Source organism: Tyto alba, unplaced genomic scaffold (assembly GCF_018691265.1).
Source record: "Tyto alba isolate M040663 unplaced genomic scaffold, T.alba_DEE_v4.0 Super-Scaffold_1000006, whole genome shotgun sequence".
Classification (NCBI taxonomy): domain Eukaryota; kingdom Metazoa; phylum Chordata; class Aves; order Strigiformes; family Tytonidae; genus Tyto; species Tyto alba.
In genome coordinates, this window is record NW_024881272.1 from 23,102,779 (window position 1) to 23,207,981 (window position 105,203).

At 51.3% G+C, this 105,203-nt stretch overlaps 4 protein-coding genes across 16 annotated transcripts; 1 reads left to right on the top strand and 3 right to left on the bottom strand.

The window, feature by feature from the left end:
* Positions 1-3,197: 3,197 nt before the first annotated feature.
* On the bottom strand, positions 3,198-17,675 carry ELOVL1 (ELOVL fatty acid elongase 1). 3 transcript variants are annotated; one of them, XM_033000712.1, is made up of 8 exons: positions 17,619-17,675; positions 6,928-6,989; positions 6,297-6,487; positions 6,053-6,133; positions 5,792-5,848; positions 5,374-5,479; positions 5,077-5,213; positions 3,198-4,659 (listed from the first exon to the last, which is right to left on the bottom strand). In XM_033000712.1, the coding sequence occupies exons 2-8, from the start codon at positions 6,971-6,973 to the stop codon at positions 4,405-4,407; spliced, it is 873 nt and encodes a 290-aa protein (XP_032856603.1). In that variant the 5' UTR covers positions 6,974-6,989; positions 17,619-17,675; the 3' UTR covers positions 3,198-4,404. The 3 variants fall into 3 exon arrangements, with proteins under 3 accessions (XP_032856603.1, XP_032856605.1, XP_032856604.1); XM_033000714.1 differs by lacking the exon at positions 17,619-17,675 and adding an exon at positions 10,308-10,382; XM_033000713.1 differs by lacking the exon at positions 17,619-17,675 and adding an exon at positions 8,792-8,924.
* Positions 17,676-29,658: 11,983 nt separating this feature from the next.
* MED8 (mediator complex subunit 8) lies at positions 29,659-39,671 on the bottom strand. The gene is made up of 7 exons (XM_033000758.2): positions 39,596-39,671; positions 36,307-36,425; positions 35,111-35,255; positions 34,290-34,430; positions 33,801-33,882; positions 32,585-32,833; positions 29,659-30,134 (listed from the first exon to the last, which is right to left on the bottom strand). Exons 1-7 carry the CDS (start codon positions 39,599-39,601, stop codon positions 30,070-30,072), a joined length of 807 nt encoding a protein of 268 aa, XP_032856649.2. The 5' UTR covers positions 39,602-39,671; the 3' UTR covers positions 29,659-30,069.
* A 30-nt stretch (positions 39,672-39,701) lies between these two features.
* On the top strand, positions 39,702-99,078 carry SZT2 (SZT2 subunit of KICSTOR complex). Of its 10 annotated transcripts, none has more exons than XM_042806026.1 (74): positions 39,702-39,748; positions 39,924-40,049; positions 40,204-40,377; positions 40,723-40,893; positions 42,780-42,911; positions 45,017-45,176; positions 45,641-45,747; positions 45,929-46,139; positions 47,202-47,372; positions 52,758-52,989; positions 53,624-53,753; positions 54,997-55,139; positions 55,756-55,908; positions 56,262-56,376; positions 58,935-59,140; positions 59,545-59,769; positions 60,191-60,269; positions 60,635-60,732; positions 60,994-61,162; positions 61,655-61,769; positions 63,860-63,973; positions 64,464-64,661; positions 64,781-64,893; positions 65,394-65,535; positions 66,077-66,241; positions 66,939-67,143; positions 67,361-67,473; positions 67,930-68,188; positions 69,655-69,820; positions 69,903-69,995; positions 70,177-70,258; positions 70,397-70,678; positions 70,784-70,922; positions 71,182-71,298; positions 71,410-71,473; positions 71,854-72,039; positions 72,111-72,449; positions 72,591-72,780; positions 73,164-73,238; positions 73,423-73,561; positions 73,787-73,907; positions 74,129-74,258; positions 74,362-74,514; positions 74,628-74,730; positions 75,113-75,230; positions 75,462-75,573; positions 76,026-76,144; positions 76,388-76,552; positions 77,131-77,215; positions 77,788-77,838; positions 80,798-80,986; positions 81,108-81,305; positions 81,671-81,840; positions 82,026-82,192; positions 82,636-82,733; positions 83,639-83,771; positions 83,886-84,013; positions 84,304-84,434; positions 84,935-85,117; positions 85,526-85,796; positions 86,025-86,104; positions 86,454-86,579; positions 88,323-88,528; positions 88,651-88,744; positions 90,091-90,171; positions 90,583-90,657; positions 91,719-91,784; positions 93,040-93,253; positions 93,543-93,726; positions 94,037-94,159; positions 94,430-94,931; positions 95,205-95,321; positions 95,735-95,803; positions 98,338-99,078. In XM_042806026.1, exons 1-74 carry the CDS (start codon positions 39,719-39,721, stop codon positions 98,482-98,484), a joined length of 11,037 nt encoding a protein of 3,678 aa, XP_042661960.1. In that variant the 5' UTR covers positions 39,702-39,718; the 3' UTR covers positions 98,485-99,078. The 10 variants fall into 10 exon arrangements, with proteins under 10 accessions (XP_042661960.1, XP_042661964.1, XP_042661975.1 ...); XM_042806030.1 differs by having other exon boundaries at positions 98,341-99,078; XM_042806041.1 differs by having other exon boundaries at positions 88,654-88,744.
* Positions 99,079-99,648: 570 nt separating this feature from the next.
* HYI (hydroxypyruvate isomerase (putative)) lies at positions 99,649-102,479 on the bottom strand. Of its 2 annotated transcripts, none has more exons than XM_042786375.1 (8): positions 102,262-102,479; positions 102,074-102,185; positions 100,946-101,060; positions 100,727-100,805; positions 100,492-100,541; positions 100,233-100,302; positions 99,905-100,039; positions 99,649-99,779 (listed from the first exon to the last, which is right to left on the bottom strand). In XM_042786375.1, the coding sequence occupies exons 1-8, from the start codon at positions 102,461-102,463 to the stop codon at positions 99,691-99,693; spliced, it is 852 nt and encodes a 283-aa protein (XP_042642309.1). In that variant the 5' UTR covers positions 102,464-102,479; the 3' UTR covers positions 99,649-99,690. The 2 variants fall into 2 exon arrangements, with proteins under 2 accessions (XP_042642309.1, XP_042642310.1); XM_042786376.1 differs by having other exon boundaries at positions 102,293-102,361.
* Between the last annotated feature and the right edge of the window lie 2,724 nt (positions 102,480-105,203).

The following is a 105,203-nucleotide window of genomic DNA, read 5'->3' on the forward strand; positions in this document are numbered from 1 at the left end:
CAGCAGCTCTACCACAGGGAAGCTGGAGCTCCCTAGACCTCCATCTGTGATCAGAGTGTGTCAAAACTAATACTTCCCAGTGTTCCTGCCCTGCAGTGGGGCTAGGAGGAAGTAGCCCTGACTTGCCTCAGCTTCCACAGACCAGTGAACCAGCTCTGAACTGGCCTCTGCCTAAGGGAGGGCCCTTTGCCCAGCTGCTGCCTGCTTTGGTGCCAGCTGTGGTAGGGAAGAGCAAGGCTCAAGCACAGTAGGTCTGTGTCCCCAGCTTCTGTTGTGTCCTGGCTCTGGCCTAGGTGGGACTTAACATGCCTCTGCAGGCACCTACCAGCACTGATTACCTGTGCTGGAGCAGTCTGGGGACTTGTTCTTGGTAATCAGGGCTGTAGCATCACCTGCACACAGCACTTAGTCTTGTTTTGCTACACTGATGGTGCCTGCTCCTATGGTGCTAGGGTAGAACAGCTACTCTTGCAGTGAGTTCAGTATTAAAGTTAGGAGCCAAATGCTGTTGGAAAAAAGGGGGGGAGTACAGGCTGGAAACATACAACGACAGCTGTTAAGGCCAGAAAGGGGCTGGCAAAAGCCTGAAGCTTGATGCAAAACAAGACTCTCACACTTTCACAGCCATGCTTGGACATCACACAAGAAGCACCCAAGGCACCATTAACTCAGTACATGGCCCTTAGTCACATGTTCTTCCAGCAGCCCTCATCTGTCCTTGCTTCCTGCTGAGGGGAAGCCCTGGCTTTAAGCTGAGGTTCCATGCAGGGAAAGAGGCAGCAGGGTTCAGCTGACATTTGGTAGAGCATGACTCCACAGCACTTAGAAGAATATGTTTTTTCCAGGCTCAGTTACGCTGGTACAAGTTGCAGGGATCATATTTAAGCCTTCACCTAAGCAAGAGCCAGCAGCTATGCTGCTCTGCTGGCTGGAGCCATGGTGTCTGAGGGTGTGGGGCTGCACCAGACCCACCGAGCCTGTCCTTCAGCTGCACCAGTGCAGCCAGGGACACTGCACAGCTGATTAGCACCCTGGCCTCTGCAAAGCAGCTCAACAAAACCTGTGCCGCTCCTCAGCCTGTGATTAGTTGAGGGTGGATTATTATTAACTGTTTTCACCTTCCTCTCAGCATTGTACCATGCTGTACCTGGCGCCAGGCTCCTGCTCCACCTCCTGAGCTTTAACAGAGCCAGAGCCTTCAAAGGTGGGTGCTGTGCTGAGGCCAGCCAACATGCACCATCCTCCCTTCTGCCCCCCCCCCCCCCCCCCCCCCCCCAAAAGTAGCCAGGCCCAGCAGTTTCCCAGCAGTTGTGTTGCTACATCCCCATTTGGCCACCTGGGTCAGAGCTGGGGAGATCTAAAGGAGGAAGAAGCTCTCATTCCACTTCAGAAGCAAAGGGAGCAGAGGGGGAAGGGGGCAGGAACAGAGATGCAAGATTAGCCTCTCCCCCAGAATTGTGTTGCTGTTGTCTGAGCCCTGCCCCACCCCCCTGAAGTTCAATGCTGGGAGTTAGCACAGGTTTGCCCTGTGGCCCGACACCAGATTAAGGCTTCCAGCAGTTCCTGACCCTGGAAGAAAAGCTTTATGTGGGTGAAAGCTGGTATATTTTCTAAACCTCTGTGTAATAGCAGAACCTGCCTTGCCTCTGACCTTAGCACATACCCAGCCGCAGCAACTGTGCATTACACACCCCTTGAAAGTCCTCTGAGCATTACTAGAAGGCGAGGGTATTGCATTGCCTTCACTTCGGCTCCATACTGGTCCTACTGCCCTGGAGCAGAGGAAGGAGCCAGGCGCTGATCCACCAGGCCCAGGAAACACTGCCATATAAGGTGTGACTTCAGTTCAGAGCAGCGTATGAATTACCAACCCATAGAAAGATCACAGCTAACAGGAACAATTGGAGGAAGGGAGAGCAGAGCATGCATAGGGAACAGCCTCTTTTAAAATGCCAAGCATAAGTATTGTTACTATTTTGGGCAAGAGCAAAGACAGGGTTGTCTTTAGCAAGAACCAGCTATTAGGGGGGACAGGGAGGCTAGACAGAAAAGCTCCCTCTCAGCTGGCCTGATACCTACAGCTCCTGAAGTGTTAAATTCTGAGCTCTGAAATAATGTTACATGCCACTTCAGCAGGGACCAGAACAAGCTCTTGCCAGTCCCTGCTCACAGAGGTAGCAACAACTATGAGAACACTACCCAGTGCAGCGGCCAGATCCCAGCTTAAGGCTTCATACATACAAGGGCAGAGAGCCCTGGAAGTGGGGGTGATGCCCATGTGCAGTTGGGCATAGTGGTCACACCAGGTCACTCAAAGGGGTTTTTCTACATTTCAGAGCATGGCCTTGAGGTGTTCAGCAGCTCAGGAAAGCTTTCCCTTATACCAAGCCCTGCTCTAGGGCTTTGGCTGGACATTCACTAGAGCCCTCCCACACCCCAACCAAGCCTACAGTGAAACTCTGCTTCTGGAGATCTGCTGGTCTAATACATTCCTCCCTGGCTACTCACCCCTCTTTCCAGGCTTGAGTCAGCACCTAGGCTGGCTTCTCCACTCAGGAGGGCCCCAGTTACAAGGCACTAGGGAAGGCAGCACTGCACCCCAACAGCACTGAAGTCAGACTGCCTCCAGTGGCGGGGACACAGCCCAGCCAGGCAAGACACACTTCTGCAGTAAGAACAAGGCAGCAGCACCGTAAACCTCCCTCTGACCAACCTGAGCTACATTCTGCACAGATCCATACTGCAGGGCCATTCACAGGTGGCAGCAGCTTTGGCTTCAGCAGATGCAGAAAGCAGACTGCTGTTTCCCCATCACCTGGGTTTCCAGGGTCCCTATTCCCTACTCTGCCACACCTCAGCTCCCCAGGATTTCTGAAAAGCAGCAGCTCCTCCTGGGCTGCTGGCCTGGGCCCCAGCCCACACCCACGCTCCACCCCAGCCATTCTTTCACAGGGTGGAACCACTTTCACAACAGGAGCCTTGACACATTTCCTGCCCCAGCACTGCTCTACCAAAACTCTTGGAAATAATCTGCCATCTGCTTCATCAGCACACTGCTATCACCCTCTCCCCCCCAACACACAAACCTGCTATGCCAGCTGCTTCTCCCAGTCCTGCCTCCAACCACACTGGGCAGGAACAGGCATCTGGAACAGCTTCTGAGCACAGCAAGTCAGGGAAACAAGAGGGCAGAGCCATTTCTCCTTCTGTCTGTTTATTTGTGATAGAAGAGCAGCCCAATCTGACAGGGCCTGGCTCCTTCACCTCATCCTCAAGGCCATCAGTATGGTTTTGGTTACAGCCAGAGCAGGTGATGGGCACCAGGCCCAGGGGAGCTGCTACGCTGCCCTGCTGAGGACAGAGTACACCTTCACCCAGGCCCAGTCAGATCCACAGAGGCAAGAAGTGCTCCCTGTTACACCACAGCAGGGCACACTACAACAATCCTCTGCTGTGCTCACACTGGGCCAATGCAGGGCTGGTCCCAAGCAGGAGAGTCCAGGAGCGGATTCTAAGGGCAATTATTGCTCAAGTCTTGAGTTTGCAGGAATGGAAGTGGTCCAAGACAAGGCTGAGCTTGGCCTCCCCCACTCTACAGCAAGGCACCAGCTGCCATACAGGATCAGGTCAGTGTGGCTAAAGCACACACTGAGCACCCAGCCCAGGCACAGAAAGGCAAGGCAACCTGGGCTCACCATGTGGGTGAGGCATTTCAGGCTGTCCCAACCCCTGCTACATACTAGGCACAGGGCATGTGTACTGTACTGGGCAGGTCTGGGCCCTCAAGCCCCATACGCACTGCCCCTACATTCTCCACAGCCACACCTGAGCACGTATGCCAGGGCAGGACTGTCCACCTGGACACATGGGGACCAGAAGGGACATGTAGCACTGTGGCATGGAACAAAGTGGCACAAGGCATGGTAGAGCAGGAGCACTCACACTTGAGCTGGCAGCAGCAAGCAGCCAGGGTCAAGTCTGTTCAACCACAGGCTCTGATGAGACAGGGGAGAGGAGAGGGCACCAGGACAGGGACCAGTCTCTTCTTTTGGTCCTACTCAGAAGGAAATGGCCCCCAGGCAGAAGGGCCAGATGTAGGCACTTGGGGGAAGTTCCTTTGGAAACACTGGAATGGGACTGCAGCCCCACAGCTGTGATGCAGGCAGCTGCCTCTCTGCTCAGCAACACTGAAAAACAGCATGAGCCCTCCCAGGAGCCGGAGAAGTTGCCCACAGCTGCTCAGAGCAGAGGGGCTGGGCATGCAGACAGAGGACAGCAGGGCTGGGCACAGGGGTACAACAGTCTGTAGGCACTTGACTTGGCTAGTGGCACCCAGGAGCAGAGGAACAGGTCCCAGCTGCCTCTGCCCCGGGGCTCTCATTGGCTCTGGGAGGGCCTTGCCCTCTAGTTGGCTTTGACCTTGCCGTTGGTGACAGTGCCATTCTCATGGATGCTGCTACCATTGTGCTGGGCTGCTTGCTGAGCCACCCTGGGCAACCGTTTGCCCTTGGTGTAGGACTGGTACCAAAAGTTGGAGAATAGGATGAAGAAGATGGTCCCATAAATCCAGATGAGGTGGATGAAGATGGGGAACTGGTACTGGCAGCTGGGCATGAAGTAATACTGGGAGATGTGGACGGAGACAATCACGAACTGTGCCTGGGAGCAAGGCAGAGCAGGAACAAGTTATTCGTGGGAACAGGGCCAGGGATCCCACTAGAGACCTTTCTAAATGAAACCAACAGGCTCCTTCCCCACTCTGAAGCAGAAGTCCTTATGGCGAGGCAGACAGCAGCAGCGGGAAGAGGCAGACGTGAGTCTCAAGGCAGCATGTGCCCCTCACCCTCCCATCATGGCTGCAGCCCAGGGGCAGCAGGCTGAGCAGCACCCACACCCTAACCAGGCTGTGTAGGGCTATCAGAGGCCCACAACGCACCAGAGCTGCTAGAAACCCAGAGAGAGAGGCTACAGAAGGGACAGCTACAGCTGCTGGCTGCACCTTTCACAGGTACAAGGGCTGGCCTGCCCTTCACATCAGAGGCTGAGGGCACACGCTCGGCTCCATAGCAGACTCACCAGCTGGATGGCTGTGATGTGCTTCTTCCACCAAAGGTACTTCTGAAAGGCAGGTCCTGCTGCTGAGAGCCCATAGTAGAAGTACATGACAACATGCACCATGGAATTGATCATGGCATGGAATGAGCCCATTCCCCCTGTTAAAACAGATTTTCATTAGCATAAGTCAGTCCTCTGCAGAAATCAGAGCTACAAAGAGTTCTTAAGATCCCAGCAGAGCTAAAAAGCTCTTCTCAGCACGTTGGGGCTAACCCTACCCTTTCCCCAAGCTGTGCACCCACACAGTTTCCATCTTACCTGGACCAAACTTTGCTCCCCACCACCAGCTCCAAGGCAGAACTGAGTGGTGGAAGAGGTGCAGAAATGTGACCTGTTCATTCTTCTTCCGCAGGACAAAGATAACCTGCAATGAAAATCCAGCAGCATCAAGGACCCAGGAGCAGCTAGACCAGGTTGGGCCACTAATTCAGTGTCTGATCTCAGTGATGCTTTACCACCCCCACTCCAAGCTCACTGCTGCCACACATTAGGTCACCCCACCGTTTCTAGAGCTATACTCTGCAATAGCCCAGAGCAGCCTCCTTGGCAGTGATGCCAGACAGAAGCACTACCATGTCAGACTGGAAGGGCTGAGGAAAGCATCTAGCCCAAGTACAGCGGGTCCCCACTCCCTGCCCAGCAAGCAGTGACAAGGCTTCCTCAGTAACTCACTCACCGTGTCCGTCAGTTCGATGAACTTGGAGAAGACAAAGAGCCAAGCAACACTGACCATCTGTAACAGAGGAGGTTAACATCAGAGACCCACCTCAGCCCAAACATATCCAGTGACCAAGGGTCTCAATACAGTAACCCTGGGGTAAAACCAAGAGCCAGGAGCTGTAAGTCATCTGCCTCAGGAGAAGCAGGTAGCTGTGACCTTGCTGGCTAGAAGTGCTAAAGGCCATCCCCATTTATCAGGAAAGGGACGAGAACTCACCCTGAGGGCCTTGGGGTCCTGTGAGAAGTCCACAGGGTCACATCGCCAGGTGTACCCAGTAAGCCACCCTGCCATCAGGAACTGCAACAAGAGCATCATCAGGGTGAGGCCCAACATCACCCACTTGCACCTCCCAAGCCCTGCACAGAAGGGCAGGCAACAGCCTGCAGAAGGGCTACCCAACATCCACACACTCTGCATGCACTGCTTTATGTATGCCGGACTACTCCTGCCTGCAACTCACCTCATAGACTATGTAAAGTGAGAGTCCCACCAGAAAGAAGTTGTACAGCACCATGAACTTCTTCAGGTTTAAAGGCTTCCTGTTGGCCATTAGCCGGGGCCCCAAGGATAGTACAAAGTAGACATATGCCAGAAGGATGCCCATCACAAGGAACGGGGACTGCATCAGGGGATAATCAGCAATGCGGGGGTCTGCAGAGAGAGCCACAGTGCAGAGCAGTTAGCATCCTCACCCCAATCTGCTGCTAGCAATGCTACTGCCAGAATGGAAGCAAGGACATGGCAATCCTGGTCTCCTAGGACAGGAGTGCAGGTAGGGGAGGCAGTCTGGGAGCAGAGGCTGATGAAGGCAGCCAAACTCAGTAAGGTACAGCCTGAAGCCACACTGCAGGGCAGCCTGGAGATCTTCTGCCCCAGAAGGCACGAGTGCCCCAAAAGGGCCTGCACAAGCACTGAGGCAAGACAGCCTCATAACATGCAGTCCAAAAACCCAGATCTGCATCTATGTCAGGACAGATGCAGGATACAGCTAGACTAAGACTGCTTCAGGGATGGCAGACCATCCCCTGTGCCTGGGGCAGTAAGGCATGTGGTGCTACCTGCTTTGAAGTGAGGCAGGGCCAAACACTCACCTGCTTTCTTCATGAAGTCTTGATACATGGTCACAATCCCCTCCATGGTGGTGGCAGTATCTCTGTGGAGAGAGGAAGGGCAGGTCAGGCAGCTGTTTTCACAGAACAGCCTGCAGATCAGCAAATTTCAATCAGAGCTTCAGAGGTATAGCTGTGTATCTGGCCAGCACTGCTCTCAGCTGATCACACATCAGCATCCACTTCCCAACTGAGCTACACGCTCCCTACTTCTCACTGGGCCTGGCCCTGTCTCCCCAGCTCTGCTGGGAACCCTGTACCTATCCGCAGCAGTCCTTCCAAGGCAGGATCCTAGTATTTTAAGCCATCTAGGAAAGCTTCCAACCTCAGCACTGTATCTCCAGCCTCAGTCTCACTCCTGCTGTACAGGCTCAAGCATTATCATCCACAACCACCACGATGTTGCCACCAGCCTTGCCAGCCATACCCACACCCATCACACTGCTCTGCCTGACTCTGTTGCAAGGTCTCCAAGGGAGATGCAAAGCTGGGCCACGCTCCACAGAGCGGTGCTTTTATGATCAGCTTTGGGATCCTGCCCACTGATCCCCACCAGAGAAGCAACACAACATCACTGGCAAGCCCACTGCATGAGGATGGAAAGCCACTGGTGCAGAAACAAACAGTTTCTGGTTTCACGTTCTTGCACAAAACCCTCCTGACAAGAGCTACCACCCCATAACCCAGCTCCTCAAAGGCTAGGTGCATCCTACTTGGCAAAGACATTTCCACTCCCCTTCCAGACAGGGGACAGTATCCCCAGGTAGCAGAGAAAGCTGCAGAAGGACTGGCACTCCCCATGAGCACACACCAGACAGTGATCCAGACAGACACCCTCCAGAAAAGCAGGAAGGGCCAATGCTCTTGCTCCTGCAGGCAAGTTTGAAACACCCTCACCCAGCCCCCTGTGCTCCCCAACCTCTCCCCAGCCCACAAGACACCAGAGCAGCAGGAAGGGAGGCAGAGCACAGGCCCAGCCTCACCTGACTCACCCACCTGCAAGGGAGGCATTCCCCAGAGCTGCTACCAGACACTCCACCTACCCCTTCCTCCATGAAGGTGCACATGAATCACTGCCCACACACAGGCCTAGGGAAACAGGTCCCCAAGCCCAGTCTCCCCAGGAGGTTTATTGCTGCTGCCACCAGGAAGCACGCAGCGTCTCCCAGACCAGCAGCTAGGAGGCTGAAGCCAGAGAAAACTTCTTCCCAATAAGGTCCCAGGTAGGAGTATCCAGCAGCCACTGACACCTCAAGCCCTCACCAGGCAGCACCAGCATCACTCCTTCAGTTTCCCTGCAAGAGAAGAGCTCAAAGTCCTCTTTGCTCTAGCTGGGACCCAGCCAGGACAGCAGCAGACACTACCTGTGCTACCAAGCACCTACATGACAAGTTTTGTTGGCAGTAATCTTCACAGGGGACTGGCACACACCATTCTGGCTCACTGTTCTCTGCAAATCACTTCAGTGCAGTAAGTGCTGGCTCTGTGCCTGCCCAGTCATACTCTGCTCCTCCAAACTGGGGAGTGCCACCACCCAACCTCTGTGCAGCAGCAGTGGGGTAGAACAGGTCTCCCCCTTCACCTTCACCCCAAGAAGTACCATTCCTCCAAGCAAGGCTCCAGAGCAGCCTGCACAGCCATACACCCCAAAGACAGAGCCCGCAAAGTTTTGCTGTGCTTCAGAAAGCACAGAAAGTGGTTCCTCATGCCACCTTGGAGGCAGCTGCAGCATTAGGGAAAAGCCCACTCAGGATTGATCCCCACACCACAGGAGCACCAGCAGCAGAACAGATGTTCACCATCCCAACCCAAAGTTTCAAGATGTTTAATAGCAAGCAATACTCACTTGTACTATCACCACAATACAAATAACATTTAAGGTCCTGGGCACTGCCAAGATCATCCAGTCTCCACATGTAGCAGATGCCAAAAAGTGTAGCAGGAACTACAGCATCCTTGAGAGCCACTCAAGGCTCCAGCTGTGGGAAATGCAGTAAGTACAAGTCCTGAATGCTGTTGAGTTTTCTGTTGCTTTAAAGGCTAAGAGCAAGCTCCAAACTTGTCTGTCTAGTTTCAGCTTTCAACCACTACATCCAGCTACACCTTTATTTGCTAGATTGAGGAGCCCTCAAGAGTTAGTTCCCAGTGCAGGTACCTGACTATTCAAGCTCTGTGTTTATCTTATCAAGCTGAATGAGTCAGCCTTACTACAGGTCCGGGGCAAAAACAAAACCCCGCAGAATACTTGCCTATTTTGGGAAGGCTAGGATGAGAAGATACTATCAGTTGCCCACAAGCTCAGAGCTGTGTATCACACTGCAGGGAAACACTTGAGCTCAGGCACTACAGATCACTTTGCTGACCCTGATGCTAGCAAGGCTCTAGCACTCCAGCTCCAACAATTTGGGGTCCCAGGACACTGGAGACTTGGGTGAGAAGACTCACACTGCAGTTTTGCCCTGACAGACTTGCTGAAAGCTGTACAGAGCACGTAGCAGACAAGGTTCATCATGGAAGCAGCCCTGAACCCAGACAACTATCCCCCCAAGCAGTGGGAAGCCCACTTCAGCCCAGCGCTAGCATAGAAGTCCCCACCAGCAGAAACAGCAACGTGTGTCTCACTGCTGTGTCTTGTGAAGCACCTCCAGCACTCCTACAGCCATACATACCACAAGGAGATGGGAGGCATTAGACTTGTACTGAACATGGGCTCTGGGCAAGCACCAGGACCTCTACCTGGGCAGAACTAGCAGGATTATGCTATAGGCCCTCATGAAAAGGACCTGGGCATTTTCCACAGCTTCCCTAGGCAGAGCAACATCCTGCTGCATTTGGCTAACAGAGCAACCACATCTCCAGGGAAGCCCTGAGGTCTTCAAGTCTTTGCAAGATGTGGTATCCATGCTGGAATGCCACACAGTCCTGCATTAGAGGTTGAAGTGTTCCTTGCTCAGTGAGCAGATGCAGGTATGTCTCACCATCCTGCCTCCCAAGGGGCAGTCACTGGCCTTGGGGTGTTGGCAGTTGAGCTGCAAAGGGGAAGTTGCAGAGCAAGCCCAAGCATTACCTTCACTAAGCAGGAGAATGCAAAGTGCACTGGCCTGCCAAGCTCCATGCCAGACTTTCCTCTGCAAGCAGGGGTTTTCCAGGACAGAACAGCAGGTGTCCAGGAACCTGGACTCACCTCTGCCATTTCCTCTGGGCATAACACCAGCACTTGATGTCCCTCTGCACTTTGAGAGGTTCACCAGCCAGCCAGGCATCTGCTCTTACTGCCCTCCATGCTACACTGCATCGCACACTGCAGGCATTCACATCTCAGTGGTTGGCATCTGTCCTCTCTGCAAAGGGGAGACACTTACTCTCCTTTGATGACTCCTGGGTTCTGATCCTCTTGGGCAAGGAGCTGGGAGGAGACAGGGAGCCCAAAGCTGAGCCTTGCACAGCTGAAGAGAAATCACACAAACAGGTCCAAGCACTCCAAAACACCAGGAACCCTTGCGGCCCAAATATACCCTGCACAATACCTAGAGACCTTGCAACACATCTCCTTCTACCTCTCACCAACAGTGTCACTTCCCTATCTCAGCGAGAAAGTTCTCACTATTTGCAAACCAGATTATCAGACCTCATTCCGTCCCAGTAACCAACATCAAGGATTAGATACATGCTTAGGCCAAGCAATGTGTACACTGCATATTTCTAACAAGCTATACAGCTAATTAGTGCAACATCAGCAAGAACAGCAAGGCCCTTTATAACCAGCCCCAGCAGCCCAAGAGCAGTCAGACCACAGCATTGTAAACCATGACACCGACAGAGCACAGGGTGCATCTCTCCCCACACAGCAGCCATCTGCAAGCAACAGATGGCCCCTGCCACCCAACACCCAGCACTCCTACCCCATCAGCAATCAAGTCAGAAATCAGTCCTGTAATAAGTGTGAAAGCAAGCCACCCTAATCTTCCCTCTAGTTTAATTACAAGCAGCACCAATACACTGTGGTAGGTGGCCACAGAGCTGTCACCCCAGGGAGAGCTGGCACAGGGCTCTTGCTGAACTGGCTAAAGCAGGCCTGGCCCCTGTGGGGCTCCCAGGGGAGTAGCAACCCTCAAAGGTCAGGAGATAACCAGTTGGCCAGATATCAAACCAATCCACATCCCTGACCTACAAGCTGGCAGCAAGGCCTGCTGCCTGATGCAGCTCTGAGCTCCACAGCTTCTCCGAAAGAGAGATTTTCCCTCTCTGATTCCCACCGCAGCACTCATACAGCTTCCTGGAATTCTAGAAAGTCACCGGGGGGTCCAGCAAGGCCTGCACACAGCTCCATGTGCCCAGGGAGTATGTTTCCCAACAAAGCTGTGGGGATCTGTGGTTCAGAAGCATCTGTGAGGAGCAGCTGTCACTGCAGAAGAGCGGGGCTGACCAACCCAGTGTCTGGTGGCCCCAGGCCAGGCACTGACAGGGCTGTGCACAGCACGCAGAGGCTGGCACCTCAAACCATCACAAAGAGCTGTTAGTCGCAGCTTCAGAAGCAGCTTTCCTGAGCTTATGCACAAGTGAATCCAGCATGATGATGAACACAAAACCATGTCTGCCCTGAACAGCACACAAGCAGCAAAGCAGTTAGAGCAAGACAAAAGGGAGAAGGAGCCCAGCCAGCCCTAAGCAGCAAAACTCTGTTCAACCCTAAGACTAAAGTTTACAACAAAGCAAAGAAAACTGGATTTAGATCTCTTCCTTCTGCCACTCTGTGACCAGGTGAAAGAGAGCGGCCTGTAACCAGACAGTGCACACTTGCTTCACACACAGCATTTTGGAACACCAGCTTAAGCACATGCAGCAGACAGCACTCAACAAGAAAGCATATTCAAGTACACCTGCATTACTGCTAATGATTTCAGCCATCTGACTGAAGACTCAGTTAAGGCGCTGTTGTCCACATGCTACTAAAGTCATGTTTTTCCCCTCAAGAAAAGTCACAGGCAAAAGAGATGCCTGTGCACCAGCACACAGGGCACAGAAGACCAGTCTGGCAGGAGATGGAAAGCCCTACCAGGAGATTAGGGCAGAACAGGGAAGTAGCTCTCCTAGCCTGGCACCTTGGCTCTGAGGATTTGGGACAGACTCTGATCAGAGTTTGAAGACAACCAGTCCCAGAACTCCCAGCCCACAACACAACTACAAAGTCTACAAGGAAACTTCATGCTAACACCACCAGATAAATTTTCCTACTTGAATCATATCCATTTGTCACTTCCTCTGCTCAGCTACTTCATGCCATGTGTCAAAGGACATGGCTAACAGCCTAGTACCATATGCTCTGCATCAGCATACTCTGGAGTTAGTATAAAAGGACTGTCCTCACAGAGAAGGGATACAAACTCTCAAACCCTTGATATGCAACAGCTCTTGCAAGAGCTGCTGTTGCAGGAGTCACACTGGCTGGCTGCTGCTCCTGGCACACCAGCTCCAAGAGGCAGGAAGTAACCTGTCTGAAGCTGAGGAGTTTCCTCATCTTCACCAACTGTGTGTTAATACCTTACCACTATCCCACATGGTGGCTGTAAAACCCTGAGGCCTTTGGATAACATCCTACAAACAGAGATTAAGCTTTCCCCTTCCCATGCTTGCTGGAAGCAGGGAGAGCAAGAAAAGACTCCCAGATTAGCAGGGAAACTCTGAAGAGCCTGGGCAGTCAGCATGGCACCTCACAAGCTTTCAGGGGAAGGAGCAAGCCCATTGCAATAGGGTACTGGTAACCTTGTACAAAAACCAAGGCAGATAATCAGGCTTCAAGGTCCCACAAGAACATACATTGCAGTAAAAAGGTCTATATGCACAGCACTTTTTCCAGGGACAGCACCTCCAAGCTGCCTAGGCAAGCTGTTAGAGTAGGTTTACTCCTTATCACATCCAACACTGGTGGCTGCATATTCAGGGAGCTGATATCGGTACAGATGAGAACAGTCAGGGAAAAGGCAACATTGGGCAAAAAGTCTTACATAGCGAGGAACAAAGGAGTAAGGAAGTGAAGGAAGAAAAGAAACAGAAGGTGAGACACCTACAGAAATCAAAAATAAGGTACTCCCAAGCTAACCACACCGAGCTGTGTCTAATCCCTTGTGCAGCACCAGGTAGAGGGAAGGAGAGGGAGCTGGCTGGGCTCCATCTCTGAAGTGATGGTACCCGGCAGCCCCTCAGGATGTACAGGAGAGCACACTCAGGAGGGACAGAACTAGGCAGGCACAGGAGGGCAAGGCTAGACCAAGCAAGGCCAATTCCTGACACCTGCTTCTAGAAATAAGTCAAGCCTTCGAAAGCCCTCCAGCAGAGAAACACAGAGCAGCTCTATCTGGAGGTGGGACAGACTGTACCAGAGCATTCATCTCTGTGGTTTTAATCATTATTCAAGTGCCTCACTACAAGGCTTCACCTCTGTTCCAACAGCAGTGTCTGTAATCATTACACAGTAATGATTACTGTGCTCTGTCCCATCCAGGCCTGTGCATTAATTGGACAGGCACACCAAGACATGATGGATATTAAAAGTCTACAAAGCAAGATGCAGAAAGGAAGGACTCGAAAATCCCTCCAATAGCTCTATCTGGACCATTCAAGAAGCCCAAGTGTGAACCCAGAGCCACTTTTCACAGAGACAAGGGGTCACTGCCTGGAACTTGCCATGACATAAGCTTTGGGCCCCCCTACCCTCTGCACCAGGAAGGCAGTGCAGTCACACAACCACCTTCTAACAAGAGAAAGGGATGTCTTCTGACAATACTAGAGATGTCAGACTCCAACAGCACAGTATATGCACCACAGATCCCAGTAGGCATAAGGCTTAATAGATACCACCTTTAAAAGTGTTCACAGCCCACCACACACAGAAAAGAAGCATGAGGCCTGATTATCTCCATGCAGGTGTATGTGGACCACACTCAAAGCCAGGGCTGTTGTTCCTACTGCTGCTTCTGTCCAGACAGGGAAAGCCTCTTAGGGTTAAGTAGAATCAGCATGAGATACGAATCTGTATGTATACAGAGCAAATCTATTAACAAACCATGAGAGCAAGCTAGCTAATCTGATTCACAGGGTAAGAGCTCTCCTTGCAGCAAAGCTGGAGAACTTGCTACCACAGTGACAGCTTACCACCCTGATCCATCCCACAGGGAAGAATCAACCAGAAATTACATACCCTGTGAGACACTAAGGGAAATCAAGAACCATCAGACCCCATTACCACCTCCACCATGCCACTGAAGTCTCAGATAGCTCAGACACAGGCCTGATGGTGGGGAGCTGGGTGCGATAGCTTCAACTTGTCATCTCTGAGCAACAGTAGCCCCACAACTCCTGCAGGGAAGAGCCCTGGCTCCTGAGGACCAGCTCCTCCCTGCAGAAGCCCAGGCTGCCTCACCTGTTTGACTGGCAAGAACCAGACTTTCCAGCCAAAGTATTCCCACCATCTGACAGCCAGTAGAGCACATGCTAGCACAAATCCAACACAAAAGCACAGGAACACAGATCTCTTGGGCCATCACAGGCACCACTCCAAATATGTCCTGTAAACTTCTTCCTAAAGGAAAGATCTCAGCCTGAGTGTTGATTGTGCTGTAACCCCAGCAGAAGAGGGAAAAGCATTCACCTACAACCTTCAAGGACAGTGCCAAGCCAAGCCTGCAGTAATGCACCTGCCTCTGACACCAGCTTCCTGGGGATGCAAAGCTTTTCTCCACCAGGAGAGAAAGGAGACACTAAGCACCTTGAATAAGCTCACTTATTTTCATCTCCAAAACATGGTGTGAGACATCTCTAGGTCAGAATGAGTTTTTACTACTCTAGCCTCAGTTTTAAGAGTACTTTCTCTCTTATTACATCTCTGCCCTGAAGGACTATATAATCCCCCCCTATCTAACAGGCTTTCAGGAAACAGAGGCAAGAAGACAACACAGGGCAGAACTGCAGAGGCCCAGGCTGTGGGGGTGGCACAGCTTAATCCCCACAAGACACAGCAAATAGTTGCTGCAACAGCTGGCATCATGCTACCTCTCACAGGGGCATGCTGTCAGGGGCAGCTCACACCCATGAGCTAGATGGGCTTCCTAGGAAAGAGATAAGACACAGTCTCAGTCAAGCCCCAAGGGCTCAGCCAACTGTTTGACTCTAAACCATCCTCAAGAAGCTGCCCAGCAGGTCTGATGGGAAGGTCAGCTCCATCCAGCTAGGAATCTGCCCTGGCTGCATTCTGGCAGAAGAGAAGGTGGTCAATTTGGGGCAGCACAGCAGGATGGATGCACTGTTGCACAGGCAGTCCACACCTCAGAGTTGAAGAGATGCTCTGAGGGAATGCACTGGCAGGGAAAACACCTGCTATTATCCCACACTGCCCACTGAGCATAGGAAGGGGTACTCACCTCACTTATTCCTGCCCTTAGGACTCTAGAACCAAGATGGTCAGTCACAGGGGAAGCACCTGACAGTTGCCCTGGGGGAAGCAGCCCAGGCACTGAGGCATACAGACTGCCACCTGCAAAGCCTCCTCTCCGGTTGCAATGCCTATGCACTTATGCCATCTCATTTAGCCTGTTACAGAGATAAAAAAGAAGCAGCTTTCCCAACTGCCCCTTCATTACAACAGAGGAACAGGCCCACATAAGAGACCTACAGGCTAAATCCAGTACTGCTCGGGGAACGTCTGATGAGCGCTGGGGCACGGTCATTAAACCTGCAGTTGCCCAGCCAGCATGGACCCCTGCGTGTGACCATGCAGAGGTCCCAAGTGGGCAGCAGCAGCCTGGCTGAAAGCTACTAGGAGGGTGACAGTGACCCCCTCCTCCTCCCACCAGTGTTCCAGAACACAGGCCAGAGGGAGGCCAAGCACCTACACCAGCCAGCACTCAAAGCTAACATTGTGTCACAGCACCGGGGGAGGCCTGGTACTGCCACCCTGCCCGGAGGAGGAGGGAAGAGCCATCTCAATGGTACATTGATGCTGAGGGCTGTGTAGGAGAAAGCTCTCCAGCCACCGGCAGCCAGCGCCGCCGGAGGCTGCTTTCACCCTGGTGCACTGAAGCCTCAGCAGCCCACAGCCCTCCTCAGCTCTTCAACATCCCCGCAGCTCTCAGACAGGGCCGATCCCAAGCAGCCGCACCGGGACAGAGGGTGTCAGGGCGCCAAGGGCAGTTGGGGTCCCCGGGCAGCGCACCCCACACGGGCCTGACCCCCAGCGCGGTGGCTCCAGCACAGGCCCCCAGCCCCGCTGCTGACCGAGGGGAGCGCTGACACCCCACCCCCCCACCCCCCAAACCACCCGGGACCCCCCTCCTGCCGCGATCGGCGGCTCCCGGCTCGGCCTCGGGGCGGGGCGCCGCCGGGGCCTACCGCCGCCCCGGGGCCCGGAAGCGCCGAACCGCGGGCCCGGCACCGCCAACGGGCCCTGCGCGGCCGGGGCTGCGGGGAGGGGGCTCTGCGGGACACCCGGGCGCTGGGCGGCCCCGCACCGACGGCGACGGGGGGGGGTTAAACCACCTTCTAGCGAGCCCCGGCCGGCCCTGCTGCCTGCGGGAGGGGGACAGCAACCGCGCCCCGGCCTCAGCGGAGCCGCCAACAGAGCGGCGCTGATCCCCGTCTCTGAGGCTGTGCAGCCACCGGATCTTGACCCGGAGAGGAAACAAACCCCCTGGCTCAGGGCCCATCTCTGCCAGCAGCAGCGAGGAAGCCCCAGCAGAGCCGGGACCCTGCCTCCGGGTAAAGACCTGCCGGGCCCGGGGCCAGGGTGTTTGTGCCCTGGCACACAACCAGGAGAGACAGTCCTTCCTCCCGGCAGGCTGGGAAAGCATCCCAAGCACTGAACCGAGACAGCGCGAAGGGGACGGCTCTGTCATACAGCTGCAGGAAGGGAATTCCACCCAGAGCGTGCTCCAAGGCAGTGGCACCAGGCCATGAGCTAGGGGCTGTGGGGAGCACTGCAGCTCCTCACACCATCAGGACCCTGCTGCTCTTAAAAAAACAAAACAAAAACAAACCAACACTTCAACAGCCCAAGCTAGACTCCACTTATCTTCCTCCTCCTGATGCAGGCAGTTTTGCCCACCAGTGGCCTGTCACAAGGATCCACGCTGCTATCTGTTAGAGCTCCCCCTCCTCCCGAGGGGTGACAGCGCCTTCCTGCCGGGTGGCGGCCGCACCCAGCCCCGCCACTTGCCCAGGCCATGGCGCAACAGCACCCGCCCGCCGGGCCACAGCCTCCCCAGGCTCAGCCCCGCTCTGCTCCAGCGAGGGGGGCACCACCCGCCTCCTCCCACGCCCCGGAGCATCCCTAGGTGTCGGGGACATGGACACGCAGACACGCGAAAGCCTCCTCCAGGCTGCTTCTCAGGTGCCAAGCTGGCACACGGCCTCAGCAGAGCAGGGCAGGGCTTCAACCCCAAACCCCGCTAAGGCCTCAGCGCTCCCCTGCTCCGCAACAACCCTCAGCGAACAGCCCCAAAAGCCCCTCCAGCACGCACCAATCCAAGACACCTCCTCCCAAGCGTTCCCCCCCCACGCAAAGAAAACCTGAAAGGACACGTGAAGAAACGAGAGAGGAAAAAAGAAAATTAAAGGGAAAAAAAAAAAAAAAAAAAAAAAGGCAGGCATGGGCTGGACCCGCCACCGCCGCAGACACTTACCGCCGGCCTCAGCCCACTCTACCCGCCACCACAGCTGGCCCGGCCATTAAATAGGGCTGCCCTACCCCCCTCGCCGCCGCCGATTGGCCTAGGGCGGATAGCTCCGCCTCCTGGGGCGGGGATTTCGCCGAGGCCAATCGGCGCTGGTGCAGCGGCCCGCCCATCCCGTAGCCACGCCCACGGCGGCAGCGGCCGGCGGGCGGGCCGGGGCCGCGCAGCGCCATGGCGGTGTGGGGTGTTCGGGGCTGGGTTTGGGGGCGAGGCAGCTGTCTGGGGAGGCCGAGGGGGTGGACGGGCGGCAACAGGGGGGAAAAAGTGGGAGATGGCTGGGAAAAGGCTGCGGGTTTGGGAAGGGTCCGGAGGGTTGGCTCGAGGGTGGTGGCGCGGGCACGAGGACAACGGCAGAAGGAGCGGCCCCTCACACCGGCCTCTGCTTCTTCTGATGCTTGTGAGGTGGAGCCGGCCCTGTTGCCGTCCAGTGCCGTCTTGACATCTATTTCAAATGGCAGTCTCGGTCCTGTGGGCTCCTGCAGCGTGGCCGCGGTGCACCCCGTCCGGCGGAGCAGCAGCACGGCGGGCAGAGGCCGGGCAAAGCCTGGGACATATCTGCAGCCAAGGCACAGCACCCTGGTCGCTCGTGGGTGGTGGTGCACGCACCTTCACAAGAGCTCAGTGTCAACGGGAGGCCCTCAACTTGGGTGGTTTAGGTGGACTCTTCCAGTCTTACACTTTTAAGAAACAACCACCTACAGATCAACAAACAAGCGGCACATGCACTCATTTTTTTTTTTCCCGGTGACACCACAACAGCTACCACAAGCAGTTGGAAGCAACAGGGCAGAAGAACACCACAGAATTGTTAACTCTGACTGCACGCTGCTTCCAGCGCCACTTCTTCCTGTGTTGTCATCACAGACTTATCCAGCTTCATCTTAAAAAGTGGCTGGGCTTTGTCTTGTGCTTGTCTGATCTGAAGGCAGTTTCAGAATTCACTATTCTAATTGTCAGGAATCATCCTCTCATTTCCAGCTTAATTTGATGCACAGCCAGTTAATACCCATTTGTTCCTGTGCCAATGCTGTCTTTTATCTCACATAGGTCCTTGCCTTGGTATTTATGCTCCAGTATTTGTAGACTGCAATCATCTCCCCCTCAGCCATTACATGGAAGACTAATGAAGTTTTTCCAGAATTTTCTTACTAGCCAGCCTGTCTTTGCACCTAATGCCATGGTAACTCTTCTGGCCATGCTGCTGTTCAAGTTCTGTCTCCTGAAGATGGGTGACCAGGAGTGGTGACAGGCTTTGTGCTCTCACACAGGTGAGAGTTCCCTGTCTGGATACAGCCAGGGCTGCCCTTGCCCTTCTCAGTCCCTCTTTGCAGTGACAGCTCAGAGTCACTCTGTGGCCGGTTATTCCTGTAACTCCTCTTCTTCAGGTGCTTGCAGCTCACAAAATCCCCAAAATGAAGTAAAGAACTGCACTCCTGGTGACTTTCATGCCTTTTTTTTGGTGGTATAACATTCCTTTACTTTCCCCTACAGTGCCAATGCATCACAATATTCTGATTTCACCAGATTACATCTAATATCTGTGCCAGTCCTTAAGGAAATCAGTTTATAAGAACATCCACAAAGTACCTCAGTAGTAACCTTAGCCGTGTCCTGATATGTTCTCTTTCACCAGGCTCCGCTTTCATCTTGACCTTAGCCACTCCTTCCCACATGAAATTCCTGTGCTTGTTTCTGCCCCAACATCTACCAAGGTTCCCAATTGGCCCCAAGGTTCCCAGCTGCTTCCCTGGAGTCCACACAGGGCCTATAGCTTTATAGAAAGGGATTTTTAACTATCAGGTTAGTCAGACATAATAGACTACATTTTATGCCACTTCCCATTTCCTGTCCATGTGCTGCGTTACTCTTTAACTGAATAATGTTAACATCAATCCGGCAGCCCTGCAGCTGTCTGGATCACTCTTTCTCCCTTGTTAAGTACAGGCATCACTCTTGTTTGCTGTTCTTCACTTCTTTCTCTTTTTTATCCCCCTTTTATTTTGTACCATTACTCTATTTTTAGTCGATTCGTGGTCCAATTCAGTGGAAATCTTGCTATGTTGATTGTCATGAAATGAGAGGTCACCAGCGTATTCCTTCACACTCACTACTAGATATTTGCCACCTTGTATCCCACATCTCATAGCTTTCTCCAAGCATTTCTTCTCTCCTCTGGATCCACCCTTGCTGGCAGGCTTCTTAGGCTCTAACAATGAGCCCCAAATTGCACAGCCCAGCCTCTTCCTGCTATTGGAATAAATTTCCAGGTCACACTCTTTTCTTCTGCTCTGAATGCAATTTCTTTCTCCTCTCTCTCAGTCCTGGACTCTACTTCCCTGTTGTGTATTCTGTCTCCACCATTGTTCCTGTGTGGCATTGGCTCTTTAGTTTTTCCTTGCTACCGCAGCTTCCATTGTGCTCCTTAATTCTCCAACACATCAAATATGTTTTTCCGTTTCTCCTCTATTGGGTTTTCCTTTCACACTCACTTGCTTTGATGGGTTATATTTGTCTGCATGTCTGCCTTTTTTCACTTCTCATGCTCAGCGGGTGTCTTGCAGCCCCTTGTTGTTCCCCCTTCCCACCACACCCCTGGAGCTGCAGCAGCCTGGGCAGGAGCTCCAGCTGGTACAAGGACCCTGGTCTGCCAGAGCACTCGGGCTGTGGGCAAGTGGATCCGGCGTAGTGCTGGCCCAGTTAGGGCTGGACAAGGGGGTGATGCGGACTCCCCGCCAAACGCTTGGGGCCAGGCCTCCGGCAAGGACTTGACTAATCTTCTGTGTGTTGTTGATCTGGGTTTCTGCCTTTCTGCCTCTTTGGAAGCAGGGTAACATGACCACATGTAGCAAAGAAAACCCCTCAAAAATGAGGAAGGTGAGGGTGAGGGAGACAAGGCCAAAGTGATGTAAGCCATTGTGTACAGCCTGATGTTCCCAAAGCGTCTGGAGAGAGACTTTTATAAATGGATAGTTTTCTGCTTCCATCTTGAATCCTGCCTATGTGACCTGAAATCTGTGAGAGAAGCAGTTTGCAGGCAGCCCAGCGTGTCGCTCTGACTGCAGTCTGGAGTGCCAAACCAGAGATGATTGTGTCACAGGCCTGCACAAGGGTATCCTTCCTGCACCAACCACTCCTGCAGCAGGCAAAGCCCTACGGGTTATTAACGCTTCACCTGCAATTCAGGAAACAACCTGGCTGTTGTGCTCCTGGTCACAGCAGCCTGGGCTGCACCAGGCTCCAGTTTGGGAGAACTTAAGCTCCTTCCTCCATTGCTTATCCCAGAGAACAACACACCATTTCCATTCTAGCTTTACTGAGGGTCTTGTTGATCCTTCTCAACATGGAGATCTGATCAGATAGGGGTGTGTGAGTCTCTGCACTCCTCCTTTTTCATTGTTCCCTCCACCAGTCCTTGTCTTCTGCTTTCTCCTTGCTTCTTGCAGAGCCAGGTGCACCTCTCTTTCTCCTTGTTGCTCTGTCTTGGTGCAAAAAGCAGCACAAAGATGGAAGCTATCATCAGTGCAGAGGATTATCAGACTATCAGATGGGAAGGTCTGGAGGAACTAAGCACTGAAAAGGGAACTAAATTCAATGAAAGGTTATGACCTCAGAGATTGGTAGCATGTGATGAGAGATGCCTGTGCAGTTTTTCAGTGTTGCACCTTTTCTGGTGCTTGTCTTGAAGAGTGGCTTGGGATCACCATGCAGCTGTGTGGGGAAAAGGGGGTTTTCAGCCCCTCCAGGTGCTAAATTTCTCAGTTTTTCTGACAGAGATATAAATTCTCAAAATCCTGACTTTCTGGGGAACTAAAATATCTTTTTGATGATGTCTGATTTATATAGTCAGCTTATATTCTCTTATTCACTGATTTTATAACTATTATTTTTTTTAAATACTGAAAAATTTAATTGTGAGCTTTTTATGTGGCAAAAAATATTGACATTATTCAACTTGAAAAATCTAAAAGATAATAAAAAGACCAAATTAATTTAGTGATATTAAACATGTGCACTTGGTGCTGTAATTTTTCAGTAATGTATTTGACATATATAGTTAGCAAATTTACCTACCTTGTTACAGTTGGGGAGTGATTTCCAGATTGTCCCATCCTTTTCAATCCTGAAAAGCCAGCGATTTTGCATGTGATCAGATAAAAACACTGAATGTAAATTGGCTCTCTAATGTTTAACCCTTTTCACTTTCTCAGAAGTTGGACCTTAAAGCACTATCAACCACACATCATTGCTGTACACTTTCTCTGTGTCTCCATGACAAAAAATGGCAAGTTGATTATTCTGGCAACCACAAAATGTCCAGGAAATGCTCCTACACCACCTCTGTCCAAGAGAATAAAACAAGGCTTTCATAGCCACTAAAAGTGGAGACAGATGACACTACTCTGAGCCTGAAGGACCATTAAATGCCACGGCATCAGTTTGCGATTTCAACAGATAGAGATGGGCAGATAGGCCATGTCCAAATGCTCATGCTGACGTGCTGCCTCCTTCCACAGTTGGTATCAACATTACATGACTCCTCTTGTGAAAACTTTTGTCTGTTATTTATGCTGATTACATCATCCTGGCAGTAAAGGCCAATTACCCCATTGCTGTCAGTGTTGCCCTCTTCCCCTTCAGCCAGAAGAAATACCTTTACATCTGGAATCCAAAGTCCCTAGAAGCCCCTCAAGCTACCAGGAAACAATTCACAAGGTTTCTATAGCCAGCAGGCATGGAATCAGCCTGCTGAAATCCCTGCTGTAACATGATGCTGTAGCTTTACTTTAAAACATCACCTGGAAAAAGACATACTGTGAGATAAAAGGGAAGGCAAAAGCATCACCCAGAAGCTTACAGGCACTGTGGTGATGCACTGGAGCACAGATGCTTTGATGGCACACTTTCACCCTGGTGTGTTTAATTGCTGGACTTTGCTTGCCAGCTGGGGCAGGCAGCAGGCATGGCTGTGGCTTCCTGCTGGGACAAGAATTCTTTGTCAGCTGCATAAAAGCCAGCAGCCTCTCTGGTGTGAACCCTAAGACCCACCTCTGTGGGCGGGCAACATCACCACAACAATGTGTGACACCCTGGGGTCCTCCACGGACATGCCAGAAGTCTCAGCCCTCTCTGGACCTGCCAAAGCATCCCCACTTGTTCCTGCAGTCTATAGGATAACCTTATGGAACAGTGCTTCTTGTTCCAAATCCATTCAAATACTGGGTGGGGAACAGGCAGCAGAGCCATGGACAGAGTGAGGCACCCCAGGAGACTAAAAGCCTGAAGAAGCCCATTCTTCAGTGCCTCTGCATGGCAGCAGGCACAGCAGGGCAAGCTCAAGGCCCAGAACGAACTGGTGGGAGGCTGGAAAGGATCAGGAGGTTTGGGGGCTTCAACACGAGGCACAACACGAGCCCTTGGTCACCAATGCAAGTGTCTGTGGCTGGTAGGGACCTGAAAACTGCCCCTTCTCGGGGAGTTTTCAAGGCTGTCTCATGGGTACGTGATCCTGAAGCGACAAAATGCAGGTGGTGGGAAAGCCCTGATCCTGCTCATCCCCACAATCGCCCTTTCCACCTGAAGCCATTTAATTTTATCTCCGTGATTTAGAGCCCACAGGAGTTGATTGGCTCTCACAACCTGTCCCAGACTGCCCGGAGCCTGAGAGAGCAGCTTGGCAAAACCAGGTGACTTCTCCATTCCTGACAGTCAGTTGGGATTACAATCAGATGTGGTGACTTGACACCCACATGCCACACTCCACAACTGTGTCCCAGGGCTGCCCCCTCAATGTGTGGTGCAGCAGCACCACGCAGCTCCACGGAGTGAACAAAGCCAGAAGAAAAACCCCTCCCAAGTGCTCCAGGCTTTTCTGGAGACTTTTCTGGAAAGACTCATCCTTGGCCTGCAGTGGGCACAGAGTCCCGAGTGGACGCTGCGGGGGCCGGGGGTCCCAGGTGCTGCAGCTTGGCTGTGGGGCAGCCGAGCTGTGGGCCAGCGCCGGTGCAAGCTGCCAGGCATCAGGCTGAGCACACTGATGGTTGCTCTGCAGGGACTAAGCCACATAAAGGACATTGTCAGAGCAGAGGATTGTTCTGGGAGAACAGGCCACACAAAGAGGGATTGTTTTGCTGTGAAATGAGGCCGTGTTTTAGCTCCAGCCGGGGCTGGGCTTTGCCTGCCTGTCCGGGCTGCAGGCTGGCGGGGGATGCTGCCTGCTGTCCTCCCCAGCCTGCCTGGCATCTTCTCTGCTTCTGAGGTTCTTCACTGGCACAGTCAGCAGCACAGTACGTGCCCTGAGACCCACAGTAGGTAGGTAGGAAAAGGAAATTGAGGGATAAGAGAACTTGTGGCAGGTCTTGCTGTGGGTTTCTGCACCTGCCTGGCAGGTCCGAGGGACACAGGGGCAGGGGAGAGCAGCAGTGGGGCAGCTCCCTCAGTGAGGGCCTGTAGTGTTTCTCCCAGATAGCCAGGAGCAACCGACCTCCCTTGAAGGGACAGATATAACCAGGAGGGAAACAGAGATATGCAGTAAACTGCTCTGAGACAGTGGACAGAGAACATAGTGGTCTCCTTTCTGCAGATACCTCTCCAAAAACTGTTGATGGTGAACATCACAAGCCTCCTTGTATGCCCTCATGCCTGCACTGTGTGTGGAGACAAGCATCTTGCATTCAGGACCCAGCAAGACACAACAGGGAACACAGGACACGAAGAAGCAAAGGAGGGGGGAGCTGCATGCTCAAAATGTGCGTTGGAACATTCCTATTAATCCCTATTTTTTTATTCTCTATGTGAGTGAATACAAATGGTTAAGAGCGACGGTGGGCGCACCCACAGAGGCTTCATGTGAGTCATTCCTGGCTCTGAAGCTTCAGCAGCCCAGGTCTCCGGGTTCTGCTGCCCGGCTCTTCCTGCCCACAGACCAGCGCTGCCCAGCTCCCTGCCCAGCCCCAATGCAGCTTCAAAATAACCCCCACAGACAGCAGTGATGCCCCTTTGGCCCAAAGCATGGCCAGCAAACACTCAATGAAAAAAATAATGCAAAAGTATCCTGGGGCACAGTCTCTACTCAGAGGAATGGAGCTGCCATGCCAAGTAGGACCTTAGCACCACTGCTAATTTGGTGCAGAAACTGCTTGGACATGACAGTAACAAAGGGAGAAGCCTTATGGCAAGCAGGTAAATCAGTGACAGAATCTGAGCAGCAGCAACAAGATAGCTGCTGCAGGAACTACAGCTTTTGACCCCCTGACTTTGGAAAATATGCATCTGAGTCAGAAAAATACATGCAGTGATTTCCTTTCTTTAAAAAACAGACACAAAAAAAAAAAAAAAAAAAAGATAACAAAAGCTTCTTCAACGGAGCCAGTCAGCACACTTTGCATTACTCTTACATGCTCCTTCACGTACAGGGTTACCCCTGAGCAAATTGCAGAAGGTTTTCATTAATTTCTAAGTGCAGGTTTCCACCAAGGCAATGATCATGGATCCAGCCAGAGTGCTACAGCATCATAAGGACAATAAATAAACTGTGGAATCACATCAACCTGAACTATTTTTATTGTATATATTACAAATACATCCAAACATCCCATCTCTTGAGCATGTACTTTTACTACCACAGCATCTGGGTGAGGTATAAAGTGGTGACATTTTACTTCTAAGACAGATGAAGATTTATTGCACTCGGATGGAAGGAAGAGCTCCATGGGATTTTTCCAAAGCGCCTGTATATTCATTTGTAGGCATCAGCTGTCACATAGACATGCTGTGGCTCTCCTGGGGCCACCAAGCTCATGGGGGGACCCCAGGTGAAGGCAGAGAGCCAACCTGCAGTTTCTGCTTCCACCACTTCTCTGTTTTCCCTCTGTTTGTGCCTTTGACTTTCAAGCAGTTTCCAAGCGTTTCAATGGCCAGTTCAGAGGCACATTTTGCTGCTGTTTCCATGTGTTTGTCTCTCCTCTATAAGCTGCAGGTGAAGCTGCTTCGGGAGCAATGCAGATGCAAAACCTGGCTTACAGCTTCTTGGCAGCACACACCCCATTATGTTGCTTTTTATCATAAAAATTGCTCATGCTCCCTCCACTCAACCACCAGAAGACTTCTTCTTTGGTCCCAGATGTCTGTGTCAGAGAGGCCCCATCCTAGCAGGAAGATGGAAACCAGTCTCCAGCCCATGCCAAGACCCTGCCTTCCTGCCTCGGTTGCGGTACAGAGAGGGAACTGCAGAGGTTCCCCTCCCTCAGCTGCCCCCCACCTTTTTAGTCACGTCTCCTCTCATGCCTTACCTACATCACCTCTGTTGTAAAGACTTAATGGCACCCACTTAAAAGATCTGTAGGTTAAAAAAAAAAAAACAAAACAACAAAAACAAAACCCCAAAGTGTTATGGTTTTCTTTTTTAAACAAAAGAAGACCCCTGTGTGCACACCTCTGCCTGGGGATGGGACAAGAGAACAAACACGTGGCAGATGTTAGTCATGCTGATCGGTGGATGCAGAGATACAGGGAAGTGGTGGCACCACGCCGAGCTTCAGGGCTTCCAGAGGCGAGCCGGCCCAGGGCAACAGCAGGGCAGGCTGCGGGCACCACCCAGCATGGCTGGATGCACGATACGGGCTGGGAACGGTGGGACTGCAGATAGCTGGGCAGGAAGGAAAGGCAATAAATATCTCGCTCCTGCATTTGGGAGGAAGCCAGATGAAGCATTCCTGTCATGAGGGTGAATCACTTTCCACGCGAATAGTAACTCAGGAAGATGTTAACAGTTGCATGAGACAAATGTTAAAAACTCAGCAGTCCGGGTATCCTGCATCTCAAAATTAAAAAAAAAAAAATCTGTTTTTAAAAATCCAGACAATTAATGCTGGCATTCAGTAAGACAAGGAAGGCTGGAGAAGCTCCAGAAAACAATCAATCTGTTGTTATGCCAGCATTTTAAAAAAGTAAACAGGATGGCCTTGTAAACAGGTGTGTCTATTTGACAGTCATCCCATGCAAAATAATGAACAAAAAATATGTGATCGTATCGAGACTTAAAGCAGAGAAATATAAATACCAATCATCAGGGATTACGGACAATGAACCTGTCAAACCAACACAGTAATTTTTTTGACACTGTATATGCTCTTAAATATCGGAGAGCGAGCTGGCTGGCACGGCAGCATGTGTGATCAAGGAACAAGAGCGCCGGCGTCCTGGCCAAGTGCGAGGCAGCAGAGGAGATGCTCCTCAGGGAATTGGTGCTGAGGATGTGTTTCTAGCAGGGAGTGCTAAATAGTGTAAAGCTGGTGACCTGGAAAGAAATGAAGTCATGACGGGTAAAGCATGCTGTCCTGGGAGCCAGGGGCACGTCAGCGATCTGGAGCCCTTGGGCTCCCTGGGGCAGTGGGGCCACCCCGTGAAAGGTGTTCATCTTCTGCACTAGAGCCTAACCGGTACCAGGGGGGGACTGGGGGGCCAGAGCAAACCAGTGCCCATACTCTCCATCACACTCCCCCACCCAAGCTGGGGCCCAGGCAGCCCGGCAGTGGCTGCCGTGCCAGGGCTGAGCCTCCTCCCTGACAAAATTACCCTACTAGGAAGGGATGAATTCTGAAAGGAATTGGACAAGGCAGGGAAAAAAACCCCGAGGGCTCAGCGTGGCAGCACATCCCATGCTTGCGGGGAGAGTGTGCTTCCCCGATCGCCTGCTTGTCCCCTGCCACAGCAGGGCACAGACCAAGCCTTTGCCCTGACCCAGCAGGGCAGTGCTTTTATTCTGACACAGTGCACTGGGAACAGTGAATCCCTGTTGGACGTGCAGGCCATGATGACAAGCAGTGGACCATGAATTTCCACTGTGACTTTATGGGTAAAAGGCCTGTTCCTGTTCCCTGTTTAAACATTCAAGCACTGGCAGTGACTGGACAAGAGGTTAAAGTCGCTCTGCATTCAAAATTCCCATCCCCACAATTAGAATAGCATGTCCTAGTCCAGTGTCCCAAAGGACACAGATGCATAAGATTTGGACATGAGCCAAGAAGTGGAAAATGGAAAATATGCCTTAAAGCGAAAGGGACTTTCATCAGTTCAGTTTATCGTAAAAAAAGGATCACAAAAGCTTGATCATAATATCCGACTCCTCTCTCTGGGACTAACAACTCAGGGGCTCACTCCCTAGCTGAGAAGATCCAGTGACTTGAAGAGAATTAAGGAAATGCAGCCTCACTGTAAGGTGCAATAAGAAAATTAACCTTTAGAACAACCTGCCAGCCACTGTAGCAGAGATGTATCAGTTCAAGATCAACTGTTTTCCTAACAACAGTGCTCTAATTTACACAAGAACTAATTCAGGGCAGCCTGTCATGCAGGAAGTTACACTGGCGAGCCTAGCCGGCCTCCCCGGCTCTATAATCTACGGAAAAAAACCCTGCCTGTGTTTCCCTTCCTCCCGTCCAAGTGTGTGAAAGGTCTGGCCTGCCCCACTGGAGGCGTTTTCGGGAGAGCCAGGTTAGCGCGGGTAACAGGCAGCCACGCTCTGCCTGTGCCCCTGGCTGCCCGAACCACCCCGACCAGCCGCTGGCCCTGGGGCTCCTCTGCTGAGACGTTTTAGCTTTATAAGGAAGCCAGTCTGGGGGGACAAACTGAAGCAGCATCCTAGAGCTGAGGCACCACGGATGACGAGTGCCAGGGATCTGACACATGTTCCTCTGACAGTTTTCTGCCTTCCTTCCCAACCAAAGCAGGGACTGAGATAAGAGCAGGGAACAGCAGTCCCCACGGAGCTCAGCCCATCACAGGGCATAGCCCTGCAGGCTCTGACTCCCCTGCCATCAGGCTCCAGGCATCGCACAAAACCCTCGCACCGGAGCCAGCAGCTTGCCCCTGCCTTCCCACCATCACCCCACGGCAGTTAGTGACTCCCAAGAGAGCCAGGAGCTCCGTGGTTGTTAGGAGCAAAAAGCAATCCCATCGGTCTGGCTGGGCTGGTGCCACTGCAGACACATCGCTGGGTTTATTCATAGTAGAGCAGCTTTGCTTATCATATAGGCTGCTTGTACATCCAGCTCAGCTTTCCACTTACCAGCTCAGTGTTTTTCAAGGGCTTGCACATCAAAATGGGTCAGTAACTGCCCCAGTCACAGCTTTGTGGAAGGTTTTGTTTTGGGAGAACAGCCCACAGCCTCCACAAATAAGCTGGATCTGATTAGCTCAGAGGCAAGCAGTGCAGGAGCAGCTGCAGGCTGTATCTGCTGAGTGGAGATTTCCTCACCCGTAAGATTGCTGACAGATGCTATTGAGTAAAACACAGTGCTGGCTTTCACCACAAGTCAAAAGGGAAGTCCAGGCAAGAGCAGCAAGAGGCATGATGGTTGTCTTTAGCATAGTGCTGTACGTACCGATATGGTCCGTGGGCATGCGTCCCCACCCTTTAGTCTCAGAGGAATCTTTCATTAGGCAGATTGTATGTTACAGCTCAAGGGCAGAAAGTAGAACAGGGATGGCTTCACAGTGCCTGGTTCTAAAGAGAAATGGGCCGGACCTCACAGCCTGGCCAATTCGGAGGTGCCACAGTCCTGAACAGACTGAAATACCTCTCTGAAGTGATGAACTAATCCTGAAGTAGCTAAGAAACTTTATAGAAAACACAGAAGCAGAGAACTATGGAAGTGAAATCAGATCCAGCTGGGCTTTGCAGCAGCATCAGAATACAAAAGCTCTGTGCTTCTGTTCCTGAAATGCTGCCTTCTTGCTGTGGGACTTGTAATAGTCTTTCCCAGTATTTTGCTTTCTGGGGAATAGTCATAATGGGTTTACAATGAACAAGATGTTTACTGCTCATATTTGTACCCTGCTGACTCACTTTATAACAGCTCTTTAGGCATAAGCCTGCAGCTCCAGCACTCAGCCTCCAACATTTTCTGTGTAATTTAGATTGGAGCTGTTCTATAGCCTTAACCAAAGGGAAATGAGAGTCTTTATGACCCAAGAGATGGACACCAGTGTCTCACTGTGTGCATAACAAGGTCTTTAATCAACAAGAGGGACTAAAGAACATCCCAAGTGAACAAACAGAAGCAAGGAGCAGAGTGCTCTGAGCGGCTCTTTAGATTCTGTATCAGGGATAGTTGTTCTCCAGGCCAGACCAGAAGAACATGGGATTGATACTAGACACAAAGTCCTTTGCTCTGACTGAACAGAGAAGTACTTGTGCCCAGGAGACATGGCCACTAGCAGCTCCACACAAGCCACCCAGCACTAAATAAAATGCAGGGAAGGGCCTCATAACCCCTGTCTCCCTCGATATGGTGTGTGGATATGTGAAGGGACTTGGAAGTCCTAAAAGGAATCCAGGTGTGGTGGCTGCAGCAGGAATAATGCTGGTAACTGCTGTTCCCTGCGTCTGGTTCATCTCAGCTCATCTCTGATATGGATGCATTGAGGCAGATTTGATGTTTGTTTTTATGCCACTCGGCATTTTTCCTGGAGAGAGAAAAAAAGAAATAGAAAAAGCAATGCAAAATCAGCTATATGAGAAGACATTTGCTCAGGAGCATGCAAGACTCACAACAACCCTGTCTGGGATTTTCCTGTTCCATTCCAAATACTACACTAGGCTTACCTGCTATAGCATCTTTCAGGTTCTGACCTAACACAATCAATCTCTTCTACAAATTGGTATCTTTCTCTGTTGAGAAATCTCCTTGACAAGTCCTGTGCCTCCCTGCTATCCCTTCAAATTCTATCCTTGTTCCATCTTAAAGAAGCCTTTCTCTTTGTCAGAAGGCTGCTAAAGGAGTGTGGAACTTGTTCAGTCTCACAGAAGTTGCTGGCAGCAGCACTCACAGAAGTACCCAGACTCATCTCCACTTCCTTTTCAGAGAGGCAAACTTAAGGAGTTTGTAACCCCTTCCACATAGCATTATTTATAGTAAGGGCGTATATTTAAATTACTAAGCCTCTCTCAGATCTCTTGATTTCTTTTAACCACATCCACCCCTTGGGCATTATTACCCTTTGCTGATAGCAATGACACATGAGAGTGTGTTCAAAGACATCATACTAGCAGCTTACAGTAAGTGTACAGAGACACACAAAACTAAGATGATCAGAAAAATAAACAAAAAGACAGCAATTAAAGAGCAATACAGAGGAATATTCAAAGAACGTTCCTTTGGAAAGTGGAATGTGTGTTCAAATTAGAACAAAGGACAACTTCTGAAGAATAAAACTGTAGTGCAACAGGACAAGAAAAGATTTGATGAGCAGTAGTCTCAAACCAAACTCTGACTTAATAAGTGCTGTCAAGATATACTTTATTCTTGTATTTTTTCAGCCTCGGCTATGGGCACTATCAAAATCAGGACAGTGGGACTGACCTTTGGTGAAACCCAGAATAGCTGCTCTTACCAAAAGGGAACTTCCCGGTAGCAAAGGCTGGAGAAGTGCTCTTGTTACCAGCACACTCTGCTTGATGTACAGAAGTGACTGTCTTCCCATCCTGGAGACAGTGTTTGTGGGTATGCAGCCAGAAACCACAGGGGCCTTCTTTGTTTCCAAGTCACAGTGGAAATTACTTTCTAACTCTTACACAAATACATAATTAACTTAGGATTAATATTGTTGCTCAAGTTCATTTCAGAACAACAGTCATTATAAAGGCAAGAAAACACCAATTAGGATATCCGATATCCAAAATCTCAATTAGCATGAACACAAGAATGACACTACAGGGTTCAGCCTATAGGTCCCCCAGGACAAACCCATTCCTGACAGCAGAGACGTTCAAGGAGGAATACCAGAACATGGCAAGCCTGCAGTGATACCTCTGCAGAACACCCCCCCAGCTTCTAATATATTGTGGCTCAGGGACTTGGAGTAAGATGGTATCTTCAGAATTAGCTGTTGACTGATTTTCCATCCAGAAATTTACCTACTTACTTTTCCATCTCATATAATTTCAACTCCTGACCACACACTTGGCAATGTGCTCTACAGTGTAATTATTTAGTATTCAGAAAAGTATCTCCCTTTTGTTCTGAATCTATAAGCTGGTATTTTCATTGGTGCATTTTCATCGATCTTTCTGTATCATGGGAAGGAGCGAACAATCATTCCCCATTCACTTGCTGTATAAAATTTGGGATTTTATGGGCTTCCATACTTTCTTCTCCCTACCCCAAAGCCACCCCCAGTAACAGAGAGGAACTCCACATAATATTACAGGTGTGGATGCCCCATGGATTTACATAATGGCCTAATGATATCCTCTATTTCTTTGTTCCTTTTCTAGTAATTCCTAACATTTGGTTTGCAATTTTGCCACAACTGAACATCTGATTAATGTCTTTACAGAACTATTACATCATGCATGTATTTCCCAGATACAAGTAACTAGGTTAGAGTCCAGGTGCTGGACATGTAAAGTCAAATTGCTATGTCTATGTGTATCACTTTAATACAAATATAATCTACTATTATTAAGACACTTGGTATATGAAATCCTTCTGTGACTCTTTACAGACAGCTTTTTTTTTTTCCTTAACTTAAATAACTCATTATCATAAAACTTTTCCACTTTATCGACTACCTTCAACTTAAATTTGACAGCAAAAGCCCCAGCATAGATTCCTATAAAACTACATTGTGATGTCCCTCTATATTGATTCCTATGCTCACTAAGTCTACTATTAAAACGGTCTTGCAGTGTGAGTTAAGCAGCTGAAGCGGGATGGCTGGGATCCATTTTAACCTCTGAGCCAATTTTAATCAGGTATTACTCCACTGTTACAACCTGACTCACGTTATTAAGGCCAGAAAGGAACCTCTTACTTGGCTAGATCTAAAAGGTGACTGGGGAAGAATCTCTACATCTGCATTTGTCTTTCTTGTTCCCTGCATTTCAATTGCTCTCAGATATGCAACTTATTTACCTGGCTGTCCTGCTTGTGCCATCTGCACTCCAGCCAGCATCGGCTGCTGCTGAGCTGGTGCACCCGACATTGGGACCTGCTGCATGCCTGAAGCACCTGCAATGATGGCACCAGCTCCTGGTTGGCCTGACTGGACAGATCCTCCAGAGCCAGGGGGTCTCCGGTTTGACAGTCCTTTCCCAAAGGCCACAGCTGCTACCAGTGCATTGGTATCTGCAGGGTTGAAAGTCTGCTTGTTCTGTCGTAAACCTGTAGAAAAGTAAGTCATTTTGGAGCATTTTAGCAACCAGGTCTAAAAAGGAGTGTAGCTGGTCCTGAATTTATTTTTCTGCTATTTTAGTACATACAATAAAGATCAGCTTCTGCAAGAGTCTCAGCAGGGTCAAAGAAGCTGCAAAATCCAGGGACAGTGGTCATCCAAGAGCTTCTCCACCGAAAGCAGGGCATAGGCTGCTCAGGGAAGGAGGACAGAACGAGCCAACTCCTCCACACCCATGAGAATGTTCCTACTAAATGCTCTTCTATGCTGAATCCTATGGCAGGTAGCAAGCACTGTGTTTTAGATAAACAATAGCAGCATTCCCTTTTGGAGGCTCGTAAGCAGCATGTTGTCTGCAAATTTTTCTACCACACACCTGCCCAGTTATACTATTAATCCTGGAAACCAGACAGAACCCATGCTTGCGTCTTTGCTTACACTATGTATGTGTCAAAGATGAAAAAAAAACAAAAAAACCCACAAACCACTACATTTCAGAGTTGTGCATAGCACTCCCTGGAATAATGAACAGCTGATGGTGAAGACCAATAAAATAAGGATGTCCAGCATCAGTCAGAACGAGAAAAGGTTGACCATGAGTCTGAAGCAGCCATCATCTAGAGGACAGCACACAAAAGCCTGCCAACAAACAGGTCGTGGAATCATTCAGAACATAACTAAAGAGTTTTCCATTCACTGCCACTGCATTTTCACAGCTATTTTTATTAATCCAAGTTGATTGGGACATTTTCTTGGTAAATAGTTACCACCTCCTCAAAGGGGGATATGGCAAATTAGAGGGTTCCAGGACAGCCAATCTTGCATCTTCTGGAATACTTTTGTCTACGCTGCTCATCTGCACTTCCCATGCTTCTGGCTCTTTGGTTTACCTATTTTGCCCCTACTCTCAAGACTGCTGCTTGGACCCCGTATCCCACTTCCACCTCAGTGACATACCTCCACTTTCGGATTCACGCTCCTCCTTACTGATTTTCTCCAGCAGATTTGAGCACATTTTGTTCAGACTTTGGATCTGTTTCTGCAAAATTAAAACCATCATAAACCACCAGGATACCTCCAATTCAGTATAAGTCAGCAAGGTAAATGAACAAGCTTTCTCTTCCCAGGGTCTATGTAACCAAACATGAGTATTTTGGTAGCAGAGCCTAGAGAGGCCAGTGCTAATGCACTACAGGGGGGGCACTACAGGGGTGGGACAGCCTTTGTCATGGCACCTCCTATGAACAGCCAGTGGGCTGCATACCCTTCGTTTGTGAAACTGTGGAGGAAAACAAACCTCCACTAAGGTCAGCTGGAGAAATCTCAGAGAGAACAGGACACAGCAAAAAAGAAAACTGTCAGAGGGAAAAGTGAAAGAAGCAGAGGTAAAGGGCATCTTGTGCCCTAGGACTAAGAGGCAGAGGTATCAAACTCTTCTTCACCTACCTGTGCCACATCAGGGCTAATTCGAGCTGCATCTGTGATCAGCTGCTTCTCTTGCTCCTCCACCTCAGGGTCAGGCTTAGTTCGAAGATGGTCAGGCACTACCTCATGGCTGAACACCGGCACACGCCCCTCTGTCTGCCGCTGCAATAGTTGGACAAGCCACACTCAGAGGCTCCTCCTGCAGCCCAGCACTCAGACAGCTCAAGAGCAGAGCACAGGCCATGGTGCTGGAACAAGGCTAGTAGCCTGCTGTGGGGAAACCCTGATATGGGGAGTATTAGGAAATTTCAATGATTTGTCTAGGAATTTGCACTGTGCCTGTTTAGTCAGTGCAACCTATGGGGGTCTGCAGTGAAATCTCACCAGCATGGCCATGATCAGTTGAAATGTTTTCTCAGTTGAGCAGAGAATAAACGTTACCAGTGCACACCAGAGGCTCTGTAACACACCCCGTGCTGGTCAGATGACAAACAGTGCACATCTAGATGCAGATGTCTAACAGAAAAAGCACAGCTTTGGCAGAGAAAACCAGGAGCTTGCAAGGAGACCTCCCAGTTACATAACAAGTCACTATCTCTTTCAGCCCCAACAGCATGAAAGTAACATATTTGTGAACAGGAACACCTGTAAAGTGTTTCCAGTGTAAGTGTTTGTAGGTAAAAGCCATGCAGCAAAGCAGCTCCCAGGCAGAACTACTCATCACCTTTTCTTTCTCTACATCCAGAGCTGAGGAATGCCAAGCACAAGGAATGGCAAGCTGGAGCACATACACAAGCCCTTTCTGGTACTCCAGGGCCAACATTCAGAGCGAAGTTTCTTACCATGATCTCCTCATCACGGTCTGGAGACAGCACTAGGGGTATGATAACCTGGTTTCGCAATAGTGGGGTCTTCTCGTGCTTTAGCACTTTATTCAAGGTGTTCAGCTGTCCTGAGAGCAATGCAAAGCTGTCCAGAACTGAAGGCCTGGGAAAGCAAATAAGGAGGACAGAACATGGAAAGGGATGCCACAGATGGCTTTTATCTCTTCTTCACTCAAATGTCTGAGAAGTGAGGAAATAACACTATTACTCCTCAAATCGGTCTACTCCAGACTGTAAGCAGTAAAACCTAGGGCTGAATGTGCAGGTGTGACAAATCCCAGTTCCTACTGCAAATAGCTCAAGGGCTGCAAATAGCTCGGGGACATTACAAGCAGCACCACTGGAAGCAGCAGTTGTTTGGGATTTCAGTAACATACACAGAAGCAATGCTTTCCTTATCACTAACTCTCCCAGTACAATTCTACAGGAAGGTCTGAGAAACAATTTAACTCCTACAGCCAAGAGAGACAATATTTATAGCTTGGCTACCCAGACTAAGCAATAATGAAGCAAAATAACTGATCATCTTGTCAAGGACAGCCCTTTCAACTTGCTCTCTCTGGGGGATTCATCACCTCTCCTGCCTTCTGAAACATTAACTATAAATGCTAACTGTCTGTGAAGCTTTGCTGCAGTGGCAGACACTGTCTAAGATACTCTATAGTTTATTAAGCTGTAGCTATAAAATCTTTATGCTCCATCAGGAAGAGAATGCCACCTTGCAAGTCTCTCAAACTATCTGGTAAAACATGCAGGACCAGGAAAACACAAGAGCTCAGTTTATACCAGAGCCAGAAGAAGACAGAAAGGTCAAGAAATGCAGAAAGAACCATTGCTCATTTTACAGTGTAGGTGTCTAAGATTTTGTCCAAGAAGCTTCCAGTCACTGCAGATGCAAGTCTAGTTCTCGTAAAGTGGCTAGAGTAAAAGGTGTTAGCATGACTCTATCACTATACAGCATGAAACCAGTGGATTTCAACTGGTTTTCTGGTGGAAGTCATGTAGTAGTTCCTCCAGCAGAAATGTGAAAAGCAAATTTAAACCTTCTGACAATAGTCTAATGGTCTTTATTTATATTTTGTGGTCCTTTGAGCTAAGTCTGGAATGGCTTCAGCAGTGATCGACAGTGCCCCCAGCTCTGTGAGACACCTTACCATGTGAGTCGGTCGTACTCATTCTCCAGCTTGTAGATAAAACTGACCAAAGAGTTCTTCAGGTCAGCCACCTGACTGATGAGCGCCTCCAGGGTCAGCTCCAGCTGCTTCTCCTCTCTCTAAAAAAAAGGCAAGAAAGACAAGGGATGAGAACAAATCTTCGCAACTTCTCAAGGTGTTATGGATCCACACACGTGCATCCATAGTCCAATCTCTCCTACAGAGAGCCTCCTTTTCAGGGGAAGCAAACAGAGACTCTGGAGATAAAAATCTTACGGTTTCACATTGACCCCTTCCCCCTGGGTTGGAACACTTAGGCAAGGGACTTGTGCCCAGGACAAACCCTTGGCTAGACGTCCTCTTTAAGATCTAGATGAGTGTAGTGAAGACATTATCACATATATCTGTTTTTTACCACATCGGGCAAGGTCATCAAAGTTAGCTCATACCACCTTTGTGAGCCATTTATGCTAACCTGCCTCGAAGCAGATTAGCATTCCCTCAACCTTTTTGACAGAAGATGTGGGCACAGTCATGTCTTCATCCAAAACAGCCCTTTGCAAAATGAGTATCAGATCCATGGCCTAAAGACTCCAGTTTCTGCATATCACCTCATCCTTTACTTTCTTCCTGCCCAAGTGCCACTTCCAGCTGCTAAAGAAACTGGCAGCTCCTACTCTACTTGTGCCTTCCCAGCTGTGGGAGGCCCTCCCATGACAGCAACGGCACATACCAACATACACACACGTCGCATCCTGCCTTTTGCTCTGGATTAAGTTGTTCAAATAACCTTTTCCACTACCTTCCCCTGGTGAGGGAGGATGGTGATGGACAAAGTGTCAGGACAAGGGATCTGTTGCCAAAGCCACCAAGGCATATTCGTGACTCTTGCAAAAACCCTGTAGAATCTTATCTATTCTAACTTGTTCATATGACAGTATTGTGCAAAACATAATTAAAGTCCCAGCCCTAATGAACTGCTCATGTAAGTTGAGAACTGTACAGTAATAATCCATGAGGAGGGTGGGACAAAGCAATCAAATAATAGAAAGGGAATGCCGATTGGGAAGGCAGATAGAGTGACTCAGGCTGTTGGCATGCTTGCTATTGGGTTTGTTGTTGTTCTGTTTAAATACACTGAACCAGGGTGAGCTTCACTGAAGCCATTATCAGGTATATTCCATTTCACAAGCACAGAAAATTATTCTATTTTATTTGAGTTTGACAAGACTATAAAGGTTTTTTTTTAGTAATCACTGATCAGACTTCACTTCACTTAACCACTGTAGAAGAAACAGCTGAGTCAACTTTGTTAAAATTTGATCCCTTCAATGGAGTGGATTCATGGAGCGGATTGCGGGGTGTTCCACCTCAAGATAAAAGCACTCTCCTCCATCTTGTGATGGGACTAGTCAGTTCCTGTGCAATTAAGAAATGAGTCTACAACTGTTTGTCTGCACTGTGTTTGTGCAAGAAGATTAACTAATGCCTGTATTACAAGTTGGGCTGGTAGCCAGTGTTTTACTGCAGGGGTGCCAGGCATTTACACCCACAACAATTCACCTGGCCCGTTGCCTGTGCTTATCCAAGAAGCCCTAAAGAGGATGAATGAAATCCTATTGCACATGCATTGCTCTTGTGGCAGCAGCATACGCCAAGCCTCCTTATTTCATAGGCTCTCTCCAAAGCCATTAAGAGCTGGAAGCAGATGTAAGCACTGCAAAGCATGCACACAATAAGACCAACCGGTGTTTCCAAGGAATGCTGTGCCTCTTGCAAGCATATGCTATATTCAAGCGGTGATTTAAGGAGTTTGTAGCAATACTAAATTGCCCCAAGAAAGTAAAGATAGGGCTTGTGGGAGGAGTTGCTGAAGGACCTCCCGATACGGAGCAACTGAGAGGTAAATGGTGAAATTCTGAGTAGGTAAACAGAAAGCAACACATCTAGCAACACAAAGGGGAAAAAAAAAAAAGCCCCAACAGTCCAGACTGTCTGTACACAATGCCATTCTCTGAGCTGATAACATTATCACTCATAAACAAGTCCTCAGGATTATCTGAGGGTATCCCATGAAAACATCTGCCCAAGGCTCAAAAAGCACTCAAAGAAGTAAAAGCTATAAGAGGATTTATTAGGAAAGCAACAGAAAACTAAGCATCATAATGTCATTGTATAAATGCATGCCTCATTTGCATCTCAAATATTATGTGTGACTCTCATCCCTCCAACTGAAAAGGGATATAGTAAGAATATGTACAAATAAAGACAACAGGATGATCAAGAATATTCATCAGTTTCATAGATGCAGCAGTGAAAAACAGAAAAGAGACACCAGTAAATGCAAGTGGCTGAAACGATGAGAGACAATGTAACAACCCTATCCATGAGGAATTGCTGGACAATCCATTTTCACTTTCTTTTCCAGCAGGACAAACCGGAGTCTTGCATGAAGCCAGCAGGCAGCGATTTCAAACAAACCAAAGGAGGTGGATCCTCACAGCCCGTTAACCTGTCATTAACCTCTGCAACTCTTTTCCATTGGACATTATTGTTTCTAAAAATTCACAGCACTTCAAAATGTAACTAGATCCTTCTTCCATCAACGAAAATTCAGTCAAGGCTATTAAACCCAAGGGATGTGCTGGCAATAGTTTATGCAGGATGATATCAGTGGCTTATTTTGCTCTCACAAATTCTTTTGGGCATTGGCTTCTCGGTTAGTGGCAAAGCCAGGCTGCCGGGTAGTTGGACCTTTGAAGACTCTTCCCCAGGGCCGCAGCAAGGGCTGAGAGGAAGAGGTGCACTCAGACAACCCTGCACACGCTCCCTCTACAGCCGTGTAGCAAGAGGAGGTTGTTGCACTAGAAGGCATCGTGCCAGCTGCTGGAGAGTGAGCTCGGTCCCCCCCCCACCCCGGCTGCTTCAGCCCGGGGCGAGTCCGAGCCCCGGGAGCCGGCCGACCGAGGGCGGGCAGGCAGCACCGCCGCAGCCCCCGCCAGGCCCGGGCCAAAGGCGGCCGCAGCGCCGGCCACCGCCTCAGGCCGAGCCCGGGGTGTCCGGCACAGCAGGCGCCGAAACGCGAGGCCCGGCCCCGCCGACCGCGCTGGCTCCCCGCCCGCCGCAAGGCCCCAGCAGCAGCCCGGGCGGGCCTGCAGCGTAGCGGGGCGCTTCCCCGCCCCCGGCCCGGTGCGGACCCCGGGCCGGCCCACACCCCGCTGTCCGCAGACGGGCCGCGGCCGCGCTCGGCCCCGGCCCCGGCCCCGGCCCCGGCCCCGGCGCCCCTCACCTGCATGGCGGCGCCGGCCCGTTGCCACGGGAGCGCGGCGCTTCCGGGTCAGCCGCGCGCAGCGGGGAGGGCGGGGCCGGGCGGGCGCGAGGGCAGAGGGCGCGGGGCGGGGCCGCGCCAGACATGGCGGCCGCCGAGAGGCCCGAGACGGAGGTGGGAGCGGGGGAAGCGGGGAGTCAGGCGTGCCCGCGGTGGGGCCGGCCGGGCAGGCGGGGGGTGCGGGGCTGCGGCGGGGGGGTGTGGGGTGTGAGGTGTGTGGGGTGTGAGCGGCGGCACGGGGTGCCCGCCCAGCCCTGGGGTGACCTGGGCCGCTGTGCTCCCGCCGCAGGTGGAGGAGGCAGGGCACGTCTTCCTCCTGATGAAGAAAGACTATCGCATCTCCCGCAACGTGCGCCTCGCCTGGGTCCTCAGCCGACTCCATCAGGTCATCTGGGCCGTGCCCGAGCCGGAGCTGGTGAGTTGGTGCCCGGGGCTGGCCGGTGTCACAAGCTGGCTCTGCGCCGCTCGCGGGCAGCTGGACCCCACAGAAGATTTGAACCCAGTTCCTTTCTCTGATTCTTCCTTTGGCTTGATGTCCTCTCACATACACATACATCTCGTTCCTGTAGGTAAAGTCAGAAAATGAACTTGATGTTCTCAGCATCTTGCCTCACGGGTGGCAGCCGGACGAGCCTGTCCAGCCCAGGCCCTATCTCCTCGTGCCCTCTACACGAGTCACCTTCCTGGCCCGCCAGTACCGGTTTGTGATTGAACTTGATCTGAGCCCTTCCACGGGGATCGTGGTAAGTGCAGAAACTGCCTCTGTGGGGTGTTTTCTGTTAAAAGACCGGAGCCATTTCTCTTTGCTGAGAAGGCTTGTTCCCCTCTGTGTTAGTGTTAACTTTTACAGAAGTCTTGGTTGTCCCAGGAGGGAGGTGTGCAGTGCTGCTAGCTAGGCAGCTTAATGGCAGATCCTGTTTCTCTGCTGAATGTTCAATGTGTGACTTTTGTTTATGGGGAGCTGCCGTTTTAATCCAGCTGCCGTCGCAGAAGGATGTTTGCTGTTGGCTGTGTCTGGTGGGTCAACCAGCAATGAGATTGAACATCCTAGAAGATGAAAAAGCTGTTCCCTTTCTCTGTTTCTGTAGGATGACTCAACAGGGGAGATAATTTTTGATGAAGTGTTTCATGCCCTTTCCCGATGCTTGGTGGGATTGTTAAGACCCTTTCGCATCCCTGGTTCAGATATTATCTACCAGCCAGAGATCTTTGTCACCATCCAGGCATATTCCTCCATCATTGGCTTGCAGTCCCATCAGGTAATGTTCAGCCTCTCCTTTGGCATGGCTTAGCGTGTCAGCAGCTCGCTGTATGGGCTTCCTGTGAGCACAGAGGAAAGTGGGGACATGTGGTAGCTGGGCTCTCTTGTCTGCGATGATGTAGACTGGTGTCATTAAAATGTGTAGCCTGGTGCAGTGGGGAAGTGTATGTGAGCATCTTCTGGGCAGGAAGTGGAGGTTTCTTCTGGGGGAGCAGGGCCTGGCAGAGAATGCCACCCACAGGCACAGTCACAGAGTCAGGCCACAGGGAGTATTTCCCTCATGTCGAATGTATGCTTGTTGCTGCTGTTTTGTTGTTTTTTTGTTTTGTTTTTTTTTGTTTGTTTGTTTGTTTGTTTTGTTTTTTTAATGAATTTCTGTTGGCTAATTACTTTTGGCCTGTTATAATTAGCTTGAAGCATTCAAGAAGAGCTACAGTGCCCAAAAGCTTGTCTGCCTGCTCTGATTGCGTAGCAGTGGTTCATTCAAAGATAATTGCCTTTTCCTACAAATCTCAGTCTCTTTCTGCACTGGTATGAATATGTTTCTCCTTGCTGGAGAGAGCAGCTGGCCCCAGTATTGAGATTATCAATGAGATTTTACTTGAGCTAGGGCAGGTCTGGTTAATAATTTGAAGTCTGGTTTATGGTGCCAGTGTGTTTTTTTAAGTTTATCCTTGATACCTTCCACTTCACAGTATTTTCATATTTCAGATGGTGTATTTCATCCCTTTGCTAGTACCAGGGAAAGTGGGTGGTAACAGGAGCCTGTTAGTCTATGCTTGTTGCCCCCTTTTCCTCAGCCCACTTCTGCCCGAGTCTTCTGTGAGGCTGCAGCCTTTAATGGTCTGTATGGTGCTTGTAGAGCACGGCCCATGCATTGGTCTGTTCTTAGATCCTATCAAAGTAAGCATAGCAGGAATTTCTCTATTTGCTAGTGACATTTTGTGTCATTTTGCCCAGCTATGTTGCAGACACTGTCTTGCTTTGCCTCAGTATCTCCTCTATTCATACTAAATTGAGCACTCTGAAGTTGCTACGTTTTTCTTCTTTGGATCTCTCTAAAGACCTATTTATTGTATGGGGCCAGTAACTGTAATCTCTGGACACAACTGAATAAGATTTATCCTCCTTTGCTGGAGGAGAAGGCATATATGCGTATCCCTCATCCAAGGAAGCCTGTTTATATTGTAATCATTACTTTTCTTGTGAGGTCTTGCCCATCTCAGGTTGAGGGAATGTGGATAGCGTGCAGCATCCCACATGTCTGAGTTCTTTGTCTACATGTTCTATCTTCTTTGCCTCCTGGTTGTGGACAGAGATTGCCTGTACAGTAGTGGCACCTGTAAACACAAGTCTCATGCCTATCACCATGGGGAGTTTCTGTGGTGGCAGGCTCGCTCTTACATCACTCAGCCTCTTTTGTAATGTCCAATCTGATTTTTTCTCTTCTTCATTTCAATTTGCTGTTCCTTTATCCAGCTATTTACTGGAAGATAATTGGATCAGTCTATAGGTGAATTAGATTAGAACAAACATGCCTTCCTTAGAAACAGCAGACCAGAGTTAATGGCTTCTAACAAGGATCCCACATCACTTTCTCCTGACAACTGCTTATACTGGAAGAAGGCAAATGAAGTAGAAATTTCTTGTCCAAGAAGTGATGAGAGCATCTGCTGCAGTGTGCACTGCAGATGCCACAAGACACTGCTGTTCACAGGCAGTTGGCTCTGAGCAGGAGTAGTGAGAAGAGGCCTGTGCTGTACCTGTACTTTGTCAGGGATGTGTCTGAATTTCACCATGCAGAACTGTGTTCTTGTGTAACATTTTGGGGGCTGGTACTGTAGAACTCTAACTTGATGACTGATGTGTGTGTCCTTGGGCCAGGTACTATTCCAGGGCTGTCAGCTGGATGAGACAAAGCGAGAAGCCTTTCTGCACCAAGTTTACACACAGCTGTGTGCCTTTGAGAACAAAGTGGCAGAGATGCTCCAGCAACAGTATGAACCCAAACCACAGGTAAGGAGGGCAGAGAGAGGTGGTTGGGATTTCTTGCTTCCCTGGAGACTTGCACTCTGAGGTCCCTCTGGGGTGGGGTGACAAGAGGAATAGCAGTGTAGGTCTGGAGAAGGAACAGCTAAGGAGTTTGTAAGAACTTTGTGACATCTGGTAATGAGACATGAAAACTGACGAAGCAGGACCAGTAAGTGTTTAGAAAGGCTGATGAGAATGGTTACCTTCCCCAAGATTATTGTGCAATAAAGCAGCCTGATGTTTTGTACGTCATGGGACATAATGTAGGATGTGCTTTGTCTTTGAAGATTATGGTGGGAGAGGTGATTATGCCTATATCATTAATCTATAAATAGCTGTGAATATACCTTTGGCCCTTGTTGCATTTCTTGAATGCAAATACTTCCTTGTTACTATGAAATCTGACCATGAAACTGAATGAACAGCTGGTGCAGTTTCTAATAGTCCTTGAAATCTGTGGCAGATGCAGTTTAGTAGCCATAGGTATGGGTATCAGCAATTTAATAATAGCACTATAAAATACAGTTTAGGATGAAATTACAAGTGAGACTCTGGGATTCAGAATGTCTATGAATTCTCATCAAAATCATCTCTTCTGATCTTGGAAATGAAGAATGTGAAGGACTACGTTGTGATACTGCCATGTTCATGTGGCAGTTACAGTCGTATCTGTGGGCACCCTTCTTGCAGTCAGAGGCATTGTTGGCCTGACTGAAGTTATTTAGCCCTTATTTAGCATTAGTTATTAAAGTTTGGGCAAAAAGAAAAAAAAAAGTCTCAAAATCAGGTGAGCAAGAGGCTACTAGTAATTTATTGCAGTTGTATATCTGAAGTGCTTCAAATTTCATATTCTATCTGAAATTTTTATCTTTGAATGCGAAGTCTGTCAGTCCTGGAGCAGAAGGAAGATTGCAGAAAGTAAATACCTTTATCAGTGTGTCCAGCTGGTGTTTTTGCAGTGCTTTGTATGCATTCCTGCCTGCTGCAGTATTTCTCTCATGGTAAACTACCCTATAACTTCTTCCATGCAAATGGGGGAAAGAGACGCGCTTGCAGGCCAGAGGGACTGGTGATTCCTGCCACAGGCTGTGGGGTGGAGGTGGGAGGCCCCAGGGGGAGGGCAGGGACTGAAACTTTTTTTACTTTTGAAGTTGCGTTAGCTGTGTCATTGTCAACACGTGTCTGAATTTAAGGCATCTGGCAAATTAAAGTGATGGATAGCCAGCTTTTTTGCTCACAGCCACAGACTGCTCCCATTTGTGCAGAACAAAAGTTTACTTGGTTCTATTTTTTTTTTTTCCTCAGCTCCAATCATCTGTAGCTTTGCAGGGGAAGGTCTCACCTATTCTCTGTATTAGCAGTAAAAATATTTATTACAGGGTTAAACTGCCAAAGGCTTCTGGAGATGAGGGGACTATGAGCACAGTAGGTTCTTCATCGGTGTAATTATACAAATTTCAGGCTTTGCTTGAGGGATGTTTTTCATAGAAGATTCAAGAGAAGCCTACCTGCATTTGCTTATATCAGCACTGCATAATCAGTGCTGTTTGAACAGAGTTAAATGTATAGGCACTAGACTTTGTCCTTATGAGGCTCCTTAACCTGCTCTGCTGCAGTGCTTCGTAAGTCAGATATTCCTGTCTGTCTCTCCAGTGTTTCTGGGCTTTACTTGAGTAGATGCTGAATAGCTGCAGCTTCTACTAAATGACAAGGGGAAAAAAAAGAGGTATTGACCATCCCTTTAACTGGGAACTGCTTTGCTCTGCAAAGGAGCTTTAGTGACCCCAAAGTGTTTCATCTTGCCCCTTCTGTGAGAAATCAGCTTATAATAAAGCTCTGAGCATGTTGTCCCCTTTCTTCATTCCTGAGCAGCCTTGCCTAGCTGTTCTAAGGGGCCCAAGTGATCAGGACTTTGAGACCACCTGGAAATTAAAGATAAAAGTGGAGTCTGCTGAAGTGCTCCAGGGCTGTGGTACCATGGGGCTGCTAAACTGAAGGCTGTTTGGGAGAGTGAGAGCTAGAGCTAGGCTGAATTCTGCCCCATGTGGCCTTGTGTGTGTGTTTTTTGTTTTTGTTTTTTACTTTTCCAGGTGGATTTGTCACCCCTGAGCCAAGAGAGTACTGGTGACATGCAGGAGTCATCTGGGAGGAAGCCCAGCGTGTCTGTTGTCACTGCTGATGTTGGCCTTGTCAGCATGGTCCGGCAAGGGATCCTAGCACTGCAGCTGCTGCCCTCCAACTCCAGTGCAGGTTGGCTTTGTCCTCTGGGTTGAAGTTTGCTCAGTTGTTTGCAAAGTATTGGGATTCCTCCTGCCTTAGGCTGAGATTAATTTTATAAGGGCTGATGCATGGACCCTTCTGGTAGGGATGAAATTTCAACAGCAGCTTTTGCTCTGCACTCTGGGCAAATTGTGGTGGTGGGAATGGGCACAACAGCACTGTGCCATGTGTCAGCATTATGGAGTTTGTGAGGAAACACAGCTGTGACTATGGCTCGGGTCAGCCCAGGGTGTGCAGAGCTGTGCTCTGCCTGAGTGCTTTGCTGTACCTAGTTGGGAGGTCTGCTGGCTCCAGGACACCTTGTGAGCTCTAAACCAACGTCAGGATTTTCCTTTCTACTTTTGCCCTGACTGAATTTTATCTCTGGTGGATATACTGGGAGAGTGGTAGCTGGTTGAGATGGAGGATGCACTAAGGTACTGCCTTGTTTACAGGTATAATAATAATTACGGATGGTGTGACTAGTGTCCCTGATGTGGCTGTGTGCGAGACTTTACTCAACCAGCTCCGCAGTGGCACAGTGGCTTGCTCCTTTGTACAGGTATGTGTGCTGTTAGCAGGGGGCTGCTGCCTGCCACAGGGAGGAAGGTGGGTTGCTGTCAGTGGTGTTCACCTCTAGAGGGGAAGAGGGGACTTCTCTGCCTGTTTGAGGCCTTTACTGCTCCTCTGCCTTGTTCTCAGCACTGCTGTACTCACAGGTATTTTCTTTATCCATCCCATAGGTGGGCGGTGTCTACTCGTATGACTGCAGCTTTGGCCACGTTCCTAATGTGGAACTGATGAAATTCATTGCCATGGCCACTTTTGGTGCTTACCTTTCTACGTGCCCCGAGCTGGATCCCCTGAGCCTGGATCTGAATGTGTATCACAAAGCATTTCTGCTATACTCCTTTCTGCGTACTGGGGAGTCCCTGAATCCAGAATACTACTGCGGTGAGGAATGTGCATGCCCTTCTTCCAACAGACAGATGTCTTACAGCACCTCTCTTTGGGGTGACTCCCCCAGGCTTTGTTATGCTAATACTCTCCCATGTCCTCTCTGGGCGGTGCCTTCTGTAGACTCTGGGCACTACTGGGCCATGCAGCCTCATCTGTGACTCCCCCCTTGGTTCCAGGAATTGGGTGGATCAGGGAAAACTCATGTCCCATTTTGCACCGTTCCCCTTTCTTTGGACTTCACTCAGCAAACTGCAGTTAGGTCTGCTATGCTGGAACTTGGAGGGGGTGAGGAGCTCTTGTCTGACCTTTCTAGCACACTGGCTGGCTCACAGATGGGGACGTTCTGGAGAGCTTGTCCTAATCAGTCTTGCAGATGGCAGTTTGGTTTGAAAAACTAGACCCCTGAGAACCATCCCAACTGTCTCTCTGGGTTGTTCTTATTTTGTGAATGTTAGTGACTGAGAGTATGCCAGGAGAGATTAGTTACCAGAACATGGAAACACCCTTTCATGCCCTGGCGATATGCTGGTGCCATCTGTGCTTTCTGTGACTTGGCAGCAGAAGCCACATACTGTGACAAGTCTGAAGAGAGCTGGCCTGGGACTTGGGAATGTTGAATCTTAAAAAGTTCAGGTGTTAGTGTTTTAAACTCAAGGCTTCCACATCCTGATACCTTTTAGAAAGCACCTGGGAATTCAGGGTTTTCCAGGGAAAGGGGTAAAGCCCAAATGCTGTGCAACTGTTGTAACAGCTGTGCAGATTCTGCCAGTCTGGGCTAAATGTGTAACTCTCTGCCTTGTCACAAAGGCTGTCCGAGAAGAAACAGAGCCTGGCACCCTACCCTACCCATCGCCCAGGCCTCTTGGCCATGCTAGTGGATCTGTTTGCTGTGTTGCAGAATCAGGAGTGGGTGTAAGTGGTGCCTGAAGGATGTACTGTTCTTCAGGCCAGCGGGTGTTCCTGGCAGCTTTTGTAAGGCACTTTGGGAAAGCTTTTGCTGTAGGATGAGGAGCAGGGGAGTTGCTGCTTCACAAACCTCATCTCTGCCATTTGCAGTGTCCCAGCACAGACTATTCAACGAGCACCTGGTGTCTGCAAGCAGCAACCCAGCTCTGGCGATGAGGAGGAAGAAGCACACGGAGAAGGAGGTGCATGCTGACCTCGTGAGCATTGTCTCTGTCCGGCTGCGCGAGGGCTACAGCATCCGTGAGGTCAACATCACGAAAGGTGACTGTGCTGCACTGAGGGCTGGAGGCTCAGATAAGACTCTGTTCTCAAAGAGTTTAAAGTGCAAGGTCTGCCATCTCAGCAGAGTGGCTGGTATTGTGGAGGAAGGAGCCATTTTCTTCAAACTCTTAAGTTTGTTTTCGTGAGTCCTGATGCAGGACTGTCCAGTATTACTGGGCAGTTGTGCACTTGCCATGCTCATCCTCTGTGGCTGGAAGTGCTTGGGGAGGGACAGACAGACTGTGACCCTCTGTATCTTGGAAATGAGTCCCCACAATTGCAGGGAAATTAATGACAGAATTTGGGGTTTTGCAGAGCTTTCTGGGCTGTCCTCTGTATTTCTCCTTTTTCTCTTTTCCATTTTTAGTCCTTTGCTAGATGTACTCCAAAATAGTAACACAAAGTTGAGCCCTTTGGTACAACAGATTTGATACCTGCAAACTGCAGTCTTCCAAAGGAAGAAATTGGGGGAAGCAAGGATATTGTCAGGTGAAAATGCCAGATCAGTCAGGACTGTGACCACTACTAGAAGAGCATGAAACCATTCAGTTGTCTTGTTGTCTCATCTGACTCACTAGAGATAGTGGCACCTGGAGAGCAAAAACTAGCTGGTGACTAGGGACGTTGAGGGCTGTGAGTATCCCAAGGAGTGCCTGTAAATCCTGCTTTCCATCTACAGTTGTGACTAGTAGTGCTTTAACTGAAGGGGAGGTGAAAAAATCAAAGTGTAAGTTACAAATTACAAGCAAGAGAAGAAATTATTGTTGACCATTACAATAACTGGCAGAAAGCCTGGAGGATGGGATTCTTCAAACACAGACTAAATGTGTACAACATGTGGTGATCCAGTGTTTTCACTCATCTTTTTGGGATATTAGTATACAGAATGTGGTTTATATCAGAACATCAAAGTCTGTGATATAACTCCAAAATCATTCCAAATTTGATGTATGATGTTTTCTGTGATTAACTGTGGTCTGCCTTAAACCCACATAAATACCTTCTGCCAGTGCTCTGCTTGGAAGATTGTCCCAGAGCTTCACTGTTCTTTCTCTAGCTTCCTTTCTAAACTCACCCAGACCAAATGAGACCTATGTGACTTTATTATCCTTAAGTTTATCCTTCTCTGACATTGCACAAATGTATCTAAGAACAATGCCTTTCTCCTTGTAATGTCCCTTTTTTCAGGTTAAGTAAGCCAATGTTTCGGCCTCCTTTGTAAGGGCAGTCTTTCTGTTCTGTTTATCCATTTTAACAGGACTTTTTTCTTCCTTGTCAGTTGTTCACTTTGCACAGTTTGGTCTCGTATTTCTTGAAACAATTGATAAGGGTGTTGTAAATGTGGTTTTATCAGTGCCTTGTTCAGTAATGCTAATACTTCCCTGCTTCTGAAGTAAAATGCCATATCTGATAGACCAGGAATCATGTGAGGTTTCTCCATGGTTTGCATTGCATTGTTAGTGCAGAAATCCCTGCATCTTTCATTCACCTTTGCTTCCAGCTGATGAGTCCTTAGGGGTGTTTTACTGGTTTTTGTTTGTTTGTTTAGTAGTCCCTAAATGTGCTGTTCTTCACATAATAGTACTCAAGATCATCTCATTCAGTTCAGCTCACTGTCCTTGTGTGATGACTGGGAGTTGCAGTTCTTTTGGCTTGATGCTTCTTAAAAACTGAATGGATCTAAACCAGCTTTGTCAACAACCTACCTAAAAATCATATTAGGTGGTGTAATTTCTGAAGTTGGTTTTCCAGGAATATCCTTAATTTTTTATTTCAAGCATTTTCTATTAAAAGTAAGACTCTGCTAAGGTTTCCCACTGAGACAGCTCTTCTAGCAATGTCTGCAGATTGCTTTCACTAATCTGCTGTAGATGTGGCATGAGATTTTTCCCTTCAATCCAGGCAGATTAGATCCATTGCACTCTCCTTGTCTAGGAATGTCTATGAAACAGCCTGACAAGTCAGTTCCTGTCCAAGCTGTGCTCAGTATTGTCTCTTTTATTCTTCCATGCACCATTTCACTTACAGCATGGACACTGCTGGATAAAGAGCCTTTCTGTAATCTGGCAGCAATGGTGAAGTGCTCTTGGTGACTGTGAAGTGCTATATAGAAATGCTGGAAGAGATAACAGGTGTGAATCATTCAGAAAGCATTCAGGCAACTTCATGCTGCACCTTTTTGCACAAAGGTGTAGCTACAACATCTGACTCAGGATATCATAAAGCAGCAAATTCCTGTACTCTGGAGGAATGTATTGGAAATCTCACCACGTGTTCACCATGCTCCCTGCACTTTTCTCTAGGTACCTTCCTGCCACCCTTTAGCCCTTGGAATGCTGAAAGGATTGGTCTTCTGTTTTCACAAGAGCAGAGAACAGGAGAGCAGCTGCATTGGATCAGAGTTACCTTCTGTGGTGAATAGCTATGGGCAGGTGCACAGGGAGGAGTAAAAATAGGGTAAAGGTACACGGTATCTCCTTTCTCCTTTCCTTTTTTCTTCCCTTTGAGGAGTCCCTAGCTCTTTGCAGTTCAGGGGCTCCCTGAGCCAGAAATACTTTTGAAGTTTATTTAGAGAGAATTTAAAAATGAAATGTCACAGCTATCAAAAATACAGTGTGTACTTCTATGCCAGCCTTCAGAATAGTAGTAGATAATGTTACTTATACTTTAGAAAGGCTGAATGCTCTGAAGAGTTGCTGGCTGTGATCAGAAAAAATGTTGAATTGATGTCTTAAAGCAGAGTTTACAGAAGATCAAGACATTTAGACATTCAGTACTGCCTCTGCTAAGGAAAAGCGTGTTTGGCTAATCAGGGCTCTCTGGGCCATTCTGTAGAGAAGTGTATAACAAAGAACAGTTAATTAACCTGGATTGCCAAAAGCTTTTGCCAAAACTTGCAAACTAAAGGCTGTTAAGGAGCCAGCTGGCTGTGAAGCAAGAGGCAAGAGTGCAGTTGTGGACTTTGACACTGTGGCTTTTCTGCTTCACTTTGCCAAAGGCAAAATAGAATAAATAGCTAGCTTAGTGCTCAGAGTTGCCTGGAGAGGTTGTTTGTGATATTTATAAGTGTTCAAGTTACCCTTGCTATTTGATTTTAGATATTTAGGCATTTAGAAGGCTACTATGGTTAGTTAGGAATGCAGAAGTGCTTGCGAAAGGGGAGGATTGGAAGGTATGGAAGGGAGAGAAGCTGTGTCTGAGAAGCTGTGGGACCATGGTGTATAATAGAGCTCAGCTCCTCTCCTGTTTCTTTCTGGGACAACGTCAGAGGATTGCCCTCTGTAGCAACAACAAAAAAATATTCTTACTGGTCATTTTGTGTTGCTGTGTGTTGAGGAGAGCCTGGAGGATATTTTTTTTAAAACCTCATCTTCTTCTGTGAATCAGTCTAGCACCAAAAATGGCCTGGTATGAGCTGGCCAGTGAGAATGCTTGTTCTCAGTGTCAGGTATTGGGAAGACAAAGTGAGTTTTTTAAAAAACAGAGCTGGACTTCATGAAAGAAATCGAAGCAGCAACAACTTTTATTAGCTGTAAAGTAAAAAACTAGAAATAGATCACTTTGAAGTAAGAACAAGCTAAAGATTCATCTAGGTATGACTTTAAACTAAGCAAATATTTTGCCTATGTTTTTAGTTTTGCATGTGTTGGATTGTAGGAGGGAAGCCAGGATGACTAATGAAAACACAGGTGGAAGAGAGAAATATTTTTATCAATGGTGTAGGCAAAAAATGTAGGAATTTACTTATGTTTGCTGTTGATGAAGTAGAAAGGCTTTATTATGAGAACCAAAATATTCTGCAGAAAGCAGTGGATGAGCACTAAAGCAGTAAGAGTGAGGTGACAGTATGAAATGGAAAGAGACAAATTTATAAATTCTTGTTTAGCCTCTGATAAACTAGACAATCTTCATATGGAAACAACAGATGGTACAACCCTGGCAAATGCATTTATAGTAATGCAAAACACCCATTGTGGAATATATTATTTACCTTAAATAATATCCTAGTAATCCCTCAGATGAAAGACAGGTGAAATATAGTTTACATTTTATCATCTTTATTCAGGGAAGATGAATTCTTGAGGTGCAGGAAGGTCTGGGTCTGTTAAGGGGAATGGATATTCCATCATAGGCTGATGACCATGGCTTGATTTAACCTGTAGCAGCTGAAACTAGGCAAGGATTTCTTCTGCTGGTGCACGCTCCTTGTCAATGTTATGGAAATGAAGCTTATCAGAAAAAAAATTTAATCAAAAGAACAACAAAGCATGAATTTGGCATGTACTCTGGAAGGTTTCGTCTAAACATTGATGGGGAAGAGTAGTCTGAGGGAGCCTCCCAGCAGGGACCATGGGAGCAAAAAGCAAGATGGCTTTAAAATGGAGTGCAGTCAGCCTGTGAAGGGGATGGCATGATGTGCCTATGACAGCAGCAAATGCAACTCTGCAGGAAGCACAGGATCCAGGCTGATGACCTGTTCGGATGGTTTCCAGCACATCCAATCACTTATCTCACAAATGCTGCAAGTCTGGCAAACTATAGAGCGGGCTGGACATCAGAATAGATGATTGAGCAGTTGAAACAGCAGAGTGGCACTGTTACAGAAAGTCATGTGTTTCCCTGGGTTGTTTTGGTACAAATACACATGCACAGTCAGCAGGAGTGTGACAGTTTTCTGCTCTTCCGGCTCAGTGAGGCTTGCTGTCGTGTTTGTGTCAATCTTGCTAGAGATGCAATGGCCCGCTTAAAGAAAAATGTAAAAATGTACAGTTTGAAGAATGGGTGAATATTCCTTCTTAACTTCTTAACTTTGGGAGGAGAAGAGAGTAAACATGGTGAGAAGCTTTTGATGCGTGAAGTTCTAGATTGCACAAAATACTGTCTGTGCAGGAAGAACGTGGAATTTAATTCAAGAACTGGACCTCACCTTTCAGGTTGTTTGTGATCGGGGCCCATCATGTCCAAGTGTCCATGTTTCTGGAATGGGATAGTTTAATTTTGCAGAGTGCAAACAAAAAAACTTTATAGCTTAAAGAGCCTGCTCATCTGTGCAAAGCAACAGTTTTCTTGGAGACAGAGATGAATCTGTGAAGAAGAGAGCCCATTGCAAATGTCAGCACCTCCTCTGAGTTTCAGTTGCCTTCTCTAGTGTAGATACTACATGTACACTTAAAGAATTGTTCACCAAATGCTACTGTGTAAGCAACGCCTCCCTCTGTTGGGGAGGAGTGAGAATGACTTCAGCTAGAGCAAATAGTTGTTTGATTACTTTATCCTACTGATAGTGATCAAACAGTCTCACAGTACTTGGGAGTCCCTGGTCAGAGAGAAAGCTCAGATCTGTACCAAACAGACACTTGAACTTATTCTTCTGCTCCCATGCAGGTGGATCTCAGCTGGAGGTGAAACTAGTGCTGCTTTGGAAGCATAACATGAGGATAGAGTACTTAGCTGTGACACCCTGGCCCCTGGACCCATCCAAGCGCAGCACGTGGGTGGAGGTGACAATGGAGGGAAGCTATGATATCTTGCATGACATCAGTTGCACCATGAGGAAGCCTATCACCAGTCTGTACCGCACTACGGTCATCCGGCGCTTCTGGAACACGTTGCAGAGGTGAGCTGGACTATCCTCAACAGTGCCCAGTGTCTGATATAACAAAGAAATTCCTTCCTTGGCAGGCTGGGGCATGGGTTATATAGGTGGCCATCCCAACCCAGGGCCCCAAAGGAATGTGCTCTGAGGAAGAGGCATGTCTAGTGACAAGCTTGCCATCTAGCCAAGGGAAAGACTCAAACTGGCCTGTGACCTAGTCTATGAGATTGCTTCATGGTGAATGTATTGCTGCACCTGAGTCCTGATCCTGTGATGGAAACCTTAACTCTGACTGCCATCCCATGGAGGTGGTGTGCTAGGAGCAGCACCTCATGTCTCTAGGCCTGAAGGTCCTGTGGGTTATAACCATTTCCTGGCCAAGGTGACCGTTACTCCCTAATATTTGGCAGATTCCTTTTCTAGCACTTCATTCCTAACTGATCATTCTCCTTATATGTTAGGGTGTTACACTTTAACTCCCTTAAGATGCTGTTTGCAATCAGGTGTTGAATCCCATCATTGCCCTAGAAGGCTATGTTGGTGTAGATAGGCTCCCAGTATATAGGGAGGGCTTTGTGTGCAGGGACTGAGCTGACTGGGTCAGCAAGGGGGAGAGCGTGGGCTTTTGTGGCTAACTGCCTCTTCTTTTTTTCAGCATCAACCAGACAGATCAGATGTTGGTTCATTTGCAGTCTTTTGACACAGTCCCAGAACACTTCACCATTCCTGAGAGCACCAAGAACGGAGTGCCCCTCTTCTACATCCCCCCAGGCTCTACCACTCCGGTATGTTCTTTCTCTCCACTGTTTTACTGTGGGATAGGTTGTCTGTCCTGCCTGTTCTGTCTTGCACCAGGGGATACTGAGTCCCAACAGGCAGTTAAGATCATCTGTAACTCTCAGGCTTCATCTCCTGTTCTTTGTCATGCCTGTGAACATCCCATCCTTCTTCCCCTCTGAGACATCACCCTATGTCTTTATTGCTGCAGCTACACCTCTAAGCTCCACAGCAAGTCTCCTAAATGTGCTGTGAAGCCTTCTCCTGTAGTGATGTGATGTGAAAGACTGATGGGGAGGCTGACACACTTATTTTTGCCATGCTCTCTCAGTGGATACCTCACGTGTGGAGTTGCTGCTGGCAGTCTTGTACCCTGGTGATATAGCTCAGCGCTGTCAGGTGAAGATATGGGATGTGCTGAATAGTTATTGTTTAGTAGGCTCATTGCTCCGAGCACTCGTGTGGAAAGTGCAAGAGAGATACTTTTCATCTGCTCAGCAGAAGCTAAACAAAATATGAGCTAATAGTTTGCAGTGCAACATTCAAACTCGCTGAAGCTCACTGAGTAGAAGTGCTAACATATTATCTGCTCCCAGCTAGCAGTGTTCTTGGCACTGGTAGAAGATGACTAGCAGATATCAAAGCTAGGGGAGCTTTAAGAGAACTATGCCTTTAATTTTATTGCTTAAGCTCTTCTCTAGGTTTGCCTACCCAATTTTCACTATGTAGGTTTATGTATCCCACAGTATATCTGAAGCATCCCATCTTATGGCTAAACACCACTTTATTTCTGTGTCAGCAGAGTTGCTATAGTTGGTGAAATCATAGTGTTACCATACAAACATGTTAGAGTTGCCCAATGCCACCCGTTGCTGGTACCCTATTTGCATGAGCACTCTCAGATGAGTTATCTCACTGTTAATTGTTCTGCTGACACAAGCCATATATCCCTCTCTCAATCAGAAAGCACACCATTACATATGCCATCTTTTCTGTGGTTGATTTACGTGATGCTAAGTAGTTAAATTCCTAATTAACTTGACATTTCAGGAACCTAATTTATTTTTTCATACATTGTACTGCCTGTTTCAATGTGAACACACTTAGTTATTCTGCTGAGAGGCAGTTAAAGAAAGCCAGGGACGTGGCTAGCCTTCTAGGCCTACACAGCTCAGCCACTGGAGAAATTCCTGCTCTCTCTGCGTGGAACCAGCCAGTTTCTTGCGGAATATTGACCTGTCGTTTTCTCAGGTGTTGTCCCTGCAGCACAGTGGGTCTGACTCAAGCCATTCTCAGTTTGCCTCCTACTGGAAGCCTATCCTTTCCATGGATGCCAACTTCTGGCAGAGGTGGCTGCACATGCATCGTATTGTCCTCCTTCTGGAGCATGACACGTATGTAACTGGCAGGGCTGAGCTGGCGTGCACAGTGTGGGCCAGCCTGGGGAAGCAGGGCGTCCAGTTCAGTCCAGTTGCAGCTGTCTTGTGGGTGTCCGTGGCCAAGGGAAGGAGGTCCTTGCTGGTGGGACCTGGTGGATGGTGAAGGCTCATTTATCTGAGAGGGTCTGTGGGTTGGGAAAACATTTTTGTCAAGAGGTGGGGCTGTTCTCAGGAGCATAAATTGTTTCTCAAGTCCCTCTTGAGTTTGGATTTCCTGATTGCAGGGGGTGTGGACCATCCAGTTGGAACTATCCCACACTTTTTATTTGCTCCTGGAAAACATCTTCCCCAAAAGCATTGCTTTCCTGAGACTGCTCCTGGTTGCAGAGTTAGGCAAATAATAGCCATTAATTGCATGGAGAGAGATAGAAATGATGCAAGGTGGAGAGCAGGATCTGTGTGCACTTGGGGAGAGTGGCTCTCACCGACAGCCGCAGGCAGGCAAGGCACTTGAATATCGGCTGCTGTGGAGGAAGAAGGCTGATGTACCAGTCAGAATGAGTTGGAATGGTAGCAAACTCTGGGAAGAAGAGAAACTGGTTTTAAAATTACTTTCTGCCACACTCGGCAGGCCCGTGCCCAAGCACCTGCATACGCCAGGCAACAACGGGCGCTACAGCACGATCCAGTGCCGCATCTCTCACTCGGCCCTCACCTCCTTGCTGCGGGACTGGAGCAGCTTTGTGCTGGTGGAGGGATACTCCTACGTCAAACTGATACACAGGTGAGTGGCTCTGAAGTAGTCCTATGCGGGGAATCAGGCATATGGCCAGACCACAGATCCAGTTAGACCAGTACACTGTGATGGGCCAGAAGCAGATGTCTAGAGGAGAGGATAAGAGCAAGCCGGGTGGTTGTGAAACCCTGTGTGTTCTGAGCTGCTGCCACTGTGTGCCGGGCACAGCCCAGAGGGAGAGGGAAGCTGTCTGGGGGGTTTCTGCATACTAGAACTGACATGTGTTGCTGCCAAGTTGTGTGGACTGTTGAGCTCTGTGGAGCCGGCCTCTGCTTAGTCTGACATGACAGAGAAGCAAAGGTCTATGCTATTTCAGCCCAGTCTTAATCCCTCTTTCATAGCTCTGAGGATCCCACACCTTCCTCGTTTTATGTGGTGCGGATCATCTCCAAGGCTCCCTGCATGGTTCTCCGGCTGGGGTTCCCCATTGGCACACCTGCACAGGCCAGGAACAAGGTGAGAGCTGGCTGGCTGCTTCCTGGGGTAGGAGCAGGACAAGAAGTTCTGGATGTTGAAGTGGTGGGTAGATCACAGGTGACACTGTGGGCAGGTATCCTCTAATAACTAACTGTATTAAGGCTTAGATGGGTGTGAATTTACTGTAATAGAAAGGGACAGTTTGGACAAAGCTTTCTGTGTTCAGTCTGTGAAAGACCTAAACCCAAAGACTCAAAGATCAATTGAATGGTTGGTCACATGAATGTTTTCCCTACTGCATAATTCAACTGTGAGGCCTGAAATGACTCAAAGGTTATCTAGTCTATCCTTGTGACCAAAGCACAATCAATACTGTCTGTCAGGAACAGCAGATACTTGTCTGACTCATCTGTAAAGGCCTCTGTGATGGAGGTACTACATGCTCCCTAGACTATCTGCTTCAGTAGGTGGTGAATTGTGTGTGTATGTATCGTATCATTTGGACAAGGAGGAGTTAAAATGCGAGCAATGCCCTGCATGAGCAGTACAGGGAGAGGAAAAAAATGTAATACCCAGAAAATGTTTTGAAGAGATGCAAGTCTGCTTGATAGACTTCTAATAACCTCTTTGTATCAAAAGATATGGGCTGCCTTAGATGCAGAAGGTGGGATTACTGTGTGGACCCTTTCTTCAGCTCTAATGGCTGAGACAAGTCTAAGTCTTCCTAGGTGAGACAGTAAGCATGAGAAAGATGTCCCGTGATTAAGCTGTGTGAACCTTTTGTTATAAACAAGAGGTTTATCATTAAACCTTGATCTTTTGTCTTCATGAAAGAAATCTTTGACTCGTCTCACTTAGCTTTAGTGTTAGATCAGTCTGAGGAGAAGCTGACAAACATGGGAGGGACCATCTCTTTCTGAGATAATGAAGCCAGATAACACTAAATACTCTGGCACTCTGGAGGATCTGCTCTTTCATGTCTTTGAGGGATCCAGGCTTTGGGCACTGATTGCTGGGCCGAGGTTTGGGCAGGTAATGCCAAGTGACAGGTTTTACGAAGGACTCCCCTCTGGCAGGTGTAAGTTAATACTTCATGATGAAGGTGTGAGATGACAACTTACCCTGCACCTCTGGGCAAGCTCCAGGTAGTTGTACCAGGAGCTGTGTGTAGATCATAAATTGTATCATGCACAGGCTTTTTTTTTTTTTTTTACCTACCATAGGTGTAATTAGCTACCCGCTGAGGAGGATGGCAGCAGAACTTAACCTGCCTTGTTTAGGAAGAAGGGTTTTTTTGTGTTGAGCTGTTCACATTTCTAGTGTTTAAGGGAAGGAAAGCACCTGTTACAGTCTGACTTGCAGAAGTCTTTGGGTGAAATTCCATATAGGGTGCAACTGTAGAACTGGAGTAGGAATGGGGTGTCATAAAACAGAAAATGTCTTAGAAAACAAGGCAAGGAAACTTTAAAAAGTGTTCTGTTCTCATCAAAGCAGAAGCTGTTTGTTTGTGGTTTTCCTAATCTTTTTGCTAGTCAAAGGGTAGGGAACTCACCTGCAGGTAGGTAGCAGGTAGTGAGCTGGGAAAATCTGCAGGTGGCACAAAGCTATTTGGTTTTCTCTGATCTTTCAACCTATGTGCTTTGTGGACACATAAGCAGCACGATGGTGGCTGGAAGCTAGTATTGATAACTGGAAAATAGTGCACCTTTGATTTGAGAGCTTAAACTCCATCAGCAATTCTGTTACCAGTATGAAACTGGAAAGGGGACCCAAGTGGCATCGTAGTTCAGAAAAGAGCTCTGTTTAATGTTTGGGTCTGGGGACACTCCTTTCCTTGTAAAGGACATAATAATGATGGGGAAAGTTGCTGAAATAATTAGTGTGAGGAGGGAGATAGAGAGCTGCTGTTCTCGTCTTTGCCTACAATGGTAATGGAAGTTAAAAAGAGTTGAACAAAGATCATGAAAAGAAACCTAACCATGGAAGTTTCGAAGAAAACACTGGGGCATTGTGGGGCTCAGATGCTGGTGTGAGTATAACCAGATTCAGAGCTTCTAAAAGCTAAAAAGAGTGATCAGGAAGTCATTTTGAAAGTATCGTGGAAAAAAAATAACCTAAGCTCTTGAAACCTTTTGCCATAGAGGTTTGACACATGAACCTGATACTGGCGGAACACATCAACTGTGGGAATAGTCTGGCTTTGTCTTGTATGTACTAGCTTACATTTAATGTAGGCTCACGAGGAGAGGAGTGAGGGTGGGTACTCAGACTGCTTCTGTGGAGGAGCTGACCTGCTATTAATTTGTTTTTCATCAGAGTTATGGAACGGAGTTTCTTCAGCCTTGAAATCATCTTTGGGTTTTTGGGACCTTTCTCTTGCTTTTAAAAATATTTGTAGTTGTTAAAATGCAGACGTAAGAGCCTTGTGTCATTTTGATCTTGGTCTTGCTAGTGCCTCAGAAATAAAATGACCTTTAACTCCTGCTTATCTGTATATTCAGGGAGTGTTCCATTCCTTTTAGTCAGGCTCTGAAGAGTTCTGGAAGCTTATTTTGAGTAGCTTATGTCATGTTTACCTTTTGCTTTTGCCATGACAGATAGTGGAGGAGTTACGGGACCGAATCTTGCAGCTGCGCTTTCCCCACAGGGTCCAGAGCAAGGAGGCAACTCCAAAAGCAAAGAGGAAAATGTTTGGCAGTAGTTCTCCCTCCAAGTCTCCACCTGTGGCTGGGGCCCAGTCAGCCCTCTCAGATAGACCCTGCCTTGTTGTGCTGCACAAACCTTTGGAGAAGCTACTCATCAGGTAGGGATGGAGATCCAGGTTGTGAGCACAGCCTCCTTGCCCTGGGAAGTGGGAGAGAGGAGGGTCCATGGATGGTGCTGCCAGGTGCAGGATGAGTGTTATGAAGCTGCTGCTTGGTGGGGTGGGCTTGGGTTGCATGGCTGGGAATGGCAGCTGTAGTCTGAGATGGCTGACTTACAGTAGGGCGCCTTGCTGGGCAGGCGGATTGGTTACTCCTAACTAGTATGATGTAGAAGTAAATTTAGTTACTGCTGTCTGAGCAGGATCCTGTGCTGGGCTAGCTATGTGCTGCTGATGGAGATCTGTGTCCTGGTCCCAGCAAGCGTGCTGTGGATCCAGACAGCTCTAGCCCTGAGCAGAGCATTCTTTCCACCTCAGTGAGCCACACTTCTGCCTTCTTATAGGTATGAGAAGCTGCCTTCTGACTATCGAGCCCCCTTCATTCTCAACCTGGAGCATCCCCCAGTGTCTGGCCCGCTCACTATGGTGGCCAATCGTACTGCCTCTTCCACCCTGGCCTCCCTGTCCCGCTACTTCTATCACCAGCGTTGGATCTGGAGCGTCCAGTCAGGGCTGGCACCGGCTGTGCCCATCACTGCTGTAGCCCAGCTCCTTTCCACACTCACAGAGTAAGTTGCATACCTCGACGGGGATGCTTTCTCCAGCTAGTCCTGGGGATGCAGAGAAAGCAGGGCGGATCTGAGGCTGTATTACAGGTTACAGTTAAAGCAGCTGTGCAGAGGGTTTTGATCCTGTACACAGCCTCTAGAGCTACTTAGGCCAGTACTTTACCCAGTTCTGCAGCTCCAGTTGAAGAAAAGGAGGGTCCTGGAAAACATACAAAAAGGCAAGAGGTGTTACTGTGCCTGGCGTATGCTGATCTTCACACAGGCTGTCTGTGCAAAGTATCACATCTTCTCATTCTCTGTGTGTAGCTCCCTGTCTTGGGAAGGAAGCTGTTACGGGGTGAAGGACACAGTCATTCTTGTATTTAAGGCTTGCGGTATGGGTAGAGAAATCCTCCGTGTCTGACTGCCTCTCTGTTGCCAGGGTCCGTCTGTCAGAGGGTTTCCACTTTGCGTCCAGCGGGGATGGAATTATCAACATGGTGCTGGAGCTGCCCATACAGGTGAGCTTGGGTGCTGCAGTGTGGACACAATACTTCGTTGGCTGCTTCTAAGGTGGATTCCCCTTCCAGTGATGGGATTTCCCATCTGCTTCTTGCATTCCCCCTTGACATGTATTGGGAGACCCACCTCCTCCGGTGAAGTAAAGCAGCCTGTGGGTTGGGTGTTTTCGTGTCTTCATCTGCAGTTAGAGAGCTGCTTTGCTGGTAGAGCTGTGCTGTGCTGGAAGAGTTCTTGGGGCTGGGACAGGCTCCCTCTTTCCACCACTGCTAGTGGAGCTGGGCGATGGGCCTGTGTTGTATAGGGGGGCACTGGGTAGGTGTGGGCTGTTGCTGCTGCTCAGGCTCATGCAGTGTCTCCCCTCCAGATTGATGGCTCAAGTGAGAGCAGCAGCGCCAGGGAGAAGCACACGTGTGTCGTCCAGTACCTTCTCTTCCCACCTCACTCCACCTCCACCAAGGACAGGTGAGGCTGTTGCCCCGCTCCCAGGGAGAGCTGGCAGTGGAGTCAGCACTCCAGACTTGCCCTTTGTGGGCAGTGTGGGAAGGAGGGAGTCCCCCATCTTCTAGTGCAGACAACTAGCTATCACGGATTGCTCATCAGTTAGGTGGGGCTTTGCCTGCAAACATAGGATTTGCGTGGCTGCTTACACAGCTCTGAGAGGAGCTGCAGTGGGCTGCTGTCTCTGTGCCATCTCGCAGGACTTGCCTTATGTCTTTCCTCCAGCTTTTCCACGGATGATGACAATGATACAGAGGTAGAGGCCATTGAGGTGGATACAGAACTGAACCTGGTCACTGAGTGCTGGGTAGAGCCACAGAGTGGCCATATCCACAGTACTGCTGAGAATTGGAAGCATCTCCATGGCTTGCCCTACCAGAAAATACCTAAAGCGGTGAGTCCCTGAAGGGGGTAGGGGCATGATCTCTTTTGTGGAGGGAGAAGGGTTTGTTGCAAGTGCACTGCAACACTGCAGGTGAATTATTGAGGGCCGGAAGAGATGGGAATGCTGTTAACAAAAGAGCCTGCAACTTACAGAAGAGGAGCTGGGCTACTGAACATAAAAGGTTTCTGGATTTCAAGGCAGTGGATGCAGTGCTGCTCTGGGATAAGTGGGAAAATACAAATTACTTTGTCAAGAGCCATTCCAGTAGAGGGGAGCGAGCTGGAACAGAGCAGGGATTGGGGGCAGTACTGCCAATGCACATCCTGAACAAGGCAAAAAGAGGCTAAAGGACTGGTGGAGAAGGAGGGAGCAATGAGTGAGAATAGATCAAGTCAGGGGATGGGATTATGGGTGTCTGCTCTCCTTGCTTTTAGACTTTTCTCCTGCATTTGGGGGTAATAATTCTGCCGCATACAGCTGAGCCTTGACTGATTATTGCAGCTCTATCCCCGGGACCTTGCATGCATTGCCACCATGCTGACCTTCGAGTACATCAGCCAGTTGTGCCAGAACAAGGAGTGGGTCTGCCCTCCTTCAGACAGCAAAGCTACTGAAGGTGAGTTCAGCTTATATGTCCTGGCAGGGTTGATGGAGCTAAGAGGCAGATAGGCCCTGAATGTTTTGGGGCCCGTTAGAGATTCCTGGAAGGCAGAACAGATATTTTAACAATGATTTTTTCCACACTTTTACGGCTGTGGGTCCCTTTGCACTTGTGCTAAGCTGCTAGAGAAATGGCTTCATCCTGGGAAGGCTGAAAAAGCATTGAGGCTTTCTGCCCAGGCTGGAGAGGTGACTAGGTGACCCTGCTTAGGCAGGGGGTTTGGACCACATGACCTGCAGAGGTCCTTTCCAGCCTCAACCATTCTGTAACTCTGTGAGAGAGGCTGGCTTCTGGAGCAGATGGAAAATGAGCTTACCTATACAGTGATGGGCAGGGTATGCCTGGGCAGATGGTTGTGCAGAAGTTGTAAATTATGTGAAGAAAGAGCTCCTCTGTTATCAGTTATCGGATGCAGTTGCCAGAGCAGTTTGTGGGATGCTTGCTTTCTGGTGGTCCTGTTAATCTTTGGACCCTATGTGAATGCTCCATTAGCCCACAAAGATAGGGAAGGGGACCTTAGGATCTCTGGTCTGTCCTCTTTCTTCAGGATAAGATTGTGTATCTGATCTGACACAATTAACATAGTTCATTGAGAATTCCAGGAGTATGTGGAGGGTTGACCCTTGTCAGGTAATCTGTTCTAGAACCTTGTTATTTTTGCTCTCTTGTCACTAGTTCACCCCATCCTAGATCTTTTGTTTGCTTGCTTTGCAGTGAATAACACAGCAGATACTGGGTGGGTTTAAGGGAGCCAAGGCCGTCCCAAAGGTTGAGGGCAGGACCTGGGGGAACCCAATTGGATTGTATGATCAGGCAATATGCACTTTCAGCCCAGAAAGCCAACTATATCCTGGGCTGCATCAAAAGAAGCATGACCAGCAGGTCGAGGGAGGTGATTGTCCCCCTCTACTCTGTTCTTGTGAGACCCCACCTGCAGTACTGTGTCCAGCTCTGGTACCCCAACAGGAGAAGTACACAGACCTGTTGGAGCAAGTTCAGAGGAGGGCCATGAGGATGATCAAGGGGCTAGAGTTACCTCCCTTTGGAGGAGAGGCTGAGAAAGTTGGGGTTGTTCAGCCTAGAGGAGAGAAGGCTCCAGGGAGACCTTATAGCAGCATTGCAGTATCTAAAGGGGGCCTACAAGAAAGCCTGAGAGGGACTTTTCACAAGGGCATGTAGTGATAGAGCAAAGGGTAAATGGCTTTAAAGTGAAAGAGGGTAGATTTAGATTAGATATAAGGAAGAAATTATTTACTGTGAGGGTGGTGAGACGCTGGCAGAGGTTGCCCAGAGAGGCTGTGGCTGCCCCTACCCTGGCAGTGTTCAGGGCCAGGTTGGATGGGGCTCTGGGCAACCTGGTCTCAGGTTGGTGGAAGGTGTCTCTGCCACTGGCAAGGGGGTTGGAACTGGATGATTTTTAAGGTCCTTTGCAACCCAAACGGTTCTACGATTCTGTGATATCACTGGCCTTGTGGAAGGGGGAGAATGCCACGAAAGCTCAGGACCTGGAGGCTAGAGACTCCTTCCTGAGGAAGAGGACAGGAATCACCTGCAGGGATGTGCAGAACTTGCCAGCTGGGAGATCTCCACTAGGAGCAGGGGAGTCCTTGTCCGTGGCTATGCTGGTAATTCAGGCTGCCTCTGGCTCCCAGTGTGGTCATTGCTCTTCAGCAGTGTTACCTGTGACACTGATGTTTAGTTTGTGTCCCCTGGCAGCTCTGGGCCCAAGTTGTGTAAGACCTTGTAGTGGATCCCTGTCCCTCCTTGTATGAAGGTGGCAATAAGCCCAGGGGACTCTTACAGGAAGGTGCTTCTCTGTAGATAGCTGGCAACCTGCTGCAGCCTCTGGCAGGCTTTGCCCTTTCCCCACATTAATTCTTTTTATCCCTCTGCCCTCCTAGGCAGGGGGAGTTGGGGTAGTGTTGTGTATCCTCACCTGTGCTACCTGCACTGTATTTAGGGCTGGCACCATGCACATGGAGGTGGCCTGGGTGGCAGGGCTATGTGGTGCCCACAGCCATTTTACCTTCCCAATTCTTTTACAGATCCAGACATGGGGTCTGGTTTTCGAGTGCATGAGATTCCATTCCAGTTTAACCTCATGAAGCTGTTGCCCAGGTGCCAGCAGGTTGAAATGTTCTTCCTAATGCTGACAAAAGGTAAGTGCCACTTCACCACCTGCCTCCTCTTGTCCTCCCTCCATGGCTGTGGGCACCCTGCTCTGTGTGTTTGTCTCCCTGGGCATCAGGTGGGTGAGAGCTTTCAGGAGCTCAGTGCTGTTCTTCCCATCTCTGCAGCCCCAGGGATGTCCAGGTATATTGCTGTCTTTCTTGGGTTGATAGTTTTGGAAGAGTTGCTTTGGAAAATGCTAAACCCAGTCTGTTGCTCTGTGGTAGTGGTTTCTTGTCTTTAGCCCCAAACATCTCCAGAACAGTTACAGTAGCAGGATGAGTCAGTGCAGGGTAGCTAATGATGCTGGAACTCCAGGGCTTCCTCAACACCCTCCAAGTCAACCTTGCAGAGGTGCTGGGGAAAACTCCTAGCTGTATGGAAGTGTCACTTTGGAAAGGGCTGTCCCCTGGGGGCCTGGGCAGGTGGTGGCTGTAGAGATGCTGTCTCTGAAGCTGCCATGGTTCTGTTTTGGAGCAGAGAATGAGGAGGTGACCAAGGACTCTTCGTTTGTGCCCAATGAAATGCTACTAAACCTCTTCCATGGCTGCCTGCAGCATGACCTCAGTGACCGGGAGATCCCCATGGCTGATGCTGATCATGTGGCTTTCATGGAGCAGGTTCTGCAACGGGATCGTGATGGCCATCAACCCCCCTTCACACTCCCTGTGATCAGAGGTAAGGGCTGGGAGCATGACAGCAGTGGTACTGGCAGCTGGGCTGTTTCAGGAGCCTTGCTTTCAAGTCTCTTCCTCAGCCAGTGTTTCTCAGGTTGGTTTCTCTGTGCTTCATTTCAGAAGAAACCCTGAAAGCCTCTGGGACCCTGGATCAACAGGATGCTTCTGCATCCTATCATCTTGTTGGCAGCAATGGCACCAGGGATATGACTGGCTCCACAAGTACTCTGCAGGTACTGCTGCGCTGCTGTCCTCCTGAGCCCACTCTGAAGGCAAAGCAGCAGCTGTTGAAGAGCAGGGGATTTAACAGAAGGGTTAAGAACAGATTGAAAGGCTGGTGTTTTCCCCATGTTTGGCAGCAGTTTAAGCTGTAGCCTGTGGCTGAAATCAACCAGGCATCTGGTAGGTGTGTCGGTTGTTGCACTCACCATGGGCCTAGCCTGTTACAGCAGCGCTGATGCTGTGCCATAGATTGCTCAGAAACCATGGACAGTCGCTGCCTGGAGACCAGAACCAGCCCCAGAAAAGCTGACTAAGCATCTCCTGACTGTATGTGCTGTGTTTCCTGGAGCCAGGCTGCTCTGAGAGTGGTGCAGCAGGAGGTGGCCAGGGTGATTTTAGTGCTGTGCTAACCAGCAGTCATGGAGGAACTTGCTCTGTGTGGTTGCTACCTGCCTCAAGGTAGGCCTGTGCCATGTGCTATGATCTGATCCAGCTTCTGCTCTTTCATCAGAGCCTTGGCAACACGGAGCTGCCTGAAGATGATGTGACCCTGAGTGACACCACGGGGCCCTTTCCCCCTCAATGGCGATGCTATGCCAAGCTGGTCAACCCACAGCACGTGTTCCTGACCTTCCTGCCAGCCACCTTTGCAGGTGAGGCTGCCTATTGTGGTGAGGAAGAAGAGGAAGCAGTCCCAAACACCACCTCAGGAAAACAGCAAAACCAGAATCAGCTCTGGTAGGATGGAAAGAAAATTGAGCAGCAGAGTCTAGACCCAGTTGTCTTGCAGCACATGGCCAGGAGTAGAGCAGTGCAAGGTGCTGAGTGTCTCACTCTTCTCTCCTTGGACATGGCGTTGCCCACATACTGCTTTCAGGCAGGGGATATGGCTTAGAGTTATTTGCTGGCTGCAACCATTGGAACATTTTCCCAGCAGAGCCCTTAAGGTTTTTAAGGAATGGAGTAGGGAGGCTGCTAATGGGATGGTCTGGGAGAGTCCCTGCTTGGGCATTGGCACTGGTCTGTCTTCCACTGAGCTGCTAGTGCAAGCTGCTAGGCTCAGCTGGAGGTACTCTTTGGAACTGCTCTCACATACAAAGAGGTAGCATGGACATCTGCCCTCTTGGGAATGTAGATGGAGGGGCTCAACTGTTCTCTCTGGACAGAGGGTGGTTCTATTTTGTTTTCTTCCAGATGTACAGAAGCTGATGGCTTGTGGATTGGACAAACCTCCAAAAGATGAGAGTCGATCTGGAGAGGATACCCTGGGACCTGTGTGTGCAGAGCGAGTCAGGGCTGAGGGTGAAGAAGGAGATGCTGCAGTGCCATTGCCTACCCTCAGCATAACACCAGCCCACGGTACCACCTTCAGGACAGCACTTTGCTAAAGTAGTAGGGCAGTATCCTTGCTATTCCTGAGCACACTGTGGGGCAGATTGAGGTAATAGGAATAACAGGCTGCTTCAGCCTGTCAGCTCCTGCCTGGCAGTCAGCAGAGTCAGGGTCAGGACAAGGGGCACAGTGAAGCCTCGACCAGCTTTCATGATGTTCATGGTGGATGAGGGAGTGTAATGTGAGTTGAATGCCCGTGGCCCAAGGCTGGCTCCCTGTGGGTAAGGAGGTTGCAGGTAGATAGAGGCTACTAGGAATGACAGTACTGGAAAGTCAGTGGGTCTTGTGCTGTGATCCAGACTGGCACTACCAGCAGCAACACTGGTCTTAGGGAGAAGGGCACAGGTAGTGTCTGGAGGTACGTGGGAATTGGTTGCACAGTGCCTGGTACAGTCAGCCAGGTCTGCGGTGGGGATGGCAGATTGTGCTGCTGCAGGTGGTGATGGTGAGCAACCACAGCTGCCCAAGGAGGGGATCAGTATATCCAAAGCACTGAGCTGAGTGCTTGGGTGCTGGGTGAGGAGAATGGGCCCTGGGGTTTGAGTGGTGAGAAGCTTGTAAAACCAATACCTACCTGTGGATGCTGCTGTGAGGGCTGTGACCTCTCAGAATAGGAATGAGGAGGCCACTGAAGGCCTTTATCTCAGTATTGTTTCTTTTGCAGAAGTGAGCCGTGACCCTGGAGAACAGGGTGGGCCCTCACGGAAAGATGTACATATCTCCTTCTGTCGCCAGAACTCGCAATCTGAGCTAGGCGAGTGCCGCCGATTTCGCTGCCCCATTTACATCTATAGCTGCTCTTTGGAGCTGTTACGAGAGCAGCTTGTCAGCCCACGGGCACACCGTCCTCCCCGGGACATCTTTTTCAGGTAATACCAACCATACTTGATTCCTAGACAGGAGTCAGAGGAACTTCCTTGACAAGAGGCTGGCTCTAGACCTGCGTTATTCTCTTGGCTTGGCCTCTCTGCCTTATAGCAACCACTGCCTGTGCATGCCCTAGGGCCCAGTTTTACTGGTGCCAGAGCAGTTTATAGGCTAAATCCTGCTTCATTGGTGCTGAAGGCTGCAGTTCCTCTTTTCCAGGTCCCAGTCTCTGGAACGTCCTCCTACTGCCGCTTGGCTAGACCACAAGCATAAGGAGTTGGTGAGCTACTGCACGCTGCTGCAGGAGCACTCCCACCAGTGCTATGTGAAAGGTGAGGAGTGGTGTGATGGGAGATGAGGCAAGGTTGGGGTTGGGGCTGGACCCTGGATCTTCTTTTAAGAAAGCAGGGTCTAATTTTTCTTGTTATTTTACACTGAGCAAGAGAGGGAGCTGTGGGACTGATCTCCCACCAGAAGGAATTTAAAGATGCCTCTGTGCCTTCCCTATGGTCCTTGCATAGGCTATTCCTGGATTTGTGGAGTGATGTGGAGGTGGGTCCCTTCTTTGACTTTTTCCTCTCACCTTCAGGGTGGCAGATCCCTAGGGCACTCTGGTATGGCACAAGCTTAGGCTAACATGTAGCATTAGGCATCCTGACTGAGCCTCGTCTCTCAGCACCTGGGCTGACTGCAGCTCTGTGTTGGGACTTGGTGAAAATCTGTATGTGGCTATTGCTGACTGCCATATCATTGTAGTGGGGCACTCAAGCACTGTGTTTGATCTGTAGGGCTGTTCAAGAGCCTTCAGCAGTCACACAGCATCAGCTCCCAGGACCTCCTTACAGCCATGGACTATTGTGAGGAGCTGCTCCAAGAGATTGACATCACAAACTTCCTGCTGACAGTGTGCAGCCATGTCCGCTCATTCAGAGAGAGCCACCAACATTTCCATATACACTCCAAGACAGCCAGCTTCCAAGTGGGCAGCATGGAGCAAGAAGAGGAGCAGAGCTCTAGGGAACGAGGTGTCTTGGTCTCAGAATCAAGGTAGGGGCCCACCTTGGTCTTGCTTCTGTTCTTAGCATTGGTCCGAGACAGATCTTTCTTCAAGCATCTTCTACTGCCTGCTAGAAGGAATGTTGTAGGGCAGGGTCTAACAGAGCCACATAAAAGAACAGATATTTCCAGTAGGATACCCACGTGGTATGATGTCCACCAGGACCTTCTCTTTTTTATCATTTTTGGTGACATCCATACTTTTGCTTTCTCATGTAGTCTTAGCTCATTACTGTTTCATCTGGCCTGAGCTGGAGGGTAGTTTGTCTGCAAGTAATTCTCAGACTTGCTGTTTCTGGAGAAATTACATGTCTTCTGCTGTTTGACTCATTTGAGATTTTGCTGTTGACTGTAGTGAAAATGACAGGTTTGTTACCTTTTTCTAATGAATAAAGTGTGGTTGGGAGGGGTGGTTTTTGTTTTTTGTTTTGTTTTGGTTTTTTTTTTTAATTAAAACTCCGGAAGAAAAATCACAAGAGAAATATCAAGGCAGAATTGGAAGATGCTTGATGCTAAACTTCTGTCCTTCTATTCCTTAGGGTATTTATGAGGTTTGTATTGCCTGTGGAAACTTAAGGAGGGGAAAAAGTAATCTACTGTGCCTTAGTGTCTGTCAAAGAAACACCCTCTTTAGATCCTTTATCCTCTGTTTGCACTTGACTATCCTCAGTTCCTTTATGTAAATTCACTAGCATTTGCTGGGAATCCCCAATCCTATTTCTTCTTATACGGTAAGTCATTGAGATGAGGATGTGGTTTTGAAAGGCACTCAGTGTTTGGAAGTCAGATAACTTCAAGAGCTACTTTCCCGGAAAAAAAACTGTGGGAACTTTTTTTATTTGTAAAATATTACAATAACTTATCCCAGTGCAGATTGTATAAACTTTACTGAAGGATGTACAGCTTGTGACACTTTGCACTGACATCTGCCATCTGTATTACTAATTCGAGTACCTGGGGAGTACTTTGGCCAACTGACATCCCACCCCCCAGATTGCTTTTTTTGAGTTTTAGGGACTGATTCCATCATGAAGCTGCTGAGTGAGCATGGGCCTGAGCTCTGCGCTCTTCTCTGTGCTTCCAAGATACTAGGGGTGCTATTTGCTGTGAGGTGCCCTGGACTGGGTGCTGGTAATTCAAATTGCTCCAGGTCTGTCACTATACTCAGCCACCCATTTCTATTTCCCAGGGAGGATGTGTAGCATAGTGTGGGGTACCTGGCTGTGGGATCAGCATGGCTAAACGACCTCTGGTCTGGCTTCAGAGAGCCTGAGCACGTGGTTAGTGGGTGGCAGGAGGGTTTCTGGGGCTGCAGGGGTAGGGGCTGTGTAAGTCACATCGCAGTTCCCCACACATCGTCTGTGTAAATATGAAGTGGGATGCTTGCAGGGTAGATAATACATAAAACTACTCTCGTTTCTCAATTTGCCTGTCTGGCCTGTCCACAATCCTGTCAGTGCGGAAATGGAGGACTACAGCGAGCAGGACTCCCATAACATTGCTAGCCCCACAGAGGAGCCAAAGAGCAGTATGGGCACCAGCTGCTGTTCAGAGTTTCCCCTCTCACTGCTGGAAATTGGACAGCCCTGCCAGGCGCACCCTGACTTGCATAAAATTATCCAGGTGAGGAATGTGGAAGCTCAGCTTGGTTCTGACAGGAGGGTAGAGTGGAATGTTTGCTTCACGTTTGGGATTTCTTTTTTAGGAAAAATTCCTGGAAATTGGAAGTTTACACTTTAAGCCGGTGCCATCAAATCCTCACTATTTCTTCTATTGCCCACCATCAGCCAAAAAAGAGGTAGGCATGGTGCTGCCCTGTCAGACACCTAGTCCTTGTGGAGGGAAGTAGCTTTGCTTGGTGTCAGATCTGGTTTTGAGGCTGGCAGGCCCGTGGGTAGACTGAGCCTCTGGGGGGCCCATCAACAGCCTGCTTTACTGCCTGGCATGGTTCTAGTATCTGCCCTTCCTCTCCATCTCAGGAAGAGGCATCTCGGGACCAGGCAGACAGGAAAGGCAGCGAGGACATGGAGGGATCAGAGGCAGAACTGGCAGCTGAAGAAGGTAAAATTTTCTTGCTCTGTCCTGGGAAAGAAAAAGTCTGTAGTCTCACTGTGGTGATGCCTTTCAGAGCTTAGCTGTGTCTGGTGGGGTCTCTGGGGACGTGGGCCTGGTTTGCTAACAGGAAACCTCTATCAACAGGAACTGTGTCTGGGTGCTGCATTGCCACAGAGAGTGACCCAGAGCTGGAGGTGGAGTACCGTGAGAAGCTGGAGCACGAGTTCCCAGACACAGATTCCCTCTCAGACTCCAACACGATGAACCAGGATGATGACTCCTTCAGTGTCCTGGGAGGGGACTCGCTCAATGAGCAGGAGTTCCTGGAGCAGGAGATGCCCCCACTCTTTGTTCACCTTACTTGCTCAGTGAAGCTACGTAGCCAGCACAGCTCCATGCCTGTGCAGTCCCTGCCAACTTGTCTAGGTAAGAGTAAGCCTTGCTGTGAGATTAAAGGGCAGCAGGGTTCCTGTCAGGCTGTGTATGTGTGTAAGCAGAGCTTGATTCTGTTTGTCTGTGATCTCTTCTCAGGGGAGGTTCTGGGCTGCCTGGAAAGCTGCCAGGGCTTGAACACTATCGACTTGGGGGACCTGTGTGTGACCCTGGACATCTTCGTGCTGACACTGCCCCTGGAGATAGAAGTTGTGAATGCAGACATTCTCCACAACAGGTAGGTGGAAAGAGGCCCAGTCACTCACCCACCCTCTGCCTGGCCTTCCCAGTCAGCCAGTCTCAGCTCCTTTCCATGTGCTGAGGCTTGGGATTCTCCTTCTCACACAGCCTGCCATAGCCCTAAGAAAACTAAACTTTTTCCAAGATAGGATCACTTTCTCTAGAGATCCGTTTCCTCCTCTCTAGAGCCTGTGTTTGTTTATCCTTTCTCACTCAAAAGCTGATGCTCAGCATGCTCTCTCTCCCTGCTGTGACAGATGCACCTCAGAGAGCAGCGTGTCCTTCACACGGTCTCCAGGGCAGCCATCCTCTTTCCGCTCAGATGAGGATATCATGCACAACTTGGAACGGCTCCCGTCCACAGGGGATGAGAGGTATGGCACTGCAGGTGTCGCAAGCCCCTCATGGGTTCCTTTTGCTGCCTAGAAGCTGCACTGTGGTGGCTGCATGAATGAGAATGACTGGTTGATTCTTCTGTCTCCTAGGCACCCTGCACTTTCCAACCTCCCTGGTGTGCACAGGCAGGCTATTGAAGCCACTATGAATGAGGTAAGCCAACCTTGCCTACTTGTTTCCAGCTGGAGCAATGTGGCCACAGCACACAACTGCTGCTCCACACTTCCTAGCCTGCTCCAAGCTGCAACCTCTGTCAAACGAACTGATTATCGAGCCTTGCTGGTATCACGCAGGCCAGTGGCCTCGTGCTCCCTGAAACTGTGGGTTTATCCTGACAGAGTTCTTACTGGACTTGGGGTGGGACAAGGCAGAGCTCTCTTCCAAATGCCTTTTCTTAGATAATTTCAGAAGGAGATGAGGGATGTAGGTGATGAGAGGGGCTGCCCTCATCCTGTTGGGGCTTGGATCAGAATTGGGGCAGCCTTGCAAATGCGGGTCACCTAGGTCTTGCTCTGTGTCCTTGCTCTGCTCAGATTCGCTGGCTCCTGGATGATGAGATTGTGTCTGCGCTGCGCCACTCACAGGTCATCAGCACCTCCATCCTGCACCGGGTGGCCACCCACATCTATAACTCCAAGGGGCGGCCCAGCTGCCACAGCGAGGTGGTGCTACTCCAGTTTGTCTTCGGACCTGAGCACTCTCTGGAGAAGTTCAAGGAGGTAAGGAGAAAGCCCTGAGGCAGCATCCATACACTTAGCTAGCAGGATGCTTATTCTTCCCTGTATTGCAGGAGTTCAGAAGAATGGCTCTGCCAGGCTACATGCTTAATGCAGAAGGCAGTGACTACCACTACATCTCCATCAGCCGCCTGCACTCCAGGCGAGCAGCTCCAAACCCTTCAGGGACACCCTGCTTGCAGCAGCCAGCTGGAGGGGGCACCAGGACAGCCCTGGGCCAGGCAGGCCAGGAGGGGAGCAGTGAAGCAGAGGTAGAGGGCTCTGAGCTACACCATGCAAGTTGCGTCCTCCCAGAAGAACCCCGGGGCCTCTGGGGGTGGCCGGAGAGAGTGACACGCGTTGTGCCAGACACAACAAACCCCGTAGGTGGGGGCAGCCACACCCAGGATGAGGTGAGAGACGTCGAGGTGGTCTGTTGGTGGGAAGGTGTGGGACACTTTGGTAACAGAAGGTAGAAGGATACAGGAGGATGATGGGACTCTTTTTGGTGCCTGTTTTTTCTGGTCATTTTTGCAACCTTGGCTTATGTGCAGGTCCCAGGAGAAGCACTGAGCCTTGAGCAGAGCAGAGCACCTGGCCATGACTCCTTGGAGGAGGCAGCTCCAGAGACAAACATACAGTCACTGCCATCCTCATCCTCTGAAAAGGGCAACAGTGAGAAATCACCATTGGTGACACCGTCTGCAGCAAGCCTGGCTGACTCTGTAACACAGGGCAGGGAAGGTAGGAGCTGCGAATCTGGGCAGGATGCACCTCAGCCTCAGGAACTTTAAGGGGAAGAGTCCAGTTTCTGGCTATAGCATACAAAATATGCCTGCTAGTCCTGTTCCAGTCACTAAACACCAGAATTAGCATCCAGGGCTATTGGTCTCTTCTGTGCCAGGATGCTGGCAATCCACTGCTTAACAGTACCCAGGGTACTAGTCTGTGCTGCTGCACTGATAACCCCGATGACATGAAGTTCCTGATGACTGCAGTACTGGCTGCTAGAGCCCCATTCCCCAACACTGCCTGGTTGTCCTGTGGTGTAATGTTTCTCCAGCACATGGGGTGTGTGAAGGGCCTTAGCAAGTGCTTTCATGATCAAAATCCTCTTCTCTTTGTAGGCTCTGGCAAGCAGCGTCCCAGCCGCGTGCAGAGCCTGGTGTCGAGCCAGGGCAGCATGGACTCTGACCACCTGGGTGAGTCTGCTGGGGCAGGGGTGACCGACAGCAGCCAGACACTGGCAGTGACACAGTAGCGCAGGGGGCTGGGGGGACCCCTGAGGACAGGGCTTTGTGTGTGGCTCTGAGCTCCCAGAGCCTGCTCTGCTCAGGGAAGAGGCTGGCTTGCTGGGACTGGGACTGAAGTGAGGATACATTGCAGGTTATGATGGGGGAAGCAGTGACTCGGAGTATGAGGAGGCGCTAATGAGTGACCAGGAGCCCAGGTGTCCCCTCATGCCGGATTTCTGGCTCATCATAAAAATCCAGCAGGACAGAGTGGAGGTCTATTACCACACACGGTAAGGAGGATCCCCTCTCTGGCCACTGCTTCTCTGTACTGCTACTCACTCGTCTCTGGACAGGATCTCCTTCCTGCACAGTGTGGGTGGGGAACTGCAGGACTAGACTGGTGCCCCATAAGGGGAAAGCTGCCATCCTTCCCCACTGTGTTCCTGCTCCCAGTGCACAGGGACAGGCGCTATCCAGGTGCCCTGCTGACCCTTTTTTCCCCCTTCCCTGTAAAGCAGCCTGAGTGTGGAGAAGACAGCATCAGCAGAGACAGAAGAGGAGCCGCCAGGAGAGTGCCAGAGTCTCAACCAGGTGGTGGTGAAGAAGATCAGTGAAATCTGCAGGGTTGTCAACCAGGTAACAAATCTGCAGAGGACAGGAACAGAGCTGCCAGTCATCAGATGGCTTAGATGAGCAGGGACCTCTGAAGGCTGTCTGGTCTGGGCCCAGCTCAGAAGAGGGTCTGGGAAGCCAGTTCAGCAAAGGCAGAGGGACTCAGTCTAGCCCTAAGCCCTTCTCCTTGCTGACTTCTGTGGGCTGTGCAAGCAACAGAACCAATGTTTTCTCATCCTTTGCAGCGCTTGCTGCTGCAGGACCTGCATGACAGCCACATATGCAACTCATTACTGGTGGCAGAAAGCGAGGAGGACATCTGGAAGAGTGAAACGCCTTACACTTCATACAGGCAGCGCGTCATGCCCACAGACGGTATGAATGTGCCTCAGCAGCAGTGCTACTGCCTGCCCATGAGTGACTAAAAAGACGGTGACTTCCATGCTATGGCCCCAGCTATGTCCTGTGTTCTTTGTAGATTACTCTGTAGAGGAGAGCTACCAGCCCCGGGACTACCTGGCTGCCACCATGCAGTTCATGCCAGGGCACTTTGCTTGTGATGTTGTGTGGAGCACACTCATCCATGTGCATTCACGCCTCAAGATGGGCCCCAACATGGGGGTCTCACGAGGTGTGTACAGCCCAGGTTCCCTCTTGTTTTCCTTGTCAAGAGTCTGGCTTCTGGCTGGATTGGCACACCAGAGGAGGGTATGTGGGATAGCTAACATCCCACATTGCCCACAGCTATCCAGGCGCTTCGCTCAGTGCTCAACGCCTTCTCTGTGGTGAACAGGAAGAATATGTTTGTCTACCAGGAACGTGCCACTAAGTCTGTTTTCTACCTCCGGTAAGAAGCCAGTGTGACTTGTTAGCTTGACCCTGCCCTTCTACATGTGTTACAATGGACTGAGAGCTCCTTGGGGCAGACAGTGTTTGCCCAGCCTCAGGCACCCTACTGTGACCCAAGCAGCAAATACCTGATTTCTGATGAGTCAGAGTCACATCAGGCTAGGCCCCTCCTGCTCTCCCTGCGCTATGCCTTTACATGGGAGGGAAAAGGATAACTTTTTTGAGGGAGCCAGAGAGCAGTTGTTCCACAAGCTCCATATGGTAAGGAATAATCCCCAGAAAGTGCATAGGGGAGAGCAAGGAAAACATGGATCTTCTGTGGAGGTATGATGCTGTCATCCATGCGAATGGAGGCTGACATGTCTCTTTCCTGTATTCAGACTGACTGAAACCACCTACAGTGGGAAGGTGTGGGAAGCAGAGAGCGTCCTTAGTCCAGCATCTCGCTCACTGGCACTGACACGCAGCCAGGAGCCCCTTTACACTGAGGATCTAATGGTGAGTCTGCTGTTCTCTGAGAGTGCACGTGGGTGCTCTTGGTCACACAAACAGAGGGAACTCAGTAGTTCCAGCAACCTGGATTTCATGTAGGATAAAATTTATATTCTAGAGCTGTGGAGTAGGGCAGCAGTGGGTGGGTTCTGTCTGACCTTGCTGACAATCCGGGACAGTGATGGATCTAGAATTCACATGGAAACTGCTTCTGTGTGGCTGGTTTTGATTCTCCAGGGTTCTCGTTCCTCTCTGGACTCAGCCTCGTGTCGTAGCGTGGACTCTGCCCGCCCTGTGGGACAGGTAGACAGGCACATCCAGTTGATGGTCCATGGTGTTGCCCCAGCAGGTAAGTGTTAAAGCACCTGGCAGCAGATGAACTGTACTGATGTAAAGCAGATAAATAGAGTTCTGCTCCCTGCCCTCTTTGCTTAAAAAGCAGAGAAGGTATCTCCCTCCTGAGCAAGCTGCTCTTCCTTAGCCCAGAGCTGCTCTCTGTTCTGTCTGGGTGGGAATGTGAGGAAAGGATCCATGGCCCCCAGTGAAACCTTCTGCAGACTGAGTGGCTTATGCCAACATTCCCTATGCAGGAGTGCATTTGTCTTTACCTGCTGTACCAGAAGTCTTTTGTGGTCATGAACGGGTAGAAAAAGATGCCTGAAGAAATTGATAGTGAGAAAAAGCATGTTCCCTGTGGGAAGTGTGAGGGTGGTACATCCTGAACAGGCAGGGAGGGGTGGGCTGTGGTCATTCTGACTGGATGGAATGAAAAAGCTGCTTGTATCTCTGCTTGCTTGTCAGGGCCTGAGATCACAGATGAGCTGGTGAAAGTGCTGCGAAGGCGCCTGGATGAGGCCACCCTGGATATCATCACTGTGATGCTGGTGCGGAACTGCAAGCTGACCCCAGCAGATGTGGAGGTACTTCACTGGATATCTGCTCTGCTCATCCCAGAGCCCATAAAACCTTCCTACTTTTCACCTGTCTCGGCCTCTCCTGCCCCAGGGCAGGGAAGGCTCAGGGCAGTTTGCTGCATCCTATTCCCTGCTCAAGTGCTTGTTTGGGCTCCCTTCACATAGCCAGCTGGCATAATTTGGATCAGTGTCAGAGCCCCAGGGCATCCTGCTAGTCTTAATATGAGTTTTAAAGCCTTATTTCTGCAGTTCATCCAGCCCCCTGGGACACCACCCACAGAGGTCCTGCAGTTTGCACTGCCACCCTCCGCCCTGCCTTGGCTGCATGCAGTGGCCTACTATCTGCGCCAGAACCTGCTCATCTTCCTGCACACCCCAAAGTACACAGACAGCAACGTGGAGCACCACTTCAAGGTGAGGAGGGCTGTGAGTTGGGACAGTTGTCTGCCCAGCTTCTGCCTACTGCTGGGGGCATTTTTTGGGGCAGCTCAATCACCATGTTCCCATGTAGTGTTAGGGAGGAACTGATACTGAATACTGGAGGAGTTTTGCAGGACTGTGAGTTTTTGTTTGGCCAGGACAGGCTTTTCTTTCACACAAACAGTCACTTGCGGTGCAGAAAGCAGCAGCCACAAAGCTTATGCCCACAGTCATCTCTCAGGTCTGTGGGAGAAGACCCTTTGCATGGCTCCCTCAGATCTAAGAACTGAAACATCAGGATTATTAAATGGTTGGGAGCAGCTACTCATTACCTCAGTATGGCCATAGCAAGGATAGAGGGTGAGGCCAGATATGCAGTGCCGTAAAACTGCATAGAGCTGTCGGGGGTTCCTTCAGCCCAACAGTGGTGAAGGCTGTGCTGGCAAGTGTTTTAAGTAGATCTGGATTGCTTGCTACAGGTCTGGGGATGAGCTCTGCACACACATGAGCCTCTGTTGCCAGTTAAGACAAGTTCTCTAATCTCTGTCACTGTTCTTCCTTGCTCTCCATAGCACTACTTCAACCACAGTGGAAGCATCCCTGACCAGGATCTCTATTTGTACAACAAGCCAGGTGGCCAAGGCACTGGTGGAAAAGGTATCATGCTTGACTCTTTTTCTGAAACACAGTATGAGGCTGCGTGCTGGGGAGCTGCTTCCCATGTTGGAGGGCTCTGTGTGCCTGAGGAGGGCCGGTGCTGGGTTAGTGCGTTTCTCCAATGGCTGGGGGGTGGGCAGGGTGTGTGCTGGGGGGACTATACACCCTTGCACATGTGGTGGAGTGAGCTAAGGCCTCCCACAGAGCAACCTACTAGGCTTGGCCTGTTGCTGTAGAAAGCAGCTCGAGGTTGCAGTAGCTGTGGGGCAAGACACAGAGAGACCTCAGTAAGTGTGGGGCACAGTGGCTCGGTGGGGCTGGAGGTGGGACCAGAGACAGTTGTTGCAGGAGCCTTGCTGTGGAGGAGTACCTGGATGCTGCGTGTAATTGAGCACAGGCTATGGGGACAATGTCTTTGCTCTTTTCTCTAGACTGCTGGAGGAGGGACTGGATAGGGCCCATCCTGCATCAGGCTGTCGTGTCATGTTTTGTCCAGGCCATGTGGTCTGACACCTTGCCATTGTGTGTCTTGTGCCCCTCGTGCACCGTCTGAATGTTCTTCTATTATGTAGGTACCATGTCGGACCTTGTGCAGCACCTCTTTCCACTCTCCCACTTCCAAGGTAGCACCCGTGGCTCCAAGTATTACTCTGGTTCCCTTTCCCATGCAGTTCCCTGGCCCCCCTGGTCCCTGCTGTTCTTGTTTTCCTTGTGTTGTGGCTTCAGCTCTGACTCCTCTGTGTATTTGTGTGCGTGTGTCCATTTAGCTGAGCCTCCCTTTTCTTGCTGGCTGGATAAATGAGCAAACAGAACCTGCTGCCCTGAGATGGCAGCTCTGCAGTCCCTGGCTGCTGAGGGTCCATGTGCTGCCCTGTTAGCTTGCAAGCAGTGAATTCCAAAGTCCTGCACCCTTTTTTCCCCGCAGGTCCAAACAGGCATCTCCTCACTGAGGAAAACAAGAGTCGTGATGTTTCGGAAGTGATTTCACGCTCCAGGGTGTAGCATCATCACTCTCCCAGTGGCTCTGTCCTGGGGTGGGGGGTTCCCTTGCATACCAAGGGCCTAGAGTGGCCCTAGATGTGTACTTCGTATTTCAGTGAGCCCGGGTCAGGGGAGCCTCGGAGTCCCTCACAGATGGGACGTTAACATCTCCCTAGCACCCCCTCTTTCTGTCAAGTGCGATGGATGACTATGTAGCCAAACTCCAGTGTACCATGCAGTAAGGTCCTTGACAGCTCTTGCTAACTTACCTCTTCCCATAGTCCCAGAGCTCATGTCTTGAGTTTCTTGCCTGTTTCTTACCTGTGATTTAGTGGTTGCATTTCAGCTTCTCTGTGCTCCTGTAACAAGCCTGGAAGCCTTGTTCCCTGAGTCAGGGCAGCAAGCCTTTCTGGTGGGGCAGGGGCAGCCATCACCTCAGCCCTGAGAGGCTGAGCTGGCTGCAGGGTGCTGAGTGCTTGGTGCTTGCTTGTCAAACCAAAGCAGCTCTGTGTGGGGGAGCACCTGCAAATGAGGAGTCTGTTCCTGTAGCTGCTGACCAGGCCTGCTTGAAAGCTCTGCCCTGGGCGCTCCCTTTCTGGAGTGTGTGTCCGAGCACAGGGAGGACGTGGGACATTGAGCTTGGTTGTTCCTATGTCCTCACCTCAGAGAGTCTGAAGCTGGTCAAGACTCTGAAGAGGTACAGGAATGGATGTGATAGGGAAACGTGCCAGAGAGGGGGATACTGAAGGGACTCAGCATGGTAATTTATCCAGAAGGAGAAGAGGGGAGTGACTACATCTTGGTCTACAATTACCACGTGAGCATCCACTGTCATTTTGGTGGGCCGGGGACTGACTATCAAGCCACACAGATGAGGAATTTGTGCCCTTGGCTGTTTAAAAGAAAGTCTGCCTGGTAGAGCTCATATTCACTGTCATGTGGAGCAGGTTTGCTGCTCTTGATACCTCTGTATTGACACCTACATCCCAGAGAGCTGCCCTGCTGCAGCGAGAGGCTGTGTGAGGCTCCCTGCCCTGCTCTGAAGGCCAATGAGGCTGAGTAAAGTTCTGGTCCCTTCTGCCTTTGATATTTAAGAAATTACAAGCGTCTCCGCTGTTTTCTGGATAAAGGGTTGTTCCTGTGCCTGTCTAGGGGAGAGACATATCGGAGGCTGTTGCAGAACACCTCTGAGACAAGGCAGCTCCTGTACTTTTCTTCAAGTGGAGGAGTGCTCATAGGTGTAGTTTTCTTCCCTCAATGTGAGTGCAAGTGAGCTTCCCTCTGACTTGAATGCCCACCTCTCCTTTGGGAGCAGCTCTCTTCATCCCAGTGCGTTCTCCTTTGCATCTGGCACGTCTTGAAGAAAGGTTGCTGCAGAGCTTACACTTCATTAGAAATGATGGAGACCAGGTGGTTGTGCTGCTGACTAGACCTGGGCACAGTCTGTTGAGGCTGGATCTGTCTCAGCACATCCTCCAGTGGATCCAGTTCACTGCAGTGGGCAGTTTGGTCACTCTGTGGCAGCAGAGCCTGGTGTCACTCCCATCCTTGCTGGGATGGAGAGAGACACAATATGGGCTCATCAGTGCTGTGGGGCTGAGGTGTTCTGCATCTGGACACATCACCCTTTGGCAGTGTTGGGGCAGATTTGCCATCCAGTCACCTGAGTGCTGGCTTAGTCAATCAAGGAGCTTGGAAAGGGAGTGGGAGCATCTAGGGTTACAGCATGGGGTTCGAACCTCACAGCTGCACCCGTGCTGCTGCTTCCCCAGTGCCCTGGCCATCGAGCTGGGCTGTGGGGAGCAAGATCCTGTTTCCACTCTGATCTGTAGCAGGTGCTTCTGCTTCTGCATGGCCCAGGGCACGCAGCTTGTGGGCTGTGAAGCAAGCACCACGCTGCTGCTCTGCATCTCTGAACTGTCCCATTGTGTGTGTGTAGGGCTCAGCATAGAGAGGCCACAGGCAGGGCCTGAATTTTACTCTGCAGCAACTCCAGGCTAATACTGGGTGTCAGCCTGCTTTATTCCCAGTCCTGCTGGTTGCAGTACATGGGGAAGGCACCTTATTTTGTACAGGTGTACAGCAGGGAGGGGGCTGTGAGTGCAATCTGCAACAAGGTGTCATGTATACAGTCTTCCTCTGCAAGGACTCAAGGTCCTTCATAGTCTGGAGAGGGAATGATGGAGAGTATCTGGGCTCTGTATTCTGTCCCTTAAGAGGATAGGGATGTTGAGCCACATCCTGGATCTCTTTTCATAAAGGCCCTCCAGGGGCAAATGGAGATACTTTCCCCTTGCATATAGGGTTTGGCAACCCTAGAAGCTCCTGCAGGGCGAGGCGAAAGCTGCCGTGACTCTGCAGGAGAGAGATTCTCAGAGTGATGGGGACACCCTGTGCCAAACACCATGCTTCTTACCCTGGCTCCCCACAGGCACAGCTAGCCTCTGCTCCCCCAGCTGCGTCCCCTCCTGTGGGCCCTGACTGCCACGTGGCACTCTGCAACCCAAGTGGTGACCTGACAGACCCAGCGCGGGGTGGCAGGCTTGTAGGGGTGTACTCAGTGCTGGGCTGACAGAGGCTGTCTCGGGCTCTCCCTGGCAGGAATCGCATGCATTGCGCTGACGTTTGTGGACGAGCATGGCAGCCCCACCTCGCTGCCCCATGGGGAGAGGCCTGACCCGCTGAAGCTGCCTTCCTCCTCGCCCATCGTGGGCCTACTGCAGGACACAGACTTCGAAAGCCTCACTGCGGTCAGCAGGCACCAGCCAGGGGCTGGCACGCTGCAGTCAGGTAGGGAGTGAAACAGGCCACAAGCCGCCAATTCCCTGCTGCCTCTGCCTCCCTTGGGGCACCCAGGAGGGCTGGCCGAGGTCGGGGTGCAGGGCCATGCAGGACTGCCCTTTCCCCACAGAGCCCCACGTGCTGGTGCGCCTGGATATCTGGGAGAAGGGCAACATCAGCCTGCTGCAGCTGTCGGAGAAGCTGCGCGGGGCCCTGCGCCACGCTCTCTGCGATGCCGTCATGGAGTTCCTCGTGCTGCCGGCCCCGCTCTGCGTGGAAACTGCCTGCCCCCTGGGTGCCACGGACCTGGAGGAGCTGAGCTCTGCGGGTGAGAGCCCAGCCAGGGTGGCCACCCCGAGCCCCCAGCCAGCCCCTCCTCACGCGTGGCCTGCGTCAGCTTGGCTGTGCCGGGGGGACTCAGGTTGGGGGCACTTGGAGGGAAAAAGCTGCTCTCCCCTCTGCAAGCTGTGCTGTGTGATGTCTTGGGGAAGAAGCATCATAGAAATTAGGGTTGGAAAAGATACTTTAAAGGTCTGTCTGCTCCCCAAGACTGAATCCACTTTGCTGAATGTTACTGAGGGCCCTCTCTCTTCTCTCCAGCCAGGCGCTGGCTAGCCCCAGTGGGGTACACAGGGACACCAGCATTGTCGCAACAGGAGGCTCTGGGGAGTCTGATTTGCTCTGTCTCCACAGGAGGCCTAAGGAGGACCATGTCAGAGACAAAGGGCCTGGCCCTGGCCACTGGTGGGCCTGGCAGGAGCTGTCCTCCACCACTGCACTTCACCTCTGCCCCTTCGTCCAGCTCTGGGGAGCCAGTGACACCCACAAGCAAGCTGGGACGCCGCAGCTTCTGGGACATGCTGGTAATTTTGCTGAGGGACCAATGGGCAGCAGGGACTGTAAGTCCTCATGGTGTGTCAGGCCTGGAGGAGTGGAGAAGAGGGATCTGACTGGGCTTGGGGGGCCAGGGTGGTAGCAGGGACTTTGAGATCAGGGCGCTAGGTAGGCTGTGCATGTGCACAGCATTAACTTACCCCCTTCTCCCTAGAGCAAAGCAGAATCCTCAGAGCTGGGTAGCCCCAAGACTACTGATGACATTGTACTGGAAAGGCCAGAAGAGGCTCGCACGAGGCGGCGGCACAAGACTGAGAGTGTCAAGCAGCACCTGAGCCAGGATCGGGCGACAGCCACAGCTGAACTGGAACAGGCACAGAGGCAAGCACAGCCTGCAGGCCAGGCAGCTGGGGTGTTGTTCCCATCCATCTGCTGTACATTTCTTCGCAGCCTGACATCCTGCTGGCTCCATATGTATCTCAACCCTCTGGACCACATCCCCTTTCCTTGTAGTTTCTTCCTTACACAGCCAGTTAGGGGAGCTGCCTTCCACACACAAAGCCTTGATCCTTGTTGCTGGAATGCTGGTGGGAGCACTGCTGGTTCTCCCTGCCAGAGATCCCTTCCCTGCATTGTGGGACCCTGTGCAACACCTGACACCCCTATGGCTACTGACCCAGAGGGACCAAGCTCAAGGGTTGTAACAACCCAAAAAGGAGGGGCCCTGGGCTCTGCTCTGGAGCTGGGAGGGGACCATTGCACTTCTATGCCTTTGTTGCTGTTGACTGATCTGGTATAACTGTGCTTCCCTTCCCTCTTTCCAGGCGTCGAGCCTGCCAGTTGGAAGAAGGGGATGTGGGTACCATGCACCCACTCTTCAGTCAAACCTGCCAGCAGTGGATGACGTTCATGAACCACTTGGGTATGTGTCTCAGGCCCCAGCTCTTCTGGATGGGCTGGGATTGGGCCTTTCCACTCAGAGCTCAGAGGACAAGTCCTCATATGGCACCAAGCCATCCGTCTTCACCTGTTGCTGATCTCTGCCTCGTTACACACCCTGTCTCTCCCCAAAGCTCACCAGCATCCCATTGGTCTCAGGGCCAACATCAGCATCACAAAGCTGTGGCAGGAGTCCTGGCATGTGTCTGTGCATCTGAACAAACCCCCCGAGGCCTGTGGTTGTGCCTGCCATACTCAGACTCCAGGGCTTGCTGGACTTGGCTGCAGCTGCTTTGGAGAGACCTGGATTCCAACAGCAGCCACAGTAGTGATTTAGCTTCCAGATGTAGTAGGGAGGGAGAATCTGAGCCTCTGCAACATGCCCTGGAGCTGTTGAACTGCATGGGAGACGCCCATCTTGCAGGGAGGGAGAGGAGGAGGGATGCCCTTCATATGGTGGGATTTGGGTCTGTGTGGCTGCCCTGTTACTGCTTTCTGGATACCACTCGCTTCAGTGTTTGTACATCCTCTCACACCTCCTCCTGGCAAGGTAGAGCTGTCCTCCTCCTCTGGTGAGGAGTAACCTAGGAAACAAGCAATAACTGGAGGAATAAAGTGCTGTGCTCAGGGCATGCAGGGAGTTTGATCCAGGTCCCACGTTGGGCCAGAGCCTGAAACCAAGGGTTATTTCAGCTTTTGTCTTCTCTTCCATATAAGGTCCTTGTTCTCCAGCTCTGCCTGCCTCAGTCCCTGACAAGGCAGGAACTTCGCTTGCTCTGGGCAGCAGGCCAGCAGTGGGTCTCCCTTCGTCCTCTCCGCTGCCCAGGTGGGCAGGGCTTGGCTCTGGGGCAGCTTGGCACCTTGGCCTACAGTACTTCTTCCATGCAGGGTGCCCATCGGTGCAGCAGTGCTCCGTGGAGATTGTGTCCCGTTTCCTCTTGTCCTCCATCCTGGTGGAAGTGGTGAGCCTGGTCACTGCCCTGGCGAGCGACACCACTGTCAAGGTGTTTGAGCAGATCTGGTGAGTTACCTGGTTCATAGGAGGCCGTTTGGCACCAGCAAATGCCGATCAGCTGTGCCAGCCTCTACTCCCACGGCTTGACTTGTCAGCCACCTTTGGTGGTCTTCTTTGCAGCTACCATCGGGGCACTGCCTTCCTGCCCTATAAGCCTGGCCAGAGTGCCAGCCCTCGCCCTGCAGCTGTCAGACACTTCATCCTGCTGGGACGCAACTTCCAGCAGTGGCGTTGCAGCACGGAACAGGGTGAGCGCCCGGGCAGGGTCCACGGGACTGTGGGCTGGGGGCTCTTGGGGTGGGACGTGTTTGAGCTGGGTTCCCTGCCTTACTGGGACAGACTGCTTGTGCCTGGAGGTGGGCAGTGAGTTGTCTGTCTTCAGCTCGAGACCTTATTCTCAAATTTGCTTATAACTGCTTATTTCAAGATGAGCTGAGCGCTACTGAGGCAAAACATCCTGTCATGCCGCCTTAACAGCATGTGGGATGTAAGAGCGGAATGAACTGGCACTGAGGGTCATAACTCTGGCTTCTTCCAGCTCACAAAGGGCTCCAGCGCTTTGAGGCCATGGAATTCAGCTCGGCAGAGAAAGGCTCTGATCCCAGTCTTGTTGGACGAGACCTGGCACCCCGGCAGAGGTTCCTCTTCATGGAGATCATCGACAAAAAGGTAGAAATGGTGCCTGTATGATGTTGTTTCCTGAAAGCCAGGCTCTGATTCCAGCTGGCCCAAGGCTAGAAAGGAGAGGAAGAGTGTCTCTGCAGGCAACCAGCCCTCCCAAGACAGGAGCCCTCTGAAGCAGCAGTGCATGATGTCTGCTTGTGCCACAAGCAGAGCTGGGTGTTCCTTGCAGTGCTATGGGAAGTGCCAGGAGGGGCAGCAGCCCTTGCTGTCTCTGATTTCAGCTGCCCTACTGTGGACTATAATTGCCCTTTGCCTCCTCACAGCAAGGCCCACATCAGGCTGGGCACTCGTGCTGCCGGTGCAAGTACCAGCACCACTGCTGTGGTGGCTGTTAACAGGGGGGCTGGGAATGAGCTGTTGCCACCCTCCCTGTCCCAGCCTTATCATTTGAAATTGGTTGCAGCAGGTACCATCCAGGGCAGCCTGTGTCACCTGGCAGGCCCTCTCTGAGCAGGTCCTTCAGCCTTCTTCTCCTCTCTCTTCAGCTGACACTCTACACCTACAACTGGTCCCCGGACCTGGGGGCCAACCTGAACTGCTCGCTTATTCGCCTGCTGCAGTGGCAGAATGCCCGGTCCCACATTGTGCACTGCCTGCTCAGCCAGAAGCTGGGACTTTTCCACCACCACTGCTTCATGGACACACCATGGCATGAGGACAGCAAGCAGGTAGGGCACCCTCCCAGGCAGGGCAGTCCTTTCCTCTTCAGGAGGGGCCTTGCTAGCTCAGGGTTCTGAGGAGGGTTGCAAACACTTCTGAGTTTTTATATACTGGTTGGCAAGGCATCTACAGGTGCTCAGGTGTCCAACGGTGGCCATGTCCAGCCAGGATGTTGCTGTACACTCTTGAAGACAGCCAGAAGTAGAAGGGGAATCAAGTTCTGCTGTTGTCAGTATTTGTCTGTGACTAGATTATTTAGGTTGGAAGGGGATGGAGAATGGGCTTCCCACTGCACATTATGGAGAAGGCCAACAGATACGTCTGCAGGTGGCCAAAACTGGGTTTACTCTGTTCTTGTGGGGTTTGTTCCAAGGCTGGCAGTAAGGGAGCTTTCATGACTGTGTCTGCTTCCTTAGGAGCCAAATCCTTTCCTAAACTCCACTTTGGAGGTGGATGCACTGATCCGGAGCTCCAGTCCTCCACCTAGCAAGGAACAAGGCCGGCTGAGCAGCTCTGCCCGCAGCCTGCCGTCTCTGCACTTCCACCCTGACGTGGTGCCCTTTGACGAGGCTCTGCGGGACGTTACCACTGTCAAGCGCATACCTCATGGATCTGACTTGGGACCTTTTGACCCAGTGTCTCGGCATGGGGCCCAGTTCCTGGAAATCAAGAGCATGGAGAGAAAAGGTAAAGCAAGGGGCCTGCTGTCACGGGAGCCTGCCTAACTATCTCACTGCTGGAAAAGGAGCTCAGAAAGAGCAGGACAAGAGTTCTGGCCCGGGAGACAGTTCTCTGCTCCTCCTGGCAGGGTGCTGTGAGGGAATGGGTTATGGCCTGTGTAAGGTGGGAGTGAAGGGGAGTGGAAGTACTTGGAGCTGTGGCTTGATACTCTTGTGGCTGCTCTCTCTCCTCCAGAACTGGAAAAGCAGATGAAGATTGAAAATCTCTTTGTTACCTGGCAGCAGAGATCGGCGCAGTCCAACATGCCTATCAGTGTGAGTGCAGCCCAGGTGGGCGGGCAGCAGGCTGGGCCTTCTTACAGCGCACTGGTAGCACCAGCTTCCCTATGGCAAAGGGGAGCACTGGAGCTCCGAGCGGGGTGCGTGTCAGGGGTGGTGTTTGGCAGTGGAGCAGTGCTCTCTGCTTGAACTTCTGGGGTTGCTGAGCTCTAGCACCACACTTGGGCATGGGGCCTCGCTGCCCAGCACTGGAAGGGCTGCAAAGCAGGGGGTTTCCCTCTAGAGTTTGATCTCCATTTGAGCAGCAGGGCAGTGTTGTGGACAGCTTGTTCCCAGGCTTGATGAGGGATGGGTGCTGTAACTGTGTTCCTCTTGTGCTGTGCAGATGGCAGACCTGGAGACCCTGAAGCAGTCCTCGCGCCTGGTTCACTACTGTGCTACCCCCTTGCTCTTTGACCCAGCCTTCCGGCAGCAGATCCAGACCGACCAGCAGGGCAAGGTAGAGGGGAAGGTGAGTGTCAGCCAGCACCACTGGGGTTGGGCTTTGTGCAGTGGGGCAAAGGATGGCTTTACAATCTTTTCCCGAGGCAGGGGTGGTCTGAGTTTCACCTCTGCGCTACAGGATGAATTTGCACCCTGTTGGATGGAGACTGGGAAAATCCTTGGGTCCTCAAAGCCTTTCTCCTGCAGCCACACCATCCCTGGGGAAGACTGACTCCCTTTTTTTACACACGGAATTCAGGGCTGAGTCTAGTGAAGCCATCAGAGAGCACTGTCTGGTACTGATCTGTTGGGAAGCAAAACTTCCCTTTATGCATTCAGCAGGCAGACCTGCTAAACCTTCCCTGGACCCAGCAAATAGGTGGAACAATTGAAAGCAAACCAGCTGAATCCTGAGCAGGTTGCAACCTGACAGACTCGTAACTAGTGCAGATCCTGTACCGGCTGTTCACAGTCTGTATGTGTGTCAGAAGAGAAGAACAGGCTGTTGTAATTTATCTAAATGTCAAAAGGATTCTGACAGGGTCTTTAAGCAGAGGTTACTACAGAAATTGTGCACTCGCAACTGAAGGGAAAAAGGTATCATCACAGAATGAAAACTTAACTTTGTTTTTGGAACAGAGCAAAATGAAAATTGGTTATTCAATTTGAAGAGCCGTGCAGCAGGGGCTTCAAGGTTGTGTATTGGGTTCTCTGTCTCCAGATCACTTATCGCAGTACATATGAGATGCCAAGGTTTGCAATGCTGTATGGCTGTTCAGACTGGTGAGAACAGAAAATGAACTTGAGAGGGACCTGAGTAGCCTGTGAAATTAGAAGTACTGTGGGAGCTGGGACCTCTGTTTCCCAGTAAAATAGCACAATGTGGAGAGAAATTTGATCTGCTGTATTGTACACTAACTGCAAAGCCTGTACAGAGCAGGCAGCTCAGTGTATTTCTTCAATTCGTGAAGAAATCAATTGGATACAAAAAGCAAACCATTTAGAGTTCATCAGAAAGGGGTGTTAGTATTATGGGTAATATTCCAATACGTTTCCAGAATACTAGTGTGTATTAATGTCTTCATCTGGACAGCGTGAGACCAAGCATCTTATGGCAAAGGCACTGAACTAGAGAGACTTGGAGAAGGTCGGAGAGTAGCCAGAGAGACCCCAGGTAAGGAGACTGCTCCTGGGGTAGGTGAATGAAAGGACAGATAGAAATATGTAAAAGAGCCACAGGCTTGAAGTAGGGAGATCAAGAAGAGAAATCTAAGTCTCTCACAGCACAAAGATAGGGAGTGCTCCAGTCATCAAAAGGGGAACTGAAAATGGTTAAAAGGAAACACTGTTTCCATTCAGTGCTACTGAGCTACTAGTAAATCCTGAGAATTCAGCAGGATGCATAAGAGGATTGGACTCTTACCATGACAGTAGGAGCTGAAGTTGTGACAAGCCTTGTGTGAACCACTTGTGAGCCACTAACACTTTGTGGAAGCCATTCTGGGGGAGGAGATGGGAATTTTCCTCTTCTGCCAGGACACCTTTTCCTGCAGTCTGTTGCAGTGCTGCTAGGTCAGTCCATGACTGGGTAAATCTTGGATCTTGTGTTTCAGCACATGCACTAGGACAGTGTTTGAGGAACCAGCTATTAGTACTCTCTGGCAGAGAGGTTTGCCATCTGCTCATCCAGGCACCTGGTGGTGTCCCAACAAGTGTCACCTGCTGGGGCCAGTTACAGCAGGTCTCCTTAGGAAATTATTTTCTCTTTCAGAAGCGCCACCGCTCAAATGACTCTACAGCTTCAGGGAGAGACCGCAGCCACAGCTGTGACTCGGCAGAAGCGCTGCCCTGCAAGGTGAAAGAGGAGCCCTGGCTGCAGGAGATGTGCAATGCCTTCTTGCAGCAATACATCCAGTACCTGCAGAGCATGGGCTTCATTCTGGTGCAGGTGCGGCCACCCTCGCCCACCACGCGCAGGTCAGTGACGTTCTGGGAACCCTGTTGTTGGAGAAGGGCCAACACACTGAGCTATGCCCTGGTTTGGCACAACAGGAGATGCTGGTTCTCCTGCTCAAGGCTGTCTCTGCTGTCATTTCTAGCAGCACAAGCCGGATCCGAGCTCTGGCAGCAATGGGTGTGGAGGGGAGAGGATCCTTTTCCTACACAAAACCAAAAGCAGAGGGGAGTCCAAAGGTGAGTGCATGTCTGTAAAAGGGGTGGAACTGGAATGGAAGCCAGGCTGTGGAGTGGGGCAGTTCTCCTGGTTGGCTTTTTATTCGGTTTTGGGCAAAAAGCATCTGAGAGGGCAGAGGAAGCACCAAAGCTTAAAAAAGTCTGTCTAGCCCAGCACCATCTTTGGGTTGTTGGGTCAGATGAGAGCTCCTGCACCCCTCAGAGCCCCTCCCTGGAACTGGGCGGAACCAGGACAAATCTCAAAAGGATGGCAACAACTTGGAGGGGGCTCAGAAGAGGAACAGGATGACCTGGGGCCAGGACAGCTGCCTTTGGGTGTGATTCTGGAGGTTTACCTTGTCAGAGAAGTCTCAGCATCTATGGGTAAGGACAACTCTGAAGCAGAAGGATCTTTAGTTAGGGAGATGAACGCTGAAGTTGAAGAGGTCAGAGAAGATAAACCTGAAATTGCTCTTCTGTGAGAACAGACTGCGGTTCCTCTTTTCTAAAGAAGTGGCAACTAGGGAAGAAGAGGACAGAGCTCTACCGAATCACAGCTAACCTCGAAGGGGATTGACTCCTTTCTGTCTTATCCAATACACCACAGAGACACCATGAAATGGAAGTACTGGGAGACGGCATCAGAGCTGAAGGGAGTGTTTCTTTGTGCAGCAGGTAACAGTGGTCATTATCGAAAGGTTCTGTGAACATGAGTTTACAAGGGAGACTAGGTAAGTATCTGGAAGAGGAATCCAGCTGAATCATTAGATAGGCAGAAGCCACCTGTAGCTCATGAAATCACCCAGGGATGATGGGAGCACATAGCATTTACCCTTTTCTGGTGTTTTCCTGGCACCTGCCTTTGGCTGATGTTGGTACAGGATTGTGGGCAAGACAACACCTTGCAGTTGAGAAGAGAACAATCTACTGGAACAGCTTAACAGGGGGAAAATGAATTTGCTGGTAGCTAAGCTCTGAGTCTGAACTGCATGCCTCTGATAGCTGCTGTGTCAGGCAGATGTGATGGTCTGGGGAGAGCTCAGCAGGGAGAGTTGGGAGTGAGGTTTTGTGGGCACTATCACTCCTCAGCTCACAGTGTTCTCAAACTCCAGAGACAGCTTGTCCTGAGTAAGCAGGAGGTGGAAGGAACAGTGTGCCTGGTGTGCTCTCTTGAAGGCTGTTTTATTAGGTCTGTTAAAATTATTTTCACCATCAGCTCTGGCGTGTCTGTTCTCCTCCCTTCAGTGAAGGGTGCTCAGTTGATGAGGCTTCTCTGTTTCCACCTCTGCCACAGAGCCTTGTGCCCTGGTGTGCGGGCTGCTTTCCTGTGCCAGAGAGACTCTTCAGCTTTGTCCTTCTCTTGCCAGAGCACAAGCCCTGCTGTTGCCACCTATCATCTACAGAGAGCTCTTCCTGGTGGGATCGTGCTGATGGAGTTGGCCTTCCAGGTAAGAAAAAACAAGAAACAAAGTATGATCTCTGGGGGTTTGGGGACAGTCTTCAGAGGTGACAAAGTGACTGATGAGGAGGAATGCAGCAGGGACATGATTCTTCGTTTCTTGTCCTGCCTATTCTGTGGTCCTGCAAGACTGTGGATCAGCTAGAGATGGTTCTGCAGGGCTCAGAGCAGTAAGAGTTTCCAGGAGGGGGGCTAATAGAAGCTGCAAGTGCTCAGCACCAAGTAAGGTGCTTTGTGCTCAGCCACGTGTTGGCTGGGCTGGCTTGGTTCAGACAGGAGAGGATGCAAAACGTGGAGCAAGAGTGTCTGGGACCCAGCCCAGAGGGTAAAGCATGGGGGCTGTTTTCCTTCTGCAGAGAGGCCCAAGGCCTGTGCTGTGCTCATGTGCTCTCTCCTCCAGGGCTATTACTTCTGTGTGAAGCAGTATGCGCTGGAGTGCTCGCGGATCCCCATGGGCCAGTCTGTGAACTCCCAGGTAATGGCTTTGCAGGCACAGCTGATGCTCATCAGGCTCAGGGGATGCTTTGGGGGAGGCAGTGATCTCTGGGACAGAGTGGGCATTTCAGGTGTAGCAAGTTCTAGAGAGAGCCCTGCCCCTGCTTTGTGGAAAAGCGGAACCACACGGAGCCTTCTGCAGCCACGTGCCCTCCATGGCATGCTGCTTGAGCAGATCTGGAGTGCAATGAAAGGGGCTGGGAGGTTTGGCAAGAGAATGACGCGTGCTCTAGCTTGGGGAGCAAGACAGAGCAGATTGGGGAGCAAAAGGAGCGATTCTGTCAAAGATGACTGCTCCAGGGAAAGTCGGTGCATGGAAAGCCAGAAGCTCTCTGCTTCTCTTGGAACAAGAAGGAAGCAGAATGGGAACAGGGATCTGTGAACATGGTTGGCTACCTTTTGCTGGAGGAGATCGCTTTCTGCACCATGAGCCCTGGTTCTTGATACCTCTGTGCCTTGCTCTACAGCACCATGGGGTTGCCTGCTCCCTTCTCTTTTGGTGTCTCAGGGTGTCTCCTGCCTGTCCGCAGGGTACTGAGTGGCTGCCTAGAGGCTGGCCAACCCCAGCCTGTCTGAGGCAGGAGGCGTGCATGACCATACTGTCCTTTCCAAGGTGGCTCTGTAGCAAGGCTGCATTTTATATATGCCAGGATAGGCTCTCCTAAGCTTAAAGCCTGCCAGGACCTCACCTGAGGGTTTGCTGAGCCTTTCCTGGGAAGCCTGCACACGCACAGGGCAGCTGGTATTACCGGGAACATCCAGGCTGTCTCTGGCTGACTTGGGAAAAGGCTGCCTGGTTTTGCAGTGGGAGGGGATGGTCCTGGGAGCAGCGGGCAAGAGGCATGGGGCCTGCTGCAGGGGCCTGGCCAGCTTTCCCACATGCTGGGCCCAGCCCAGAGTTCCCCCATGTGGGGCAGTTGAACTCTGCCCTTTCTCTCCCCTTGTACCACCCTGGGCCTGTGCAGGACAGGCCGGTTGCAGGAACAGGGCTGGGCAGTGCCGTGTCTCTCCTCCCACTGGCTGTGCATCTCTCTCCATCAGGGCACTCTTACAGCCAGAGCTCGCAGCAAGAGCTGTATGGGACCCAGCTCCGTCTCTGAGTCTGCGGTATGTCCTCTCCTCCCACTGCCATGCTGAGCATGGCAGGACCTGCCAGTGCAGGGATGAACCTCGCACTGGCTGTGCTTCCACCCTTCCTGCCCCAGCGCCTGGCTGTGGGAGCTGCCTCTTGCCTCCTGTGCCAGTGCCTTCTGTAGCAGTACATACCACAGTGGGCAGCGCAGCTTGGGAAGAGGATGGGGTGGGCCCCAGGTGCCGGCATGGGGGCAGTGCCTTGTGTTTCTTGCTCTTCGCCCTGCCTTTCCTGTGACAGAGTTGTAGGCTCTTTTCTGGGCTCGTCGTGGCTGTGCAGGTTGTCCTCTGGCTCATGGCATCAGCAATGCAGGTGGTGCAGAGAGCGAGGGCAGCCTGTTCTCCTTTCAGTGCCTCCTTCCTGCTGGTTTTCCCTGCTTGCCCCCCTTTAAGCCAAGGGATTATGATCTGGGTCAGCTGCCCAAAGGTGTCAGAGAGCCAAAAGACGTTAAAACTGCAGGCTTATGGCATGAGGGCAAAGCTGAGGCCTTCACCAGCGCTGTCGCCTGGCACGGTAGCTGCAGTTGCACTGGGAGCATGGCCAGGGTGAGTGTGTGCAGGCTGGTGCTGCCCCGGTGAAGAACCGGCATGCTGTGCAGAGGTGATGGCCATGTGCCGCAGGGATCCTCTTTGGGCACAGCTGTGACACAGCAGCCATCACTGGATCTGGCTCCCCAGCAGCCAGCCTGGGTCCCTGTTAGTTACCGAGCACAGGGCATTAGCAACTCTACTGTTGCCCATCTCTAGGTTCAACCACCCCCCATAGGCCCCCATGCTGCCTTCTGCTTTCAGATGATATTCAGGGAGTCAGACTTTGCCTGTAGATCCAGAACTTGCTGGGGCTTCAGCCCCAGTGTGTCCTGTACCCACTCGGGGACTAGGCAGTGCAGAGCAGCACTCAGCTGAAAGGAGGCTGTGTCCTCCTTCACATCCACATGGCCTTCAGCTCGAGGCAGGGATGAACCTCCATGCCAAAAGGGAGGCAATGCCGATCGGTCGGTGCTGCTACTGTAGATCTGGATTGGGGTCAAGTTTGGAAGGAGCCACCAAGCTGGATCCCTTGGGGCCAGGCCTGCAGGTCTGCTATTTGCACTGTGCACACAGCTTCTCGGCTGCATCCTGCTCTGGTGTCGGCGCAGGGGTGGCTGCGCTGGCTCTGCCATGCCTTGCTGTCAGGAGGGTGTGTGGTGCCTGGTAACATTCCTGCTTTGACTCCCTGTCCCTTCCACAGCTCTCTATGCTCTTCACGGAGGAGTGTGACAAGGTGCGAGACCTCATGCACGTGCATTCCTTCAGCTACGACTTCCACTTGCGTATAGTCCACCAGTATCTGCTGGGTTCCCACATGACTCTCCGCCAGGGCTACCATCTCACCAGCTTCCTGGAGGATTTCATTGCCCACCACCCCGACATCCCTAAATTTGGCCGCAACCACGTTTTCCAAGGTGTGTAGCTCAACATGAGATCAGTCTGGAGTTGATCACCACCCCATAACTTGGCAAAAGGTTTCCAAGTGCTTAACAAATAAATCTGACCTTGGGGGTACCCAGGGAGATGAGAGGGAGAGGGTGACATGAGGGGCCCAACTCCAGAGGGAGTCCTTGCTGCCCTGTTGTGTAAGGGAGGTGGGTTGTTCTAGAGCTCTGTCCCCCAGAGTGGTTTGTAGGACACTGCTCTGCCCAGGTAAGAGGTGCTGAGCGTCTCCTGTGATAGCAATGTGTCCTCTTCCACTAGGCATGCTGGCCCTGCCCACCAGCATGATCACTGCACACCAGCTGTACAACTACATTGCTGACCACGCCAACACCTACCACATGAAACCCCTACGCATGGCCCGGCCAGCCACAGGCAGTGACAACAAGAAGGGGACACCAGGCACGGAGCAGAACGAATATGCACTGGTTTCTATTTGGAACAGGTGAGTGTATCTGCTGCAAGTTTCTGGAACTGCCGGAGAGTGGTGGGTTCCCCCCAGTGCTGGGGACACTGCCGGGAGGTGCCAGCAAAGCTGACTGTTCTGCAGAGCACCAGGCATCAGTTCTGCCCACTTTTCTGAGATGGCCAACAGGGGTGGTGTGCATGTGTGCACATGCATTTGACATTTCCTATTAGCATTTCTGAGGAGTCCTGCTGTGTTGAATTCCCCATGCCCTGTAGTTCCATTGTGACCAAGAGCTCTGGGGGAACAAAGTGAGGTCCCTTTCATTTTAATGTGCTTTTCCTCCCAGCTCGGGCTCCTACAAGGACTCTGAAGGTCTGCGTCATCACGATGACTTTGATGTGTCCCTCCTGGTGTGTCACAATGCCGCACCGTTTGAGGAGCAGAGTGAGGCAGAGAGACGCATGCTCCGGTGAGCGCTGGGGGCCCAGAGACGTGACACCAAAGCTTCCTGGCTGGGGAGGAGGGCTCTGGGAGGGCCTGGCTCTGCCTGGGACATCACAGGCAGGTTTGGTGCTGTCTGGGGAGGATCCTCACAGGGAACTGGGCAGTGTGGTATCTATATTTGTCTGGGTGGAGAAGCACCCTTACTGGCAGGGACAGAGGCGCCCATGATTCATTTGCAGCCCAGCTGGGATGGGAGCAGCCCTTCCCCAGGTCATAAGTGTCTCCTTGCTCTCAGCTTGCGTTTCTACGTCATCATGACCAGCCAGCGGGAGCTCTTTCCCCGGCTCACGGCCGATATGCGACGCTTCAAGAAGCTGCCACGCTTGCAGCGGGAAGTGCTGGAGCCTGTGGTGGGCCGGGCAGCCTGGGAGGCAGCAGAGCCGGAGACGAGCCTGGGACAGCAGCAGCCAGCAGAGCGGGAGCTGTGGCAGGACGTGGAGGACAGCAGCGAGTTCTACGCGGGGGGCACACAAGTCAAACTGGGGCCAGGGCTCTTCTACACCTCGCCACTCTTCCCCTTGCTGGCCTCCGAGGTGGCTTCAGCCCAGAAGCAGCTCAGCAGCATGGTGCAGCTGGCCAAGTGCCACTGCCGCAGGGACAACCTCTGGAAGCGCCTCTTCCTTCTGGAGCCTCTGGCTTCTGACAAGCTGAAGCTGGGCAAGCTCTCGCTGGTGGAGCTGGAGGAGCTGCTCGACGCTGTGCATGGGAAATCCATTGCTGACGTCGACCCCCAGCTGGTGAGCAGCAAGGATGGAGTTGTGGTGCACAGCAGCCACTGTTCTGCTCTGGGGATGGAGTGGGACGCCAGGTGAAGGACCTGCAGGGCACATCTCTTCCTTCTCAGTGGGAAGACAGAGGCAGGAACATAGCTCCTACCTGTCAGGGGGAGCGGGGAGGCTGCACAGACCTGTCTGTGGAGGTCAGCATGCCTTGGTGGGCTGCAAGGGATGCAACTAATTTGGTGCCATGGCTAGAGGGAGGCTGAAATCAGCCCTTTTCCACACCCACAGGGATGCTTCCTCACCATGACAGTCTCCTGGTACCAGAGCCTCATCAAAGTGCTGTTGAGCCGCTTTCCCCAGAGCTGTCGGCACTTCCACAACGCTGAAACTGGCACCCAGTATCTGGTAAGACACAGCCTGTCACCCATCCGCAACCTTTCCCCTGGCCGGGGCCCTTGCTGGCTGTGGCTTCTCACGGTGTGAGCCTGGCATGTGCTGTCAGGACAACGTGGGCACCATCTTGATGTTGCTCTCCACTCCGCTACTGGTGCAGCAGGAGGTGTGTGCTCCCATGGTACAGCAGTGTCTGTTTGTCTGCCCCCAGGCAGGCAGGACCCTCTGCAGCCCCAGAGCCTCATGCCATGTACAGCCCCGTGGTTTGGCAGTGTCACCTGCGAGCCAGGCAGACTTGCACCTTCATGGCTCTACCATGCCGCTCATCCCACATGTCAGCCCGTCCCTGGGTGGGTGGTATTTGTATCCCTGCCCTGGCATTTCTACTGTCACCTTTCCAACATGTGCTGTGGCTCTCCTGACAGGTTGTGCTCAACCAGAAGTTCACAGATTGCTTCGTTCTTGTGTTTCTTGATTCTCATTCAGGAAAGACGGTAAGAACTTGGGAATGTAAGAGCAGCTATATTGGCTATTGGCTCAGGGCAGGGATCTCTCCAGCTTAATCCAACAGTAGCCAAGGGTAGGTGGGCATTGGGAGAATAACAATAGATCAAGAAACTTGTAACACCTTTCCTAAATAATGTCCCAACATCTGAGAATCTGTGGCTCAGGGCCATCCTGAGCTAGAAGTGGCCTTTGCTTTTATTTAATAGCCCTCTGCAGCTTTATATCCTTTGGTTAATTTTTATTTCCCCCGAGGCAATTGCAATCTAGGTGAAGAGCTACCTTCCTTGGCTTGTTTTTGAAGCTCTTCCTGATCTTTTCGGGTGATGCCCCTTTGTTCCTGTGGTGAAAAACAGTGAGCAGTTGATCCTCTTTTCCTTCATAGAGTTGCTTTTGGATCATGTTCTCAGCTGTCTATCCAGGTTGAAGAGTCTGTCTTTATTCAGTCCAAAGCCAGATCACACTGGGTTTGGCTGGGAAGGGTCACTGGTGCTGCAGTCTGCTCCTGCCTGGACAGAAAGGAAGGGGACCTGCACTGTGAGGGTCCCAGCAAACCTATATGGGCCTTGGCCTTCACTGAACTTAAGGGCAAAAATACTCTGTTTTTTCAGCTGTGCTCCCAGGCAAGGTGGAGGGTGAGTCACAGGGAAGGCAGCTCCATGTGAGAGCAGGGGATCTACGAGACACTTCAGTCCCCAGTAAGGCTTTTGCAGAGATTGCAGCATAACTGATCCCTTTGTAAATAAACCACACTGCATCTTAAAAGCGGGTAAGAGAGACAGGAGAGGTGTTGCCTGCAGGAAGGCTGCTCAGAGCCTCCTGCTACCTGATGGTGAAGAGCACTTCCCATTTTGTGCTGGAGCTTTTGTCATGGCCAGTTCTATACTCTTTGTGCCAGTGATAACTTAGAGCTGAAACTGCTCTTCACCATGCTTGTACCTGCTTCCTCCCTGGTCCCCTAGATTCACCTCCGCATCTGAAGGTGGAATTTTTGCTAGCTCCGTGTTGCTGTGTTAAGCTGAGCTCTTAAGCCTCCCTTGCCTTCCCCGGTGGCTTCATTGTCATTCAGAGCTCAGATCAGCCTTTGTAAATATAGGTGTCCAGGAGTCTCAGCAGAGCCTTCTGTGATTGGACTAAGGCTTTTCTGACTCTGCCTGGTGCTTCTGGTACAGCCCAGGGTGGTATTTGCCTTTTCATGGTCATGTCTTACTGGTCATAGTGTCACCTTGTGGTCATTGATATGATGTACCCAGACCCTCGATCACCTCTCCCACTGATTACCATCTTATAACAGAAATCCTCTGTGTTCCTCACCTTGTATTTTGCACTTAACATTCATTCCATTCCTGTGGTCTTTCAAAAGCCTCTAGGGCTTTTTCTGCATTATCCCAATCCTCTTTTGTATTAGTGTCTCAAATTTTATCAGCATGCTCTTCATCCTAGTGCTAGACTCATTTAAAGTACTAGGCAATGTAAGTCCCAAAACCTGTCCTGGAGGAACTCCGTTTGTAACCTCTCTCCGGCCTGCTACTTCCCCTTTCATCACTACCATCTTCACTTCGTAATTTTTGCGTTAATTCCTATCTTTTCAGCTTAACTAAATTTCCCATGTGGCACTACATCAAATCCTTTCTGAAGCTCAGATAAGATATACCATGATTCCTTTGTCTAAAAATACTACCTTATCAAAGACGACTCTAGTGTTAGCACATCACTTTGGTAACACCAAGCTGCATTTTCCTCATGGTTCTTTCTCTCCAAGCCTGCTCTAAAGTCTTGCATATTGCTGGAGTTAAGCTCACAAATCACTTTCTCTTCCTCTTAAATGATGGTGGTGTGTTTGCTGTTTTGCAGATACACAGCTGTTCTCATGGCTTTACGAGTTTGTTAGGGGACCCTGGCTACTAGATGTGCTGCATTTCAGCTCTGGAGAACATACATTCCCTGTGTCTTGCCTCCATGATGCTGATCTGAGTGTACTGACTCACTCATTTTTTCTTCTGCTTCAGCTCCTGCAACCTTATCTTCTGAACCCTGTTCTCTGCTCCCCTCTGCCCTTGCCCTGCCTTGTCAGTACAGTCACTAACGAGAAGGGAGCAGCCAGCATTTATTTTTAGGATTGCAGTTATTACGTTTAATCTCCTCCCCTTCCCCATTTGTTGCACTCCTACTGTTTGCCTTAGAAGCAGAAATTTCCCTCTAACTTCCCTGGAAGCCCCTATTACTGTGGAGGCAGTAGGATCCCCTCCTCTCCTGAGGCTGCTGCTGGGGTTGGTATAACTGCAGATGCATGGGGGCTGGGACAGTGAGTGGGCAAGTCCTTGTACCTAATTTCCACCAGAAAAATTGGGAGGAGACCTAAACGTGCTCTCTCAGAGGAGGCGGCACTAGCTTAGTGCCGTTGGCATTTTGGGACTTCTCCCAGCATCTGCCTGCCACTGCCAAAAAAGTGCCCTCATACCTGGGCTAGGGACTGCACAGTGCTCATCTGAAACCTGTCCCCTGACCTGCTCCTCCTTCTCAGCAGAGCCTCACCGTGGTTTTCCGGGAACCGTTCCCAGTGCAGCCCCAGAACAGCGAGAGCCCTCTGCCACAGCTTGTGTCCACATACCACCACCTGGAGTCAGTTATCAACACTGCCTGCTTCAACCTCTGGACAGGCCTCCTCTAGCACTGGCACCCACGTCCTGGAGCAACACGTGTACCAGACCTCTCGGCGCGGCTGTGCCACGGGTGACGAGGGGGAAGAACAGGCCTCGGGGGGGAACCTGTGCTCCGGCACTGCAGGCACCGCTGCTCGCGGCACGCATGGGTACTGAACTGAGGAGCCTGGGGATACGCAGCTCCGTCGTTCGCTGGCAGGCTGGTGTGGCCCTCAGTGTGCTGGTTTTGGTGGGTTCGATACTGAATAACGCTGAGCTGAACTGCAAGGGCAGGAGCTGCTGTGGCTTGGCTGAAGCAGCGCGACTCTCAGGGACACGGCTTTGGCATCTGCAGGTGAATTCTGCCTGCTGTGAAGGCACGGGGGAGCACATGCAGCACGTCTTCTGCACGGGGCAGCATTGCACAGTGCTCTGGCTTTAGGCAGAAAGACTCCTGGACTTCAGGGCTCCAGGCACTGAAGCTGCCCACCTTGGGGCTCTTTGCTTTCAGCAGGAGAGCACTGAATGGGCCAGGGAGGGTGAACTGGACCAGGGGAAGGTTTTATGGAGATGTACATTAAAGCCATCGCTGTATCTGTGAAATAAACTGAACCACATCCCCACTCTGAGGCTGTAGGCTGGGATGTGGAAAGCTTCCCATAGGGACTGCAGAGGTAAGCCTGGCTGTGGGACTGGCTGGGTTTACACCAGTCTCATACTTGCTCCAGAGCAGGAACAGCAGGACAGACAGCCTTGAGGGTCGGGGGGGCAGGCAGCCCCCAGCCCCTGTCCCCTCGGTTGGGGCAGCCTGCATGGGAGCTGCTTGCTTTACTTTCCCCACCTGCTGCAGGATCGGTGCTGAGCACTGGCACCAGCTGGAGCTGGACTGGGACAACTTGTGCCCTTCCTGAGGAATGAATGCTCCCCTCAGCAGGGGAGACTTGAAATTTCTTCCTGCAGACTGGAGGTGAAGGTACTCCTGGATACTGCTAGTCACCTACTGTAGTGCCTAAGTCATCCTCAGATAGGACAGGCCGCAGACACTACTTGAGTAGATGAGGGTCCAGGTGCTTGGGCTGGCCCAGTATGGCCTGGGGAATGGAAATAGGACATAGAGTGAAGTTAGGAGCATCTAGGAATCATCGCACCCATCCCTATCCCCTAGTCCTAGCGAAGACAGACATGCTCCTCTGTTAAGCCATTGCTTTGGATTTTATTCCAGTGGTTTCCTTATTTTACTCTGCTGCTTTGCTGGTCCCACCATGCTGCAGCCCTCGGCTCTCCCAGTATGAGCGCAGCCAGCCCAGACCTTCCAGGGTGTCTCCTGCAGTGACAGACGCAGTCTCCTGCCGCCGTGCCCAGCAGCTTCTGCTCTGGGCAGGGCTCTCAGCCAGCTGGTCCGTGCCTGGACCTGCCCCTGGGGCTCAGGCTGCCTGCAGGCCCACTCACCTTTCGGAGCATATTCACACCCCACGTAACCAGTGTAGCCGAGGGACTCCAGGAGCTCAAAGATGTAGGGGAAGTTCAACTCCCCAGGGCTGTCCGGCTCATGCCGCCCTGGCACCTGGGCAATCTGGATGTGACCTAGGGAGGGAACGGGAGATGCTCTGCCCGAGGCAGCCCTGCTTACAGCCTTCTCGAGGCATGAGACAAGGCGACCCAAGAGCAGCCCCGTGTCCCCAGCCAGCCACAGCAGAGCGGGGGGCAGGAGGGCCTCATCTCAAAGCCATTCCTGGCCCATGGCCACAGAGGAGCCAGTTCAGGTGCGGGGTGTTACCGATGAGTGGGAAGTATGTCTCCAGGTTGCGTGACAAATTCCCATCCATGATCTGGCAGTGAAAGAGGTCCTGTGGGAGAGAAAAGATGGATGGTGCAGCTGTTCAGCAGTGAGTGGTCAAGGATGGCTGTGCTATGGTCCCTGTCCCTCCCCACAGCCCCAGGAAGAGATAAGCCCACAGTCCCTGGGACTCCCCTGCAGACCTGTGCAAGGTTCCCTGGTAGAGGGTGGACCCTGGAGATCTTCAATACTGACTCACCAGCTGCAGCTTCAGGTTGGGCCGTCCCACCTTCTCCAGGATGGCAGCAGCTAAGGGTGCAAGAAACGAAAGACCATCACCCCCCGGCTCGAACCTTCGTGGTAAAGGCCTGAGCCCCCCATCAATTGTGCTCCCCCCAGCATCGTCCTGCAGGTGAGGCAATCTCCTGCCTTTTAGACTTCAGGGAGCCTTCTCCTCCCTTGAAGGAGACTTTGGGGAGAGATGTCTGCCTTACCTTGGTGTGGGGTGTTCAGATAGTAGCAAGGGTCAGTGATGCGGTTGTTAATAGGCTCCACCAGTCCAATCATGTCTTCCTGTAACACAGTAATGTCACCCTGTGGAGCATCCTGTCACCTTTGCAGCAGGGAGCACTCCTTCCCTCTGCCAGGCTGGTGGGGGATTCTCCATGCTTGGTACCATAAGAGCTGCACCCATGGAGCAGGACCCCACTTACCTGGGCCAGGATGTCAGCAGCGTATCTGAGATTCTCAATGAAGGTGGTTTCCATCTCATCCGCCACTGCGGCCCTGTCCGCGCCTGGGGGAATCCGCCCAGCCATCAAGTGGATCCTGCAGACACAGAGAGATCGACGCCGGGCACCTGCTCCTGTCCCCGAGTAGCTGGTTGGACCTAACACACCTTCTGCTGAGGGAAAACGGGGCCAGGCTGGGGGAGCAGACACCAAGGGGGTAAGAGGAGCCATCTCCCATGCAGGAGGCAGGACGGGCACCAGCAAGTTCTAGGGGCACAAACACACACCATCCCACCGCAGTACGGCGTCTTTGAACCTTTTGCCTGACAAATGGTAGACCACGATTCTTCCCTCTTTCACCAGCTGCCTCCACCTCTTCCACCTTGAGGCTGGAGCTTTCCTGGGGCTGCCCTGAGGCCAGCGTGATGGGCAGCGGGCATGCTGCCTCTTCCAGTGGCAGGTCAGATGCCTTGTCTCACCACTCGCTGGCTTAGAGCAGGGAGGGGACAGTGGCCAGTGCTAGGCTACACCAGGTTGTGTGCTGAGCTTGCAAGTGTTTGGGCAAGGCATACAGTGGACACAAAACCCTTTTGACTGTTACCAGAGAGTGCAAACAGGTCTGGGCAATCCTCGGCCTATGCCCTCTGGAGGGCTTTGGACTGTTTCTAAGAGAAAGAATGATGCAAAGTAAATGGAATAAAAGGGCCACGTTGGGTTTAAGGGGGTTGTGCCAGCTGCACCTCTTACAGTGCCTCTGCTGTAGTCAGTGTCGCCCTCAGCAAAGCAACTGACCTGTGGTGCCCTGGGGGTAGCAACTGGAGTAACTGGGGAGGGAAAAGGGAGGATTACACTGGGGACTGTTGTGTGGCGGAGCAGACAAGAACCTCCGCAGTGATGCGCAGGGTCGGAGGCGAGTGCCTGGCAGCTTTGGGTCAGCTCCCAGGGCGCACGGTAAGGCCGTGGCCCCGCACCCCGGGGTCTGCACCGAAGGCGGCCGAGCAGGGAGACACGGCAAAGGGACAAAGGGGCGAGCCCCGCTCGGGAGCAGGGCGGGAGCGGGAGGGCTGCAGAGGAGTGCCGCCGAACCGGGGGTTCCTACCTCGCACCTACCTGGGGCAGCCCACCGCCTTGGCGTACTGCACCGCCGCGGCCAGGCCCTGGCGGAAGGCAGCCTGGCGCCCGGGCACGGCCGCCAGCCCCATCTCGCCCGCCTCCGGGTCCCCTGGGAGAGAGCGGCGGGGTCAGCGGCACCGGGGCGCCCCCGCGCCCCCCCCGCCCCCCGGGCGACGCGGCGGTACCGGGGGGGGTGTTGAGGAGGACGATCCGCACCCCCGCCCGCTCCGCCGCGGCTCGCAGCTCCTGGGCCGGGCAGCCCGCCGGCCAGGCCGCCTCCGCCGCCCTGAACCCGGCGGCCGCCGCCGCCTCCAGCCGCGCCGGCAGCGCCGGGAGCGCCGGGAACAGCCACGACAGGTTGGCGGAGAAGCGCAGCGACAGCGACATGGCGGGCGGCGGGGCGGGGCTATGCGGGCTGGGGGCGTGGCCGTGCGGGCTGGGGGCGGGGTTATGCCGGATGTGGGCGGGGCCACGCGAGGTGTGGGCGGGGTTGTGTGGGGTAGGGGCGGGGCCAGGCGGGGTAGGGGTGGGCAGCCCGGCCGGTGCATCCCGCGTGGGCCGCCGAGTTTGTGGGCGGCAGCGAATCCACGCGTGGTGCTGCTAGCGGGGGAGCCCGGCTGCGAGCGAGCCCCCCCCACCAGCTGGGGCCGTGCCGCAGAGCGCAGCCTCTCCCCTCGGCCCTGCAGGCGTGTGCCCACGCCGGTGCACAGTGCCACGGGGCCCGCGTGGGTCAGAGGCCCCACGCCACGCCCCAGCCGACAGAGACGGCCCCATGCTGCCTGCAACACCGGCGGGGTTGCTGTCTTCACCAGAGGGGCTGCGGGACGGGGGTGCTGGGGCCGGCAGTCGCGGGTGTCCTCCCTGGGAACAGTGCTTCTGCCAGGTGTTGGCCTGACATACACAAAGCACCGTGTTAATTGGTTTCCTGGGGAGCTTGTCGCTAACAATGTCTCATTATGCGAGAAACGCTTTCTCTTGCTCTGCATATTTTACCATAAAGTGTTCGACTCTGCTTCTGCAGAGCTGTGGCTCCGCTGTGCGGGAGTCCAACCTCTGCAGTGCCCATCACCAGCTCCGTGTCCCCGGTCCCTGTCTCCCCACCCACCCCCCCACCACCCCCCCCCCGTCCCCTGTGCACTCTGCATCTCCAAGGCACAGCTCGGGGCTGCACGGGTGGGGTGTGTGTCCCACCCAGCCCACGGGTGCCCAGGGGCTGTGCTGTGGCTGGCAGAAGTGGCACCGTGAGCCGTGGACGTTTTGCAGCTCCCTGTTGCTGAGCCTGCTGCTGGGGGCTCTCACCTCCCTGCCCACACCTGGGCAGTCCTGCATGCTCTGGCTCCTCCGTGGTGACCGTGGCAGTAGCCTGCCGTGGCCCCCAGCCCCGTGGCCCGCTGCGAGCCCCAGCAATTCACGGCAGTTTGGGAGAGCCCAGCGGCAGTGCCACCTTGGCAGAGCCCAGTCACAGAGAGAGGACTTTGGTGGGATGTCAGGGCAGTGCCAGCAAAGGGGAGAGCAGCGATGAAGCTATCCATTGAAGAGTCTCAACTCAACTAATGCTATTGATTAATCAAATAGAAGAAGCTTGACTCAACTTCTCAGTAATAATCCAAACTGTCCCCAATGATGGACAGCTGTGCAGAGGGATGGCGTTTGTGTCCCCAGCCCATGCATCCCACGTCCCCACCCCACATCCCAGTGCCTGTTCCCACCACACACGTCCCCAGCACACAGATGGCTCCCTGCCCGCACCCACTGTGCTGGGGGGACCACTGTACCTTCCACATGTCCTTCTGCAGCCTTGCTCCACGCTGCACGGGGGTTGCTCTTCCTCTTCGGTTGTGCCCAGGAGGTGCCTGAGTGCGCTGGGCTGCTGTGCTCAGCACCGGTTGGTGGGTGGGAAGCAGAGCCCCGGGGGCACGGTGAGCCCCAGAATGAGGGGTGGCACCTGCCTGGCCCAGGGGTGCAGCCTCACCGGTCCTTGCACCTCGGGACTGGAAAGGTGCCCGCCGAGGCCGTGTGCCCCTGACCCCGGCAGTCCTGGCCACATCTCCAGCTGGAGGCCGGCGCTGGGCAGCAGCACAGCCCAGGAGGCAGCGGGTGGGAGCAGGGGAGCTTTGCTGGGTGGGGAGCAGCAGATAAACACACAGCCGAGCCCCAGCGTGTGGGTGACCCGGGCAGTGAGACGGGAATGCGGGGAGCCCTCACAGCAAACCTGCCCTGCCGCTGGCAAGCGAAGCTGCTGGGCTCCACGCTGGAGCGTTAATGGCATCTTTATATCTCTGGTAATATATCGCATTGATTTTATCTTGTTATAACTGTGGTTCCTGCATTGCAGGCCAGTGTTTTGTCACTTTACCTTGACAGGGCACAGTGGGTTTACTCCCGGCCGTGCCCCTTGCAGTGCTGGAGCCTTGTGCCACGCTGGCGCTGGGACCTGCACTTGGAACCCTCTGTTTGGGGGAGCTGGCATGAGTGTGTGGTCAGACTGGCACCTGTGTCCCCCCAGGGTGGTGGGGAGGGGGCTGAGTGGGGCGCTGGCATGCGAGGGCATCTCGGTGCCAAGCATCCCTGCTGCTGCTGCCTGAGAGTTTTATTGGCCCAAAGAAAATGTAGTTCTCACACATTTTATTAGCGAGCTGACATTTCAGCACAGACCTGGCTCTGGCCTCGATGACAGCTGGGGTGGGGAGGTGGTCCCCACACCCCGGCACAGTGCCCTGGGGTGCCCTGCCTCACCAGCAGCAGCAGCTGAGCCAGACCCCTTCCAGACCCCACTGCAGTGGGGGCACCCGTCCTCCCAGTACCCCATAAATCCCCCAGCTCCTTGTGCTGCAGGGAAGGTTTTATCTTTCTCCTTCTTTATGAAACACATTTTAATTTAAATTGACATTTCTGTATTTTAACTACCTGTCCCTGGGCTCCCAGGTGTCTTGGCTGGCTCCCCGGGGGCCAGGAGTGCTGAGGTGCTGCAGGCTGGGGTGGCTGGATGGCACCATCCCACCAGAACTTGTCACCCCTGTTCCTCCTGGGCACCCCCAGACCTGTCCTGCTCCCCCTGCACCCCATGGCTGTGCAAGGTGATGCAGGGCTGGGGCTGGGACAGGGGCACACAGGGTGTCCCTTGCCC

Bases quoted from the DNA above. Each gene is read 5' to 3' on its own strand.
- HYI (XM_042786375.1), bottom strand. From the start codon at position 102,463: ATGTCGCTGTCGCTGCGCTTCTCCGCCAACCTGTCGTGGCTGTTCCCG. The intron at 100,806-100,945 runs GTAAGTGGGGTC...ACTGTGTTACAG, and splicing joins CTGCTGACATCCTGGCCCAG to GAAGACATGATTGGACTGGT. The intron at 100,542-100,726 runs GTAAGGCAGACA...TTGCACCCTTAG, and splicing joins TCTGAACACCCCACACCAAG to CTGCTGCCATCCTGGAGAAG.
- MED8 (XM_033000758.2), bottom strand. The intron at 35,256-36,306 runs GTAAGGTGTCTC...TTGCTTTCCCAG, and splicing joins GAGTACGACCGACTCACATG to GCCTTCAGTTCTGGACAGCT. The intron at 32,834-33,800 runs GTATGTCACTGA...ACTTTTCTACAG, and splicing joins GCGTGAATCCGAAAGTGGAG to GTTTACGACAGAACAAGCAG.
- ELOVL1 (XM_033000712.1), bottom strand. From the start codon at position 6,973: ATGGAGGGGATTGTGACCATGTATCAAGACTTCATGAAGAAAGCAG. The intron at 6,488-6,927 runs GTGAGTGTTTGG...CTCTCTCTGCAG, and splicing joins AGACTTCATGAAGAAAGCAG to ACCCCCGCATTGCTGATTAT. The intron at 6,134-6,296 runs GTGAGTTGCAGG...CTCTTGTTGCAG, and splicing joins CACTTTACATAGTCTATGAG to TTCCTGATGGCAGGGTGGCT.
- SZT2 (XM_042806026.1), top strand. From the start codon at position 39,719: ATGGCGGCCGCCGAGAGGCCCGAGACGGAG. The intron at 74,515-74,627 runs GTGTGTACAGCC...CATTGCCCACAG, and splicing joins CAACATGGGGGTCTCACGAG to CTATCCAGGCGCTTCGCTCA. The intron at 95,804-98,337 runs GTAAGAACTTGG...CCTCCTTCTCAG, and splicing joins ATTCTCATTCAGGAAAGACG to CAGAGCCTCACCGTGGTTTT.